Here is a 141,534-nt window from a genome sequence, read left to right on the forward strand (position 1 = left end):
AGCACGACAGAGCACGCCAGTGCACGCCAGAGCATGCCAGAGCACGCCAGTGCACGCCAGAGCACGCCAGAGCACGCAAGTGCACGCCAATGCACGCAAAAGCATGCCAGAGCACGCCAGTGCACGCCAGAGCACGCCAGAGCACGCAAGTGCACGCCAATGCACACCAGAGCACGCCAATGCACGCCAGAGCACGCCAGAGCACGCCAGAGCACGCCAGTGCACGCCAAAGCACGCCAGAGCACGCCAGTGCACGCCAGTGCACGCCAGGGCGCGCCAGAGCACGCCAGAGCACGCTAGAGCACGCCAGAGCACGCCAGTGCACGCCAATGCACACCAGAGCACGCCAATGCACGCCAGTGCACGCCAGAGCACGCCAGAGCACGCCAGTGCACGCCAGTGCACGCCAGTGCACGCCAGAGCACGCAAGAGCACGTTAGAGCACGCTAGAGCACGCCAGAGCACGCAAGTGCATTCCATTGCACGCCAGAGCACGCCAGTGCACGCCAATGCACACCAGAGAACGCCAATGCACGCCAGTGTACGCCAATGCACGCCAGAGAACGCCAATGCACGCCAGAGCACGCCAGTGCACGCCAATGCACGCCAATGCACGCCAGAGCACGCCAATGCACGCCAGAGCACGCAAATGCACGCCAGAGCACGCCAGAGCACGCTAAAGCACGCCAGAGCACGCCAGTGCACGCCAGTGCGCGCCAGAGCACGCTCGTGCACGCCAATGCTCGCCAGAGCACGCCAATTCACGCCAGTGCACGCCAGAGCACGCCAGAGCACGTCAGTGCAGGTCAGTGAACGCCAGAGCACGCCAGAGCACGCCAGAGCACGCTACAGCACGCCAGAGCATGCAAGTGCACGCCAATGCACACCACGCAATGCACGCCAGAGCACGCTAGAGCACGCTAGAGCACGCCAGATTACGCCAGTGCACGCCAATGCACGCCAGTGCACGCCAAAGCACGCCAGAACACGCCAATGCACGCCATTGCACGCCAGAGCACAACAATGCACGCCAGAGAACGCCAATGCATGCCAGAGCACGCTAGTGCACGCCAATGCAAGCCAATGCACGCCAGAGCACGCCAGTGCACGCAAATGCACGCCAGTGCACGCCAATGCACGCCAGTGCACGCCAATGCACGCCAGTGCACGCCAGAGCACGCCAGAGCACGCCAATGCACGCCAGAGCACGCCAGTACACGCCAATGCACGCCAGAGCACGCCAATGCACGCCAGTGCACGCCAGAGCACGCCAGTGCACGCCAGTGCACGCCAGAGCACGCCAAAGCACGCCAGAGCACGCCAGAGCACGCAAAAGCACGCAAAAGAACGCCAGTGCACGCCAGAGCACGCCCGCGCACGTCAATGCACGCCAGAGCACGCCAATGCACACCAGTGCACGCCAGTGAACGCGAGAGCAAGCCAGAGCACGTCAGTGCACGCCAGAGCGCGCCAGAGCACGCTAGAGCACTTCAATGCACGCCAGAGCACGCCAATGCACGCCAATGCACACCAGTGCACGCCAGAGCACGCCAGAGCACGCCAGAGCACGCCAGTGCACGCCAGTGCACGCCAGAGCACGCTATAGCACGCTAGAGCACGCCAATGCACGCCAGTGCACGCCACAGCACGCCAATGCACGCCAGAGCACGCCAGAGCACGCCAGAGCACGTCAGTGCAAGCCAGAGCACGCCAGTGCACGCTAGAGCCTGCCAGTGCACGTCAGTGCACGCCAATGCACGCCAGAGCACGCTAATGCACGCCAATGCACGCCAATGCATGCCAGTGCACGCCAGAGCACTCCAGAGCACGCCAGAGCACTCCAGAGCACGCCAGAGCACGCCAGAGCACACCAGTGCACGCCAAAGCACGCCAGAGCACGCCATTGCATGCCAGAGCATGGCAGTGCACGGTAGAGCACAGCAGAGAACAGCTCAGCACTTGAAGTTGCTTTAATATTTATTTCTCTTGTTAAAACCATTTTTTAATTACAGGATGTGTAAATCAATGTCCAATACACCATTTCAAGTCTATTGAATCAATATATTTTTAGAGCAATTCATGAACAAAAAGTTTTAGAAAACGCACATCACAGCACTTGAATTTTTTAAAATTTTTCAAGTTATTTGAGTTCTTTTGTCGGGTAGTGGAGTTCTATTGTCAAGCACTTGAGTTCTGCATAGCAGAGCACGCCAGAGCACGCCAGTGCACGCCAAAGCATGCCAGAGCACGCCAGTGCACGCCAGAGCACGCCAGAGCACGCAAGTGCACGCCAATGCACACCAGAGCACGCCAATGCACGCCAGAGCACGCCAGAGCACGCCAATGCACGCCAGAGCACGTCAGTGCACGTCAGAGCACGCCAGTGCACGCCAGAGCACGCCAGTGCACGCCAGTGCACGCCAGAGCACGCCAGTGCACGCCAGAGCACACCAGTGCACGCCAGAGCACGCCAGTGCACGCCAGAGCACGCCAGTGCACGCCAAAGTACGCCAGTGCACGCCAATGCACGCCAAAGCACGCAAATGCACGCCAGTGCACGCCAGAGCACGCCAGAGCACGCCAGAGCACGCCAGTGCGCGCCAAAGCACGCCAGAGCACGCCAGTGCATGCCAGTGCATGGCAGTGCACGCCAGAGCACGCCAGAGCACGCCAATGCACACCAGTGCACGCCAGTGCACGCCAAAGCACGCAAGAGCACGCCAGTGCACGCCAGAGCACGCCAGAGCACGCCAGAGCACGCTAGAGCACGCCAGAGCACGCAAGTGCACGCCAGAGCACGCCAGAGCACGCCAAAGCACGCCAGAGCACGCCAGAGCACGCCAGAGCACGCCAAAGCACGCAAAAGAACGCCAGTGCACGGCAGAGCACGCCCGTGCACGTCAATGCGCGCCAGAGCACGCCAATGCACACCAGTGCACGCCAGTGAACGCCAGAGCAAGCCAGAGCACGTCAGTGCACGCCAAAGCACGCTAGAGCACGCCAGAGCACGCAAGTGCACGCCAATGCACACCAGAGCACGCCAATGCTCGTCAATGCACACCAGAGCACGCCAATGCACGCCAATGCACGCCAATGCACGCCAGAGCATGCCAATGCACGCCAGTGCATGCCAGAGCACGCCAGTGCACGCCAGAGAAAGCCAGTGCACGCCAGAGCACGCCAGTGCACGCCAATGCACGCCAGTGCACGCCAGAGCACGCCGGTGTACGCCAATGCACGCAGACCACGCCAATGCACTCCAGTGCACGCCAGAGCACGCCAATGCACGCCAGAGAACGCCAATAAACGCCAATAAACGCCAGTGCACGCCAGTGCACGCCAAAATACGCCAGTGCACGCCAATGCACGCCAAAGCACGCAAATGCACGCCAGAGCACGCCAATGCACACCAGTGCACGCCAGTGAACGCCAGAGCAAGCCATAGCACGTCAGTGCACGCCAGGGCACGCCAGAGCACGCCAGAGCACGCTAGAGCACGCCAGAGCACGCCAGTGCACGCCAATGCACACCAGAGCACGCAAATGCACGCCAGTGCACGCCAGTGCACGCCAGTGCACGCCAGAGCACGCAAGAGCACGTTAGAGCACGCTAGAGCACGCCAGAGCACGCAAGTGCACTCCATTGCACGCCAGAGCACGCCAGTGCACGCCAATGCACACCAGAGCACGCCAATGCACGCCAGTGCACGCCAGAGCACGCCAATGCACGCCAGAGAACGCCAATGCACGCCAGAGCACGCCAGAGCACGCCAATGCACGCTAGAGCACGTCAGTGCACGCCAGAGCACGCCAGTGCACGCCAGAGCACGCCAGTGCACGCCAGAGCACGCCAGTGCACGCCAGAGCACGCCAGTGCACGCCAGAGCACGCCAGTGCACGCCAAAGTACGCCAGTGCACGCCAATGCACGCCAAAGCACGCAAATGCACGCCAGTGCACGCCAGAGCACGCCAGAGCACGCCAGAGCACGCCAGTGCACGCCAAAGCACGCCAGAGCACGCCAGTGCATGCCAGTGCATGGCAGTGCACGCCAGAGCACGCCAGAGCACGCCAATGCACACCAGTGCACGCCAGTGCACGCCAAAGCACGCAAGAGCACGCCAGTGCACGCCAGAGCACGCCAGAGCACGCCAGAGCACGCTAGAGCACGCCAGAGCACGCAAGTGCACGCCAGAGCACGCCAGTGCACGCCAATGAACACCAGAGCACGCCAATGCACGCCAGTGCACGCCAGAGCACGCCAGAGCACGCCAGTGCACGCCAGTGCACGCCAGTGCACGCCAGAGCACGCAAGAGCACGTTAGAGCACGCTAGAGCACGCCAGAGCACGCAAGTGCACTCCATTGCACGCCAGAGCACGCCAGTGCACGCCAATGCACACCAGAGCACGCCAATGCACGCCAGTGCACGCCAGAGCACGCCAATGCACGCCAGAGAACGCCAATGCACGCCAGAGCACGCCAATGCACGCCAATGCACGCCAGAGCACGCCAATGCACGCCAGACCACGCAAATGCACGCCAGAGCACGTCAGTGCAGGTCAGTGAACGCCAGAGCAAGCCAGAGCACGCAAGAGCACGCCAGAGCACGCTACAGCACGCCAGAGCATGCAAGTGCACGCCAATGCACACCACGCAATGCACGCCAGAGCAAGCTAGAGCACGCTAGAGCACGCCAGATTACGCCAGTGCACGCCAATGCACGCCAGTGCACGCCAAAGCACGCCAGAACACGCCAATGCACGCCATTGCACGCCAGAGCACAACAATGCACACCAGAGTACGCCAATGCACGCCAGTGCACGCCAGAGCACGCCAATGCACGCCAGAGCACGTCAGTGCACGCCAGAGCACGCCAGTGCACGCCAGTGCATGCCAGAGCACGCCAGTGCACGCCAGAGCACGCCAGTGCACGCCAGAGCACGCCAGTGCACGCCAGAGCACGCCAGTGCACGCCAGAGCACGCCAGTGCACGCCAAAGTACGCCAGTGCACGCCAATGCACGCCAAAGCACGCAAATGCACGCCAGTGCACGCCAGAGCACGCCAGAGCACGCCAGAGCACGCCAGTGCACGCCAAAGCACGCCAAAGCACGCCAGAGCACGCCAGTGCATGCCAGTGCATGGCAGTGCACGCCAGAGCACGCCAGAGCACGCCAATGCACACCAGTGCACGCCAGTGCACGCCAAAGCACGCAAGAGCACGCCAGTGCACGCCAGAGCACGCCAGAGCACGTTAGAGCACGTTAGAGCACGCCAGAGCACGCAAGTGCACGCCAGAGCACGCCAGTGCACGCCAATGCACACCAGAGCACGCCAATGCACGCCAATGCACACCAGAGCACGCCAGTGCACGCCAGTGCACGCCAGTGCACGCCAGTGCACGCCAGAGCACGCAAGAGCACGTTAGAGCACGCTAGAGCACGCCAGAGCACGCAAGTGCACTCCATTGCACGCCAGAGCACGCCAGTGCACGCCAATGCACACCAGAGCACGCCAATGCACGCCAGTGCACGCCAGAGCACGCCAATGCACGCCAGAGAACGCCAATGCACGCCAGAGCACGCCAGTGCACGCCAATGCACGCCAATGCACGCCAGAGCACGCCAATGCACGCCAGACCACGCAAATGCACGCCAGAGCACGTCAGTGCAGGTCAGTGAACGCCAGAGCAAGCCAGAGCACGCAAGAGCACGCCAGAGCACGCTACAGCACGCCAGAGCATGCAAGTGCACGCCAATGCACACCACGCAATGCACGCCAGAGCAAGCTAGAGCACGCTAGAGCACGCCAGATTACGCCAGTGCACGCCAATGCACGCCAGTGCACGCCAAAGCACGCCAGAACACGCCAATGCACGCCATTGCACGCCAGAGCACAACAATGCACGCCAGAGAACGCCAATGCATGCCAGAGCACGCTAGTGCACGCCACTGCAAGCCAATGCACGCCAGAGCACGCCAGTGCACGCCAATGCACGCCAGTGCACGCCAATGCACGCCAGTACACGCCAATGCACGCCAGTGCACGCCAGAGCACGCCAGAGCACGCCAATGCACGCCAGAGCACGCCAGTGAACGCCAATGCACGCCAATGCACGCCAGAGCACGCCAATGCACGCCAATGCACGCCAGAAAACGCCAATGCACGCCAGTGCACGCCAGAGCACGCCAGAGCACACCAATGCACGCCAATGCACGCCAGTGCACGCCATAGCACGCTAGAGCACGCCAGAGCACGCAAGTGCACGCCAATCCACAGCAGAGCACGCCAATGCACGCCAGTGCACGCCAGAGCACGCCAGAGCACGCCAGAGCACGTTAGAGCTCGCTAGAGCACGCCAGAGCACGCCAGAGCACGCCAGAGCACGCCAGAGCACGCTAGAGCACGCCAGAGCACGCAAGTGCACGCCAGAGCACGCCAGTGCACGCCAATGAACACCAGAGCACGCCAATGCACGCCAGTGCACGCCAGAGCACGCCAGAGCACGCCAGTGCACGCCAGTGCACGCCAGTGCACGCCAGAGCACGCAAGAGCACGTTAGAGCACGCTAGAGCACGCCAGAGCACGCAAGTGCACTCCATTGCACGCCAGAGCACGCCAGTGCACGCCAATGCACACCAGAGCACGCCAATGCACGCCAGTGCACGCCAGAGCACGCCAATGCACGCCAGAGAACGCCAATGCACGCCAGAGCACGCCAATGCACGCCAATGCACGCCAGAGCACGCCAATGCACGCCAGACCACGCAAATGCACGCCAGAGCACGTCAGTGCAGGTCAGTGAACGCCAGAGCAAGCCAGAGCACGCAAGAGCACGCCAGAGCACGCTACAGCACGCCAGAGCATGCAAGTGCACGCCAATGCACACCACGCAATGCACGCCAGAGCAAGCTAGAGCACGCTAGAGCACGCCAGATTACGCCAGTGCACGCCAATGCACGCCAGTGCACGCCAAAGCACGCCAGAACACGCCAATGCACGCCATTGCACGCCAGAGCACAACAATGCACACCAGAGTACGCCAATGCACGCCAGTGCACGCCAGAGCACGCCAATGCACGCCAGAGCACGTCAGTGCACGCCAGAGCACGCCAGTGCACGCCAGAGCACGCCAGTGCACGCCAGTGCATGCCAGAGCACGCCAGTGCACGCCAGAGCACGCCAGTGCACGCCAGAGCACGCCAGTGCACGCCAGAGCACGCCAGTGCACGCCAGAGCACGCCAGTGCACGCCAAAGTACGCCAGTGCACGCCAATGCACGCCAAAGCACGCAAATGCACGCCAGTGCACGCCAGAGCACGCCAGAGCACGCCAGAGCACGCCAGTGCACGCCAAAGCACGCCAGAGCACGCCAGTGCATGCCAGTGCATGGCAGTGCACGCCAGAGCACGCCAGAGCACGCCAATGCACACCAGTGCACGCCAGTGCACGCCAAAGCACGCAAGAGCACGCCAGTGCACGCCAGAGCACGCCAGAGCACGCCAGAGCACGTTAGAGCACGCCAGAGCACGCAAGTGCACGCCAGAGCACGCCAGTGCACGCCAATGCACACCAGAGCACGCCAATGCACGCCAATGCACACCAGAGCACGCCAGTGCACGCCAGTGCACGCCAGTGCACGCCAGTGCACGCCAGAGCACGCAAGAGCACGTTAGAGCACGCTAGAGCACGCCAGAGCACGCAAGTGCACTCCATTGCACGCCAGAGCACGCCAGTGCACGCCAATGCACACCAGAGCACGCCAATGCACGCCAGTGCACGCCAGAGCACGCCAATGCACGCCAGAGAACGCCAATGCACGCCAGAGCACGCCAGTGCACGCCAATGCACGCCAATGCACGCCAGAGCACGCCAATGCACGCCAGACCACGCAAATGCACGCCAGAGCACGTCAGTGCAGGTCAGTGAACGCCAGAGCAAGCCAGAGCACGCAAGAGCACGCCAGAGCACGCTACAGCACGCCAGAGCATGCAAGTGCACGCCAATGCACACCACGCAATGCACGCCAGAGCAAGCTAGAGCACGCTAGAGCACGCCAGATTACGCCAGTGCACGCCAATGCACGCCAGTGCACGCCAAAGCACGCCAGAACACGCCAATGCACGCCATTGCACGCCAGAGCACAACAATGCACGCCAGAGAACGCCAATGCATGCCAGAGCACGCTAGTGCACGCCACTGCAAGCCAATGCACGCCAGAGCACGCCAGTGCACGCCAATGCACGCCAGTGCACGCCAATGCACGCCAGTACACGCCAATGCACGCCAGTGCACGCCAGAGCACGCCAGAGCACGCCAATGCACGCCAGAGCACGCCAGTGAACGCCAATGCACGCCAATGCACGCCAATGCACGCCAATGCACGCCAGAAAACGCCAATGCACGCCAGTGCACGCCAGAGCACGCCAGAGCACACCAATGCACGCCAATGCACGCCAGTGCACGCCATAGCACGCTAGAGCACGCCAGAGCACGCAAGTGCACGCCAATCCACAGCAGAGCACGCCAATGCACGCCAGTGCACGCCAGAGCACGCCAGAGCACGCCAGAGCACGTTAGAGCTCGCTAGAGCACGCCAGAGCACGCAAGTGCACGCCAGTGCACGCCAATGCACGCCAGAGCACGCCAATGCACGCCAATGCACGCCAGAGCAAGCCAGTGCACGTCAGTGCAGGCCAGAGCACGCCAGAGCATGCCAGAGCACGCCAATGCACATCAGAGCACGCCAGCATCAATAGACTTGAAATGGTGTATTGGACATTGATTTACACATCCTGTAATTAAAAAATGGTTTAAACAAGAGAAATAAATATTATAGCAACTTTAAGTGCTGAGCTTTTCTCTGCTGGGCTCTACCGTGCTCTGGCGTGAACTGGCATACACTGGCATGTACTGGCGTGCTCTGGCGTGCTCTGGCGTGCTCTGGCGTCCACTGGCGTGCTCTGGCGTGCTCTGGCGTGCTCTGGCGTGCACTAGCGTGCTCTGGCGGGCATTGGCGTGCATTGGCGTAATCTGGCGTGCATCGGCGTACAATGGCGTGCTCTGGCGTGCACTGGCGTGCATTGGCGTGCTCTGGCGTGCATTGGCGTGCACTGGCGTGCTCTGAGTGCATTGGCGTGCACTGGCGTGCATTGGCGTGCATTGGCGTGTTCTGGCGTGCATTGCCGTGCACTGGCGTGCTCTGGCGTGCTCTGCTATGCAGAACTCAAGTGCTTGACAATAGAACTCCACTACCCGACAAAAGAACTCAAATAACTTGAAAAATTTTAAAAAATTCAAGTGCTGTGATGTGCGTTTTTCTAAAACTTTTTGTTCATGAATTGCCCTATAAATTTATTGATTCAATAGACTTGAAATGGTATATTGGACATTGATTTACACATCCTGTAATTAAAAAATGGTTTTAACAAGAGAAATAAATATTATAGCAACTTCAAGTGGTGAGCTGTGCTCTGCTGTGCTCTACCGTGCTCTGGCGTGCTCTGGCGTGCACTGGCATGCACTGGCGTGCTCTGGCGTGCACTGGCATGCACTGGCGTGCACTGGTGTGCTCTGGCGTGCTCTGGTGTGCTCTGGCGTGCACTGGCGTGCTTTGGCGTGCTCTGGCGTGCTCTGGCGTGGTCTGGCGTGGTCTGGCGTGGTCTGTTGTGCACTGACGTGCATTTGCGTGCTTTGGCGTGCATTGGCGTGCACTGGCGTACACTGGCGTGCACTGGCGTGCACTGACGTGCACTGACGTGCTTTTGCGTGCATTGGCGTGCTCTGGCGTGCCCTGGTGTGTACTGACGTGCTCTGGCGTGCATTGGCGTGCACTGGCGTGCACTGGAGTGCATTGGCGTGCACTGGCGTGCTCTGGAGTGCATTGGCGTGCACTGGCGTGCATTGGCGTGCATTGGCGTGTTTTGGCGTGCATTGGCGTGCACTGGCGTGCTCTAACGTACTCTGGCGTTCTCTGGCGTGCACTGGCGTGCATTTGCGTGCTTTGGCGTGCATTGGCGTACTCTGGCGTGCACTGGTGTGCTTTGGCGTGCTCTGGCGTGCTCTGGCGTGGTCTGGCGTGGTCTGGCGTGGTCTGGCGTGCACTGGCGTGCATTTGCGTGCTTTGGCGTGCATTGGCGTGCACTGGCGTACACTGGCGTGCACTGGCGAGCACTGACGTGCTTTGGCGTGCATTGTCGTGCTCTGGCGTGCCCTGGCGTGCCCTGGTGTGCACTGACGTGCTCTGGCGTGCACTGGCGTGCACTGGCATGAACTGGCGTGCTCTGGCGTGCACTGGCATGCACTTGCGTGCTTTGGCGTGCACTGGCGTGCTCTGGCGTGCACTTGCGTGCTCTGTCGTGCACTGGCGTGCACTGGCGTTCTCTGGCGTGCTCTGCTATGCAGAACTCAAGTGCTTGACAATAGAACTCCACTACCCGACAAAAGAACTCAAATAACTTGAAAAATTTTAAAAAATTCAAGTGCTATGATGTGCGTTTTTCTAAAACTTTTGTTCGTGAATTGCTCTATAAATTTATTGATTCAATAGACTTGAAATATTGTATTGGACATTGATTTACACATCCTGTAATTAAAAAATGGTTTTAACAAGAGAAATAAATATTATAGCAACTTTAAGTGCTGAGCTGTTCTCTGCTGGGCTCTACCGTGCTCTGGCGTGAACTGGCATGCACTGGCATGTACTGGCGTGCTCTGGCGTGCTCTGGCGTGCTCTGGCGTGCACTGGCGTGCTCTTGCGTGCTCTTGCGTGCTCTTGCGTGCTCTTGCGTGCTCTGGCGTGCTCTGGCGTGCACTAGCGTGCTCTGGCGGGCATTGGCGTGCATTGGCGTGCTCTGGCGTGCATTTGCGTGCACTGGCGTGTATTGGCGTGCTCTGGCGTGCATTGGCGTGCACTGGCGTGCTCTGAGTGCATTGGTGTGCACTGGCGTGAATTGGCGTGCATTGGCGTGTTCTGGCGTGCATTGGCGTGCACTGGCGTGCACTGGCGTGCTCTGGCGTGCTCTGCTATGCAGAACTCAAGTGCTTGACAATAGAACTCCACTACCCGACAAAAGAAATCAAATAACTTGAAAAATTTTAAAAAATTCAAGTGCTGTGATGTGCGTTTTTCTAAAACTTTTTGTTCATGAATTGCCCTATAAATTTATTGATTCAATAGACTTGAAATGGTATATTGGACATTGATTTACACATCCTGTAATTAAAAAATGGTTTTAACAAGAGAAATAAATATTATAGCAACTTCAAGTGGTGAGCTGTGCTCTGCTGTGCTCTACCGTGCTCTGGCGTGCTCTGGCGTGCACTGGCATGCACTGGCGTGCTCTGGCGTGCTCTGGCGTGCTCTGGCGTGCACTGGCATGCATTTGCGTGCTTTGGCGTGCATTGGCGTGCATTGGCGTGCACTGGCGTGCACTGGCGTGCTCTGGCGTGCACTGGCGTGCATTGGCGTGCTCGGGCGTGCATTGGCGTGCACTGGCGTGCTCTGGAGTGCATTGGCGTGCACTGGCGTTCATTGGCGTGCATTGGCGTGTTTTGGCGTGCATTGGCGTGCACTGGCGTGCTCTAACGTACTCTGGCGTTCTCTGGCGTGCACTGGCGTGCATTTGCGTGCTTTGGCGTGCATTGGCGTACTCTGGCGTGCACTGGTGTGCTTTGGCGTGCTCTGGCGTGGTCTGGCGTGGTCTGGTGTGGTCTGGCGTGCACTGGCGTGCATTTGCGTGCTTTGGCGTGCATTGGCGTGCACTGGCGTACACTGGCGTGCACTGGCGACCACTGACGTGCTTTGGCGTGCATTGTCGTGCTCTGGCGTGCCCTGGCGTGCCCTGGTGTGCACTGACGTGCTCTGGCGTGCACTGGCGTGCACTGGCATGCACTGGCGTGCTGTGGCGTGCACTGGCGTGCTCTGGCGTGCACTTGCGTGCTCTGTCGTGCACTGGCGTGCACTGCCGTTCTCTGGCGTGCTCTGCTATGCAGAACTCAAGTGCTTGACAATAGAACTCCACTACCCGACAAAAGAACTCAAATAACTTGAAAAATTTTAAAAAATTCAAGTGCTGTGATGTGCGTTTTTCTAAAACTTTTTGTTCGTGAATTGCTCTATAAATTTATTGATTCAATAGACTTGAAATGGTGTATTGGACATTGATTTACACATCCTGTAATTAAAAAATGGTTTTAGCAAGAGAAATAAATATTATAGCAACTTTAAGTGCTGAGCTGTTCTCTGCTGGGCTCTACCGTGCTCTGGCGTGAACTGGCATGCACTGGCGTGTACTGGCGTGCTCTGGCGTGCTCTGGCGTGCTCTGGCGTGCTCTGGTGTGGTCTGGCGTGGTCTGGCGTGCACTGGCGTGCATTTGCGTGCTTTGGCGTGCACTGGCGTGCACTGGCGTACACTGGCGTGCACTGGCGGGCACTGACGTGCTTTGGCGTGCATTGGCGTGCTCTGGCGTGTACTGGTGTGTACTGGCGTGCTCTGGCGGTCTCTGGCGTGCTCTGAGTGCATTGGTGTGCACTGGCGTGCATTGGCGTGCATTGGCGTGTTCTGGCGTGCATTGGCGTGCACTGGCGTGCACTGGCGTGCTCTGGCGTGCTCTGCTATGCAGAACTCAAGTGCTTGACAATAGAACTCCACTACCCGACAAAAGAAATCAAATAACTTGAAAAATTTTAAAAAATTCAAGTGCTGTGATGTGCGTTTTTCTAAAACTTTTTGTTCATGAATTGCCCTATAAATTTATTGATTCAATAGACTTGAAATGGTGTATTGGACATTGATTTACACATCCTGTGATTAAAAAAATGGTTTTAACAAGAGAAATAAATATTATAGCAACTTTAAGTGCTGAGCTGAACCCTTCTGGGCTCTACTGTGCTCTGGCGTGAACTGGCATGCACTGGCGTGTACTGGCGTGCTCTGGCGTGCTCTGGCGTGCTCTGGCGTGCACTGGCGTGCTCTGGCGTGCTCTGGCGTGCTCTGGCGTGCACTAGCGTGCTCTGGCGGGCATTGGCGCGCATTGGCGTGCTCTGGCGTGCATTGGCGTGCACTGGCGTGCTCTGGCGTGCACTGGCGTGCATTGGCGTGCTCTGGCGTGCATTGGCGTGCACTGGCGTACTCTGGAGTGCATTGGCGTGCACTGGCGTGCATTGGCGTGCATTGGCGTGTTCTGGCGTGCATTGGCGTGCACTGGCGTGCTCTAACGTGCTCTGGCGTCCTCTGGTGTGCTCTGGCGTGCACTGACGTGCACTGGCGTGCACTGGCGTGCACTGGCGTGCTCTGGCGTGCTGTGGCGTGCTTTAACGTGAACTGGCGTGCTCTGGCGTGCACTGACGTGCACTGGCGTGCTCTGGCGTGCACTGACGTGCACTGGCATGCTCTGGCGTGCACTGGCGTGCATTGGCATGCTCTGGCGTGCACTGGCGTGCATTGGCGTGCTCTGCCGTGCATTGGCGTGCTCTGGCGTGCTCTGGTGAGCACTGACCTGCACTGGCTTGCTCTGGCCTGCTCTAACGTGCACTGGTGTGCATTGGCGTGCTCTGGCGTTCTCTGGCGTGCTGTGGAGTGCTCTGGCGTGCACTGGCGTGCTCTGGCGTGCTCTGCTATGCAGAACTCAAGTGCTTGACAATAGAACTTCACTACCCGACAAAAGAACTCAAATAACTTGAAAAATTTTAAAAAATTCAAGTGCTGTGATGTGCGTTTTTCTAAAACTTTTTGTTCATGAATTGCCCTATAAATTTATTGATTCAATAGACTTGAAATGGTGTATTGGACATTGATTTACACATCCTGTAATAAAAAAATGGTTTTAACAAGAGAAATAAATATTATAGCAACTTTAAGTGCTGAGCTGTTCTCTGCTGGGCTCTACCGTGCTCTGGCGTGAATTGGAATGCACTGGCGTGTACTGGCTTGATTTGATTTGATTTGATTTATTTATAACGCGCATTATCCAAATTAAGTTCTAATGACGCGGAAAGTACAGTCAGGGTAAAAAGTCACAGAAAAAGCATAAGACACATCAATCGAAAAGGTGTTTGAATAAAAGAGAGCGAAACTTGGGGAGTGTGGTGGCATTACGAACAGCAAGAGGGAGTCGGTTCCAGATGGATGGAGCGACCTTTGCAAAAGATCGATCACCAAGATTAACATGGCGAGTGCGAGGAACGCGAAGTAGAGCAGATGAAGATGAGCGTAGGCTGCGTGAGTTTTCTAGAGGAATTATTAGACGAGACAGGTAAGAAGGTGCGGAGCCATTTAAACAGCGATAGGTCAAGGTGGCAATACGAAAAGTGATTCTGTCGTTAACACAGAGCCAATTAAGGGAGCGCAGATGGGAACGAATGCTGTCTCTCTTCCTCACACGAAGAATGAGACGAGCGGAAGCGTTTATCACGCGCTGCAGCTTAGAGAGCAAAGTGCTAGGAAGACCAACGAAGAGAGAACAGGCATAGTCAACACGAGAGAGGACGAGAGACTGAACAAGGCACTTAGTAGTAAGAGGATCAAGAAAGCGCCGAACTTTGCCAATACGCCACAAGTGAAAGGGCTTTTATCTACGAGGTGGAAGGGGTGATTTATATGATTTGACATTAAACTACTTGAAGGAGGACCGACAAACATTGCGAATGTGGGAGAACATCGAAAGATGAGAATCAAAATAAACGCCAAGGTGTTTGACTTCAGCGGACGGTTGAAGAATGCTGGAGCCCATTTCCAACGGTAGAGGGGCAAGTTTGTGGTCTTGATGAGGGGAGATGGCGTAAAAGAAGAGACACTTAGAAAGGTTGAGGATGACGTGTTGATCAAAAAGCCATCGATCAGTGCGACAAGTCCAGTGACTAAGGTTTGCAATAGCAGCCTGTTGGTCAGAATGGTTGGTTTTAGAGTGTAGTTGGAAAGTGATTCGGCCATTTGTGTCATCAGAATATTGATCAATGATCACACCATCGGTTTCGGTTTGCTCAGGAAGGGCAGAGACTAGAAGAATAAAAAGGATTGCACCATTGACAGAGCCTTGAGGAACACCATAAGGAACTGGAACACTCGAGGAGAAGCAGTCACCAACACGAACACACTGGGTGCGACCAGAAAGGTAAGATGCAAACCAGAGTAAGGCATCAGCTGCAACGCCACAACGAGTTGAAAGAGAGTCGAGAAGAATGGTGTGATCGATGGTATCAAAGGCAGCTGTCAGATCAAGGAAGCAAACGGCGGTGGCCTGACCGGCGTCGACAGTGCAGAGAAGGTCATTGTAGAGTCCAAGAAGCGCAGTCTCAGTGGAGTAATTTGTGCGATAGGCAGACTGACGATCAGGAAGAAGGTTGAAAGCCCCGAGATGAGTAGAGAGTTGGCGGTGGACTACACGTTCAATCAGCTTCGAAAGAAAGGAGAGTCCAGCAATCGGCCGATGGTTGGCGAGATCCTCAGGGTCAAGTCCAGGCTTCTTGATGAGGGGTGTGATGACAGCATGCTTCAAGGTGGAAGGAAAGCAGCCAGTAGTGATGGATAAGTTGATGATGAGAGAGATCGGACCGGTGAGAAGGTGGACAAATTTTTTCACCAGTGGTGTGGAAGAGGATCGAGGCTGCAGGACGTCGTTTTGGAAGAGTTGATGAGTTTAGTAACATCGTCGCTCGAAACCGGGACAAAGCGGAGCAGCTGCATGTCGTGTCCATGAATGGAGACGAAGGAGCTGGTAGCTGGTCGTGGTGAGCGACGAGGAGAATCGGTGTCGGAGTGAAAGCGCGATGTGAGAGCAGAGACCTTGGAGCAGAAAAACTGGTTCAGGTCGTCTGCAACTTCTTGATCACTCGAGCGAGTGGGAAGTGATGGCTTGGTCGTTGATCCCATGAGGTCACCGACGAGACGATATAATGCGCGCATGTCACCTCGACACTGACGGACTTCAGTGGAGAAAAAAAGAGTTCGAGCAGCCTTGAGCATCTCCGAGTAGGTGAGCAGATGAGTCTGGAAAATTTCAAAATCAATCGCCAGCTGACGAGAACGCCAACAGCGCTCAAAATGACGAAGCTTCGTCTTAGTGTCAAGAATCTCAGACGTCATCCAGCGGTTGACAGGCCGAAGAGTTACAGTTCGGGTCCGGACAGGAGCATGAAGATCAAGCACTGCACGTAAACCATTATTGTATTGCTCAACAAGTCCGTCGAGGTTGTCGGAAGGCGCAGAGAGAAGAGGCAGGTTGGCGATCGCAGTAGCAAATTTATCCCAATCGATAGATTTCAGCGAGCGAGTCAGGAGCTTCTTGGTGAGCCACCGAGGAGGATGAAGGTCGAGGACACACAACACTGGATGGTGATCACTGATAACGCGGGGACCAACACACACTTTGGAGACAAGATGATTGCGCTGACGAGAGAGGACGAGATCAAGAGTGTGGCGCTTGTGCGTGGCACTGCGCTCATGGGTGGGGCCAACAACGTGCTGTTGCAGACCACATGAGTCAATGAGAGACATGAACGAACGACCATACTGGTCATGTTCATCGTCAACGTGAAGATTGAAATCGCCAACAATCAGCACGTCATCGCGGGTTTACTAAGAGTATCTCTAGAACAAGGGAGAAATCACGGAGGAAATCACTTTCCGAGCACCTCGGTGGACGGTAGACAACTAACAGGCGTAGGGTTCGATTGCCAAACTTGAGACGAACGTCCATGTGCTCGAACGAATCGTAAGCCTGCGAGTCGGCAACAAGAGTGGCAGCAATAGTTGACTTGAAGACGACAGCGACACCACCACCGCGCCGGGAGCTAGGTCGAGGTACCTGGATGAACGAAAATCCACCAGGAACCATCGTTGAAAGAATCTGGTCCCCATTGTCATGAGTGAGCCAGGTTTCCGTCAGTGCAACGACATCAGGAGAATGATCACTGAAAACGGTGGTGAAAGACTCGAGTTTGTTGACTACAGAGCCAGTATTGATGAGACAGAAACGAGTGCCAACTCGACGCCTACGTTTCACTGAACGAGATGTACGAAGTCGAGTCAGGAGACAACGAAGCCGAAGAAGTCGATAGCTGTGAAGAGATAGAGATAACTTAGGGCATTGCCGCGGGCGACAAGCAAGTATCTCAGACCGACTGTAAACAATGGGCATGGCAGCTACAGGGAGAAGGACTATCACTCATAGAAAAACTCACACAGCACATAAAAATTTGAAACTTGGTTCAGCGAATGCACGACAACAAGTTTAGTCAAGTCCACACAAACACAAAGACGAAAGATGAAGAAAAACTTTAAAAACTGTGACTAAAAGCAGAGACTGTGAAGAGGTGCAGCCAGAAGTGGCGCCACCAGATGGCGTATGACGTGGCGTGCTCTGGCGTGCTCTGGCGTGCTCTGGCGTGCACTAGCGTGCTCTGGCGGGCATTGGCGTGCATTGGCGTGCTCTGGCGTGCATTGGCGTGCTCTGGCGTGCACTGGCATGCACTGGCGTGAACTGGTGTGCTCTGGCGTGCTCTGGCGTGCTCTGGCGTGCACTGGCGTGCATTGGCGTGCTCTGGCGTGCTCTGGCGTGGTCTGGCGTGCTCTGGCGTGCTCTGGCGTGCACTGGCGTGAATTTGCGTGCTTTGGCGTGCATTGGCGTTTACTGGCGTACACTGGGCGTGCACTGGCGTGCACTGACGTTCTTTGGCGTGCATTGGCGTGCTCTGGCGTGCCCTGGCGTGCACTGGTGTGCACTGGCGTGCTCTGGCGTGCTCTGGCGTGCACTGGCATGCACTGGCGTGCTCTTGCGTGCACTGGCATGCATTTGCGTGCTCTGGCGTGCTCTGGCGTGCACTGGCGTGCTCTGGCGTGCACTGGCGTGCACTGGCGTGCTCTGTCATGCACTGGCGTGCACTGGCGTGCTCTGGCGTGCTCTGCTATGCAGAACTCAAGTGCTTGACAATAGAACTCCACTACCCGACAAAAAAACTCAAATAACTTGAAAAATATTAAAAAATTCAAGTGCTGTGATTTGCGTTTTTCTAAAACTTTTTGTTCATGAATTGCTCTATAAATTTATTGATTCAATAGACTTGAAATGGTGTATTGGACATTGATTTACACATCCTGTAATTAAAAAATGGTTTTAACAAGAGAAATAAATATTATAGCAACTTTAAGTGCTGAGCTGTTCTCTGCTGGGCTCTACCGTGCTCTGGCGTGAACTGGAATGCACTGGCGTGTACTGGCGTGTACTGGCGTGCTCTGGCGTGCTCTGGCGTGCTCTGGCGTGCTCTGGCGTGCACTAGCGTGCTATGGCGGGCATTGGCGTGCAATGACGTGCTCTGGCGTGCACTGCCGTGCAATGACGTGCTCTGGCGTGCCCTGGCGTGCACTGGTGTGCACTGGCATGCTTTACCGTGCATTGGCGTGCACTTGCGTGCTCTGGCGTGCTCTGGCGTGCTCTGGCTTGCTCTGGCGTGCACTGGCGTGCTCTGGCGTGCACTAGCGTGCTCTGGCGTGCACTGGCGTGCTCTGGTGTGCTCTGGCGTGCTCTGGCGTGCACTGGCGTGCATTGGCGTGCTCTGGCGTGCATTGGCGTGCATTGGCGTTCACTCGCGTGCACTGGCGTGCTCCGGTGGGCATTGGCGTACACTGGCGTGCTATGGAGTGCATTGGCGTGCACTGGCGTTCTCTGACGTGCACTGGCGTGCATTGGCGTTCTCTGGCGTGCATTGGCGTGCATTGGCGTGCTCTGGCGTGCTCTGGCGTGCACTGGCGTGCATTGGCGTGCTCTGGCGTGCATTGGAGTGCACTGGCATGCTCTGTCGTGCTCTGGCGTGCACTGGCGTGCATTGGCGTGCACTGGCGTGCATTGGCGTGCACTGGCGTGCATTGGCGTGCACTGGCGTGCTCTGGCGTGTACTGGCGTGCTCTAGCGTCCTCTGGCGTGCTCTAGCGTGAACTGGCGTGCTCTGGCGTGCTCTGGCGTTCTTTAGTGTGCACTGACGTGCACTGGCGTGCTCTAACGTGCTCTGGCGTGCTCTGGCGTGCTCTGGTGTTCATTGGCGTGAACTGGTGTGCACTGGCGTGCTCTGGCGTGCTCTGGCGTTTTCTGGCGTGCATTGGCGTGCTCTGGCATGACTTGAAATGGTGTATTGGACATTGATTTACACATCCTGTAATTAAAAAATGGTTTTAACAAGAGAAATAAATATTATAGCAACTTTAAGTGCTGAGCTGTTCTCTGCTGGGCTCTACCGTGCTCTGGCGTGCTCTGGCGTGCACTGACGTGCACTGGCGTGCACTGGCGTGCTCTGGCGTGCTCTGGCGTGCTCTGGCGTGCTCTGGCGTGCACTGGCGTGCTCTGGCGTGCTCTGGTGTGCATTAAAGTGCACTGGCGTGCTCTGGCGTGCTCTGGCGTGCACTGGCGTGCTCTGGCGTGCTCTAGCGTGCTCTGGCGTGCTCTGGCGTTCACTTGCGTGCTCTGGCGTGCATTTGCGTGCTCTGGCGTGCACTGGCGTGCTCTGGCGTGCACTGGCGTGCATTGGCGTGCTCTGGCGTGCATTGGCGTGCACTGGCATGCTCTGGCGTGCATTGGCGGGCTCTGGCGTGCTCTGGCGTGCTCTGGCGTAAACTGGCGTGCACTGGGTTGCTCTGGCGTGCACTGGCGTGCTCTGGCGTGCACTGGCGTGCATTGGCGTGCTCTGGCGTGCATTGGCGTGCATTGGCGTTCTCTGGCGTGCACTGGCGTGCATTGACGTGCTCTGGCGTGCATTGGCGTGCACTTGCGTGCTCTGGCGTGCACTGACGTGCATTGGCGTGCTCTGGCGTGCTCTGGCGTGCACTGGCGTGCTGTTGCGTGCTCTAGCTTGCTCTGGCGTGCTCTGGCGTGTTCTGCCGTGCGCTGGCGTGCTCTTGCGTGCACTGACGTGCACTGGCGTGCACTGACGTGCAGTGGCGTGCTCTGGCATGCTCTGGCGTGCACTGTTGTGCTCTGGCGTGCATTGGCGTGCACTTGCGTTCTCTGGCGTGCTCTGGCGTGCTCTGGCTTGCTCTGGCGTGCACTGGCGTGCTCTGGCATGCACTGGCGTGCTCTGACGTGCTCTGGCGTAATCTGGCGTGCACTGGCGTGCATTTGCGTGCTTTGACGTGCATTGACATGCATTGGCGTGTACTGGCGTACTCTGGCGTGCACTGGCGTGCACTGGCGTGCTCTTGCGTGCACTGGCGTGCACTGGCATGCACTGGCATGCTCTGGCGTGCTCTGGCGTGCACCGCCATGCACTGGCGTGCTCTGGCGTGCACCGGCATGAACTGGCGTGCTCTGGCGTGCACTAAAAATCACTGGCGTGCTCTGGCGTGCTCTGCTATGCAGAACTCAAGTGCTTGACAATAAAACTCTACTACCCGACAAAAGAACTCAAATAACTTTAAAAATTTTAAAAAATTCAAATGCTGTGAAGTGCGTTTTTCTAAAACTTTTTGTTCATGAATTGCCCTATAAATTTATTGATTCAATAGACTTGAAATTGTGTATTGGACATTGATTTACACATCCTGTAATTAAAAAATGGTTTTAACAACAGAAATAAATATTATAGCAACTTTAAGTGCTGAGCTGTTCTCTGCTGGGCTCTTCCGTGCTCTGGCGTGAACTGGCATGCACTGGCGTGTACTGGCGTGCTCTGGCGTGTTCTTTCGTGCTCTGGCGTGCACTGGCGTGCTCTGGCGTGCTCTGGCGTGCTCTGGCGTGCTCTGGCGTGCACCAGCGTGCTCTGGCGGGCATTGGCGTGCATTGGCGTGCTCTGGCGTGCATTGGCGTGCACTGGCATGCATTGGCGTGCTCTGGCGTGCATTGGCGTGCACTGGCGTGCTCTAGAGTGCATTGGCGTGCACTGGCGTGTATTGGCGTGCATTGGCGTTTTCTGGCGTGCATTGGCGTGCACTGGCGTGCTCTAACGTGCTTTGGCGTTCTCTGGCGTGCACTGGCATGCATTTGCGTGCCTTTTGCGTGCATTCGCGTACTCTGGCGTTCTCTGGCGTGCACTGGCCTGCACTGACGTGCTCTGGCGTGCATTGGCGTGCTCTGGCGTGCATTGGCGTGCATTGGCGTGCATTGGCGTGCACTGGCGTGCACTGGCGTGCTCTGGCTTGCTCTGGCGTGCACTGGCATGCACTGGCGTGCTCTGGCGTGCACTGGCATGCACTTGCGTGCTCTGGCGTGCTCTGGCGTGCACTGGCGTGCACTGGCGTGCTCTGGCGTGCTCTGGCGTGCATTAGCGTGAACTGGCGTGCTCTGGCGTGCACTGGCGTGCTCTGGCGTGCACTGACGTGCACTGGCGTGCTCTGGCGTGCACTGGCGTACATTGGCATGCTCTGGCGTGCACTAGCGTGCTCTGGAGTGCATTGGCGTGCTCTGGCGTGCTCTGGTGAGCACTGACCTGCACTGGCTTGCTCTGGCCTGCTCTGGCGTGCACTGGTGTGCATTGGCATGCTCTGGCGTTCTCTGGCGTGCTGTGGAGTGCTCTGGCGTGCACTGGCGTGCTCTGGCGTGCTCTGCTATGCAGAACTCAAGTGCTGGACAATAGAACTCCACTACCCGACAAAAGAATTCAAATAACTTGAAAAATTTTAAAAAATTCAAGTGCTGTGATGTGCGTTTTTCTAAAACTTTTTGTTCATGAATTGCTCTAAAAAATTTATTGATTTAATAGACTTGAAATGGTGTATTGGACATTGATTTACACATCCTGTAATTAAAAAATGGTTTTAACAAGAGAAATAAATATTATGGCAACTTTAAGTGCTGAGCTGTTCTCTGCTGGGCTCTACCGTGCTCTGGCGTGAACTGGCATGCACTGGCCTGTACTGGCGTGCTCTGGCGTGCTCTGGCGTGCTCTGGCGTGAACTGGCGTGCTCTGGCGTGCATTGGCGTGCACTTTCGTGCTCTGGCCTGCACTGGCGTGCACTGGCGTGCATTGGCGTGCACTGGCGTGCACTGGCGTATATTGGCGTGCACTGGCGTGCACTGGCGTGCACTGGCGTGCTCTATTGGCGTGCTCTGGCGTGCACTGGCATGCACGGGCGTGCTCTTGCGTACACTGGCATGCACTGGCGTGCTCTGGCTTGCTCTGGCGTGCATTGGCGTGCTCTGGCGTGCATTGGCGTGCACTAGCGTGCTCTGGCGTGCATTGGCGTGCACTGGCGTGCTCTGGCGTGCTCTGGCGTGCTCTGGCGTTCTCTGGCGTGCTCTTGCGTGAACTGGTGTGCTCTGGCGTGCTCTGGCGTGCACTGGCATGCACTGGCGTGCTCTGGCGTGCACTGGCATGCTCTGGCGTGCTCTGGCGTGCACTGGCATGCACTGGCGTGCTCTGGCGTGCACTGGCATGCATTGGCGTGCTCTGGCTTGCTCTGGCTTGCTCTGGCGTGCTCTGGCGTGCTCTGGCGTGCACTGGCGTGCTCTATTGGCGTGCTCTGGCGTGCACTGGCATGCACGGGCGGGCTCTTGCGTACACTGGCATGCGCTGGCGTGCTCTGGCTTGCTCTGGCGTGCATTGGCGTGCTCTGGCATGCTCTGGCGTGCACTGGCGTGCTCTAGCGTGCATTGGCGTGCACTTGCGTGCTCTGGCGTGCTCTGGCGTGCTCTGGCGTGCTCTGGCGTGCACTGGAATGCACTGGCGTGCACTGGCGTGCTCTGACGTGCTCTGGCGTGCTCTGGCGTGCATTAGTGCGCACTGGCGTGCTCTGGCGTCAACTGGCGTGCATTGGCGTGCTCTGGCGTGCTCTGTCGTGCTCTGGCTTGCACTGGCGTGCACTGTCGTGCTCTTGCGTGCTCTGCTATGCAGAACTCAAGTGCTTGACAATAGAACTCCACCACCCGGAAAAAGAACTCAAATAACTTGCAAAATTTTAAAAAATTCAAGTGCTGTGATGTGCGTTTTTCTAAAACTTTTTGTTCATGAATTGCTCTATAAATTTATTGATTCAATAGACTTGAAATGGTGTATTTGACATTGATTTACACATCCTGTAATTAAAAAATGGTTTTAACAAGAGAAATAAATATTATAGCAACTTCAAGTGCTGAGCTGTTCTCTGCTGTGCTCTACCTTGCTGTGTTGTGCACTGGCGTGCACTGGCGTGCTCTGGCGTGCACTGGCGTGCATTTGCGTGCACTGGCGCACTCTGGCGTGCACTTGCATGCACTGGCGTGTTCTGGCGTGCTCTGGCGTACACTGGCATGCACTGGCGTGCTCTGGCTTGCTCTGGCTTGCTCTGGCTTGCTCTGGCGTGCACTGGCGTGCTCTGGCGTGCACTGGCGTGCACTGGCGTGCTCTATTGGCGTGCACTGGCGTGCACTGGCATGCACTGGCGTGCTCTGGCGTACACTGGCATCCACTGGCGTGCTCTGGCTTGCTCTGGCGTGCATTGGCGTGCTCTGGCGTGCACTGGCGTGCATTTGCGTGCATTGGCGTGCTCTGGCGTGCACTTGCATGCACTGGCGTTATCTGGCGTGCTCTGGCGTGATTGAATCAATAAATTTATAGAGCAATTCATGAACAAAAAGTTTTAGAAAAACGCACATCACAGCACTTGAATTTTTTAAAATTTTTCAAGTTATTTGAGTTCTTTTGTCGGGTAGTGGAGTTCTATTGTCAAGCACTTGAGTTCTGCATAGCAGAGCACGCCAGAGCACGCCAGTGCACGAAGGTGCACGACAGAGCACGCAAGTGCACGCCAGAGCACGCCAGTGCATGCCAGAGCACGCCAGAGCACGCAAGTGCATGCCAGTGCACACCAGAGCACGCCAGTGCATGCCAGTGCACGCCAGTGCATGCCAGTGCACGCCAGAGCAAGCCAGAGCACGCCAGTGCACACCAGGGCACGCCAGGGCACGCCAGAGCACGCCAATGCACGCCAAAGAACGTCAGTACACGCCAGTGCACGCCAGTGTACGCCAGTGCACGCCAATGCACGCCAAAGCACGCAAATGCACGCCAGTGCACGCCAGACCACGCCAGACCACGTCAGAGCACGCCAGAGCACGCCAGAGCACGCCAAAGCACGCCAGTGCACGCCAGAGAACGCCAGAGCACGCCAGAGCACACCAGTCAACGCCAGAGCACGCCAGTGCAAGCCAGTGCACGCCAGAGAACGCCAAAGCACGGTAGAGCACAGCAGAGAACAGCTCAAAACTTGAAGTTGCTATAATATTTATTTCTCTCGTTAAAACCATTTTTTAATTACAGGATGTGTAAATCAATGTCCAATACACCATTTCAAGTCTATTGAATCAATAAATTTATAGGGCAATTCATGAACAAAAAGTTTTAGAAAAACGCACATCACGGCACTTGAATTTTTTAAAATTTTTCAAGTTATTTGAGTTCTTTTGTCGGGTAGTGAAGTTCTATTGTCAAGCACTTGAGTGTTGCATAGCAGAGCACGCTAGAGCACGCCAGAGCACGCCAGAGCACGACAGTGCACGCCAGAGCACGCCAGTGCATGCCAGTGCACGCCAGAGCACGCCAGAGCACGCCAGTGCACACCAGTGCACGCCAACGCACGCCGGAGCACGCCAATGCACGCCAGAGCACGTCAGTGCAGGCCAGTGCACGCCAGAGTACGCCAGAGTACGCGAATGCACGCCAAAGCAAGCAAATGCACGCCAGACCACGCCAGAGAACGCCAAAGCACGTTAGAGCACGCCAGTGCACGCCAATGCACTCCAGAGCACGCCAATGAACGCCAATGCCCACCAGAGCACGCTAGTGCACGCCAGAGCACGCCAGAGCACGCCAGTTTACGCCAGAGCACGAAAGAGCACGCCAGAGCACGCCAGTACACGCCAGTGCATGCCAGTTCACGCCAGAGCACAGATGAGCCCAGCAGAGAACAGCTCAGCTCTTAAAGTTGCTATAATATTTATTTCTCTTGTTAAAACCATTTTTTAATTACAGTATGTGTAAATCAATGTCCAATACACCATTTCAAGTCTATTGAATCAATAAATTTATAGAGCAATTCACGAACAAAAAGTTTTAGAAAAACGCACATCACAGCACTTGAATTTTTTTTAAATTTTTCAAGTTATTTGACTTCTTTTGTCGGGTAGTGGAGTTCTATTGTCAAGCACTTGAGTGAGCACGCCAGAGCACGCAAGTGCATGCCAGTGCACGCCAGAGCACTGCAGTGCATGCCAGTGCACGCCAGAGCACGCCAGTGCACGCCAGTACACACCAGGACACGCCAGAGTACGCCAATGCACGCCAAAGCACGTCAGTCGCCAGTGCACGTCAATGCACGCCAAAGCACGCCAATGCACGCCAGTGCACGCCAGACCACGCCAGACCACGCCAGACCACGCCAGTGCACGCCAGAGCACGCCAAAGCACTCCAGTGCACGCCAGAGCACACCAGAGCCACCAGTGCACACCAGTGCACGCCAGTGCATGCCAGTGCACGCCAGAGCCCGCCAGTGCATGCCAGTGCACGCCAGAGCACGCCAGAGCACGGTAGAGCACAGCAGAGCACAGCTCACCACTTGACGTTGCTATAATATTTATTTCTCTTGTTAAAACCATTTTTTAGTTACAGGATGTGTAAATCAATGTCCAATACAACATTTCAAGTCTATTGAATCAATAAATTTATAGGGCAATTCATGAACAAAAAGTTTTAGAAAAACGCACATCACAGCACTTGAATTTTTTAAAATTTTTCTAGTTATTTGAGTTCTTTTGTCGGGTAGTGGAGTTCTATTGTCAAGCACTTGAGTTCTGCATAGCAGAGCACGCCAGAGCACGCCAGTGCACGCCAGTGCACGCCAATGCACGCCAGAACACGCCAATGCACGCCAATGCACGCCAGTGCATGCCAATAAACTCAGAGCACGCCAGTGCACGCCAGTGCACGCCACAGCACACCAATGCACGCCACTGCACGCCAGAGCACGCCAGTGCACGCCAATGCACGCCAGAGCACGCCAATACACGCCAATGCCCGCCAGAGCACGCTAGTGCACACCAGAGCACGCCAGAGCACGCCTGAGCACGCCAGTGCACGCCAGAGCACGCCAGAGCACCCCAGAGCACGCCAGTACACGCCAGTGCATGCCAGTTCACGCCAGAGCACGGTAGAGCCCAGCAGAGAACAGCTCTGCACTTAAAGTTGCTATAATATTTATTTCTCTTGTTAAAACCATTTTTTAATTACAGGATGTGTAAATCAATGTCCAATACACCATTTCAAGTCTATTGAATCAATAAATTTATAGAGCAATTCATGAACAAAAAGTTTTAGAAAAACGCACATCACAGTACTTGAATTTTTTAAAATTTTTCAAGTTATTTGAGTTCTTTTGTCGGGTAGTGGAGTTCTATTGTCAAGCACTTGAGTTCTGCATAACAGAGCACGCCAGAGCACGCCAGTGCACGCCAGTGCACGACAGAGCACGCAAGTGCACGCAAGTGCACGCCAGAGCACGCCAGAGGACGCAAGTGCATGCCAGTGCACGCCAGAGCACGCCAGTGCATGCCAGTGCACGCCAGAGCACGCCAGAGCACGCCAGAGCACACCAGGGCACGCCAGGGCACGCCAGAGCACGCCAATGCACGCCAAAGCACGTCAGTGCACGCCAGTGCACGCCAGTGCACGCCAATGCACGCCAAAGCACAAAAATGCACGCCAGTGCACGCCAGACCACGCCAGACCACGCCAGACCACGCCAGAGCAGCCAGAGCACGCCAAAGCACGCAAGTGCACGCCAAAGCACGCCAGAGCACGCCAGAGCACACCAATGCACGCCAGTGCATGCCAGTGCACGCCAAAGCACGCCAGTGCATGCCAGTGCACGCCAGAGAACGCCAGAGCACGGTAGAGCACAGCAGAGAACAGCTCACCACTTGAAGTTGCTATAATATTTATTTCTCTTGTTAAAACCATTTTTTAATTACAGGATGTGTAAATCAATGTCCAATACACCATTTCAAGTCTATTGAATCAATAAATTTATAGAGCAATTCACGAACAAAAAGTTTTAGAAAAACGCACATCACAGCACTTGAATTTTTTTTTAATTTTTCAAGTTATTTGACTTCTTTTGTCGGGTAGTGGAGTTCTATTGTCAAGCACTTGAGTTCTGCATAGCAGAGCATGCCAGAGCACGCCAGTGCACGCCAGTGCACGACAGAGCAAGCAAGTGCACGCCAGAGCACGCCAGAGCACGCCAGTGCACGCCAGAGCACGCCAGAGCACGCAAGTGCATGCCAGTGCACGCCAGAGCACGCCAGTGCATGCCAGTGCACGCCAGACCACGCCAGACCACGCCAGACCACGCCAGTGCACGCCAGAGCACGCCAAAGCACTCCAGTGCACGCCAGAGCACACCAGAGCTCGCCTGTGCACGCCAGAGCAGGCCATTGCATGCCAGTGCACGCCTGTGCACGCCAATGCACGCCAGAGCACGCCAATGCACGTCAGTGCACGTCAGTGCACGCCAGTGCACGTCAGTGCACGCCAGAGCTCGCAGGAGCACGCCAGAACACGCCAGAGCACGCTACAGCAGGCCAGAGCACGCCAGTGAACGCCAGAGCACACCAATGCACGCCAATGCACGCCAGAGCACGCCAATGCACGCCAGTGCACGCCAGAGCACGCCAGAGCACGCCAGAGCACGCCAGAGCACGCCAATGCACGCCAATGCACGCCAGAGCACGCCAATACACGCCAGTGCACGCCAGAGCACGCCAGAGCACGCCAGAGCACGCCAATGCACGCCAGTGCACGTCAGTGCACGCCAGAGCACGCCAAAGCACGCCCATGCACACCAGAGCACGCCAGTGCACGCCAATGCACGCTAGAGCACGCCAATGAACGCCAGAGCACGCCAGTGCACGCCAATGAGCCATATGCACGCCACGCCAAAAAATTTTAAAAAATTCAAGTGCTGTGATGTGCATTTTTCTAAAACTTTTTGTTCATGAATTGCGCTATAAATTTATTGATTCAATAGACTTGAAATCCTGTATTGGACATTGATTTACACATCCTGTAATTAAAAAATTGTTTTAACAAGAGAAATAAATATTGTAGCAACTTCAAGTGCTGAGCTGTTCTCTGATGTGCTCTACCGTGCTCTGGCGTGCACTGGCGTGCTCTGGCGTGCTCTAGCGTTCTCTGGCGTGCTCTGGCGTGCTCTGGCGTGAACTGGCGTGCTCTGGCGTGCACTGGCGTGCTCTGGCGTGCACTGGCGTGCTCTGGCGTGCTCTGGCGTGCTATTGCGTGCACTGGCGTGCTCTGGCGTGCATGGCGTGCATTGGCTTTGGCGTGCATTGGCGTGCATTGGCGTGCTCTGGCGTGCTCTGGTGTGCTCTGGCGTGCACTGACGTGCACTGGCGTGCTCTGGCGTGCTCTGGCGTGCATTGGCGTGCTCTGGCGTTCTCTGGCGTGCTCTAGCGTGCTCTGGCGTGCACTGGCGTGCACTGGCGTGCATTGGCGTGCTCTGGCGTGCATTGGCGTAAACTGGCGTGCACTGGCGTGCTCTGGTGTGCATTGGCGTGCTCTGGCGTGCAATGGCGTGCTCTGTCGTGCACTGGCGTGCACTGGCGTGCTCTGGGGTTTACTGGCGTTCATTGGCGTGATCTGGCGTGCATTGGCGAGCACTGGCGTGCACTGGCATGCATTAGCGTGCTCTGGCGTGCACTGGCGTGCACTAGCGTGCATTGGCGTGCTCTGGCGTGCATTTGCGTGCACTGGCGTGCTCTGGCGTTCACTGGCGTGCATTGGCGTGCTCTGGTGTGCTTTTGGCGTGCACTGGCGTTCTCTGGCGTGCATTGGCTTGCAATGGCGTGCTCTGGCGTGCACTGGCGTGCATTGGCGTGCACTGGCGAGCATTCGCGTGCACTGGCGTGCACTGGCGTGCATTGGCGTGCTCTGGCGTGCACTGGCGTGCTCTGGCGTGCTCTAGCGTTCTCTGGCGTGCTCTGGCGTGCTCTGGCGTGAACTGGCGTGCTCTGGCGTGCACTGGCGTGCTCTGGCGTGCACTGGCGTGCTCTGGCGTGCTCTGGCGTGCTATTGCGTGCACTGGCGTGCTCTGGCGTGCATGGCGTGCATTGGCTTTGGCGTGCATTGGCGTGCATTGGCGTGCTCTGGCGTGCTCTGGTGTGCTCTGGCGTGCACTGACGTGCACTGGCGTGCTCTGGCGTGCTCTGGCGTGCATTGGCGTGCTCTGGCGTTCTCTGGCGTGCTCTAGCGTGCTCTGGCGTGCACTGGCGTGCACTGGCGTGCATTGGCGTGCTCTGGCGTGCATTGGCGTAAACTGGCGTGCACTGGCGTGCTCTGGTGTGCATTGGCGTGCTCTGGCGTGCAATGGCGTGCTCTGTCGTGCACTGGCGTGCACTGGCGTGCTCTGGGGTTTACTGGCGTTCATTGGCGTGATCTGGCGTGCATTGGCGAGCACTGGCGTGCACTGGCATGCATTAGCGTGCTCTGGCGTGCACTGGCGTGCACTAGCGTGCATTGGCGTGCTCTGGCGTGCATTTGCGTGCACTGGCGTGCTCTGGCGTTCACTGGCGTGCATTGGCGTGCTCTGGTGTGCTTTTGGCGTGCACTGGCGTTCTCTGGCGTGCATTGGCTTGCAATGGCGTGCTCTGGCGTGCACTGGCGTGCATTGGCGTGCACTGGCGAGCATTCGCGTGCACTGGCGTGCACTGGCGTGCATTGGCGTGCTCTGGCGTGCACTGGCGTGCTCTGGCGTGCTCTAGCGTTCTCTGGCGTGCTCTGGCGTGCTCTGGCGTGAACTGGCGTGCTCTGGCGTGCACTGGCGTGCTCTGGCGTGCACTGGCGTGCTCTGGCGTGCTCTGGCGTGCTATTGCGTGCACTGGCGTGCTCTGGCGTGCATGGCGTGCATTGGCTTTGGCGTGCATTGGCGTGCATTGGCGTGCTCTGGCGTGCTCTGGTGTGCTCTGGCGTGCACTGACGTGCACTGGCGTGCTCTGGCGTGCTCTGGCGTGCATTGGCGTGCTCTGGCGTTCTCTGGCGTGCTCTAGCGTGCTCTGGCGTGCACTGGCGTGCACTGGCGTGCATTGGCGTGCTCTGGCGTGCATTGGCGTAAACTGGCGTGCACTGGCGTGCTCTGGTGTGCATTGGCGTGCTCTGGCGTGCAATGGCGTGCTCTGTCGTGCACTGGCGTGCACTGGCGTGCTCTGGGGTTTACTGGCGTTCATTGGCGTGATCTGGCGTGCATTGGCGAGCACTGGCGTGCACTGGCATGCATTAGCGTGCTCTGGCGTGCACTGGCGTGCACTAGCGTGCATTGGCGTGCTCTGGCGTGCATTTGCGTGCACTGGCGTGCTCTGGCGTTCACTGGCGTGCATTGGCGTGCTCTGGTGTGCTTTTGGCGTGCACTGGCGTTCTCTGGCGTGCATTGGCTTGCAATGGCGTGCTCTGGCGTGCACTGGCGTGCATTGGCGTGCACTGGCGAGCATTCGCGTGCACTGGCGTGCACTGGCGTGCATTGGCGTGCTCTGGCGTGCATTGGCGTGCACTGGAGTGCTCTGGCGTGCACTGGCGTGCATTGGCGTACTCTGGCGTGCATTGGCGTGCACTGGCGTTCTCTGGCGTGCATTGGCTTGCAATGGCGTGCTCTGGCGTGCACTGACGTTCACTGGCGTGCTCTGGCATGCTCTGGCGTGCTCTGGCATGCTCTGGCGTGCACTGGCGTGCATTGGCGTGCTCTGGCGTGCTCTGGCGTGCACTGGCGTGCATTGGCGTGCTCTGGCGTGCATTGGCGTAAACTGGCGTGCACTGGCGTGCTCTGGCGTGCTCTGGCATGCTCTGGCGTGCACTGGCGTGCATTGGCGTGCTCTGGCGTGCTCTGGCGTGCACTGGCGTGCATTGGCGTGCATTGGCGTGCATTGGCGTGCACTGGCGTGCATTGGCGTGCTCTGGCGTGCATTGGCGTGCACTGGAGTGCTCTGGCGTGCACTGGCGTGCATTGGCGTGCACTGGCGTGCACTGGCGAGCATTCGCGTGCACTGGCATGCACTGTCGTGCTCTGGCGAGCATTGGCGTGCACTGGCGTGCTCTGGCTTGCATTGGCGTGCACTGGCGTGCATTGGCGTGCTCTGGCGTGCTCTGGCGTGCATTTGCGTGCAGTGGCGTGCTCTGGCGTGCTCTAGCGTGCTCTAGCGTGCTCTGGCGTGCTCTTGCGTGCACTGGTTTGCACTGGCATGCACTGGCGTGCTCTGGCGTGCTCTGGCGTGCTCTGGCGTGCACTGGCGTTCTCTGGCGTGCTCTGTCGTGCTCTGTCGTGCACTGGCGTGCACTGGCATGCTCTGGCGTGCATTGGCGTGCTCTGGTGTGCTCTGGTGTGCGCTGGCGTGCACTGACATTCACTGGCGTGCTCTGGCGTGCTCTGGCGTGCACTGGAGTGCATTGGCGTGCTCTGGCGTACTCAGGCGTGCTCTGGCGTGCTCTGGCGTGCACTAGCGTGCATTGGCGTGCTCTGGCGTGCATTGGCGTAAACTGGCGTCCACTGGCGTGCTCTGGCGTGCATTGGCGTGCATTGGCGTGCTCTGGCGTGCATTGGTGTTTACCGGCGTGCACTGGCGTGCTCTGTCGTGCACTGGCATGCACTGGCGTGCTCTGGGATGCACTGGCGTGCATTGGCGTGCTCTGGCGTGCATTGGCATGCATTGGCGTGCTCTGGCGTGCATTGGCGTAAACTGGCGTTCACTGGCGTGCTCTGGCGTGCATTGGCGTGCATTGGCGTGCTCTGGCGTGCATTGGCGTGCATTGGCGTGCTCTGTCGTGCACTGGCATGCACTGGCGTGCTCTGGGGTACACTGGCGTGCTCTGGCGTGCTCTGGCGTACATTGGCGTGCTCTGGCGTGCATTGGCGTAAACTGGCGTGCACTGGCGTGCTCTGGGGTGCACTGGCGTGCATTGGCGTGCTCTGGCGTGCATTGGCGTGCATTGGCGTGCTCTGTCGTACACTGGCGTGCTCTGGCGTGCTCTGGCGTGCACAAGCGTTCTCTGGCGTGCACTAGCGTGCATTGGCGTGCTCCGGCGTGCATTGGCGTAAACTGGCGTGCACTGGCGTGCTCTGGCGTGCATTGGCGTGCATTGGCGTGCTCTGGCGTGCATTGGTGTTTACTGGCGTGCACTGGCGTGCTCTGTCGTGCACTGGCATGCACTGTCGTGCTCTGGGATGCACTGGCGTGCATTGGCGTGATCTGGCGTGCATTGGCATGCATTGGCGTGCTCTGGCGTGCATTGGCGTAAACTGGCGTGCACTGGCGTGCTCTGGCTTGCATTGGCGTGCATTGGCGTGCTCTGGCGTGCATTGGCGTGCATTGGTGTGCTCTGTCGTGCACTGGCATGCACTGGCGTGCTCTGGGGTGCACTGGCGTGCTCTGGCGTACATTGGCGTGCTCTGGCGTGCATTGGCGTAAACTGGCGTGCACTGGCGTGCTCTGGGGTGCACTGGCGTGCATTGGCGTGCTCTGGCGTGCTCTGGCGTGCACTGGCGTGCATTTGCGTGCTCTGGCGTGCATTGGCGTAAACTGGCGTGCACTGGCGTGCTCTGGCGTGCATTGGCGTTCTCTGGTGTGCTCTGGTGTGCTCTGGCGTGCACTGACGTTCACTGACGTGCACTGGCGTGCTCTGGCGTGCATTGGCGTGCATTGGCGTGCTCTGGCGTGCATTGGTGTTTACTGGCGTGCACTGGCGTGCTCTGTCGTGCACTGGCATGCACTGTCGTGCTCTGGGATGCACGGGCGTGCATTGGCGTGCTCTGGCGTGCATTGGCATGCATTGGCGTGCTCTGGCGTGCATTGGCGTGCATTGGTGTGCTCTGTCGTGCACTGGCATGCACTGGCGTGCTCTGGGGTGCACTGGCGTGCTCTGGCGTGCTCTGGCGTACATTAACGTGCTCTGGCGTGCATTGGCGTAAACTGGCGTGCACTGGCGTGCTCTGGGGTGCACTGGCGTGCATTGGCGTGCTCTGGCGTGCTCTGGCGTGCACTGGCGTGCATTTGCGTGCTCTGGCGTGCATTGGCGTAAACTGGCGTGCACTGGCGTGCTCTGGCGTGCATTGGCGTGCACTGGCGTGCTCTGGCGTGCATTAACGTGCACAAGCGTGCTATGACGTGCTCTAACGTGCTCTGGTTTGACTGGCATGCACAGGCGTGCTCTGGCGTGCACTGGCATTCACTGGCGTGCTCTGGCGTGCTCTGGCGTGCTCTGGCGTTCTCTGGCGTGCTCTGGCGTGCTCTGCTATGCAGAACTCAAGTGCTTGACAATAGAACTCAACTACCCGACAAAAGAACTCAAATAACTTGAAATATTTTAAAAAATTCAAGTGCTGTGATGTGCGTTTTTCTAAAACTTTTTGTTCATGAATTTCTCTATAAATTTATTGATTCAATAGACTTGAAATGGTTTATTGGACATTGATTTACACATCCTGTAATTAAAAAATGGTTTTAACAAGAGAAATAAATATTATAGCAACTTCAAGTGCTGAACTGTTCACTGGCGTGCTCTGGCGTGCACTGGCATGCACTGGCGTGCTCTAGCGTGCTCTATCGTGCTCTTGCGTGCTCTGGTTTGCACTGGCATGCACTCGCGTGCTCTGACGTGCACTTGCATGCACTGGCGTGCTCTGGCGTGCTCTGGCGTGCTTTGGCGTGCACGGGCGTGCTCTGGCGGGCACTGGCTTGCACTGGCGTGCACTGGCGTGCACTGGCGTGCTCTGGCGTGCTCTGCTATGCAGAACTCAAGTGCTTAACAATAGAAATCCACTACCCGACAAAATAACTCAAATAACTTGACAAATTTTAAAAAATTCAAGTGCTGTGATGTGCGTTTTTCTAAAACTTTTTGTTCATGAAATGCTCTATAAATTTATTGATTCAATAGACTTGAAATGGTGTTGAATTGATTTACACATCCTGTAATTAAAAAATGGTTTTAACAAGAGAAATAAATATTATAGCAACTTCAAGTGCTGAGCTGTTCTCTGCTGTGCTCTACCGTGCTCTGGCGTGCTCTGGCGTGCTCTGGCGTGCAGTTGCGTGCATTGGCGTGCTCTGGCGTGCATTGGCGTGCACTGGCGTGCTCTGGCGTGCACTGGCGTGCATTGGCGTGTTCTGGCGTGCATTGGCGTGCACTGGCGTGCTCTGACTTGCACTGACGTACACTGGCGTGCTCCGGCGAGCTCTGGCGTGCACTGGCGTGCATTTGCGTACTCTGGCGTGCATTGGCGTGCACTGGCGTTCTCTGGCGTGCATTGGCGTGCTCTGGTGTGCTCTCGCGTGCTCTGGCGTGCACTGACGTTCACTGGCGTGCTCTGGCATGCTCTGGAGTGCACTGGCGTGCATTGGCGTGCTCAGGCGTGCTCTGGCGTGCACTGGCGTGCATTGGCGTGCTCTAGCGTGCATTGGCGTGCACTGGCGTGCTCTGGCGTACATTGGCGTGCATTGGCGTGCTCTGGCGTACATTGGCGTGCACTGGCGTGCTCAGGCGTGCACTGGCGTGCATTAGCGTGCTCTGGCGTGCACTGGCGTGCATTGGCGTGCTCTGGCGTACATTGGCGTGCACTGGCGTGCTCTGGCGTGCACTGGCTTGCATTTGCGTGCTCTGGCGTGCATTGGCGTGCACTGGCGTGCTCTGGCGTGCACTAGCGTACATTGGCGTGCTCTGGCGTGCATTGGCGTGCACTGGCGTGCTCTGGCGTGCTCTAGCGTACTCTGGCGTGCTCTTGCGTGCTCTGGTTTGCACTGGCATGCACTGGCGTGCTCTGGCGTGCTCTGGCGTGCTCTGGCGTGCTCTGGCGTGCTCTAGCGTGCACTGGCGTGCATTGTCGTGCTCTGGCGTACATTGGCGTGCACTGGCGTGCTCTGGCGTGCAGTTGCGTGCATTGGCGTCCTCTGGCGTGCATTGGCGTGCACTGGCGTGCTCTGGCGTGCACTGGCGTGCATTGGCGTGCTCTGGCGTGCATTGGCGTGCACTGGCGTGCTCTGGCGTGCACTGACGTACACTGGCGTGCTCTGGCGAGCTCTGGCGTGCACTGGCGTGCATTGGCGTGCTCAGGCGTGCTCTGGCGTGCACTGGCGTGCATTGGCGTACTCTGGCGTGCATTGCGTAAACTGGCGTGCACTGGCGTGCTCTCGCGTGCATTGGCGTGCACTGGCGTGCTCTGGCGTGCATGGGCGTGCACTGGCGTGCATTGGCGTGCTGTGGCGTGCTCTGGCGTGCATTGGCGTGCAGTGGCGTGCAGTGGCGTGCTCTAGCGTGCTCTAGCGTGCTCTGGCGTGCTCTGGCGTACATTGGCGTGCACTGGCGTGCTCTGGCGTGCACTGGCTTGCATTTGCGTGCTCTGGCGTGCATTGGCGTGCACTGGCGTGCTCTGGCGTGCACTAGCGTACATTGGCGTGCTCTGGCGTGCATTGGCGTGCACTGGCGTGCTCTGGCGTGCTCTAGCGTACTCTGGCGTGCTCTTGCGTGCTCTGGTTTGCACTGGCATGCACTGGCGTGCTCTGGCGTGCTCTGGCGTGCTCTGGCGTGCTCTGGCGTGCTCTAGCGTGCACTGGCGTGCATTGTCGTGCTCTGGCGTACATTGGCGTGCACTGGCGTGCTCTGGCGTGCAGTTGCGTGCATTGGCGTCCTCTGGCGTGCATTGGCGTGCACTGGCGTGCTCTGGCGTGCACTGGCGTGCATTGGCGTGCTCTGGCGTGCATTGGCGTGCACTGGCGTGCTCTGGCGTGCACTGACGTACACTGGCGTGCTCTGGCGAGCTCTGGCGTGCACTGGCGTGCATTGGCGTGCTCAGGCGTGCTCTGGCGTGCACTGGCGTGCATTGGCGTACTCTGGCGTGCATTGCGTAAACTGGCGTGCACTGGCGTGCTCTCGCGTGCATTGGCGTGCACTGGCGTGCTCTGGCGTGCATGGGCGTGCACTGGCGTGCATTGGCGTGCTGTGGCGTGCTCTGGCGTGCATTGGCGTGCAGTGGCGTGCAGTGGCGTGCTCTAGCGTGCTCTAGCGTGCTCTGGCGTGCTCTTGCGTGCACTGGTTTGCACTGGCATGCACTGGCGTGCTCTGGCATGCACTGGCGTGCTCTGGCGTGCTCTGGCGTGCACTGGCGTTCTCTGGCGTGGTCTGTCGTGCACTGGCGTGCTCTGGCGTGCACTGGCCTGCATTAGCGTGCTCTGGCGTGCACTAGCGTGCATTGACGTGCTCTGGCGTACATTAACGTGCACTGGCGTGCTCTGGCGTGCACTGGCGTGCATTTGCGTGCTCTGGCGTGCATTGGCGTGCACTGGCGTGCTCTGGCGTGCACTAGCGTACATTGGCGTGCTCTGGCGTGCATTTGCGTGCACTGGCGTGCTCTGGCGTGCTCTAGCGTACTCTGGCGTGCTCTTGCGTGCTCTGGTTTGCACTGGCGTGCACTGGCATGCACTGGCATGCACTGGCTTGAACTGGCGTGCACTGGCTTGCATTGGCGTGCTCTGGCGTGCATTGGCGTGCACTGGCGTGCTCTGGCGTGCATTGGCGTGTATTGGCGTGCTCTGGCGTACATTGGCGTGCACTAACGTGCTCTGGCGTGCAATGGCGTGCATTAGCGTGCTCTGACGTGCTCTGGCGTGCACTAGCGTACATTGGCGTGCTCTGGCGTGCATTGGCGTGCACTGGCGTGCTCTGGCGTGCTCTAGCGTACTCTGGCGTGCTCTTGCGTGCTCTGGTTTGCACTGGCGTGCACTGGCATGCACTGGCGTGCATTGGCTTGCACTGGCGTGCACTGGCTTGCATTGGCGTGCTCTGGCGTGCACTGGCGTGCTCTGGCGTGCTCTAGCGTACTCTGGCGTGCTCTTGCGTGCTCTGGTTTGCACTGGCGTGCACTGGCATGCACTGGCGTGCACTGGCTTGCACTGGCGTGCACTGGCTTGCATTGGCGTGCTCTGGCGTGCATTGGCGTGCACTGGCGTGCTCTGGCGTGCATTGCCGTGTATTGGCGTGCTCTGGCGTACATTGGCGTGCATTGGCGTGCACTGGCGTGCTCTGGCGTGCACTTGCGTGCATTGGCGTGCTCTGGCGTGCATTGGCGTGCACTGGCTTTCTCTGGCGTGCATTGGCTTGCACTGGCGTGCTCTGGCGTGCTCTGGCGTGCTCTAGCGTGCTCTGGCGTGCTCTGGCGTGCTCTGGCGTGCTCTGGCGTGCACTGGCGTGCACTGGCGTGCATTGGCGTGCTCTGGCGTGCATTGGCGTGCACTGGCGTGCTCTGGCGTGCACTGACGTGCACTGGCGTGCTATGGCGAGCTCTGGCGTGCACTGGCGTGCATTTGCGTGCTCTGGCGTGCATTGGCGTGCTCTGGTGTGCTCTGGCGTGCTCTGGCGTGCACTGACGTTCACTGGCGTGCTCTGGCGTGCTTTGGCGTGTACTGGCGTGCATTGGCGTGCTCTGGCGTACTCAGGCGTGCTCTGGCGTGCTCTGGCGTGCACTAGCGTGCATTGACGTGCTCTGGCGTGCATTGGCGTAAACTGGCGTGCACTGGCGTGCTTTGGCGTGCATTGGCGTGCATTGGCGTGCTCTGGCGTGCATTGGTGTTTACTGGCGTGCACTGGCGTGCTCTTTCGTGCACTGGCATGCACCGGTGTGCTCTGGGATGCACTGGCTTGCATTGGCGTGCTCTGGCGTGCATTGGCGTGCATTGGCGTGCTCTGGCGTGCATTGGCGTAAACTGGCGTGCACTGGCTTGCTCTGGCGTGCATTGGCGTGCATTGGCGTGCTCTGGCGTGCATTGGCGTGCATTGGCGTGCTCTGTCGTGCACTGGCATGCACTGGCGTGCTCTGGGGTGCACTGGCGTGCTCTGGCGTAAACTGGCGTGCACTGGCGTGCTCTGGGGTGCACTGGCGTGCATTGGCGTGCTCTGGCGTGCATTGGCGTGCATTGTGGTGCTCTGTCGTGCACTGGCATGCACTGGCGTGCTCTGGGGTGCACTGGAGTGCTCTGGCGTGCTCTGGCGTGCACTGGCGTGCATTGGCGTGCTCTGGCGTGCATTGGCGTAAACTGGCTTGCTCTGGTGTGCATTGGCGTGCACTGGCGTGCACTGGCGTTCATTAACGTGCCCTGGTGTGCTATGACGTGCTCTAGCGTGCTCTGGTTTGCACTGGCATGCACTGGCGTGCTCTGGCGTGCACTGGCATTCACTGGCATGCTTTGGCGTGCTCTGGCGTACTCTGGCGTTCTCTGTCGTGCTCTGGCGTTCTCTGGCGTGCTCTGTCGTGCTCTGGCGTGCACTGGCGTGCACTGGCTTGCTCTGGCGTGCTCTGCTATACAGAACTCAAGTGCTTGACAATAGAACTCCACTACCCGACAAAAGAACTCAAATAACTTGAAATATTTTAAAAAATTCAAGTGCTGTGATGTGCGTTTTTTTTAAACTTTTTGTTCATGAATTTCTCTATAAATTTATTGATTCAAAAGACTTGAAATGGTGTATTGGACATTGATTTACACATCCTGTAATTAAAAAATGGTTTTAACAAGAGAAATAAATATTATAGCAACTTCAAGTGCTGAACTGTTCACTGGCGTGCTCTGGCGTGCACTGGCATGCACTGGCGTGCACTGGCTTGCTCTAGCGTGCTCTATCGTGCTCTTGCGTGCTCTGTCGTGCACTGGCATGCACTGGCGTGCTCTGGGGTGCACTGGCGTGCTCTGGCGTGCTCTGGCGTGCACTGGCGTGCATTTGCGTGCTCTGGCGTGCATTGGCGTAAACTGGCGTGCACTGGCGTGCTCTGGCGTGCACTGGCGTGCACTGGCGTGCTCTTGCGTGCATTAACGTGCACAAGCGTGCTATGACGTGCTCTAACGTGCTCTGGTTTGCACTGGCATGCACGGGCGTGCTCTGGCGTGCACTGGCATTCACTGGCGTGCTCTGGCGTGCTCTGGCGTGCTCTGGCGTGCTCTGGCGTGCTCTGCTATGCAGAACTCAAGTGCTTGACAATAGAACTCCACTATCCGACAAAAGAACTCAAATAACTTGAAATATTTTAAAAAATTCAAGTGCTGTGATGTGCGTTTTTCTAAAACTTTTTGTTCATGAATTTCTCTATAAATTTATTGATTCAATAGACTTGAAATGGTTTATTGGACATTGATTTACACATCCTGTAATTAAAAATGGTTTTAACAAGAGAAATAAATATTATAGCAACTTCAAGTGCTGAGCTGTTCACTGGCGTGCTCTGGCGTGCACTGGCATGCACTGGCGTGCTCTAGCGTGCTCTATCGTGCTCTTGCGTGCTCTGGTTTGCACTGGCATGCACTCGCGTGCTCTGGCGTGCACTGGCATGCACTGGCGTGCTCTGGCGTGCTTTGGCGTGCACGGGCGTGCTCTGGCGGGCACTGGCTTGCACTGGCGTGCTCTGGCGTGCACTGGCGTGCTCTGGCGTGCACTGGCGTGCTCTGGCGTGCTCTGCTATGCAGAACTCAATTGCTTGACAATAGAAATCCACTACCCGACAAAAGAACTAAAATAACTAGACAAATTTTAAAAAATTCAAGTGCTGTGATGTGCGTTTTTCTAAAATTTTTTGTTCATGAAATGCTCTATAAATTTATTGATTCAATAGACTTGAAATGGTGTTGAATTGATTTACACATCCTGTAATTAAAAATTGGTTTTAACAAGAGAAATAAATATTATAGCAACTTCAAGTGCTGAGCTGTTCTCTGCTGTGCTCTACCGTGCTCTGGCGTGCTCTGGCGTGCACTGGCATGCACTGGCGTGCACTGGCGTGCATTGGCGTGCTCTAGCGTGCATTGGCGTGCACTGGCGTGCTCTGGCGTGCATTGGCGTGCACTGGCGTGCTCTGGCGTACATTGGCGTGCACTGGCGTGCTCTGGCGTGTACTGGCGTGCATTAGCGTGCTCTGGCGTGCACTGGCGTGCATTGGCGTGCTCTGGCGTACATTGGCGTGCACTGGCGTGCTCTGGCGTGCACTGGCGTGCTCTGGCGTGCACTGGCGTGCATTTTCGTGCTCTGGCGTGCATTGGCGTGCACTGGCGTACTCTGGCGTGCACTAGCGTACATTGGCGTGCTCTGGCGTGCATTGGCGTGCACTGGCGTGCTCTGGCGTGCTCTAGCGTACTCTGGCGTGCTCTTGCGTGCTCTTGTTTGCACTGGCATGCACTGGCGTGCTCTGGCGTGCACTGGCATGCACTGGCGTGCTCTGGCGTGCTCTGGCGTGCACTGGCGTGCACTGGCGTGCACTGGCGTTCACTGGCGTGCATTGGCGTGCTTTGGCGTACATTGGCGTGCACTGGCGTGCATTGGCGTGCTCTGGCGTGCATTGGCGTGCACTGGCTTGCTCTGGCGTGCTCTGGCGTTCTCTGGCGTGCTCTGGCGTTCTCTGGCGTGCTCTGTCGTGCTCTGGCGTGCACTGGCGTGCACTGGCTTGCTCTGGCGTGCTCTGCTATGCAGAACTCAAGTGCTTGACAATAGAACTCCACTACCCGACAAAAGAACTCAAATAACTTGAAATATTTTAAAAAATTCAAGTGCTGTGATGTGCGTTTTTCTAAAACTTTTTGTTCATGAATTTCTCTATAAATTTATTGATTCAATAGACTTGAAATGGTGTATTGGACATTGATTTACACATCCTGTAATAAAAAAATGGTTTTAACAAGAGAAATAAATATTATAGCAACTTCAAGTGCTGAACTGTTCACTGGCGTGCACTGGCGTGCACTGGCATGCACTGGCGTGCACTGGCGTGCTCTAGCGTGCTCTATCGTGCTCTTGCGTGCTCTGGTTTGCACTGGCATGCACTCGCGTGCTCTGGCGTGCACTGGCATGCACTGGCGTGCTCTGGCGTGCTCTGGCGTGCTTTGGCGTGCACGGGCGTGCTCTGGCGGGCACTGGCTTGCACTGGCGTGCTCTGGCGTGCACTGGCGTGCTCTGGCGTGCTCTGCTATGCAGAACTCAAGTGCTTGACAATAGAAATCCACTACCCGACAAAAGAACTCAAATAACTTGACAAATTTTAAAAAATTCAAGTGCTGTGATGTGCGTTTTTCTAAAACTTTTTGTTCATGAAATGCTCTATAAATTTATTGATTCAATAGACTTGAAATGGTGTATTGGACATTGATTTACACATCCTGTAATTAAAAAATGGTTTTAACAAGAGAAATAAATATTAAAGCAACTTCAAGTGCTGAGCTGTTCTCTGCTGTGCTCTACGTGCTCTGGCGTGCTCTGGCGTGCACTGGCGTGCATTGGCGTGCATTGGCGTGCATTGGCGTGCTCTGGCGTGCTCTGGCGTGCTCTGGCGTGCTCTGGCGTGCTCTGGCGTGCTCTGGCGTGCACTGGCGTGCACTGGCGTGCTCTGGCGTGCCCTGGCGTGCATTGGCGTGCTCTGGCGTGCTCTGGCGTGCACTGGCGTGCTCTGGCGTGCTCTGGCGTGCATTGGCGTTACTGGCGTGCTCTGGCGTGCACTGGCGTGCATTGGCGTGCTCTGGCGTGCACTGGCGTGCTCTGGCGTGCACTGTCGTGCACTGGCGTGCTCTGGCGTGCTCTGGCGTGCACTGGCGTGCATTTGCGTGCTCTGTCGTGCATTGACGTGCACTGGGGTGCTCTGGCGTGCATTGGCGTGCTCTGGTGTGCTCTGGCGTGCTCTGGCGTGCACTGACGTGCACTGGCGTGCATTGGCGTAAACTGACGTTCACTGGCGTGCTCTGGCGTGCATTGGCATGCATTGGCGTGCTCTGGCGTGCATTGGTGTGCTTTGGCGTGCTCTGTCGTGCACTGGCGTGCACTGGCGTGCTCTGGCGTGCTCTGGCGTGCTCTGGCGTGCTCTGGCGTGCTCTGGTGTGCATTGGCGTGCTCTGGCGTGCATTGGCGTACTCTGGCGTGCATTGACGTGCATTGGCGTAAACTTGCGTGCACTGGCGTGCTCTGGCGTGCTCTGCTATGCAGAACTCAAGTGCGTGACAATAGAACTCCACTACCCGACAAAAGAACTCAAATAACTTGAAAAATTTTAAGAAATTCAAGTGCTGTGATGTGCGTTTTTCTAAAACTTTTTGTTCATAAATTGCTCTATAAATTTATTGATTCAATAGACTTGAAATGGTGTATTGGACATTGATTTACACATCCTGTAATTAAAAAATGGTTTTAACAATAGAAATAAATATTATAGCAACTTCAAGTGCTGAGCTGTTCTCTGCTGTGCTCTATCGTGCTCTGGCGTGCTCTGGCGTGCACTGGCATGCATTGGCGTGCACTGGCGTGCTCTGGCGTGCTCTGGCGTGCTCTGGCGTGCTCTGGCGTGCTCTGGCGTGCTCTGGCGTACTCTGGCTTGCACTGGCGTGCTCTGGCGTGCATTGGCGTGCATTGGCGTGCACTGGCGTGCACTGGCGTGCACTGGCGTGCTCTGGCGTGCTCTAGCGTACTCTGACGTGCACTGGCGTACTCTGGCGTGCTCTGGCGTGCACTGGCGTGCATTGGCGTGCTCTGGCGTGCATTGGCGTGCACTTGCGTGCTCTGGGGTGCTTTAGCGTGCACTGGCGTGCTCTGGCGTGCTCTGGGGTGCACTGGCGTGCATTGGCGTGCATTGGCGTGCTCTGGCGTGCATTTGTCGTGCAAGGGCGTGCCCTGGCGTGCATTTGCGTGCTCTGGCGTGCATTTGCGTGTACTTGCGTGTACTGGCGTGAACTGGCGTGCTCTAGCGTGCTCTAGCGTTCTCTGGCGTGCTCTGGCGTGCTCTGGCGTGCACTGACGTGCACTGGCGTGCTCTGGCGTGCTCTGGCGTGCTCTGGCGTGCACTGGCTTGCATTGGCGTGCTCTGGCGTGCATTAGTGTGCACTTGCGTGCTCTAGCGTGCTCTAGCGTGCTCTGGCGTGCTCTGGCGTGCTCTGGCGTGCTCTGGCGTGCACTGACGTGTACTGGCGTGCTCTGGCGTGCTCTGGCGTGCTTTTGCGTGCACTGCCGTGCTTTTGCGTGCACTGGCGTGCTCTGGCGTGCACTGGCGTGCTCTGGCGTGCATTTGCGTGTACTTGCGTGTACTGGCGTGAACTGGCGTGCTCTAGCGTGCTCTAGCGTTCTCTGGCGTGCTCTGGCGTGCTCTGGCGTGCACTGGCGTGCTCTGGCGTGCTCTGGCGTGCTCTGGCGTGCACCGGCGTGCATTGGCGTGCTCTGGCGTGCATTGGTGACACTTGCGTGCTCTAGCGTGCTCTACCGTGCTCTAGCGTGCTCTGGCGTGCTCTGGCGTGCTCTGGTGTACTCTGGCGTGCACTGACGTGTACTGGCGTGCTTTGGCGTGCTCTGGCGTGCTTTTGCGTGCACTGGCGTGCTCTGGCGTGCACTGGCGTGCTCTGGCGTGCTCTGGCGTGCATTGGCGTGCAATGGCGTGCTCTAGCGTGCATTGGCGTGCACTGGCGTACTCTGGCGTTCACTGGCGTGCATTGGCGTGCTCTGGCGTGCATTGGCGTGCTCTGGAGTTCATTGGCGTGCTCTGGCGTGCACTGGCGTGCATTGGCGTGATCTGGCGTGCATTGGCGTAAATTGGCGTGCACTGGCGTGCTCTGGCGTGCTCTGCTATGCAGAACTCAAGTGCGTGACAATAGAACTCCACTACCCGACAAAAGAACTCAAATAATTTGAAAAATTTTAAGAAATTCAAGTGCTGTGATGTGCGTTTTTCTAAAACTTTTTGTTCATGAATTGCTCTATAAATTTATTGATTCAATAGACTTGAAATGGTGTATTGGACATTGATTTACACATCCTGTAATTAAAAAATGGTTTTAACAAGAGAAATAAATATTATAGCAACTTCAAGTGCTGAGCTGTTCTCTGCTGTGCTCTTCCGTGCATTGGCGTGCTCTGGCCTGCACTGGCATGCATTGGCGTGCACTGGCGTGCTCTGGCGTGCTCTGACGTGCTCTGGGGTGCACTGGCGTGCTCTGGCGTGCTCTGGCGTGCTCTGGCTTGCACTGACGTGCTCTGGCGTGCATTGGCGTGCATTGGCGTGCACTGGCGTGCATTGGCGTGCACTGGCGTGCTCTGGCGTGCTCTGGCGTGCTCTAGCGTGCACTGGCGTGCTCTAGCGTGCTCTAGCGTGCTCTGGCGTGCACTGACGTGTACTGGCGTGCACTGACGTGTACTGGCGTGCACTGGCGTGCACTGGCATGCACTGGCGTGCTCTGGCGTGCTCTGTCGTGCTCTGGCGTGCAATGGCGTGAATTTGCGTGCTTTGGCGTGCATTGCGTGCACTGGCGTACTCTGGCGTGCACTGGCGTGCTCTGGCGTGCACTGGCATGCACTGGCGTGCTCTGGCATGCTCTTGCGTGCACTGGCGTGCTCTGGCATGCATTGGCGTGCTCTGGCGTGCTCTGGCGTGCACTGGCGTGCACTGGCGTGCATTGGCGTGATCTGGCGTGCATTGGCGTAAATTGGCGTGCACTGGCGTGCTCTGGCGTGCTCTGCTCATTCAAGTGCTGTGATGTGCGTTTTTCTAAAACTTTTTGTTCATGAATTGTTCTATAAATTTATTGATTCAATAGACTTGAAATGGTGTATTGGACATTGATTTACACATCCTGTAATTAAAAAATGGTTGTAACAAGAGAAATAAATATAATAGCAACTTCAAGTGCTGAGCTGTTCTCTGCTGTGCTCTACCGTGCTCTAGCGTGCTCTAGCGTGCACTGGCGTGCTCTGGCGTGCTCTGGCGTGCTCTAGCGTGCACTGGCGTGCTCTAGCGTGCTCTGGCGTGCTCTGTTGTTCACTGACGTATACTGACGTGTACTGGCGTGCACTGGCGTGCACTGGCATGCACTGGCGTGCTCTGGCGTGCTCTGTCGTGCTCTGGCGTGCACTGGCATGCATTTGCGTGCTTTGGCGTGCATTGCGTGCACTGGCGTACTCTGGCGTGCACTGGCGTGCTCTGGCGTGCTCTTGCGTGCACTGGCGTGCACTGGCGTGCTCTGGCGTGCTCTGGCGTGCACTGGCATGCACTGGCATGCACTGGCGTGCTCTGGCGTGCACTGGCATGCACTGGCGTGCATGCTCTTGCGTGCACTGGCGTGCTCTGGCGTGCTCTGTTGTGCTCTGGCGTGCACTGGCGTGCTCTGGCGTGCTCTGGCGTGCTCTGCTATGCAGAACTCAAGTGCGTGACAATAGAACTCCACTACCAGACAAAAGAACTCAAATAACTTGAAAAATTTTAAAAAATTCAAGTGCTGTGATGTGCGTTTTTCTAAAACTTTTTGTTAATGAATTGCTCTATAAATTTATTGATTCAATAGACTTGAAATGGTGTATTGGACATTGATTTACACATCCTGTAATTAAAAAATGGTTGTAACAAGAGAAATAAATATTATAGCAACTTCAAGTGCTGAGCTGTTCTCTGCTGTGCTCTACCGTGCTCTGGCGTGCACTGGCATGCACTGGCGTGCTCTGGCGTGCTCTGGCGTGCTCTGACGTGCTCTGGCGTGCACTGGCGTGCATTGGCGTGCTCTGGCGTTCATTGGCGTGCACTGGCGTGCCCTGGCGTGCATTGGCGTGCATTTGCGTGCTCTTGCGTGCATTGGCGTGCACGGGCGTGCTCTGGCGTGCACTGGCGTGCTCTGGCGGGCTTTGGCGTGCTGTGGCGTGCTCTGGCGTGCTCTGGCGTGCACTGGCGTGCTTTGGCGTGCTCTGCTATGCAGATTTCGAGTGCTTGACAATAGAACTCCACTACCCGACAAAAGAACTCAAATAACTTGAAAAATTTTAAAAAATTCAAGTGCTGTGATGTGCGTTTTTCTAAAACTTTTTGTTTATGAATTGCTCTAAAAATTTATTGATTCAATAGACTTGAAATGGTGTATTGGACATTGATTTACACATCCTGTAATTAAAAAAATGGTTTTAACAAGAGAAATAAATATTATAGCAACTTCAAGTGCTGAGCTGTTCTCTGCTGTGCTCTACCGTGCTCTGGCGTGCTCTGGCGTGCTCTGGCGTGCTCTGGCGTGCTCTAGCGTGCACTGGCGTGCTCTGGCGTGCTCTGGCGTTCTCTAGCGTGCACTGGCGTGCTCTAGCGTTCTCTGGCGTGCTCTGGCGTGCACTGACGTGTACTGGCGTGCACTGGCATGCACTGGAGTGCTACGGCGTGCACTGGCGTGCATTTGCGTGCTTTGGCGTGCATTGCGTGCACTGGCGTACTCTGGCGTGCACTGGCGTGCTCTGGCGTGCTCTGGCGTGCATTGGCGTGCACTGGCGTGCTCTGGCGTGCTCTGGCGTGCACTGGCATGCACTGGCATGCACTGGCGTGCTCTGGCGTGCACTTGCATGCACTGGCGTGCTCTGGCATGCTCTTGCGTGCACTGTCGTGCTCTGGCGTGCTCTGTCGTGCTCTGGCGTGCACTGGCGTGCTCTGGCGTGCTCTGGCGTGCTCTGCTATGCAGAACTCAAGTGCTTGACAATAGAACTCCACTACCCGACAAAAGATTCAAATAACTTGAAAAATTTTAAAAATTCAAGTGCTGTGATGTGCGTTTTTCTAAAACTTTTTGTTCATGAATTGCTCTATAAATTTATTGATTCAATAGACTTGAAATGGTGTATTGGACATTGATTTACACATCCTGTAATTAAAAAATGGTTTAAACAAGAGAAATAAATATTATAGCAACTTCAAGTGCTGAGCTGTTCTCTGCTGTGCTCTACTGTGCTCCGGTGTGCTCTGGCGTGCTCAGGCGTGCACTGGCATGCACTGGCGTGCTCTGGCGTGCTCTGGCGTGCTCTGGCGTGCTCTGGCGTGCACTGGCGTGCATTGGCGTGCTCTGGCGTTCATTGGCGTGCACTTGCGTTCACTGGCGTGCTCTGGCGTTCATTTGCGTGCATTGGCGTGCTCTGGCGTGCATTGGCGTGCACGGGCGTGCTCTGGCGTGCACTGGCGTGCTCTGGCGGGCTTTGGTGTGCTGTGGCGTGCTCTGGCGTGCTCTGGCGTGCTCTGGCGTGCTCTGGCGTGCTCTGGTGTGCTCTGGCGTGCATTGGCGTGCACTGGCGTGCTCTGGCATGCATTGGCGTGCTCTGGTGTGCATTGGCGTGCACTGGCGTGCTCTGGCGTGCACTGGCGTGCTCTGGCGTGCACTGGCGTGCAGTGGCGTGCTCTTGCGTGCATTAGCGTGCACTGGAGTGCATCGAGATGTCCTGGCGTGCATTGGCGTGCACTGGCGTGCTCTGGCGTGCACTGGCATGCATTGGCGTGCTCTGGCGTGCATTGGCGTGCTCTGGCGTGCATTTGAATGCATTAGCGTGCACTGGCGTGCTCTGGCATGCTCTAGCGTGCTCTGGCGTGCACTGGCGTGCATTTGCGTGCTCTGGCGTGCACTGGCATGCATTGGCGTGCTCTGGCGTGCATTGACGTGCTCTGGAGTGCTCTAGCGTTCTCTGGCGTGCTCTGTTGTGCTCTGGCGTGCACTGGCGTACTCTGGCGTGCTCTGGCGTGCTCTGCTATGCAGAACTCAAGTGCGTGACAATAGAACTCCACTACCCGACAAAAGAACTCAAATAACTTGAAAAATTTTAAAAAATTCAAGTGCTGTGATGTGCGTTTTTCTAAAACTTTTTGTTAATGAATTGCTCTATAAATTTATTGATTCAATAGACTTGAAATGGTTTATTGGACATTGATTTACACATCCTGTAATAAAAAATGGTTGTAACAAGAGAAATAAATATTATAGCAACTTCAAGTGCTGAGCTGTTCTCTGCTGTGCTCTACCGTGCTCTGGCGTGCACTGGCATGCACTGGCGTGCTCTGGCGTGCTCTGGCGTGCTCTGGCGTGCTCTGGCGTGCACTGGCGTGCATTGGCGTGCTCTGGCGTTCATTGGCGTGCACTGGCGTGCCCTGGCGTGCATTGGCGTGCATTTGCGTGCTCTGGCGTGCATTGGCGTGCACGGGCGTGCTCTGGCGTGCACTGGCGTGCTCTGGCGGGCTTTGGCGTGCTGTGGAGTGCTGTGGCGTGCTCTGGCGTGCACTGGCGTGCTTTGGCGTGCTCTGCTATGCAGATTTCGAGTGCTTGACAATAGAACTCCACTACCCGACAAAAGAACTCAAATAACTTGAAAAATTTTAAAAAATTCAAGTGCTGTGATGTGCGTTTTTCTAAAACTTTTTGTTTGTGAATTGCTTTATAAATTTATTGATTCAATAGACTTGAAATGGTGTATTGGACATTGATTTACACATCCTGTAATTAAAAAAATGGTTTTAACAAGAGAAATAAATATTATAGCAACTTCAAGTGCTGAGCTGTTCTCTGCTGTGCTCTACCGTGCTCTGGCGTGCTCTGGCGTGCTCTGGCGTGCTCTAGCGTGCACTGGTGTGCTCTGGCGTGCTCTGGCGTTCTCTAGCGTGCACTGGCGTGCTCTAGCGTTCTCTGGCGTGCTCTGGCGTGCACTGACGTGTACTGGCGTGCACTGGCGTGCACTGGCGTGCACTGGCATGCACTGGAGTGCTCTGGCGTGCACTGGCGTGCATTTGCGTGCTTTGGCGTGCATTGCGTGCACTGGCGTGCTCTGGCGTGCTCTGGCGTGCATTGGCGTGCACTGGCGTGCTCTGGCGTGCTCTGGCGTGCACTGGCATGCACTGGCATGCACTGGCGTGCTCTGGCGTGCACTTGCATGCACTGGCGTGCTCTGGCATGCTCTTGCGTGCACTGTCGTGCTCTGGCGTGCTCTGTCGTGCTCTGGCGTGCACTGGCGTGTTCTGGCGTGCTCTGGCGTGCTCTGCTATGCAGAACTCAAGTGCTTGACAATAGAACTCCACTACCCGACAAAAGATTCAAATAACTTGAAAAATTTTAAAAATTCAAGTGCTGTGAGGTGCGTTTTTCTAAATCTTTTTGTTCATGAATTGCTCTATAAATTTATTGATTCAATAGACTTGAAATGGTGTATTGGACATTGATTTACACATCCTGTAATTAAAAATGGTTTAAACAAGAGAAATAAATATTATAGCAACTTCAAGTGCTGAGCTGTTCTCTGCTGTGCTCTACCGTGCTCCGGCGTGCTCTGGCGTGCTCAGGCGTGCACTGGCATGCACTGGCGTGCTCTGGCGTGCTCAGGCGTGCACTGGCATGCACTGGCGTGCTCTGGCGTGCTCTGGCGTGCTCTGGCGTGCTCTGGCGTGCACTGGCGTGCATTGGCGTGCACTGGCGTGCACTGGCGTGCTCTGGCGTGCTCTGGCGTGCACTGGCATGCACTGGCATGCACTGGCGTGCTCTGGCGTGCACTTGCATGCACTGGCGTGCTCTGGCATGCTCTTGCGTGCTCTGGCGGGCTTTGGCGTGCTCTGGCGTGCTCTGGCGTGCTCTGGCGTGCACTGGCGTGCTTTGGCGTGCTCTGCTATGCAGATTTCGAGTGCTTGACAATAGAACTCCACTACCCGACAAAAGAACTCAAATTACTTGAAAAATTTTAAAAAATTCAAGTGCTGTGATGTGCGTTTTTCTAAAACTTTTTGTTAATGAATTGCTCTATAAATTTATTGATTCAATAGACTTGAAATGGTGTATTGGACATTGATTTACACATCCTGTAATTAAAAAATGGTTTTAACAAGAGAAATAAATATTATAAGAAGCCTGCACTGCGACTCCCGGATCATGACTCACTGTCATCTTTGGTAGAGCGATTCAGCGTCTATTTTGACACCAAGATCTCGACTATTCGTTCTGTCTTAGATTCCACTGACTCCTTTCCAAGTCTTGATGAATCTGTCAACCTGAAGTTCGATTTCTCTCTGTTTCGGCCCATCACTATCTGCGAGACAGTTGCTCTGATCATGTCGTGCCCAGCAAAGTCTTCACCACTGGACCCTCTTCCAACTTCCCTCCTTAAGGAATTCGTAGACGTCCTGGCTATTCCAATCACGACCATAATAAACCTGTCTCTCTCTAGTGGCGTTTTTCCGAAGGGGATGAAAATCGCTTTCATCACACCACTTCTGAAGAAACCTAGCTTATGTCCCGACGATCTGTCAAATTACCGGCCAGTGTCGAACCTGTCTTTTCTGTCTAAGCTCGTTGAGCGTGTCGCTCTGAAGCAACTCACCGCTCACCTCAACTTTTTCGACCTCTTCGCTCCGGTGCAATCTGCTTATCGTCGACATCATTCTCCAGAAACGGCACTCCTTCGAGTTGTCAACGACATGCGAATGGCCGTTGATGCTGGTGATGCTGTGCTACTTTCGTTGCTAGATCAAAGTGCTGCCTTTGACACTATCGATCACTCCACCTTATTGAATCGCCTTTCCGTACGGTACGGGGTAACTGGAGTTGCGCTTTCTTGGTTCTCGTCCTATCTGTCGGACCGTTGTCAATCTGTCAGCCTCCGAGGTGTCTCATCCACTCCTAAACCTCTGAGATATGGTGTTCCTCAAGGATCGGTTCTCGGACCCATTCTTTACATCCTGTACACTGCACCAGTTTGCGACATTGCCAATCAACATAACGTCCCGGTTCATTTCTATGCAGATGATACCCAACACATGGTTCGCTTTGTGCTGAACTCTGACGGTTCCCCTCAGAAAGTTGCTTTTGCTACGTTATCGCGGTGCATTGCTGAGACGAAGGAATGGATGACGACAAACAAGCTGAAGCTGAATGAAGCAAAGACAGACTGTCTTCTCGTTTTCTCCGACTCATCACGTGTAAAGCCTATTAGCATGCCGCTAATGGTAGGTTCTTCTCCAGTTCTCCCGTCTACTTTGGTCCACTACCTTGGTGCTGGGCTTGACTCTCAGCTATCTATGGAAGCCCAAATTTTGGCCACCCGGAAGAAGGCTCTATTTCACCTCAGCCGTATTTCCCGGATGAAGAGATTTCTGTCGAAACCTGCCCTGGCTCAACTCCTTCATGCATTCGTTCTCTCTACTCTTGACTGCAACAACTCTCTTCTGGTCGGATGTCCTGAATCAAAGCTATGTGTGCTTCAAAAGGTCCAAAATTGGGCTGCTCGACTCGTGACTGGCTGCAATAGACGTGACCACATCACTCCGTGTCTTAAATCCCTTCATTGGCTTCCCGTCCGCCAACGCATTGATTTCAAGATATCGTTGCTTATGTTTAATTGCCTAAATGGCACTGCACCAAGCTATTTGACTTCCCTTATCGCGCGCTACGAGCCACCTAGTTCTCTTCGTCGTTTGTCCTCCCGTCCTGAGCTTGTTGTACCAAGAATCAAAACAAAGAAGTATGGCTCCACCTCCTTCTCATATGCTGGCCCAGCAATCTGGAACGCATTGCCCTTTTCTGTGAGATCTTCTACAACGTTGGCACAGTTCCGCTCCTCCTTGAAAACCCATCTCTGTCGTGTTGCTTTTGAAAACTGAAATTTATATGCTTCCTCTTCCCCAAGTCATTGCCGTGCCTTTGTCCATATTGTTTGTAAAAGTGCACGTTAAATATGTATAACATTATTATTATTATTATTATTATTATTATTATTAAATATTATAGCAACTTCAAGTGCTGAGCTGTTCTCTGCTGTGCCCTACCGTGCTCTGGCTTGCTCTGGCGTGCACGGGCATGCATAGCGTGCACTGTAGTGCTCTGGCGTGCACTGGCGTGCTCTGGCGTGCACTGGCGTGCAGTGGCGTGCTCTTGCGTGCATTGGCGTGCACTGGAGTGCATTGAGATGTCCTGGCGTGCATTGGCGTGCACTGGCGTGCTCTGGCGTGCACTGGCATGCATTGGCGTGCTCTGGCGTGCATTGGCGTGCTCTGGCGTGCATTGGCGTGCATTAGCGTGCACTGGCGTGCTCTGGCATGCTCTAGCGTGCTCTGGCGTGCACTGGCGTGCATTTGCGTGCTCTGGCGTGCACTGGCATGCATTGGCGTGCTCTGGCGTGCATTGGCGTGCTCTGGAGTGCTCTAGCGTTCTCTGGCGTGCTCTGGCGTGCTCTGGCGTGCACTGGCGTGCTCTGGCGTGCTCTGGCGTGCTCTGCTATGCAGAACTCAAGTGCTAGACAATAGAACTCCACTACCAGACAAAAGAACTGAAATAACTTGAAAAATTTTGAAAAATTCAAGTGCTGTGATGTGCGTTTTTCTAAAACTTTTTGTTCATGAATTGCTCTATAAATTTATTGATTCAATAGACTTGAAATGGTGTATTGGGCATTGATTTACACATCCTGTAATTAAAAAATGGTTTTAACAAGAGAAATAAATATTATAGCAACTTCAAGTGCTGAGCTGTTCTCTGCTGTGCTCTACCGTGCTCTGGTGTGCTCCTGCGTGCACTGGCATGCACTGGCGTGCACTGTAGTGCTCTGGCTTGCTCTGGCGTGCTCTGGCGTGCATTGGCGTGCACTGGCGTGCTCTGGCGTGGATTTTTCATCGGACGTTTCAGGAGGTGGATTTAAAAAATTCCGAAAAAATGATGAGAAAAGACGTTTCAGCAGGTGGAGAGGTCCAAGTTCAATAAATCCGAAAAAATGATGAGAAAAGACGTTTCAGGAGGTGGATTTCAAAAATTCCGAAAAAATGATGAGAAAAGACGTTTCAGGAGGTTGATTTCAAAAATTCCGAAAAAATGACGAGAAAAGACGTTTCAGGAGGTGGATTTCAAAAATTCCGAAAAAATGATGAGAAAAGACGTTTCAGCAGGTGGAGAGGTCCAAGTTCAAAATATCCGAAAAAATGATGAGAAAAGACGTTTCAAGAGGTGGAGACGTCCAAATTCAAGAAATCCGAAAAAATGATGAGAAAAGACGTTTCAGGAGATGGATTTCAAAAATTCGTAAAAATGATGAGAAAAGACATTTCAAGAGGTTCAAGAAATCCTAAAAAATGATGCGAAAAGATGTTTCAGGAGGTGGAGAACAAAATTTCTACTTTGAAAGAAGTTCTACTTCGGCAAAGCTTCTACTTTGAAAAAAGTTCTACTATGACAAAACTTCTACTTTCACAAAAGTTCTACTTTGAAAGAAGTTCTACTGTGGCCAAACTTCTACTTTGACAAAAGTTCTACTTTGAAAGAAGTTCTACTTTGGAAAAGCTTCTACTTTGACAAAAGTTCTACTGTGGCAGAACTTCTACTATGACAAAAATTCTACTTTGACAAAAGTTCTACTGTGACAAAACTTCTACTTTGACAAAAGTTCTATAATGAAAGAAGATCTACTTTGGCAAATTTTCTACTTTGACAACAGATCTACTGTGGCAAAACTTCTACTTTGACAAAATTCTACTTTGAAAGAAGTTCTACTTTGGCGAAACTTCTACTTTGACAAAAGTTCTACAGTGGCAAAACTTCTACTTTGAAAAGAGTTCTACTTTGAAAGAAGTTTTACAATGGCAAAGCTTCTATTTTGACAAAAGTTCTACTGTGGCAAAACTTCTACTTTGACAAAGGTCTACTTTGAAAGAAGTAGTGGAGTTCTATAATCAGATAGTATTGTCGCGTATTGGTTTTCTACTGTCGGGCAATAGAATTCAATTGTTGGATATTTTTAATAATATTTTAAACTGGCATTCTGTATGTATTTAAAATAATATTTAAAAAATTGGGATTCTACTTTCTTTGGAATTCTTCTGTTTTTGGAGTTCTACTTTCAGCAACCCGTAGTGACAGTAGAATAATCCATGCGAAACTACTATAGAAATCAATCCTTGTGGAGAAAAAAATTAATACATTCTTTTGTTTACTAAATATACTTACAGTTACAGTAGTTACCCACAATTTGAAAACGCGCAAGAGAACCTTATCGAAAGTTTAGGAACAACAAGAAGAGCCTTACGGAGAGAAGAGTACTTTTGCGTTCAATAACTAACAACAGGAAAAAGCTAGAACGATGCGAAAAGTATTAAATAGAAAACTTCACTTTTTGTAAGCAAAACCGAAATCCTCTTCAAATCGACGTTCTAAGTCTGTTCCTTACGTCAACCAGCTTCCTAAGCCTTTGAATACCTTCCTTTCTACTAAGTTTTTTTAAGAAAAGCACTGTCACTATGGGGCTGTCCATATATTAGGTAACGCGATGAGGGGGGGGGGGAGGGGGTTGCAAAAGGTGTTACGAAATGTTACAGGGGGGAGGGGGGAGTTTTGAAAACGTTACGTAGCAAGGCCGAAAATTTTTTTCAATTAAAAAAAGTTAAAACTGGCAAAAATATCGATTTCCCACGCTAAAATGTAACTAAAATGGTTCGTCTGTTTAGTGCCTTCATCTTCTTTATTGAGCCTATCTAAGAGTTTGTACCATGTAACACCAAATACATGGCTTTAATCAAGAAAATTTTGTATTTTGTATTTTTAAATTCAATGGGGGGGTTTTGTTTTTTGTTACGTAATTAGAAGGGGGGGTGTCTGTTTTTTTGTTACGATCCGTGACAAGGGGGGGAGGGGGGGTCCAAAAAGGTGAAAAATTGCGTTACGTAATATATGGACAGCCCCTATTAACATTATTTCCATTAGGCCTACATCATCAAAGGACGATTCTTCAAATGGCAGATGAAAATTAAACCCGCAATTCAAAGATAAAATGTGCAACAAAACTAAAAGTTTATAAACTCTCCGAAGCAATTATTATCAAGCTTACAAACTTGTATTTCATTTCATTAATTTACGATTAGTACAACGATTATGTGTAATGTAAATTATCTGGGATTGGGTTTGATTAAAATTCTCAATCAAAACGACGTTTAGTCAAAATTCAACAGGACGATGTCTTAAAAAATCGCCTTGGCATTAACCATTTCTGATTTTGCGTTCGATGTGCCGACAAGGATCATTTGCATCAACAGATCAGTTAATTTTCACGAAGTATGGCCTTCTTGTTAAAATAACCAGAGTTTGAAAAATGAAAACAAAAAATTGACATAACCATTCAAAATATTTACGTTGATTACCGACGATAAACCAATCAATTAAAGTTTTAAATATTTCAAAATGAACCCCAAACTCATACTACTTCTTACTTATTCTTTACTTCTTTGACTGGTATGTGTCATAGTTAGATTTCAATATGGCCTTTTCCCACATTAGATATGGAAAAACAAATTCTGATGATAAATTTTCATGTATAACAAGCTACTGTGTGTCATGCATTTCTTCTCTGAATTTTTTTTATGGGGACTTTTTCTTCTAATTCATGTTGCAGGGGATTATTAGCCAAGGCAATTTATTATTTGTTAGCATATTTTTCTTATTATAACTGTAAGACAGGTTATATTTGCTAGTTTTAATTCGATTGAAAACGTTTCTCTCGTGAAAACATTATCCCTGGCCAAAATGTAATAAGGATACAGTCTTTGGCTAAAGCCAAAACAAATTAAGTAAAATAAAAACATTTGGGCCAAATCAAAGTATATATCTAAGACATACATAGAAAAGACATAAAACATTTAAAATGTGCCATTTGTGAATAATAGATTTAAAATAAATACCCATGAACTTCAAAATTTACTTAGTTTTTAGCAGTAAAACTTAGCTTTCATTTAACGTTCTTGACTAGATTATTATGTTTAATAAATGTATGTATTATAAATTTGGTATTCCAGCTAGCCATATCATGCATCCAAATATTTTTGGCTTCTAAACACATTCTTTTTCTTTAATTTAATTAAATTCCTGCATAGCAGATACATATATACTTTGATGTATATATATGCGATCTAATTAAACGAATTAAGTGAAATTAATTCATCTAAAATGTAGGAAGTTCTCAAGAGGAATATTATTTTCTAGAGATGGTTGCTGATTTAAGTTTCAAAGTCTTATAAAATTATTCCTCGATTTACTTACGACAGCTTGACTGATAGTTTTATATGATAAAATTGGGAATGGAATGACGAGATTCAGAATTTGCGTCTAAATAAGCAAATGAAACATAATTACGAGAATTTTAGTGGACGCAGAACTATAGGCCAACATAAAAGTAGCACAAAAAACTATTTTTAAAATAAACTTTTAACATAAAAATTTGAAAAGAAATTGAGAAGTATTATTGTAGCAACGTAGAAAATCTTGTTGTAGAAGTTAGGATATTTCGGAAAGAGTTCATTAACATCTCGGGATTAATCCACTCACTCAAAATTCCGAATCTATACTGAAGTCTGCGTGTCAAATAAATTCGAACATTCTGAAGTAATGGACTAAAATTGTTTTGCAAATTGAATTGATTTTCAAATTTTTTTAGACGGTTGTTGAATAGATCTGCGTTTTGTTGCTACACCCTTCAGCATTTTGAGAATCGTCAAATCCACAGTTATCTAAGTCTGTTGTTGCTTGAATTGATGCTGGAAAACGAGCTTTACTACTTCCACTGGTATGGTTACCGCTACTGCCACCACTGTTAGATGGGTTGTTCCCTTTTTTCTTCTTTAACATAGTAGCCTGTATATTATAACAAATATTATTTTTAAGTTATTGTGGAAAAAAAATTAATTCGGTTAATTAACTGTAGTGCTAAAGAAATTGTATTAAGTCTTCATGCAGTTTGGAACTTTGAAACTTATGAAAAATCGTCTTTACCTTCAATGCAGATTTCAGAACAACTATTTCACCAGCACACTGAATCCATGGCTCACCATCAACTTGAATAGGTAACTCACTGTTCATTCGTATTCTAATATGCCCACCCTGAGTTTCAGATAAGAGACGATATATTTTTTTCAATTTGTTATCACTTGATGAATAATGACCTGTGCAATTCTAATAGCTGATCGTAATCCCGATTGAATTTGGCCCAAATGAAGAACACCAGTAACCCCTACTACTTCAAGCATACCATCCCAGTGATTAGGCATGGAGAATTGGTCATCACGCTCAAACCCCCACGGGTTAGCGCCAGATCCCCAACTAAAGGTTGAGACCCAATAAGTTTTCGAATTACAAGAGAGAATAACTTGTTTCTGAAACTATCCCGAAAGTAAAGCAATACCTCAATATGTTTAGAATAATTATTCCTTCGACAGGAGGTAATTCAACCATTTTTCCATCCACTTCTAACCGAATTTCCTTATGCATATCTTTGCACATTTTTCGCCCCATCATCTTGCGTATTCCCATCTTTACGTAGACACCTTTGTTGTGTAATCTGTATAAAAACACAGGTAAATATTAGCTTGACAGAAAATAAAAAATTGTCACTTTTATTCAACTAATTCGACTAATTAAAAATTAGTCGAATAAAAGTGACAATTGCAAATGCCTTGAAAAATGTCAAAATTTATAAAGTTGACAGCACATCATCTATGGAAATATTAGTGATCTTACCGACTATTGAACTTATTTGGATTTTCTTCTCTGGCATTATGGAAATCTAAGCAAAGATCAGCATCGATCCCAATGCCGAAATAATTATTCATAACAAATATTTGGGTATTATCTTCATTTGTTATAGCTGTCGAAGTGGACATAACACCACTTGTTCCACAACTATTCTTACAGTCTTCAGATAATTTCTCGTCTGAAGGATGGAAAACAACTGTCCATCTATCAAGTCGGATTTCCTCGGCGTCAATTACATCCCGTAGAAGGTTTAATGGATCTTCTCCCCCAGTATAACCTGAACGTTAAACGTTTCAATGCAGTTCAATTATTATAAATCGTGTATGGTTAGTTGTACCTGATCCCCAACGTAATACGCGGGCCAAATCATTTCCAGTGCCAAGAGGAACAATGGCACAAGGGGGCGAAGAACATTCACTGTCCTGACCAACATTATCTAGACATTGTAAAACCCAACCTATAGTGCCGTCACCTCCGCAGACCAGAATACGGTAATCTTTCACGTGGCGGAAAACATAGAGGCCTGGTAATGGGCCACCAATGTCAAGATCGTAAACTTGATATGGGTTTAAGAGCTTGCGAAAGCTCGTCACAAGTTCAAGGCCTTGACAGCCTCCTGATTTTACGTTTACGAAGACTAAAAGAGGTTGAACTTCGGGAGGAATCAATTGAGGTATTATATTTGGCAAAAGAGCAGCTATTAATAAAATTGACAGATTAACAAACCATTTTTCATAAATTCCATATTTTTTCGTGTACCTGATAAATTTCGCTCCTCATAAATCGCATCTTTTAAGGTGTAGCAAGCCTGGATGGCATCGTCAAATTTCTGGTATGTTAAAACCATCGAACCATACTCGTAATATATGGGCCCAATCAAAGAATATTTGTTTTCTGAAAGTTTTGCGTTAGTATAGAACTTTGCTAGTTTTGAATAAGTTTAAAACTTTGTAAATTCAAGCAAAATAAATAGCAACTGTACCTTTTCCAAGAATATCAAGTAGAATCTTTTCATACTGACGCTGAGAGAGATTAAATGGTAAATTGCTTACGAACACAGCCAAATTTTCGCCACACGGAACTTCCTTAGGTTGAAGGTAGAATCGAGTGCGCTGCATTTGCCGAAGGGATTCACGACCAATCTGCTTAAGCGACTCCCATGGAATTTCTTCTCTACCGAGAACTCGTTCCGAAACTTTATTTAATAGAAAAATTCGTTTAAAAATGAAGTTATCGGGGACAAAACGTACGGAAAATATGAGTATAATGAAATTTTAATATTGTATAAAGTCAAATTCCTTTACATGAAAAATGAAATTACCTCCTTTATGCATAATTATTTCAGTAACCGAAAAATCATCTGGATTTGCTGATTCCAATCCAAACAATGGCAGTGATTCACTGAGTAGACTAGCAGCGCTGGTACCACTACTCACGGGTACAAGCTTAGGGGATTCTGAAACTTGCAGTCTTCCAGCGTGAACGCGAACCCAACCAGAATCGGTAGACTCCCTAAATTCAAAAGAAGAAAGTAAGAAAGTTTTTTTTTTTTTAAATAATGAAATCAATACTCTTTTTTTTACTTAAATGGGGGAATTTTCTTAACTTTCGTCTATATGTTAATTCACAATCAAATAAAAGCCTTTACAAGTCGGAGCCAGTTGCAGAGTAAGCATTAATCGAAAATGTTCGTGTAAGAATTATTCGAGGTTTTGTAGCACAATTGGCACCATTTTCGGCTTCTCCTTCTCCTGCCAGTTTGTCACTAATTATCGTATATGATTTCACTCACAAATATCACATGATCCATATGATAATTTTGCATTGAGATTCTATCAGATCAAATAAGAGATCATATCACATCAAGCTTTTTTATGAAAAGTGAGCTCGTTACTGCCTATACTATAGTAACATTTTGGTGCAATTGTATTTCATTTTGTAAATTTTATTTTACCTAAATTGATTTAAGCAAAACAAAAAGCACAAAAAAATTCAGTTTTCATCCGATAATCAGTTTGATCCGATTTTGAACTGAGGACTTTGTGTAATTCTTTGGGGATTTTTTTCACGTCTTTTAAATTAGATGAATTAGTTTTCGGACAGTCAAGAGGGCAGTAAGAAGTGGGGCTACTTTGGCACTGTTGTACTACGGGACGGAAAATAGAGCTATGAGAGCGCACTAAGGCTTTAAAAACATATTCCCGAGCAGAATTTTTCCTATGAATTTTGTAGAAATATTGCATTTTTCAAATAGATTTACTGTTAGAAATCAATTTTGAAAATATAAAAGAGACACGTTCATTCTGCACTTGTTTACATCTTTTTACAATAAAATAACTATATAAATGTTCATTAAAAATACTTTACAAAATCCCATCAATGTTAGCAAGCCAAGTAATATGTGGAAGTTGTAGCATAGTCTATATTGGATACACGTACATCCTATCGATTACACCGATGATGTTTACGATTTATGCGGATAAAGCAACGATTACAGCCTTTTTATTACCCCACCTTTCTTTTCCTTAATTTTCTTTCCCCCTTAACTAATGCCCCCGATTAATGGTTGGTAATTGCCCTTTAAAGAATTTGAAAAGTTCCATGTGGAACTTTATAACGAATTCCAATAAAATTGATATGTTATCTCAGTAAGAAGACGCGTCATTTGATTGAAATAATCCAATCACCTTGTTTCAATCTCATACCGTCACCCTTTATATACTTTGCCGAAGCTCAAACCATGATGAGTAAAATTCACATATTGCCGTCTCGTTTTCATACGTTAGTTAGCCGATTTTCGTCTTCATTTTTTAGTGAACATTATCCTCTTGGCCTTAACTATGAATTTCATTTATTTAAAATGTCGTTTTTGCTTCACAACAATCGTAAATTTTAAAAATTAACAAATTTCCGGCTTGCTTTGCGTTTGTTTCTTCCGTAGCTCGTTCAGTGGTTCAGCCTTGAACGCGTCTCCTCTCTACCGATGCAAATACAAGTGCTCGAGTTTCCACACTTTTAAAAAATAAAAAACCTTACCAACTTAGTGGTTCACCGCTGCTGTGACATGAAAGGAGAATTGAGTAGTAGGAGAATTTTTTTTCAAGAATTTTTCACCACTATGATTACCATTAAACTTTCCAAAATTAAATCATGTTATTCACATCAAGACAAACGCTAAAATGAACGGTTTCTCAGCAGTGAAAATATCAATTTATTATACTATAATACCAAACGCAACGGTTCTTGTATAAGAAAATTCTTCTCGGGTTGTTAGCTCTATAAAATCAAGTGTTGCCGTACTAAAAATCATTTGAGTTTTGATTTTAAAACGGAAAATTTCTACATATTTTCCCTTTGTTCTTCATTCCTTAGTTGTCGGTTTTCGAAAATAAGAGATTTTACATATTAGGGGCAGGGGGGGATACAAGCTGTCGCTATCCTTTTTTTATATATAAAACATCTTGAGAATCTTAATAATCTAAAGTCCCCAAGAACTTCCAGTTTAAAAAGCATTTAATCGAATTTTTTCCGTAAGCTACTCCCAGTTGTCAGGAAACTTATATACTGTGTGTAATTTCGTCCCACTTTGCGAAAACAGCTCAAATCTTCGAGTATGTTATTAGCTTTCTTCACAATTTAAGATAATCATATACAAAAAATCATTCAGCAATTCAGTAGATTGGCTATTCAGCTTCATTAATCCAATCATATCTGATTTAAATAAAACATTAATTTTCATAGGTTACGCGTTTAATACTAACACTACCAAGTTAGCTCTGTATACACCAATTGTATCTCTTTTGCACCGACTTGTACGGTTGTCCTAGGCTTGCAAGACCCTAAAACCTCTATAGCAACTTGCTGCCAAAAAGCGAGCGTTGATTTATGTTCACAAATCAACAGTTTGTAACTTTATATTGTTTCTCTGTAAAAGAACGAAGTATTCTAGCTCTTATACCAAAGGATATTGCTACAGTTATAAAATAGTTGTTTATGTTTATTATTATTAATGTATAATCGAATGAATAATCGAATAACCACTTCTCCGGGTTAATTATTGATTGTTCCAAAACTAAAGACCCAATAAAATCTAAATGTATCAATTACAAATGTCCAATAAAACCCACACTATTTTTTCCGTTAATTGTGCTAAACATTTCAAACAGCATAATAATTAAAAATTTCCTACCTAAAACGAAGTAATAACGCTGGTTTTCTTCCATCAACTCGCGTTAACAAAGGAATTGGATATGGATCTTCAACTTCTTTTTCAGAATTTCCACACAGGTCTGTTAGATAATAATCCCCTAGTAAAGAAAGTGTAACAAAATTATAAAATATTTGTTTATTACGAAACAAAAACGCCTCTTTCATAATGGCGTCATCCTAAATTATTCAGTTCGTACTTTATGATTTCATTGGCTTAAATTCTGTAATTAATAACAGAAATTCAAAAAAATGCAACCAAGTTAAGAACAAATATTTCCATTATTAAATATGTGGTCAAAATAAAATCAAGTGGAGGATGAATTGTCAAATTTTCACCCCGACGTTCACATTTCAGAGCCGTTCTTTTCTTAATTCTTAATTCAAAGCGTTCACAACGGAATCTTTGAAAACAAGGTATGTTAGGGATATTAAAAACTATAACTTAATCTTTTTATTTCAATCGTATCGCAATGCATTTGGCATTTGGTAGCTATGAAAAAATTTAAAATATGTTCAGAAGAACCCCGGCCTCCCCTACATTTCTTAGATGGAGGCAAAGAAAGGAAATTAAAGAACCAATTAATCAGAGGAGGAGGATAAAAGAACCAAACAAGTTTCGTAAAAAATTTGAGAGTAAAAATCAAATTATTCTCTCAATAATGTCCGAATTTAATTAGAAAACGAGCGAATATAAAAATTATCCAGTTTTAAGGATATACTTATTACAATCATATATTATTTTTCTGGATATATATCGCTTATTACACACAAATTATCATTCATGCAAACAATCATATCCAATCTTATTTATGTACCGATGAGACGAATTTCACCCTTTAAAGGAAACGGTGGGTTTCAAACGCTTTGTTAAATCATTCTGGGCTCTTATTGGTCCGATTTTAGTAACATTTGTTATTCTATACGCAATTTGAACGTTGGAAATTGTAATCAAAAGTATTAATTATAGCTCTTAAAATAAAGAATTGATTTTCCTTTAAAATTTGGCTTTTTTATTATTTTAATGCGCATTTCAAATTGAAGACTTTTCTTTATAGTATGTGGCAGAAAAACCTGAGAGTGCCTTTGACGAAATAAAATAAAAGCTAAATTTGAGCGGTAATCTAAAGTTAAAAAACGAAAAAAGTGAGATTTGGCATACATCCGGTCTTTTACATTGTTTTGCTTGAAAGTGAGTAAAAGATTTCGCAGAACAGGTTGGATTTTCAAAATCTACTGTATTGCTGTAGGGCTCAGCTCACTTATAGCTAGGAAAAATGAAAGGGTGCTTAATTCTAGTTTTGGTGAAAGAACTTTTCACGCGCGAGTCACTGGCGTGATTTTAATCTTATAAGAAAAAAGTAGAGCGATAAAATTTTTAGTAGGGCAGACGAGGTCAGCTTTCAAACGAAAAAATGATCACCAATGCCTCTTTTTTTGAGACAGGAGCATATTTGAAAATTAAAATATTCTTCGATATCTCTTAAGATAATAGCGAACAAAAGACTGAAACGGCCGGGAATCTGCCGAGCTTTTTTTTGTTTTTTATTTTATTTATTAGTTTGAGCCATCTAACGTTCAAATTCTACTTCTAGTTTCCCTTTTTTGTGAGCATTGTCATGTTTACACTCTCTTTTATTGGCTCATCCTTTTGGTATTATGACGCGAAACCAGTTTTTGTAGCTAGGAGTCGTGGTGGCGCAGCCCTGCCACCACCACCTTGGGTTCCTGCACCTAAGGAACCCAGCGCAACTTGCGATAAAATATCGAATGTTAAAAGTGATGGAGTAAAATCATAGATTATTACGCTAGTGATCAGTTTTGTGACCTTTGCCTCCATCTTATTAAATAATGGGAATTTTCTTTCGCCTATTGCAAACTCAACCCCAAAGTTTTAAAAAGAAGGTATCTAGTAATATGCAATACCCATAAAACGATGGAACACTTTTCTTTCAACCCCTGGCTATGTGTGTAATTTTATGCGTGCGTGGCTATGCGTGGAAAAATTAATGAGACTACAGTGTTTTACTGCGGTATAGGTATAGGGAAAAAAAAGTGAAATCGTAATTAATAAAATGATAAAACGAACAAGAATTGCCGTTGCGACCGTACCTTTTAATAATATTTCAATGGGATTTATTGATTGGATCATATATTTTTCTAGGGTTTTGGTGTTTGTAATACTTTTTTTGGCCGATTCCTCGTTCAAAATTATAACCCATTTGACCCCGACTCGATGGAGGAATTGGTAACACAACATTCGTGAGGTTGGATTTCGAGACCCATAACAATTCCATTCCCTAGCTATGGAAGTGAACTTTCCAAAAGTTTAGAAATTATTCCTATGCCGAATCACGTGGCAAAAGTTTTCGCTTGTTTCAAAAATTCACGTTCTTTTCAGAATGAATTTGCCTTAAAGCACTCCATTATATATAAATGCCTTAAACTTATACCTAGATATAGGTGTTTCATCGAAGACATTTGGGAGGATAATATATTTGTTTAAGAACGGGTAACCATAAAAATTATGTGCAGAAACAAAATTTAAAGTCCTAAATTTGGAGTTGTACTATTAACAGTTCATCTTATGAGGCAAAGTAAAGAAGATATTGAAAGAAGACACAAGTTTGTGTTTCCTAAAACCTTAAAAAGCTCGTTAAAAAGAAAAGAAAATATTTTATTATTAAAGCTCTTGTTCAATCATATGAAAACCAATTGTTTAAAAATATTTATAAAATCTAAATTAACTTTGATTATGTTCGTAAGGGTAATAAAATTACCAGGATCGCCCGTCAGATGAAATGCCCACATTGCAGCAGCTACTAGTTGTTCCACGCTAGTGTGTCTAGGAACTGAAATCAGTTTGTAGCTATGATGACGGAATGAAGCAATCCCGTCATAAACTTTTATTAATTCTAAATAATAAAAAAATATATTCAACATTAAAGTATCTACAAAGTACTATCAAACATGAAGATGTAGAGTTCTATATCAATTTCATAATTTTTACCTTCGTCTCGGTCATCACGTTCTCTAGATCGATCTCGCTCTCTGCTTTGACAGTAATTGTCATCAGTTTCTCGGAATGATTTAGTAGCGGCTTCGCCACCTCCTCCACTCGAAAAATCTTCTGAAATACTGCGAGCTAAACAATGATTGACTGTATTAAAATGGTACTTAATTTTATATTAATATAAATCACAATGAATCACTAATGAAATTAGTTGCATAGTAAACAAAATAGTGGTTCAATTTAAATTCTTTCATCGCTGTTTTGACACACATATCTTGAACATCACGAGAATGTTGACTAACCCACCAATTACAAGATTAAATATGAAGGATTTAACATCTCAGAAGAATTATTATATTGTACGTACGGGATGCGGTCTCCCTCCTCCTTGGTTGTGAACCTATCAGTGTTTCCAGTGCAACTGTATGACAATTATTACTGACGGCGTGTGGTGGCAAAAGACTTGGTGCAAGGATTCCATAGTTGCATTCTGGATTGACAGATTTGTAGCACATAGAATGCACCTGAATAAATATTTGTAATGTTTACAATTTAACAACAACATCAAGATCTCTGAAGTTCACGAAGATTCTGTTTAGAGTTAAGAAATGTAATACCTAGTTGTCAACAACTAACTTAATTTTGCGGTTTAATAATTTGCAAAATATTGGCGAAAGCAACAGAAGAGTTTAAATTTAATACGGGTTACTAACAAATCATGCGTAGAAGGTTGTATCCTGTTAAACATAATCCACTGATCTATAATTCTATATTCATCAAAAGAAATTTAAAATATTCAGAAAAGGTGTACACTTGATAAATGTATTATCAGAAAACCCAAATCTATTTCATTAAAATGTGTGACTTTCATCAGCTTTTTCGTGCTTAGTGATGGGTTAATAATTGTAATTTGTCAATTTGATTATTAAGATACCATTAATATTATTTTAAAATATAGTAGTTTTAGTATCAATAAATGATTGCCTTATAAAAATCTTGTCTTGCTAGGGTTCTTATCCTTAAATTATCGTGCAAAAGTTATATGTTCTAAAACACGACCACATTTCTTATGGCGAAATTTTAAAAATAAGCCGTTAACATGGGTGATATACTGACAAAACCGTCGTTTGCAATCTCTCTTGTCTTACTATCGTCATTGCATACACATATAGTTTATTTAAAATTGATAGAGCGAGCAATAATCCGAGAAAAAAATTTATTACTCGAACTCAGGATCACACTTTCATTATATATCCAAACTTTGTCTTGATCAAATTAAATTGGAAACAATGACATTGTCATGCATTACCATATATTCTAAAACCAGTGCATTGAATTTGACGGTTATTTAGGATTTATCAAATCTTAAAAAGTAAAATTTAATGAAATCTAATTAAATCAAAATTTCAATAATAAAAAAAATTAATCATTGAAAAAATCCGTTCAAATCCAAATCATAAAAAAAATCCAAATTAAAATAATCCAATTTAAAAAATCCAACAAATTTCAAATCAAATCATTGGACAATCGTTCAAATTCAAATCATTAAAAAAATCCAAATCCAAATCAAATCCAAATCAAATCAAAATCAAATTTTAAAAAAGTTAACGAAATTTTTTCATTTCAAGTTAAGAAGTTTCTGTGTGCAGAGTGATAACTGTCGATATGAAACATTTTAAAAAGCAAATAAATTGTTAAATTATAGTTTAAAAAACAATGGACACCAAATAACTTTATAATAAAAAAATGAACGAATAAAATTAGTAAGACAATTACTCAATTAGACAACGATAATGTTAGACATTAAGTTTTAAGAGAAAAAATATGGACATTTTTAATGAAAAAAAGCATTTGAAATATGGCTGCTTTGATTTGGGTTCTTTTAGCGGACTTGATATCAATAGCTGTATTAAAACTTAAAAGCCCGCTAAATATTAGCTGACGAAGCAAGTACTCTCATAGCGTTCCTTATTGCTATGGGTGCAAGTGCTGTAAAACTATGTTCGTTCATTTTCCAATACTGTACTGGGCTGAATGAAAAAATCAGTTTTCCAAAAATCTTCATCAAAGAATTAAAAAACTTTTTTACTCAAGAATTCATATTGTTATTTCATAATTTCAACGTGTTGAGCGAGTTTAAAATGTCCTAGAATAGATGTTTTTCACTGCTTTATTGGGTGCGTAGGGTTTACCCTAGCGGTGATTTACCACAGTGCAAGAACCGCTGCGGTCCCAACCCTACGTACCCGATAAAGCAGTGAAAAACATCCCCTACTTCCTAGTGATTAAAAAAGCTGTCGCTAAAAGGACGTTTCCAGTTTTCCTTTATCTTGATTTGGATTTGGTTTGGATTTTTGAAGAAAATCAATACAAATCCAAATCAAATCTGTCAGTTAAAAACCATTAAAAACATTTTAAAATCCAAATCAAATCTTTAATTTTTTTTGGATTTCATTGGATTTGATTTGATTTTTTCAAATCCTATAAATAATTAATCTTCTATAACTACATGTTTTGCATCTACCTCTAGTTAATAGTTATATCCCGTGTGTCAAGTTCCTATCGTTCTCTTCTTAATCCACTATTCCCTACTCGTGTATCAATATGGTAGGTACAGTTGTAATCTGCATGTAAATTATTAGCAATTTTTTTTCACTAAAATGTAATTTTTTTTACCGCCAAGCCACACCATTCACATTTCCATCCGGCCAGGCATTCAGCGCTCCAACAAGATTTACGGCAAAGTATGCATTTTGCTCCGGTGGGTAAGTTTCCTTCACGCCAATAATGCGTTGGTCGAATCTCTTCCAATGTCCATCCAGGAGTGTATGTAGAAGCTTGTCGGCAATTTGGCAATGCTCCGTCTTGACATTCAGCGTGCACATGATAGTCACAAACTACAAGTAAATGGAAAAAATTGTACGAACTCATACAGTACCCGGCCTTAAAATTTACCCATCCCCACCATTTCCGCGTTTTAACACGCACAGAAAATGCATCTTGAGAGTAAGAGCAAGTCAGATATGTTAAACCATAACCCCAAGAGGAAAGTCAGCGCTTTGGAAGTCTACTGGAATTTGCTAATTCCTGCCGTTTCAGCTTTTTAACACAAAACATTTGCATCCTCAGAGTAGGCCTTACGAGCCAATAAGATATTTTAAAACCCTAATTCAGAATGCAGCAGAGGAAAGTCAGCGCTATGGATGCTTACTAGTGTTACAATTAATACTGATTAAAATGATTATTTTTTTATATACACACGTATTACCTTCACATCGGAAAGAATAGGTATCGTCCAAACGTTTACGACAGACGTTACAAAATCGACGCTTTTGGCTGTGATGATTGGATTCTGCCCAGAAATGTGCAACCGGTGTCTGAAATAAAAATATTTATTTTAAAATTTCTATTTTCGTATTAAAAATAAAAATTGTAAATAGATGAAGAACAAGAAACAAGACTATTCTTTAGAGATTTTAAAATTGCTAAAATTTTTTAAGATGGCTGTAAAACATAGCATACATAAGCTCTTGATAATGTGTAGTATATATTGCCATAACAACTAGACCAATGCTATTTCAATAACTCTTAATTTTTTGAAATAAAATAGCACATACCAGAGAAAAAGCTGGAAACTCACCACCATTAATGTTACTTTAAGCAAAGCTAGTTATTTCTCTTGAAATTCGTTTCACGAATCGGAAAAGCGACAAAACATATCAACGTTATCATTTTTAAAATTATTTTTCTAGACAATAATGTGATTCACTAACGTGGTTTTATTTCGAATTTTATTCAAAAAATGTAATGCGGACATATGTGTTAAAGCCGAAACAGCCTTTTGGTTCTATAAATATCAAATAGGCTTTCCTATCTAGTCAAAATAAATCAAAATCGGAGAACCTTTCAGCAACGGCGGTCGAACAATTGCAATAGTTGAGTAGCAAAGGCTTTTCATACCCATTTTTTCATCACGATGTATTTTTCCGTATGTCAATGAAGCTCACATTTCTATCCTCCATGTTTATTATGATTATCTTACTGTAATAGTAGCCCAAAATATATTAAATTTTTATTAAATTATGATATAGTGAATAATGAACCGGCATTCAATACTAATCGTTGATTATTCAAATCTGATTGAACGTTTGAGAATTTATCACAGAGACATTTTTTCTTACAAAAAAATATGTTTAATTAACAAAAAAAAATTGAATTAGGGTAAAAATGAAATTTGATGTCGAGAATTGGACAGGCGGTGTACCATATTGGGCAGGAGTATAACTCTTAAATCTGAAACGAAATATTGTTAATAAAAGGAAAAGTAAATCGAAGGGAAACGAAGGAAAGCGAAACATTCAAAAACGCAAAGAGCAACACAGAATAAAAATCCTTTAACATCGTTTCCGTGTCGTAAAACCGTGATACCTAGGGCATCTAAAATAATAAAAAAAACCTTTGGGTATCTTTTAGAGGAAAGGATAAGCAATAGTGTTTATGAATTTTTTTATGAGCCCTACATATGACAAAAAGTGATGCGGGCAAAAGGGGAGATCTTCGATTTTCTCTGTCATAAGAGGGGTTTCCTAATATTGAACAAATGTTTAGCTATAGAACTGTAGTGGATACTGAGTTCTCAGATCTAGCAATTCGTATAATCTTTACTCTTTTCATCGTGGTTTATGTTTGTTGTACTCAAAGTTTTTTGTATCTACCTTTGCTCTAATTTCCCCTAGTTTTTCGGTAGCCAAATGGACTAGTACCTTTTAGTAGTCCTTCCTACCTTATGGTAGTAAAACCATTAGAAAAGAGTCGAGAAGAAAAGTAGAGTCTCTATATTTACCTATTCTGCCTTGTGGCTTTGACCAGCATCGAACTGTAACTAATGGATTCTCACTTTCAATTATGAATTGGCATTTCAACTTGATAACCACTGTACTGATTGAACCTTAGATTTAACAGCAAATCGTAAGTATCAGACACAGTTAGAGTAAATGAAATGGACTCTTGTCATTTTTTCGTTGCAGTAAGGAAAATAAGCATAAGCATTTTCCCAAAACTCTTACTAAGCATAACAAATAATTATTAAACATTAAAATGCTAGACAGTATACTTTTAACCTACCATACAAAAGTAGAATGAAAAACAAAATAATTTTTTACTTTGATAAAGTAGAAGTAATAAAATAGTTTATTACTTCGTTAAAGTAGAAGGAATTCCCTACCTTTTTCCTACTTTTTTGCCTTTACCATAGAAAGAAGGGAAAAAATTTGAGACATAAACTAAGAGTGTGTGTTAAAGAATGTAGAAAAACAAATAATTATTATTATTATCGAATTCCTACAGTACTTACGGAATATCAATTATATATAAGTATGAATTTGTAATTATCATGATTCTATCATTTAGAAACAGGTCTTAGCGAGAGGACAACATAGGGCGAATCCTCTGATTTTGCTGAATTGAGAGATCTTGCAACCCAGCATCCACTATACACGTCAAAAGACAAACAGTTGTTTTTCCAAAGAGGCTGGAACATAACATGTATAGTTGAATGAAGAAACAAAAATACTTTGTCGTTAACCACCTGGGGTGGTTCAAGGTATAGGGTGACGGAAAGAGAGTCTTGGTACTAACTGAAATGGAACATCTCTCCCAAATCGGCTTCACTCGGTTTTTTCATTCTTCAAAATATAACATTTTCTTTTCCACGACTTTCTGAGTTCAATCAGAATCTGATTTTTAACCCAGTTCAAGCTTGTAAATGTTAGGAACTCACTGTGTTACTCTATCTGTCTATATCTAGATATTTAGGTATACACAGGTAAGAACACGTAGCTTGATATCCTACTCGGTTATCACCAAAACTTTTTCACAAACCAAGCACACTGACGCTGCTTGAATGCTATCTGTCGTTATGTATAAGCCAATAAACAGCTATTCAATGGTAAACAAACCAGTTGCCATGGTTAAAATAATGTCTTTCTGTGTCCGAACACAGTTGTTTACCTCCTGACATTTTTAAGCCTACAATAATAATAATAAAATGATGTAATTTATTTGTATAGCGCCTTTTACACAAGTTATCAAAGGCGCTTTGACTCAGCTGGGAGGAGATTTGAAATAGGCTACAAGTAAATATATCAGCTTCAGCAGTTATACATTGGGGAATTTTTGAACAAATATGTCTTTAATGAGGAGTGGAAAGAAGAAAGTGAATCACAGGATTTCACCGAGAGAGGACTGTTCCAAATTCGGGGAGCTGCATTCGCAAAGGCAGGATATAAAGGGCATGACAAATGTTTGCTAACATTTACTTCGTAATCATGTTCAGCTAAGGTATTCGAACTATTATTATTCGAAACTATTTCAGCTACTCATTACCACCTCGGGACCACGAAGTCCTGGTAAAAAGTGTCGTTCAAGGTGTTTTTTAGACATTAGCTCGCAACAACCACTCCTTTATCTTAAAACTAGCGCCCAATTTTGCATGGAACCTTACGGAACTACGTCTTTCCAGATTTTTTTTAATGAAGGACTTTTCACATTGAGCTCGAAAAAAAATTATCGTACTATTAATACCCCCGCTCTATTGTTAAAGACTACTTTTCTTAAATTTGATCAATATAGTAAAGGAGAGTGGGGCTATTTGGAACGGATTTTGTTTTTCACCCTTATCTTCTTTTTTAATTTATCCCTGTAGCTCTTTGAAAATACGAAAAAATAAATTGGGCGTTATAAATTTCTGGGCCAATTAGTGGGCCGTATGGCCATATTGCTATTTTAATTTTCAATAAGTTATCAGTTAATTCTGTTAATCTTAACTAACAGCAGTGAGCGTTTTTTAAAAGAATTTTGGTGTACATTTTTTATTTCTTAACTTACTAACTTACATACAAACCAAACAAAATGAATACTTTGTATGATTCTGAACCATTAAAAACCATATAAACGATTTTTTAACGAACCGTTTCATTTAGTACAGCGTTCCATATAAGTACAGTCTCCCCAACGAGCCCCATGAATAAATCATGTAGCTTTTCGGGAATACGCGCCATCATTTAATGCCAGTAGTGCAGACGCTTCACCTTATATCACAACCACAGTTGTCTCCTTCTTTTCCTTAAAACAACAAGGCTAAATCGAGTTATGATGCGTATTGCGCATTTTCATTCAGTGGGTTTTGAATGGAAGTGGGGGATGAGATGGGTTGATCGGATGGGTCAGACAAAGCGAGGCAGAATACGGCTCAGATGATAAATTCCAATGACTGCTGTGTTGCCGCGATGGATACAAATGTTAAAAAAGATGTCGAATAGCCCTGTATGATACAAAAACCCTTATGGAGCAGTTGAACATCCTGCGTTGCCAGGTCTGGAAATCAATTTTATGTCCTAAAGAGCCAATCAGCGTACAGCCTCTTTAAAACGCTGTACGCTGATTGGCCCTGATTAGTCAAAAACAGCTGTCGCTGCTGTCCCGATTTCCCGATAAAGACTCTTTTTTTAAAAACGTAAATATTATTGATCAAAAATTCTAAATTTTTTTTTAACGATAAAGAAATGATTTAGCTTCATTTCTATATTACATTTACATGTCATTGACTCTTTTTTCTAAAAACCTTATCTGGCGGAAAAAAATTAACTAACAAAAATCGTTTTTTTAGTTGTGTTAATAACTGATACAGTTACTGACAAAACTCAACGAAATTTCATGCCAAATTAGATGGCATGTATCTAAATAACATACTAAAAAAATTTTAATATGATAAAAACATTTTCCCCCTAATGTACCTCTTGACCCGGTGTTCCGGCATACTCCAGTCTCCCCTATTTCGGTCTGGTTGAGTGGGAGATCGCTTGTTAATAAACGTATTAAAATAATTGCTCAAAGTGAGAATCGATCCATCAATTTATCTGGTAGGATTTAAGCTTGCTATCCACTACACTACATAAAAACCTACCGATATTCTATGTAATAATCGATATAATACTAATCGAATATTTACAGAGATTAGGACATGGCTCATTCTGTGTAAAGTCTAGCAGTCGACAATTCCCTCCTCCTTCTCCCTAGCCGACGAATTCGACTGCGCTGCTCCTAGGCAGTTTCATTTTTCGACTTTTTTTTTTGATCGGGTTGCTCTTTGAAATAAGGGTGCAATTTCGCCTTTAAAAAATATCCAGAAAGTTTGAATGAGTTTTAAAAATATTTAGATCACGCGCATCGAAAAAAACACGAAAAATCGTGAATTTTTCGTGATTTAATTCATAGAGCCACTACCATGGGGTATTTTTTATTGCTCTCTTCACATCTGTTATATAACTAAATTATCTATATGCTCTGTTATTTTAACCTTATTGCACAAAAATTAAATCACGCGCAAGGGAAATTTATATTTAAAAAGTCGTCGTACAGCAATGCATGGGTTTTTATAATCTTTTCTTTTTACCAGAGAAAACGTCTGTGAACGCGGGAAAGATAAAAACGGCAAAATTTTCCCCAAGTGATGAGTCTCTCTAGTGGTAGGTATAGCAACTTCTTGTTCAGAGACGAGAAATTTTGCCGTTTTTTCTTTTTTTTTACACCCCTAAACTTTAACAAACAAATTAATTGAATTACTTAAAATGAAGATTGGCTTATTCTTCATCTTTTGCTAAAAACTATAAGGGCGGAAGTTTTGCGGCTATTTTTTTTTTTTTTTTTTAACAGGGCCCTTTTTTTGGTAGAGCCATAAGAAAAGCACAGCAACTGCCCCAACTTTCACTCGGCGAAATTGGTGCACATGACGCCAGTTCCAGGGGGTAGGGAAATGTACATAAAGGGGGGGCGTATTTTTTTTCATGTTCCCAGTTTTGTTTCGAACCCCCCCTCCAAAAATCTTAGGATTACAGCAACTAGGTTGCTAATTAAAAAATAAAAACTAAAGACGCGTAGCGCCGTCAAACGCCGTGTGGGTACTGTATGTGCACAGCAGGTACTATTTGATTTTGAAATATATGGAAAGGTTATTGGAAAGTGAAAGATGAGTATACTATCACTCAAAATTTTTCTTTACTTTTTTAATTAATTTTGCAATATCAAACTTTCTGCAACCTGTAACTCCTACAACAATAATTTCTGATTCCAGTGAATATTTTTGTAAATCTGTATATTAGAAAATACTTGCTCCCACGTGATTCGTAGCTCATATATCAGAATGCATCATTTAACAAGTGACGCCCTAATCAGCTCACCCAACAAGATTCATTCCTTTATCATAGTTCAAGTTGACACATATTTGTTTCGTGTCCTTCCCAACAAAAGAATTAGTTCAACGATCTCTATATAACAGTTTGGCAATGGTGAAAAGTGTTTTAATCTTGAGGTGGTTTCACTTTCGACTTTACTTTCAGCAACGCCAATGGTTTTTAGAGATCACGTGACAAATTCGATCGAATACCGACTGGAGGAGCCCTAGTCTGCTACAATTTGGCGTTGCCAATTTTAATTTTAATTTTTGCTGGGACATGGCAACTTTGTCAGGGATATGGAGAGAGAGGTATGGCGGTCTCTCCATTACCCCTGGCTTTGTTAAACACACTTTTCGTGCCATGTCGAGAGTAGGCATGGTCGAGAGTACTCAAGGCATCATCTTATTGGGTAAAATGTGGCGTCACGTGACTTTCGGCAACGTCTATTGTAAGATTGACTGTGTGCACACTTAACGAACCCCTTGTGCCAGCATTTGACTACAGTTTTGAGATCTGAGAGGAAACTTTTTTGGTCTTTTCCCAATAGATGGCTTTTCGATTTTTTAACTGAGCAAATCGAAAATGAACGTTTTAAACTGCGCGCGTGGAAAAAGGCATCTAGCGGTCAAAAATCAACTTTTAATGTAATTTTGTCTTTGCTCAAGGTTTTTCAAGTAAATTTTAATTCGATTTTGACGAACGAATTTTTTAATCGATTATGTATTTTGAAAAAAAAAAATTAATTTCTGAATTGCGAGCTGAATTGTTATTTAATTCTTCTGTGTCAGATTGCCGCACGCAGGTAGTCGCGTTCCGCACAGTATTGATAGATTGCTTTCGATATGATGAAATAAAAGCTGCATTGCACAATTTGATTTTAAAAAATAGATACCAATTAAGCTTTAAATCGCTGTATGCATGAAAATTAAATTTGTCTCGCAATCCAAGTGGATGCCAATAGCCAGCATACATTAATTGGGTTGTTCGGGGTTGTTTTTGATTGGAGTTGGATAATTTTAGGGAACCGCCATAAGCCCACATCAGAACTCAAATTTCTATTCATCAGTTCCTATTCAAAACAGTGTCGATCCCACAGCTATTACCAGCCGTCGCTAGATGCTTCTTTTTTTACCACTAACATGGTAATAGGCTATTGCCATGGCAGACCAGCATGGCAATAGGTTCCACCGTTGCAAACGACCTATCATTTTTTTCTATCTTTTATTTTCAAGATTTGGATCTTTAAAAAAATAATCGAAATAACAAAATAATCGGAAATAAAATTTTAACAGAAGAAAATTGTTCTCCGATGTTTCAGTGATTATTGCTAGCAACCGATATCGCTAAGAATTAATCCGAAATAATCGCGGCAAATCTGCTTTTTTCATACTCTTTTCATACGCAAGATTTTTGTTCTTTTTAAATACTTGTTGGTTTTCATATTAGAAATTTCAAAATTAGACCTCACTATAAACTGAGAAGCCGAAAAAAGTGAAATTATTTTGTCATTAACGAGGTCAAATTTTTGTTTAATATTTACTTCATACCCTCTTTCACTGTCCAATAAATAAGTTTTTTTTTATAAAAAAATTCCATTCCCTTTCCAACCAACTGGCAATCCACGACTATTCCGTGAATTCCATAATTTCGAAAAAAAAACATGGATAGGGGAGAGTGGGGCGATCTGGCGTTCGGGTCGGATGGCTCAATTGATTTCTTGATGGGTTAGAATTGCAATAAGATATTGAAAAAATCAGGAGATGTAGATGTTAGTAATGCGCATCTTAAAACCAAATTTCATGGCAGTACGACGAACGGTTGAGGAACGAAAAATGAAATAAATTTTTCGTCTTAAAATTGGGTCGTCCTACCTTGACTTTTGAATCAAATATCGGCTTTCCCGATTACTTTAAAATTATAAAAAAATATGGAAAATATTCTACGTTATCTCCTCTTCAATCCTGTTTAGTTTGTTTTATATTTACAATAGTTGAAATAATATATATTCAATAATATACCAAGACCCCTTTGTTGGGGGCGCATCGGCCACACAGCGTCGAGGCTTTTTGGCTTACATAAAATTGCATATTATAGCAATAAAATTATTTTTGGTCAACTTTTTTCGTGTTTTTAGTCAACTACCATACTTATTTAAGCTTTTTTATTGATATTCCGTTGGTGGGTTGCATTATTGGGTTATTTTTTTTAAATTTTGAGTTTCTAATGTCAGTCAACGGTTTTTCCCCGGTTTTTCCGTAAGAAATACCGGGGCCGAGACACCCCGGCGGTGTGAGCAAGTGACCACCCCCCCCCCCCCCCGTATCAGGGGCGGGTTTGCTCTTTTTTTTTTTTTTTTTAGATCGGTAATAACCTAGTCTTAATATATTTAGATCGGATTGAAAAAATCACCATTTAAAGCAGGAAGGATTCTCTTTCTTTTAAGATTTTGTGGATCTAAATACGTTGGAAAATAAGGGAATGGGAGCTAAGAGAAAAAAAAATAAAAAGTGAGCCAGTCGCCCCACTCTCCCCTACCCTGATTGATATATCGACAGACGATGTTTTAAGATTCATTTTTAGTGATTTTCATCTTCAGTTTTTTATTCTTCCTCAGTTTGCTGTTTGATTCAACCTCCAAGTCGCCATAACATCAATGATTTTTCCTCGTTACAAACCCAATACTAGACTGAGCAAGAATAGATGCTTTGCAATACAATAAAATAATGAAGAAATTCCGGCAATTTTCAGTACGTTCAACAATAATTACTTTATTGTTTAAAATACGTATTTAGCATTACTCTCTTTACTAAGGAAGATATCCCTTTATTGTAAAATTTCCCTGCTAGAGAAAATTGTACGTCAAACTATGAAAAGCACTGATCGATGAAGAAGTAGCAACAGCAGCCGCGCCGTCGCGAAGCTAAAGAGATGGATCCGTACGATGAACGACCCTCCTCTCTCCAGTAGAATCAGTGATTTGGTGTAGTTCACAGATCGATAACGCGGTAGACGAGGGAAAGGGAGTGAGTTACCATAGCAACACTTGACAGGATACAGCTGGATCCTACTGCCTCTGAGAAAGCAACGATCATGTCCAAATATTTCTCATAATATCATAATATCAGAAAGTCTACCATTGATTGTATAAATGAAAAAAAAAATAATACAACTAATTTCAACCTTTTCTACTTTTCCTTTCGAATTCTTATGATCAATTATTGATCACTTATATTTAACTCTATTTATTGTGAAACTATTGGCTTAATAAGTTAGTTAAACTTCGGGGAAAATCTTATCGAATTTTCAATTACAATGTAGGAAGTATAAACCGGTTAAAGCCAGTAGAATAAATTGTGATTTTTTCCTCATATAGCATGCAATGTAAATTTTGTAGTTTTGTTGCACAAGGTGCATGATTTATGTGCGAAATCATTATTGGTTACCGGTACATGTGTCTCCTGTTAGAGGAAAACGAAAATATTTACCGGATGTTAAGATACTTTAACTTCTTTAGCTAAGCTCGATTTTATATTTTAAAAAATAAAAAAAAAATAAAAACTTCGTTTGAGTAGTGTGCATGTATAAGACGAAAGTGGTAGGAATAATATACAGATTACTGTAACAGTAACACTTTCCACCAAAAAATGGATGGAACCTAAGAAGTCAATCAAAGTTTCATTGCGTTGTTCTTACAAACACATGGTGAAATTTTCGTGAAACATTATCGAATTTTTTATTAACAGCGAAAACAAAGTAGCGTAAGATGAGAAAAATAACAAACAGCGGTAATTAGAAAATAGTACTAGGTACTAGTGGCAAATTATGACAATAAAATTCCGTCTTACATCGTGCAATATTTTTCCAAATAGCGGGAGGGGGAATGCATTTCTAAGCCTACCTCGATAAGTGCCGTGGCGATGTGGATACACGGTGATACAACTCCCTTAAGGCAGCGATCGTGCACGACGAAATTGCAAACTGTAATGATTTAGATTTCGTTAGTCTCGACAGTCTATGGTGGATGATTAGGGATAGTTAACAATTTCATAGTAATGTTACAATAAATTCTATTTTATTCCAACTTCAATAAAAACTCATTTTATTTTAAATGTATATTTTTGGGATCTCCCAAGACGTCGACGAGGAAAACAGCCTTCCAAAAGTGGCTCTAGTAATCCTTAAGTATCCAAACATAAGTATAAAAAGTATCAGACAGAGACCAACTGTAGGTTTCCGAATCAAAGTATATCGATTGCATGATAACAAATCAACACATGCTGCTAGCAAAAGTGCAAAGCCTAATTCAATAACAAATATTACCGCTATATATTATAGGCCTATCGTTAAAAAACGACCAATAGATATATAGTCAACTCCCCCCCCCACCCCCATTTTCGTGTAAACTTCGAACTTGAGATACAGGCCATAAAGCATCCCTGTTCCCCCAATGGTTCAGGGGAAAAATTGTGTCAAATTTTTGCGTCATTTTTACGCAGTTCCCAAATGGTAATCACAAAATATGTAAAAAAAATTTTTATTGATACCATGAGTTATAACTTGGTACATTTCTTGAAATGGAGTTTCTCAAATTCGAACCTCAACGCTGTTCTCTACTCGGTAAGAAATATAGGCTTAGTTTAGCTTCTACATGAAAATCAATACGCCCTTCAGTCTCTCCTCTCTCTCTTCCCCTTGCACTTCCAATTATTTATCTCTCCTGTTGACTGTGGCTTTCAACTGCCTATTTTTTCTACATTTTCTTTTTTTTTTTTTCCTTTGCTATGTTAGATTTTCTTTAGGGATTATTTTAATTCTTTCAGGAATTTGTAAGCATTTCAATTTTACTTGTGTCTTTAATCCCATATAAATACGTATTTGTGAAGTTTTGCATTGAAAAAAAAAACGAAAACAAGTAAATATTGATTACATCTCGCATGCTGATTTGTTCGATGTGAACCTTGAATGGGTTTTACTTCAATGATAATTTCGATTAATTAAGATATTCGTGAATAATTCATTTGGATTTCACCCAGGCTATTGAAAGGTTAACACAGGGGTTAACATACATTTTCAAGCTCATAAACCAGCATTACTTTCTCTCATATTTAGAAAAATCTCAAATACAAAGGAGTTTACACAAAATACATTGATACAGTTTACGTATAAACTAACAATCAGTTTTGGTAATATTGCTCATCTCTTTGACAATATCCAATATGTTTGTGGAAAAAATTAATGTGGGTGAATATATTCTAAAAGAAAGCGTGGATTTGGAATACCTTCACATACGTATCCCTGTCCGAGAAGTCCCCACACCAAATCTGAACAATGGTGACAATAGGAGGGCTTATGAAAATTCTTCTTGAGAAAGTAATGTCCATGACTCCCAGTTGTTGGCCATGGATCCTCTCCGCCAGTTGCCATTTTTCTCAAAGTTGTCGATAACACGAATTCAATTAATTTCAACGATTGTCTCTTTCACTTTGCGTGGGTGCAAATATTTGTAACTTGAAAAATACGACGCTCATTCACACCAGACTGTGTTCACACTTATCAAGTCGAACAGGGTATTTAAAGTTTGAAGCAGTTACCACAAAGACACGTTAAAGCACCACTAGGCAAAATCGTTCCTTTTGCACAAACCAGTGAAACCACTGACACTAACTGCCGCTACACAATGTTATCTATAGGTCATTAATTAACGATGCCATATGAGATTATCCATATTTCTTAACCTCACTGAACTGACTAATGTAACAGTGACTTCCAGTTTTTGGTTTTTTGCTTTTCGCCGATTCTGATTGATAATCAAACTGCATTGATAATGAGCACATCACATCAGCAGAGAAGTAGCTACAACAACTAAAATTGTAAAGGCCTGGAAACCTAATGTGATCGACCAACTTCAAAGAAAACCGCACTCCTACGCGATATGAACACTACACTTCCTACAAACTATCACTTTAATCTAGAAAGGATACGAAATGTTTTTTGTTGAAATCATTCACATGACTAGTAGCCGAACTTAAATACGTGATAATTTACTTTATTCGCAGCACTCTTCGGATAGTTAAAGAGAAGTGATTAGAACAAGTGAGTAGAACTGGATCACGTCATTCTGTTGAACAACTATTTGATTGAATGACTCTTAAAATTGTGTTTAATCAAGTAGCATCAGCTACAGCTACACAATCTCGGCAGGAACTAAGGTTGAGCAGGGTTGATGGGGGTTGAGGTGTGAGAACTGGAAAGAAAACTGAGAACCAGCCGAAGCCCGAAGGAAGGAAGGATCGTCAACTTGTCATCCTAGCGGCGAAAATTCACAACCTATCAGTCTATCATTAGCCACTGTTGCCAATTGGGCTAGTAATATTAGTTAACATATTCAATTTCACACTTTATATCTTTTATTAAAATGATTGTTTGTGCGGTACTAAACAGCCAAAACCATCATTGTATGTATCCACAAAAAAAAAGAAACGACCCAAAACGGTCATAGCAGAAAAGTGGCGGCGGGAATAGTATACAAGACAACTTCGGAACCCTCAAAAACTTGACAGTTCCTTTTCTCTCTCAAGAATGCCTAACAATTAATCAATAACACGTTCTAAAGCGGGAACCCATCGCTTCAAAACTACCACATTTAAGAGGAATTGTTCTATGCACGCAGGAGAAGAAAAATCAGGTTCAGCCTGAATAAGTACAGCATTGCAGAGCAAGAGTTCCTGAAAACAAAACAGGAAAAGAAGGTACATTGAAAAAAAGTAACGACAGAAAGTTATTCTAACTGTCTTTACCTTTGATACAGATTCTGTAATACGGTTAGCAGTGGCAAGTTGGACCCAACTGTCAGTAGTTTCAATTACAGTATTCAAGTTACCAACTAGGACAGAATATGTTGCATGGTGAAACTCAGGACCTTGTTTGTATAATACTGCAATGGTGAAGGACAAAAATGTAAACCAATGTGAATTTTGGGAGAGGAAATTAGTGTCAAATACTGAAATCAGTGCCAAATTTGATCCCTGATCGGACTACCCAACCAGCCATCCGAAAATGTTGATAAGAGAGATACCTTCAATAATAATAAAAACTCATTAATAACACCTGAAATTAATAATCAAACTAGAGAATTTATGTTGAATGTTTCTAGGCTACAGTTTCATTTATAAAATTAAAAAAAGAAACAGAAATATTTTAAAGAACAATTGAGAATTTAATGGAGACTTAATCTTATACCATACCGAGGCAGAAAGTTACTGGTGGATTTTTTAAACAACTTCCAAATTTCATCAAGATTCAAGAATATGCCTTGAAATTTTACTTGCAAACATCCCACGACATAACTTAAAAAAAAGGCCTCCTCAAGCATGAGGTTAGAAGTTTCATCAACATCACTATATTAATAAATCAATATTAAATGACAACAAAATAAAACTATCCATAAAATTTAAGATGATTGTACCTATAAATACATGATTTGAAATTTGGTACACTTCTCGATAGATTTCCTTTTCCATAGCCTCCCTAAAGTGAATGAAGATAAAAGTTAATGCATTAGTTTCATTAGTTGTAGATTTTTTGTTGGGGCCTTACATTAGAATACAATAATTGCTTCTGTTGCATATCTTCTATAACTATACTGTCACCGTTAAAGGAACCGACAATAAAATTTTTCGGAAAAGGCGTAGGAGAATAAATCAAGTTATGAAATCCTCTCTTACGTTTAAAGAAATTTTCGTTGGACATTCTTAATGGTTTGCGAAAATAATTCGTTGAGTCAAATTAGTCAGTAACTAATAATAACTGCTCAAATAACGTAGCATATGAATGTGATGTTGAGTTTTTAAATCTTAACCGGAGTTGAAGCATAGACTACGAAGTCTTGTAGTCTATGGTTGTAGCAGACGGTTGTTAGATCAGAGACAAAAACAAAGATGAGTTTGATCTTCTGGTTTGATAACTTGATTGGTTTCAGAGGTTTTCAAGGCAGAGCTATCTCGGTGATTTTATCTGGACTCTGGAGTTCCGCGAGTTCTTATAAGAAAGCCTTGAAAGGCTTGAATATCGCGACACGACAGTGAAAAACCATGGAAAAACTGAGCTAAGATATCGATATATGTCGCTTACCCAACCCCCGCGTTACCCCTACTCCTACCCCTACACACCCGCTGTGGCGCTCTCGCGAACCGTCCAGGCAGGAACACACTTCCAGAGAAAAAAGGCGATGGCCATTTAGCCAATGGGAGGGCTCCCTATATGAGTACTTCTACCATTAATCCATTATTCTATAGCTTAGGTTTAGTCTCCGCCCCTGCGTCAAGCAAACAAAAGTACTTGCCGTCCGCACACAGACACAGGATAGGACTAGGATACCTCTCCATCTCCATACCCCTGCTAGGAGTAAGACGGGCAGGACATGGCGGTCTCCTTGTAAACACCCGCTTAGCTTAACATCATGCTTTGCAGTTTGCACCCCAATACACAGAGGGCAGACGGAACGCGTGTGAAACACCACGAATGCTTCTCCAGTTTTCGTTCTTAGCTGCTCGAATTTCCCTTTTCTCGTCCATGCTTTTCTCTCCAGTCCCTCCGTTTCGTCGTCTGCCTCTTCGCGTTGCCAGATTTTACCCTTTAGGCCTTTATTTTTACCTTTGGCGCCGGTGCGCCACAACGCGGAACAACGAGTTTTTTGTTTTTTTCAATTGTGGTTCTGGTTTCGCGTAAATTTGCGTTTCGCGTTTCTTTTATAGAGAAAGAAGAAATAAATGATATAATTATTAATTATGAAATAATTTACCCCTGCCACGGCTTTAATAGATATAGAGTTGCGATATACAATTTACAATTATGATATAATGACCCCTACTACTACTATACCAGAGCTATAGACTCCTGGTCGGTTCACGGCTGTGTTGGCTTCCCCATCCCGGTTTCAGAGTAAACGTAAGCCAATTTGGAAACTGGAATGAGCGCTCTGGTGAGTGTGTCAGCTACTACGCTCAGCTACTTTTGAGAGCCTAGATGGCTCTGTTTCCAGTTTCCACTTCAAAATTCTGACAGGCCCCGCCCTAAAATCTCTGAAAATCGGCTTACGTTTACCCTGAAACCGGGATGGGGAAGCCAACACAGCCGTGAACCGACCAGGAGTCTATAGCTCTGACTATACTACGGCTCCTTTTTTATATGGGATACTTCAAAATATTTTTTTTCTCATTTTTTCTCTTTCAATTTCCCAAATATGGAAGAATGGACAATGGAGGAGTTCTGAAAATATTTTTTTTTTTATTTAACTTTGTGTCAGAGATGAAGTTTAAAGATAAAAAATAGGTTAGTTATTAGAAGTCTGAACTCTGAACCCTAGAACTTCCTGATGAACGTGTGCCGCTGTACTAAATACAACTTAGATAGCTAATAGTAATCATTTTATAAAAAATTAACTATTTTTAATAAGAAGCCTAACAAATCTATTTTTTTATTGCGTGTTTCTTGTTTTTTACTAGTTGTAGTTGATGCTTTAGGTGGCAATATCAATAGCCAGATGGCGTAACGTCATCTGTTTTTGTTCCCATTGGCCATGCCATTGGCTCTCGCCGATAAAAAGGATGGGGATTTTGGCCCGCAGCCGCAAGCATGGCTTAACCATTTTAACACCCAGCGTAGTGATGTCGATAATTCACCCACTCGGCCAACTCGGGTACTATACGCCCCTACCCGGGTGAACACCCGGGTAACGGGTAGCGGGTAGAACGTTGCCAAATAATACCAAATATGTCAAACTCCAAACGTTGTATTCCTTTCAGAAATTCAAAAAAATAGACAGAAATCATATCTTCTTGCAATTGTTATGTGACGAATAAATGTTTCTTCTTACATAAATAAGTCAACAATTAATTAATGTTTTATTGCAGTAAGCAATCGAGTATGCTCATTAAAATAAATAACTTCTTGTACTGAGTTAAAGGCTAAAAATTCTTTTCGTAGGGAGTTACATTAAAAGAAATAAATAAACTTAAGACACAAAGTGGAATAATTACTTTCAAGATGTTTAAGATTAGAAGCCACAACGCCAACCAGTGAAGCCTTTTCGGCAGTTAGATTTGTTCTTCGATCGGTTACAACTAAACCCATCTTGCTGAATATACGTTCACATGGCACGGAATTCATGATGATGCAAAGATATCTGCGCACGAGGACCACCAGACGTGGATATCTATCCCGTCTCTCCTTCCACCATTCCAATGGATCAAGCTGATAGCCGAGGGCTGTTTCAGATAAATAGTTGTCAACTTCATTCCTCGAAGCAGTTTTCCGGCCAGCGCCGGAACTAGGCATTCGCTGACTGCAGTTCTGGAAGGTGGTGGCCATGACTGATTCAATGCACGGACGAAGTTTCGAAAAGCCACGCTGTCACTCATGCTGAAAGGCTGGTAATCGGCACACACCAACATGGCAAACAGACGATCCAGGCGGAGATTTTCTTTAGTGGAGACACGTTGTTGTCGTTTTTTCCCCGACGATTCTATAAAAAAAAATATTAAAATAAATGAAATGTAACAATAATAATTTGAAATACTTTTGCCAGATGCACAGCCAGGTTCCTTCTTGTGTACAGTTCGAAGATGATGAATCATATTTGTCGTAGACCCACCCGAGCGGTCTATAAGTTTTTCGCAGAGCTTACGCGTGGCTTTGCTTCTACTTGTCCCATCAGTGGTGAAGTACTGCCAAACTTTACTTTCCAAATTTTCGTTAGGTTCATCATGGTCACCTTCCTTCAGAATAAAGTAAAGAAATTAAAAAATGATATGCATCAAAAGTAAAGAATGTACTGTACCACTATGCCAATCTCATCCATCAATGATCTGAAATCATCTGCATCGTTTTCAGTTTGAATTTGAACGTCCTGAAGGACGAAATCGATGTTGGACAAGTTGTCGTCGGGTAAAGAGCCACCAGAACTCACACTCGCCATTCTCAAAAATTCAATGCTGAATATTCCAATATAAATTTAAAAAATTAATAAATGAGTAACACGTGAAAGGTCTTAACTTTTAAAATTTGAACAATGAATACTGCGCAGTAATGTTTGGCTTGGTGTGTCTTTTTGCCAAAAAATGTTATGCTTTCTGTGAAAAAATATGGAACGCTTGTTTACCAGTCAACTAATGACGTCCTCAATTACAAGAAAATATCTCAGCTTTCAATTGCAAATTTTTCAAACAGTGCCCTACAATTATTTAAAATTATACGTTTTTATGCCCAAGCATTTTAATTCTACCATCTTCCCCAAAAAATACTGCACAATTGTCACACAATAAAAAAACCGATGGGCTATGCATAAATACTTGTGAAAACGTGCTTAACATGAACTTACCTGAAATGCCGAGCTACTCACATGAGCAGAACTCACGAACAGTGAACAATCAAATGAGAAAGATGAGGAGAAAAAATGGAGCGAAATAAAGTCGTGAAAACATGTTGCCAGTTTTTAAGAAGAATTTCATAAAAACTACAGTTTCATTTCCTAAGTTTTAAATTACTTTTATTTTTTGTTCTTTAACATACATTAATAGTTTAATGTGTTGTTTTATTATTGCATCAAAAAATAAAATATTTTATAACGATTTGACATCTACCCGATCTACTCGATTTTCACCCGAGTAGACGGGTAGTTATCGATATCACCCGGGTACACCGGGTATCGAGTAGAGTCGACGGGTAGAACTCGACATCACTAACCCAGCGCTAGCACAGTATTAACTTACATGCTGTGATTTTGTAATTAAGGTAGCAAGCATTTCTTTTAAATTTAATTATGTCGGAGTTAAATTCAATCGTCCTTGAAGAATATGGCCCAAATTTCCGAGTTCTTAAAAGGAATGACCAGACTTGTGAATTGCAAACAATAATTCGTGACAGGTATTCATCATTTTAGGGTAAAGTTACTAGGCTTATGAACTTAATAATAAAAAAAAAAAAATTAAAAATTTTGCCACATTTAAAATGTTTTTGGCTATTCTTTATAGTTCCTTTTGAATCCCTTGATGGTACAATTTTGGGCATTCGTGCAACCTAGAAATGATAGACTTATATTGTTAATGTCATCTCTGTTACATGAAACGTGAATTTTTCTTGATTTATTTCTATTGTAGGAACACTAACCGCAATGATTTCAAATTTTATGCAGACAGATTGGTACTTTTTGGTCACCTAACTACATTTGTCAAAACATTTTATTAAAATTTTGTTTTAAAAGATTCGCCTTGTAATAGAAGAAAGCCTGAATCAACTTCCATATTCACCAACTTCTGTTATTACTCCTATTGGATTTCCATATGAAGGACTACAATTTGAGAAAGGAAATTGTGGAGTATCAATTGTCAGAAGTGGAGAGGCTATGGAGCAGGTATATGGCAACTTACAATTTGGCAAACTTATGTATTGCATTATTTGCTTAATGAAACTAATTTTATCTTCCCAAAGGGATTAAGGGATTGTTGTAGGTCAATGAGAATTGGAAAAATATTGATTGATTCTGATCATGATACACATGAAGCTAAAGTTGTATATGCTAAATTTCCTGAAGACATTGCTCAAAGGAAAGTGCTTCTTATGTATCCAATTATGAGTAAGTATTTGTTTTTATCCTGCTGTTTTCTGTCTGTTTAATAAGCATTAGGACTTTTCACATTAGATTTTTCAATGAATATGAACTATTTTGAAGTTTATAAATAAGTGAGAATAATAAGCATAAAAACTTTTAGTGCTAAGTTGAAAAGTGCAGTACTTCACAATTAATAAAGCTGCAACACTTTTCTTGTCTTACCAGTTGTTTCCTGAATCTATCCTTGCTCTATTAACAATCGCTAAAGAAAAAAAGCCACATTAAAACTACAAAATGTGGATCTCATGCCAGAAGTAAAATTTGAAAAAATCTTGATCCAAGTCAGATTAACTCATAATTATAGTTCTATACAGCAAAACTTGAAAGCATATTATGATTGATTTCTGAAAGTTTAAATTTTGCTGTGCTAATGTTTTCAAATTGTGGTTAAACACATCTATAACTTGAAAGAGGCCAAGAGGCCACATGTATTTGAAAGGTTCGATTCAACTGTTAGTAACAACACGATATAATAGGATATATATTTTTATATCGTGATAACATCACATTAGATAGTTCATCTAGGAAGAGAGAAGAGCAGAAAATCAGTTTTCAAATCTCTGTTCACATTCAACCCCAAATAGTTAAGTAAATTGCTCATTATTACGATAACGGTTAAGTCGCACTATCAATTTGTTAAGCAAAATTCGAGTTTAGAAGATGCTGATATAGAAGTTCATTTGTTTTCAGGTACTGGTAATACGGTGGTCAAGGCAGTTAGTGTACTAAAAGACCACTCGGTACTCGAAGAAAACATAGTCCTTGCCAATCTCTTCTGCACTCCACCAGCTACCCAAACAATAGTGACGGCTTTTCCTCAAGTATCAACTTATCATGATGAGCATGTTTGATAAACTAATGATAATAATTCTTTTGTATGATATAGATGAAAATTTTGACCTCTGAGATTCATCCAGTTGCACCTAATCATTTTGGACAAAAATACTTTGGAACTGATTGATTATACTGAAATGTCTAATTTTCTGTTTCTTGTTTACTCATTCGGGTTATAATGAAGAATTGCAACTCTAGGCTATACATCAACCGATATTAGGGCCGTCAGTTTTAGGGAGTAGTTTCTGCGTTGATTTTTAAATTTTTTTTTACGAAGAATAATTGGAATTTGTAATTGACAGTTAGGTGAGAAATTTTTTTTATTGTTCGCCGTTGATTTGTAATTATTACTATTATGGACATTGTCCGCGGATCGATTTCCGTTTTTTCATATATGCAAATTGTATTTGTTAAATGAAAGCGGGATGAGTGTATTAGAGGAAATAGACTTAAAACAAAATTCTTTGACATGCTCCATAGGTTGCGTTTACGAATCCCGGCATGCGAGCTTCATTTCCTAATAAAAATAGTAATTTTGAGGTCGTCGAGCACTTATGTTTAGGTTAGGGGGTATCGCATATGTGAAAAATGGGCATGGTGGATCGTAGGCAAACGACATATCCTGTCGTCCATTGATATTTATGTTTTTCTTAGTAAAAAAAACGTAGAGCCTACAGTACGTGGCCTATACGTTCGCACATATACTATGTTTTTACGCCAAAAAAGAAAAACAGACCCCTCCCCGGTGGTTTGCCGGTGGTATACGGATTGTCCTACCCCTCTGTTTAATTTAATAGCTTTCATACTCAATTATAAACTTCTTTTGACAGAGAAATCGTTGCACGTTTTATTTTTATTTCTTCCCTCATTAGTTCTTTCTTCGGCTAACGATATTGTAACGAAGCGTTTTCGCAATACGTTACAATATCGTCAAGGATTTGAGACTATCTTTGCGACGAGGTGTTTCGGCATCTCGGTAATATAAGCGAAAGTAAAGTCAGACCCGCATTAAATATGAGCTGGGAATAACATCCTTTCAACCGGATTGACTATTAGTGGGAATTTTACTGCTTATTCATTAGATAAGTTACATTCTGAAGATATGCGTGAATTGTGACCGTGAGACCAACTCCGACTGACTAGCAGATATAGCCTACATGCACTCATGTGTTGAAACATCATGCAGTAAAAAATCACACCAAGGTAACCAAAGTGTGGTTTAGACGCGCCCCAGTTAGACTTTAAAAAATGACATAAAAAACATACTACCATACTTCGCCGTAAGACAGAATTATCTAGCGAGAAAACATTTATTACGATAAAACCGGAGAATCGCGCTAAGATCTTTTATCAACTTTGCCATGCGTTATCGTCTGCTCTTCAAAATTATTTGAAATAATTGTGTGTATTTCGAAAATATTTCGATTATATATAATTTCCCGTAGGGATTCTGTACAGGTTTTTTTGTATACGGGAGGAATTTTGCACACACGGAGGGTTAGTTCGAAATTTCAACAAAAGATGGCTTTGTGATTTACTTTTTCGGCAAAAGATGGTGGGTCGGTCGAATGTTTCACAAATGTCACCAATAGGTGGCTCTGATTTCAAATTTCACCAATAGATGGCGGCTTTGATTGGGGTGAGTTTGAACTACGCGCTTAGAAGTTTCCCCCTCTATGCTACCTAGTCGAGTCGAGTTCGAGCATGTATCTTGCTTGCATCGGCTAAAACCGGTAAATGTTATTAGCAAATAGCCAAATAGCTTTTGTTTATATCATGGTTTATATACTGCCACTCCAGCCACCAGCCAACTATACTCTCCAGCCGTCAGCGTCCAGCCATTAACATTTATCCAGAAATACAGTGAATCACAAGAAGAGTGGCTCACAGAATTTGCATTTCAGGGAAGTGTACTAAATTTTAAAAACTATCCGTCACATCCAGATTCCTTCAAGGAGGAGAAAAATGTAATGTAAAACTGAATCAAATAGTTTTTTTAAAATCAGAAGTTGATCAAAATTTGTTTCTTAGTGGTCGTTAAATTGGACAAATCAAACACAGGCTACAACAGCTGGATGAATTTTAAGAGCATGTGAGTGACCACAAGGTACTTTTGAGTTTTGATGGTTATGACTTTGTCTCATGAGTTACACAAATTAGTCATGAACTCCAACAGGCCTGGGATTTAGATCAAAGAGTCAAAGCCCTAAAAACTAATTCAGGTATTTGTCTGTTGAAAATGTTTAAGTTAATTTATCGCTCATCAATATTTATGTTTTTATTCTTTTTCAGTGCTCTATTATTCTGTTTTAAACTCACCCCTTTGCTTTTTATCTGAGCAAATTTGTCCTCATTACATATATTCTTCATAATTTTGGTTAACTGGTTGTTTGAAGGCATTGCTGATAAAGATATTAGGTAAAATTTAGCCATGATATTCTTCTCGGAAACAAGTCTAATTGTCTCATTTATCATCTATAGGCTTGTTGGTTTAGGAAATTGGATACATCTACACTGGTTTCTCCCAGTATTGGCAGTGAGAAAATGTCTGGGAAACCACTAAGGGCAAGATCAACAACTGTGAAGGAATGGATCAAGGCGTTGGCCCATCATCTATGGCATGTCATTTCCCCGGTTGGGACCATCACCTTGCTCGAGTACGAGGCCTCTTGTGGAATATCGTCAAATCTCTGCCAATGAGCCATCTCCTTCCTATTCATCAACATGTACTTCGTTGAGGTAAGCCGTTTATCTCGCCGTTTATTCGTTGATTAACCATTGGAACGGCCATTTAGATTTTAAAATTTCATTTTTCAGAGACTTGGAGAGTTGGAGAATTGTAGCCTCTTCCGTTATGCCATTTTTGTCGCGATGCATTTGAAATCGTCACCATCTTTTGCGTTTGTCGCGTAGCGTTTGTGGAAGACATCCTCGGCCGTCATATCGGACAAGAAAAATACGAGCAGTGCGAGCGTTTCCTCGTCGAAAAACTTTGCGTTCCGTCTCAGTGGATTGATAAATGTCGGGCAGTTAAGGCGCTCTATGCGTTTCATCCGAAACTTCAGGCCACGTCCCTGCTTGCCGACCTTGAACTTTACAGCCAAGCACACGACGTAATTTGTGATGAACTTGCTCCGGAAGCTATCCTGTCTGAAACCTATCTGGAGTTAGAGGAACTCTTGGCTCTCTTGGCTGACCCGGAACGATTCAGTACGATTGCCGATTGGTACACAATAGGGGCAAAGTTCATTGGAATTATATCGCAGTCGTAAAACACGTAGATGGAATTTAAATGCAGGTAAGAGAATACTTTTGTTTTTTTCTTTCTTTGATTATGGCCATATCTGTAAATTGAAATTCGTTTCACGCAGGATAATTCCAGTGAAAAGGAAATGCAGCTATAGAATCTCTGCAAGTTGGTGTCCTCTCTTCTCGTATTCTCCACCAAGCATAGGCTTGTTCGCGCGGAAATAGCCCAGAAAGCGGCTTAAATTTTTAAAAACATTATTGGACTCCAGTTAAAGTTGCTTATTGAAGTAAAAAATTCCTGGTCATTTTAGCTCAAATTTATTTGATCTCTATTAGTCGGTCAGCGCATCAGAGGAAATTGTAGTTCACCCTCGTTCTGTCCTAATTTCATAACTCCGTCAGCTTCCTGTGACGCAGGATTACTCGCTCTAAGAGCTTAACAACGTTGTTCGTGCGTACTTTCTCGAAAGTTTTGAATGTTCAAAAGGTGCCAAGTTAAAAAGATCCTGTATTTTTTTCTTTTATTATAAAATTGTCCTCGGGATCGACTGTGAATTTGCGTCTTATACTCTTATGTAAACTAAACATAACTAACCCAAATCTAGAGCAAATGTCATAGGTAACACTTCAACCCTCGCCTTATCGTGTCATAGTGGATGTATTAAAAAAGGACTGAATAACGCGTGAATAAAACTGTGTTAATTTAATTTTTTTGTTTTTGCTTATTTTTATTTTTGGCCGCTCGGCGCAACCAACGGCTGGTGGCTTTTTCAAATCTTAATTAGAAACAGAACAAAAAGAAAGATATATGTTAAAGTCAAATATCTTCTAATTCCATATTGCTAATAATAAATTTTGCTGTAACTTAAGCCTTAAGCTTTAAAAAAGTGCGACGCGGGGTGGCGACTAAAAGTCGCACATCTAATGATTCACAGATATTCATTGAATGTTCCGATATGTTTGATTGATATCTATACTAAAAAAGTTAAAGTATCACGTTAATTTAAGCGATAAACGAAGCACGAAGGGGGGGAGGGCGGGGTTGGCGGGCGAAGCCCGCCACCCAAGCCCCCCCCCCCCCCCCCACTCCTGATTCACTATACCGAATCAGATTCAATTGCATTTCATGTTTACTTTTGCTTTTTTAATGTTTAATTGATATTTCCTACGGGAACCTCGCAAACCGGAACGGGGTGCCAGCATTATAATTAACTATGAAGACCCTTCGATTTCTGGCGTTTCCTCAATTCCTCTATCCCTCTGGGAGGACCGACAGCGCCATCTTATCGGATGGTGGGTGACTGTGTGGGACACCTTCGTCTCGGATTCTCGAATTGGAATCCCTATCGGGAAATTTGGTGACTACACCTCAGTAACGTTGTTTGTCGAAAGTGACAGAAAGGACGACAGAAAAAATCAGAAATCTTATATTACATATTTAATACGCTATGCTTGATTCTTGTTATCAGTTACGATTATCTGCAAGTTCATATCAACTTGATTAACGTTAATTCATCAAGTTTCTGTTTTGGGGAATTTATAGCATCCATTTATACAGTTTATAACAGGTAAGACAGAACTTTTCAGTATATCAATATATTTACTACTTTAAAAAGAGCTTTACTGCAATATAAAGTTTGTTTAGTTTGAAATGATAAAAAACTTATCTTTGAAATGTTAAGGATGGTTTTTGTTTCTTGGTTGATTTCTTGTTCAATCCATAATATGTTGACCTAAAGAGGTGAAATAACATACTTAATGCAATCTTTGATCAAAGATAACTATTGTTTATGCAATACCATGAACTTTGAGTAGAAAATATGCATTGAAGATGGACTAACTGTGATTAAAGCAAATGAATATGCATGGATTCGATTCTAATCCTCTGGCTCTTGAAATTTGCTTCAATTTATAATTTCTGCTTTCCATAGTGTTATTAATTTCTTTATTTCAAATCAAGGTGGATATATTAGAACATTCTCACCAATGACATATTTTTGTTCTATTTTATTAGTATGCCTCATGCAACCAGAAAGTGGGAAGTATACCCTGGAAGAAACCGTTTTTGTTGTGAAGGAAGGATAATGATGGCAAAACAAGTTGGAATATTTTACATAACAGTTGGACTTATCGTTGCAACTAGCTGCACCTTCTTCATATTTGAGTATGTGTCTAACCTCTTACATTTAATGGCATATTGATTATATTTTGCCACTACACAGTTCTATTCAAACTAAATTCTAACTAGATCTCTTTAAAATCTGCCTTCTTACAATTGTAAATGCCATTTCACAGTACATTTTGATAATGTGTGGCTTATGGATATTTTATTTTGAAAATAGTTGTTGTAAAGTAAAGGGAAATGACTTTTATTACTGCTGTTTACATTTTCAATCTTCTCATTGTTGCAACTTTTTACAGCTGTCCGTTTTTAGCTGTCAAAATAACTCCTGCCATACCTGCTGTGGGAGGTCTTCTGTTTACTTTTGTCTTGGCAACTCTTTTTCGAACGTCGTTTTCCGACCCAGGAGTTATTCCTCGGGCCACTCCAGATGAAGCTGCGGACATCGAAAAACAAATTGGTATATCAATATTTGAACTTTATGCTGGTTTATTTGGCCTTTTTTTTCCTGTTTCCATACTTGATTAGGCCATTTTTGATTTATTTAAGATAAAGAAAATGTGTGCGTGAAGAGCATCTTAACTTGATAAATAATTTTGCCTAATTATTTTATTTATTTTTCTTTAAACTATTTATACAGAAGTTCCAAACAGTCCAAATAGTCCAACGTATCGTCCACCACCTCGGACGAAAGAAGTCGTTGTATGTGGACAAGTTGTAAAGTTAAAGTTCTGCTTTACCTGTAAAATATTTCGCCCACCTAGAGCATCTCATTGCAGTATCTGCGACAACTGCGTTGGTAGAAAGCCTTTTATTGATTTTCTATGGATTTTAAAACAGAATTTTCCCTGAAATTGCTTAAACTGTATTGATTCTCAAATTAACTAATGGTTATATTGATTATAGATGGCTTTGATCATCATTGCCCGTGGATTGGCAATTGCGTGGGACGTAGAAACTATCGATATTTTTATTCGTTCATAGTCTCCCTAGCATTCATGTGCGTCTTCATTTTTGCATGTGCTGTCACTCATCTGGTCTTGTGTAAGAATATATTCATATTTTATAGATATTTATTCATTTTTTCTAAAGCTAATTTCTTTTTACCACACTAAAGTAACTAGGGACGACAGGCCATTTGTCGATGCAATCAAAGAATCCCCTGCCAGTGTTCTTGTTGCTATAATTTGTTTTTTTAGCGTTTGGAGTGTGTTAGGATTGGCCGGGTTTCACACATACTTAACTACTTCCAATCAAACTACAAATGAAGATGTAAGAACGGAAATTTTCATATTCACTCGGAGTTGCAAAGTCTTTGGCTTTTCCCGTTTTTTATGTGGAATTTAACTATTGGATAGTCTATAGTTTAAAAACAAGTGTAATGGCATTGTTATTCGTCTTTGATCACTAATGGGAAGAGGATTCACTCTCCACAAAGCCACATGAAAAGCAGAAAATTAAGTGATAGAATACATATAGAATATTGTCTTTTATAATAGTAAAAATACTAACTTAAGTTGTTGAGTATCCCTTTTTTTTTAGATTAAAGGCTCTTTCACTGGAAAACGTGGACAAGAAAAAATTAATCCTTACAGTAAAGGAGGAGTTTGTGCAAATTGTTTATTCATATTATGTGGCCCTATGCCTCCAAGTTTTATAGGTAGGCCTATTCGTTAGAGAGACTTTTTTACTTACTTTTCACTAACTTATTTTCATCGAAACGACCCTTCAAAATTTTACAGACAGACGTGGTTTTGTGATACCAGAACACTCTGTAGTGCCGTCCAGCGAACTCGTTCAGGTATGTTAAATTTCAAATTATGCATGCTGAGATTCTAAAGAGATAAATGTAAAATGTTACATGGGCTATTTCTGTTCTGGAATAACATATTCTTTGCTGAACAATTGCCAATTATTTCTTATACTTCAACTTGTTGTAACGGGCTTCTATTCGACAGGCACCATGTGCGACTTCTTTCGCATCTGTTCAAGGGAACAGTGAAGTTAGAATTTTGAATAATGGCAAAGGACATGTCACGGTCAGCGTCTCCAACTCCACATCGAGAAAGCAGGCTCAACTCGGCTCTCATCAGGGTAGGTCGACCTTTGTTGAACATTCTAATATAGTGCGTTAATGATCATTTACCATTTCAAGCATCCATTGCCAAAATTTAAGGTAATACTTTTGTATTTAGTTTATATAATAAATCATTTCACATTCCGAAATTACTGTAATAATAGGCCACTTGCGCATCAGATCGCAACATTTTTCTCCTGTCGTCAGTAGTGGCCATCAAATATTTCTAACTCGCTAAAAACATGTGGCTATTCGTTTTTTTTTTTTTTTTTTTTTTTTAAATATGATATGCAAGCATAAATTGTGAACAATAATATAGCAAGACACCTGATCAAATGTCACAGGACATAAATTAACCCCAATGGTGTAAGATTGTTGAGGGTGGTGAAAACCTTGACCAAATTTCCCTGTGTAATCTTAATTTGGGTTCAAAATCCGTCGGAACACATTATGTTATATGTAAATGGATATTCGACTAATTTCAATTTCAATGGATTTACTTTTGCATTTGGATTTTATTTTCTTTCAAATCTGTGGAAAAGAAAATTATTCGCAATTATTTTTATATTTTGTGTTTTTTTATTCCATGCAACAAATTTTCATATAGAAACTAAATGCCCTGAAGTCGACCCAGTTGTGTCTCTTCAACCGTTGTCAACCTTGTCGGCCAGCAGTCTACAGTTACTTCATGAAAGAACCATGATTAACACCGACTTGGACCTCGATTCCCTGGATGAATCAGCTTCTTCCAATCCCTGTCATCTTCATTTGGAATCTGCCAGCATTACTAGCAGTCAAACGGGATTACTCCATCCGCTGGTTCCTCGTTATAACGATTTATAGCTATCAACCAGTCGTCTTATATAGTTGAAATCGAGATTACGTACCCAACTTATAATTTGTTGTCGAAGGTTTGTGACTCAACAGCCCTATCCTCCAGGACTGTTTGTGTATCGTTTACACTATCATTGTAAAACTTCGTCGATTGTGGAATCCTGAGTAAATTGGTAACCAATTTTGTCCACCCAAAATCTACTGCACCCTAAATAAATTTTTTCAGTCATCTCAATGCACAACGCGCATCAATGTACCGCAATCTTCACGTATCATTTGTGTAGTCACCTTTTAAAAGCACAGCTCGTACTCGCGATTCTACGCCCAATAATAACGCAAATTCAGTTCGCATCAACTTTCTATAGAGGCTAGAGGGTGATTTCTCATGAAAGAAAATGACCTAAATATGTGGCGAAAATCTCATGGATTGCATCGCTACTGGGCTTTTCCGATTCGTACTGACAACACAAAAAATTCCTCGGAAGGCATTGAAAAATAAAGCGCGTTTTCTTGGCGCGAAGGTTTGACATTATGAGATTAGCTTGACTGTATTATGATTCAAGTTTGAGCATAATGGAATGGGTGTGCGACATACGGACCCCACCATACGGGCCCCGACATACGGGCCCAGGCCCGTATGTCGTAAATTTTTAGGCCCGTACGTCGTTTTTAACGTCATACGGGCCCAAGTTTTTTTATAACAGTGAATTGTGTCCAAGTCCAATCCCATTTCATCTAAACAACTGTTGGAGGCGCTTGGAAATCTCACGCATAAGTTCTCCAGGGCCCAACTAAGAGAACTCCGGAATGCCAATGGTCTTGACGAGTCTGATTAAGACTATTTTTTTCTCTACCTACTTTATCTCATTTTATTTCTACATTCATTTTATAAGCTGGTTGTGCTTCGAGCCAGCAATTTCGATACAGCTTCATGTCTGTATCTATTCTGATCAGCATTTAGCGGGATCCCAATTACTGTGTTCTTTTTTCATCGATTTTTTTCTCCCTTTATGTAATGTAAATAATTCGATTACGCATAGTAGGTATTCAACTCATCTTTTTATTTCCAATTAAAAAATAGGCCCGTGTGTCGTCTTTTTTTAGGCCCGTGTGTCGCATGAAAAAAAAAGAGGGCCCGTATGTCGGGGCCCGTATAGCGGGGCCCGTATGTCGCACATCCAATGGAATGCGTTGGATGATTTTGTACTAAGGATAAATTTGCAGTGTTCTGTCGAATAAGGTTTTTCGCTATTCGAGCTACGCTCGAATAACTTTCATTTATTCGACGAATAAAGAATACGAATAAAAATAAGGGTCTTATTCGAATTTTCGATTAGAACAACGAATAACGAATAAGAATAAAATTTCAAATAAATTTCGCATAAAAGATAAGAAAAATTCGGATTTTAATCAATTAGTAAATGGTTTTAAGAGAATGGGTGAACGAAATTGATTTATGAAAAAACAAAATAAAAGTTTTTCGGTCTTGGCTCCCTACCACATTACCAGATTTAATTGGAATTTGAATTTTTGCAGAACCCAGTTAATGCCCAACATATCGCCTGTGATGACTCACAGCGCCACTTAGTGTAACTTAGGAAACTGCTGCAACACAAATTTCGGTGCTTGAAGCATGTCAAAGCACCACCCTCTAGGCAATTCCTTTCCCGAGCAATGGGGGTTGAGTTTCAACCCCCTAAAAGTCGTCTTCCTCCGTCTCACCACAGGTGGCGATAGCGAAAATACGTCTTAAACAGTATCCCAAAAATGAAAAATTTATTCAAAATTGATTCGATATTTATTCGAAAAGTTATTCGCGGACAACGAATAATTTTTTTCTAAAAGATATCGAACAACGAATACGAATAAAAGTCATTTATTCGACGAATAAAGAATAAGAATAAATTTATTCTTTATTCCCGAATAAAAATTTTATTCGAAGCGAATTATTCGACAAAACACTGAATATTACATGAGTACTAAATTAGTACTCATATTAATTAGCCTACGCACGCCTAAAAAAATTCTTTTAGAAAGAGGCTTTGAAACCACATTCTTAAAAAAGCAAAATCAAAGTTCCGATAAACGTCTCAGTGTTCTGTATTTGACGAATAAAATAAAATAAAATACAAATAAAATACAAATACAACTGTATTTTTATTTGTATTTTTGACTTATTTTAGAGTGCGTATTTTATTTTTATTTTATTTGACGATATCTGTATTTATTTTAAAATACTCAAATAAATGGTCAAATAAAACCGTTTTCAAAATTTATGAGTAAAAAGTAAAAAAATGCGAAAAAATGCTACTGTTTGAATGAATCAAGAGAGTGGCCCGACCCCAAGCAAAAAGAAGCGCAACTTGTACAGCACCTTAATACTCCCAAAAGGACCCCTTTTTTAGCTGGAAGTGCCAAAATTGAAAATTCTTGACGAATTTGAAGTCTACTTAAGGTGAGCCGAACATCCTATGGAAGAGTTAGATGATGGTGGTGTCTTGCAACCAACTCGAACTCTTAAATATTGGAAGCTTCATTCCCACCGTTTCCCTTTCTTGTGTCTTGTTGCAAGAGATGCTCATGCTGCGTATTGAGAGAGCGTTTAGTACTGCTAGTACATCCTCACACTCACAGCAAAGAAGTCTCGAACAAAATCTTTCTTGTTTCAACAATTACTTTTTCTCAAACACAATTCAAAATTGTTTGATTGTTGAATCGTATAAATTCAGTCTACATCGATCAATACTGAATTGATAGAATAAACAGTGACGAAATTAAAACTGACTTATCTGTATTTTATTTGTATTTTATTTGTATTTTATTTGTATTTTACACCTTTTCTTTAATTATTAAAATACTGTATTTTATTTGGTATTTTATTTTATTTTAATTTGCATTTTAGAAAAACACTCAGAATTGTATTTTTAAAATACAGTATTTTAAAATAAAAGTAATTTATTTTAAAAATACGTAATGTTTTGACAAATACAAAACACTGAAACGTCTAAATACATTTTGTCATATTATAAGTGTCTCTCCAACTCTCCATTAGTAGTTTTTGGTGTGGGTACGTTATCGTAGGCCCCTTCCATGGGCAATGTTACGAAAGGCGCAAATTAAAAAAAAAAAGTGTGAATTTCAATCACGAATTTTACATATAAGAAATTGCCTAATCTAGATGAATTAGGTATTTCAGGATAGGGAATTAAATTAAGCTTTAATTAAATCAATTTCTGGACATATTGATTAGTAATTTTATAGATTACGAACGAAAAACCCCTATTTTTACTATACCCCGAGGCGAGCGACCTCCTAACCTAGCGAACCTGGCGTGGAATCTTGGAACCCTCTACCAAACACCCGCCAGTCTTGGAGATAACAGAGAGTTTACACTACCTTTCATAAAAACTACTCGGGCTTTTCGACAAAGAAAGCAGAAAAGTCAATTTTTACGTTAGGTGTCTTTACCTAACAAACAAAAAAAAGGAGGTCGGCAGATTCCCGGCCTTTTACTTCGTTTTTCTTTGGGTTGGGAGTTAAAGTTTTGTAAGAAAGACTGGGTTTTAAAAACGGGTATATTGCTTGGCTTTTTTCCCTCGATATATCTTTAAAAAGTCTTCTATGTAAGGCTTAACAAAGAATTTTTATCCCGCTAGCCTTTAGCGTGTTTGTAATCTCGCCGGACACAGGTAGGGTAGAAAATCTTCGTTTGGCCGGTCGAGGTCAGCTTTCAACCTAGACGTTTTTCATTCCTACACCCCTTTATGCAAAATTGAAAATTTGAAAAAATATTTTGTCTGTACCCCGTCTGGGTACTACCCCCTCCCTGTCCGTTTACTTAAACAAAGAACAAAAGGAAAAACTGAAAAGGCCAGAGATCTACCGACCTCGTTTTTTTTGTACGAATAAGGTAGCCATCTTGCGCTCGAGTTCGACTTTTTTTATTTATTTTGTCGTGGGCCCGAGTCGTTTTTATGAAAGGTACTTGTTAGGTTAAGGTCTGGGTTGTTAACTAGACAATTAACGCAATGTATTTGACGAGAACAGAAGCGAGATCCTTACACCAAGTAAGCCGAAACCAGACTGCCTTTCTTCCTGCTCGCTGCTTCCAAGCTTCAGCGCTTGAGCGCCGCACGACATCTAGCGGTCGCGGGAAGAAGGGCACAATAACACAACAACTCTCCCCAAGCTGTCACGCCGTAAACAATTTTACCCAAGTAGGGCGTGACAGCTTATACACACAAATGATAGTAGCGAAATCAAAAGCATACAAATATACGGGGCGACCGACGAGAATTTCGCGGCCGCTTTCCCAGAACGGGAACGCACGATTCCCTGGTGAGCCGCGTGGAGTTTCCGGAGGACATTCTTTCGGGCCGCCTGAGGTATTACAATGCGGTTTCCGAACAGCACAATACCTTGTTCCACTGATAACTGGTGGCGGATGCCCCAATAACTTCCCACTGCGGCGGGTGCACGGTCTCGGCGCTCGGGGAAGCCAGATTCGATTGCTGCGATTAGTGCGGAGTACTCTCCGTCGCTCGCGGCCACCGCACGGATCTCATCGACTAGCGGGTCGGGTAAATGAGGAGGGACGGCAGATTCATCCGGATCCAAGTTGTCGTCGTAAGAGATGGCGGCGATCCGGGAGATGATGGTGCGGTGAGCATATGCTGTGACGTCCGAGTTGGCTGCTTCGTCGTCCGGGCCAGGATCGTTTATCGGTGCCCGCGATAGAGCGTCCGGGATGGCATGCTCTTTCCCCTTGCGCCACACGGTGGTGAAAATATACGGGGCCAGACGCTCTTTTAGGCGCTGGATTTTTGGATTTTCCACAGCGTCAAGGGTGTAAGTGTTAAGGATGGGCACGAGTGCTTGGTGGTCCACCACTAGCGTGAAAGCAGGGAGTCCCTTCAAATAAAGCTTGCATTTGCGGATGGCCCATTCGGCCGCTGCCAGCTCAAGTTCCACGATTGCATATCGGGATTCCGTGTCTGTGCACCAGCGGGAATTGGCGTCGATGAGCCGCCACTGCGCATCGTGTTTTTGTAGGAGGGCGTACCCCATTCCATTTTTCCGGGATGCGTCCACCTGTAGAGATGTCTCCCGTGACGGATCAAAGCTGGCTAGAATTGGGGGCGCCAGTAACGCCGATTTTACCGCCTCGAACGCCATTTCATGGTCGGCGGTCCAAATATAAGAGTTCCGGGAGCTGAGTAACGGGCGGAGCGGCCCTTTTGCGCCGGCAACATCCGCCGAGAAGCCAGCGAGTTGCTCCACGAGTCCCATGAAGGATCGGAGCTCCGTGATGTTATTCGGGCGCGGGAAGCGGGAAATAGCTTGCAGCTTGTTGGGATCGACGGTGACACCGCCATGTTGGATTTCGTATCCCACCCACGCTACCTTGGGTTCCGCAAATTGGAACTTTTCGAGGTTGAGGGTGATGTTGGCCGTCCGGGCCGCTTGGAGAAGGGCGCACACACCTTTCACGTGCGCTGGGAAATCGCGGTCGAAGCGGAGCAAGTCGTCCACGACACGAACAGTGTTGACTTGATCGGCGAACGCCATATCTGCACGGCGGTTAAATTCGTCGCCCGAGCAACTAAGCCCCATTGATGCCCGTAAAAACTTGAATCGGCCCCACGGCGTCATGAAGGTTGTTAGGATTTGGCTGGACGGGTGTAGCGGGATCTGGTAGTACCCGTTCGCGGCGTCGAAGCACGAGAAAAAATTAGCTCCGCTGTCGATTTCCGCTACTGCATCCCGAGGCGTTCGCGTGGGATGAGTGGGACGGCGGACAAACCTATTGAGGCGGGTATGATCCACGACGATTCTCAGCTTTCCGTTGGAACGGCGAAGAACCACTAGCGGCGCTGCCCAGTCAGTGGCTTCTTCTACCGGGACAATCAGCCCCTGCTCCACGTAATCGTCCAGCAATTGCTTCACCTCCGGTCGATCAGCGAAGGGAATGGGGCGTGCCCCATTAACGTAGTATGGGACTGCGTCTTCTTGTAACTGTATGATCATTTCCGGGCCCGTCATGCATTGGAGGCCCGTGGACTGATCGAAAACATCGGAGAAGTGATTAGCCACAGCAGCTTTAATCTCCGCTTTTTGCTCCGCAGATGGGGACGACGGGATGTTCAAGTTTTCGAGGAAAACGGAGGTAACGTCATTTGAGCTTGAAGCAGGTTTCGTCAACGTCTGCACAGATGCTAGTAAGCGGGGGAGTGGGAGCGGGTAGTCGCTGTGTAAAATTCGCAACGCGATACAGTCCAGCCAACTCAGCAGGACGCCATGAATTTCCGGACAGATGACTACGGTGATAGTGGCTGCTTGTTCGCCGTATCGGATCCGAACGTCCCTCTGGCCGATCGAAAGGAGGGGGGCCGACTTGTCCGCCATCACGAGGTCGAAGGAAGAAGATGATAGGTCCGATTCGGACAGCCCAATAGCGGATAGGAAATCCAGCCCACCCACGCTGACTTCCGCTCCGGGATCCGGGGTAACGTTGGCAAACGACCGCGCTGAAAGCCCGTTCCGTCCAATATTTCTACGGCTATAACGGGGGTGCGGCGATCCCGGTGTTTAGCCTTCACGTTACCGATGCATATGCGTGCCATCTTGGTTTTGGGGGCAATGCCACCATCCGTTTTGTTGCCGCCACCGCCATGCTCGTAACGAGAGCCGCCGCTGCCGCCAGGTGGTCTCGGTTTGCTGGATTTGTTGGGGCATTTGGGAGCGAAGTGGTTTGGCTTGCCGCAAATATGGCACATTTTCCCGATGGCCGGGCAGATTTGGCCAGCAGTATGCTGCGATCGACCACATGCACCACAGGAATGTGCATCCGACGACGAGTGCCGGCCGCTCTGTTTAGCTTGAATGGAAGAGACGCCAGTCTGGGTGCTGAGGATTTTCTCATTGGCTCGAGCAGATTCCTCGCTTCTGCATAAATTTACCGCTGCCTGAGTCGTCGGGAACGGGCTAAGGGCGAGGAGTTTCTTCTTCGTTTCAGAATCACGAATACCCGCCATTATGCGGGTGGCCATGCGGCTGTCGATACACGCGCCGCATAGATCTGCAGCGTCCGCGAGCCGCCTGAGGCTGATGTAGAAATCATCGAAAGACTCCGCTGGGCCCTGCCGGCGTTCCTCAAAAGCAACCCTATCTAGAGCCACGTTCCGCTTTCCACGCACGTAATTTCCGATGAGGTCGAGTACAGCGTCGGGCGTAGTGACCGTTGTGGGTAGGATCCCCAATACAATTTCAACTACTTGCTGCATGGAAGGGTCGAGGCACATCCGAAGCGCTGCCATCTGTTCGGCTGCCGGTTATGATGCCAGTTGATTGAGTGCAGCATAGTCGTCCCATCTATTTCGCCAAGAGCGGAGGAGAGAAGTCGATACGTCCCCGTGCAACTTTTCCATCGTGGAGGGGTCCAGGCGTCGACGTGTGCTGGGTTGCGGCGCCGGAACTCCCGGGCCGGGCCCTGGAGGAGGTGGTGGGGCGCCGATCAGAGCCGCCAATTGTTGCGTGATATTTGCCAGCTGCGTCGTCATATTGGTTTGGCCCGCTTCCATAAGGTCAATTCGGTTGCCCACTGCCGTCACCGCGTCGAGAGCATCCTGTGCGGTCGCCATTGTGCGGCCGGAACGAACGCGAGGAGGCCGGGAAGAGCTACGATGACGTGGTTGACGCGTGCGCAAATTATACTCGTGACTCATGCACGATTGTCGGATTGTATGGGAGCGATGAGTGATGACGCGGAGATGAAGATGAGCTGATGGAAGAACAGGTATATTGAAGTAGACAACACGAGTAACAACATTACACTGTAAACTGAGTGTAATACTCCGACCGATTGGCCCCAGCGGGCTTACGACCAGGAGATGTGTACGTTATTCGTTGAGTGGTATCTCTTCGTCGATTGCTAGTTGTAGAACGTCCTCGGCTGACTCTTGTGCAGGGTGAACGGCCGGGATATAAAGTCTGGCCGTAGCTAGACCATGCGCGACTGCGCCGTGGTCGTGAGCGAAAGTTGCTATTTCTGGGCGCTGTGTAGGGGGCTCGTCCGCCCGTAGAGGAGGAGGCGGCACGGAACCGCCGTGTGCGACGGACTGCTGAGGTTGGCGTTCCAGTGGGATGTACGGTCGGGCGACCGGGCGAAACTCGACTCGCCGGTATGGTTCCTGATGAACGACCCGTCTGCGTTGTCGTGCTAACTCGCGTTCGATTGTTGCAGCTAGCTGTCTTTCCTCCAGCACGGAACGTCGTAGCTCTCGGCTCAATTCACTGTTGCGACCGCGGGGCATGGGGTTAAATTTCAGTTTCCTCCGTGGATGGGATAATCGATAATTACGAGCTCGTGGTCAGAGAAACAATCTGCACAACAATCAATGAGCGGCCCACAATATTCCGGACGAGGTGGCTCAAAGAGCTACGACCATGAATATTATAATCGGGACCAGCATCAACGACACTGTATAGCCAGGGCAAGATGAATGTGAGCCAGTGAAATAAAAAAGAACTTCCAACAATCAATGAGCGGCCCACAATATTCCGGACGAGGTGGCTCAAAGAGCTACGACCATGAATATTATAATCGGGACCAGCGTCACTTGAAATGTGAATCAACAATATGCAACTATGGCCCGAGAAACGAACGTCTCTGTCCTACAATGGCTAAGATGGCGGCGCCACGCGAGAAAGCTAGCCAGAACAAAGGAGACAAGATGGCGGCCCCCACACAGCTACGGCGAGAGACAATTAAAGTTCAATTAAAGCCAAACTGGGGGGAATTCGCACGAAATTTTTCGAGTCAAGGGTTCTAAAAGGCAAGTTTTACCAACTGCGCCATGTTAGGTTAAGGTCTGGGTTGTTAACTAGACAATTAACGCAATGTATTTGACGAGAACAGAAGCGAGATCCTTACACCAAGTAAGCCGAAACCAGACTGCCTTTCTTCCTGCTCGCTGCTTCCAAGCTTCAGCGCTTGAGCGCCGCACGACATCTAGCGGTCGCGGGAAGAAGGGCACAATAACACAACAACTCTCCCCAAGCTGTCACGCCGTAAACAATTTTACCCAAGTAGGGCGTGACAGCTTATACACACAAATGATAGTAGCGAAATCAAAAGCATACAAATATACGGGGCGACCGACGAGAATTTCGCGGCCGCTTTCCCAGAACGGGAACGCACGATTCCCTGGTGAGCCGCGTGGAGTTTCCGGAGGACATTCTTTCGGGCCGCCTGAGGTATTACAATGCGGTTTCCGAACAGCACAATACCTTGTTCCACTGATAACTGGTGGCGGATGCCCCAATAACTTCCCACTGCGGCGGGTGCACGGTCTCGGCGCTCGGGGAAGCCAGATTCGATTGCTGCGATTAGTGCGGAGTACTCTCCGTCGCTCGCGGCCACCGCACGGATCTCATCGACTAGCGGGTCGGGTAAATGAGGAGGGACGGCAGATTCATCCGGATCCAAGTTGTCGTCGTAAGAGATGGCGGCGATCCGGGAGATGATGGTGCGGTGAGCATATGCTGTGACGTCCGAGTTGGCTGCTTCGTCGTCCGGGCCAGGATCGTTTATCGGTGCCCGCGATAGAGCGTCCGGGATGGCATGCTCTTTCCCCTTGCGCCACACGGTGGTGAAAATATACGGGGCCAGACGCTCTTTTAGGCGCTGGATTTTTGGATTTTCCACAGCGTCAAGGGTGTAAGTGTTAAGGATGGGCACGAGTGCTTGGTGGTCCACCACTAGCGTGAAAGCAGGGAGTCCCTTCAAATAAAGCTTGCATTTGCGGATGGCCCATTCGGCCGCTGCCAGCTCAAGTTCCACGATTGCATATCGGGATTCCGTGTCTGTGCACCAGCGGGAATTGGCGTCGATGAGCCGCCACTGCGCATCGTGTTTTTGTAGGAGGGCGTACCCATTCCATTTTTCCGGGATGCGTCCACCTGTAGAGATGTCTCCCGTGACGGATCAAAGCTGGCTAGAATTGGGGGCGCCAGTAACGCCGATTTTACCGCCTCGAACGCCATTTCATGGTCGGCGGTCCAAATATAAGAGTTCCGGGAGCTGAGTAACGGGCGGAGAGGCCCTTTTGCGCCGGCAACATCCGCCGAGAAGCCAGCGAGTTGCTCCACGAGTCCCATGAAGGATCGGAGCTCCGTGATGTTATTCGGGCGCGGGAAGCGGGAAATAGCTTGCAGCTTGTTGGGATCGACGGTGACACCGCCATGTTGGATTTCGTATCCCACCCACGCTACCTTGGGTTCCGCAAATTGGAACTTTTCGAGGTTGAGGGTGATGTTGGCCGTCCGGGCCGCTTGGAGAAGGGCGCACACACCTTTCACGTGCGCTGGGAAATCGCGGTCGAAGCGGAGCAAGTCGTCCACGACACGAACAGTGTTGACTTGATCGGCGAACGCCATATCTGCACGGCGGTTAAATTCGTCGCCCGAGCAACTAAGCCCCATTGATGCCCGTAAAAACTTGAATCGGCCCCACGGCGTCATGAAGGTTGTTAGGATTTGGCTGGACGGGTGTAGCGGGATCTGGTAGTACCCGTTCGCGGCGTCGAAGCACGAGAAAAAATTAGCTCCGCTGTCGATTTCCGCTACTGCATCCCGAGGCGTTCGCGTGGGATGAGTGGGACGGCGGACAAACCTATTGAGGCGGGTATGATCCACGACGATTCTCAGCTTTCCGTTGGAACGGCGAAGAACCACTAGCGGCGCTGCCCAGTCAGTGGCTTCTTCTACCGGGACAATCAGCCCCTGCTCCACGTAATCGTCCAGCAATTGCTTCACCTCCGGTCGATCAGCGAAGGGAATGGGGCGTGCCCCATTAACGTAGTATGGGACTGCGTCTTCTTGTAACTGTATGATCATTTCCGGGCCCGTCATGCATTGGAGGCCCGTGGACTGATCGAAAACATCGGAGAAGTGATTAGCCACAGCAGCTTTAATCTCCGCTTTTTGCTCCGCAGATGGGGACGACGGGATGTTCAAGTTTTCGAGGAAAACGGAGGTAACGTCATTTGAGCTTGAAGCAGGTTTCGTCAACGTCTGCACAGATGCTAGTAAGCGGGGGAGTGGGAGCGGGTAGACGCTGTGTAAAATTCGCAACGCGATACAGTCCAGCCAACTCAGCAGGACGCCATGAATTTCCGGACAGATGACTACGGTGATAGTGGCTGCTTGTTCGCCGTATCGGATCCGAACGTCCCTCTGGCCGATCGAAAGGAGGGGGGCCGACTTGTCCGCCATCACGAGGTCGAAGGAAGAAGATGATAGGTCCGATTCGGACAGCCCAATAGCGGATAGGAAATCCAGCCCACCCACGCTGACTTCCGCTCCGGGATCCGGGGTAACGTTGGCAAACGACCGCGCTGAAAGCCCGTTCCGTCCAATATTTCTACGGCTATAACGGGGGTGCGGCGATCCCGGTGTTTAGCCTTCACGTTACCGATGCATATGCGTGCCATCTTGGTTTTGGGGGCAATGCCACCATCCGTTTTGTTGCCGCCACCGCCATGCTCGTAACGAGAGCCGCCGCTGCCGCCAGGTGGTCTCGGTTTGCTGGATTTGTTGGGGCATTTGGGAGCGAAGTGGTTTGGCTTGCCGCAAATATGGCACATTTTCCCGATGGCCGGGCAGATTTGGCCAGCAGTATGCTGCGATCGACCACATGCACCACAGGAATGTGCATCCGACGACGAGTGCCGGCCGCTCTGTTTAGCTTGAATGGAAGAGACGCCAGTCTGGGTGCTGAGGATTTTCTCATTGGCTCGAGCAGATTCCTCGCTTCTGCATAAATTTACCGCTGCCTGAGTCGTCGGGAACGGGCTAAGGGCGAGGAGTTTCTTCTTCGTTTCAGAATCACGAATACCCGCCATTATGCGGGTGGCCATGCGGCTGTCGATACACGCGCCGCATAGATCTGCAGCGTCCGCGAGCCGCCTGAGGCTGATGTAGAAATCATCGAAAGACTCCGCTGGGCCCTGCCGGCGTTCCTCAAAAGCAACCCTATCTAGAGCCACGTTCCGCTTTCCACGCACGTAATTTCCGATGAGGTCGAGTACAGCGTCGGGCGTAGTGACCGTTGTGGGTAGGATCCCCAATACAATTTCAACTACTTGCTGCATGGAAGGGTCGAGGCACATCCGAAGCGCTGCCATCTGTTCGGCTGCCAGGTATGATGCCAGTTGATTGAGTGCAGCATAGTCGTCCCATCTATTTCGCCAAGAGCGGAGGAGAGAAGTCGATACGTCCCCGTGCAACTTTTCCATCGTGGAGGGGTCCAGGCGTCGACGTGTGCTGGGTTGCGGCGCCGGAACTCCCGGGCCGGGCCCTGGAGGAGGTGGTGGGGCGCCGATCAGAGCCGCCAATTGTTGCGTGATATTGCCAGCTGCGTCGTCATATTGGTTTGGCCCGCTTCCATAAGGTCAATTCGGTTGCCCACTGCCGTCACCGCGTCGAGAGCATCCTGTGCGGTCGCCATTGTGCGGCCGGAACGAACGCGAGGAGGCCGGGAAGAGCTACGATGACGTGGTTGACGCGTGCGCAAATTATACTCGTGACTCATGCACGATTGTCGGATTGTATGGGAGCGATGAGTGATGACGCGGAGATGAAGATGAGCTGATGGAAGAACAGGTATATTGAAGTAGACAACACGAGTAACAACATTACACTGTAAACTGAGTGTAATACTCCGACCGATTGGCCCCAGCGGGCTTACGACCAGGAGATGTGTACGTTATTCGTTGAGTGGTATCTCTTCGTCGATTGCTAGTTGTAGAACGTCCTCGGCTGACTCTTGTGCAGGGTGAACGGCCGGGATATAAAGTCTGGCCGTAGCTAGACCATGCGCGACTGCGCCGGCGTCGTGAGCGAAAGTTGCTATTTCTGGGCGCTGTGTAGGGGGCTCGTCCGCCCGTAGAGGAGGAGGCGGCACGGAACCGCCGTGTGCGACGGACTGCTGAGGTTGGCGTTCCAGTGGGATGTACGGTCGGGCGACCGGGCGAAACTCGACTCGCCGGTATGGTTCCTGATGAACGACCCGTCTGCGTTGTCGTGCTAACTCGCGTTCGATTGTTGCAGCTAGCTGTCTTTCCTCCAGCACGGAACGTCGTAGCTCTCGGCTCAATTCACTGTTGCGACCGCGGGGCATGGGGTTAAATTTCAGTTTCCTCCGTGGATGGGATAATCGATAATTACGAGCTCGTGGTCAGAGAAACAATCTGCACAACAATCAATGAGCGGCCCACAATATTCCGGACGAGGTGGCTCAAAGAGCTACGACCATGAATATTATAATCGGGACCAGCATCAACGACACTGTATAGCCAGGGCAAGATGAATGTGAGCCAGTGAAATAAAAAAGAACTTCCAACAATCAATGAGCGGCCCACAATATTCCGGACGAGGTGGCTCAAAGAGCTACGACCATGAATATTATAATCGGGACCAGCGTCACTTGAAATGTGAATCAACAATATGCAACTATGGCCCGAGAAACGAACGTCTCTGTCCTACAATGGCTAAGATGGCGGCGCCACGCGAGAAAGCTAGCCAGAACAAAGGAGACAAGATGGCGGCCCCCACACAGCTACGGCGAGAGACAATTAAAGTTCAATTAAAGCCAAACTGGGGGGAATTCGCACGAAATTTTTCGAGTCAAGGGTTCTAAAAGGCAAGTTTTACCAACTGCGCCATGTTAGGTTAAGGTCTGGGTTGTTAACTAGACAATTAACGCAATGTATTTGACGAGAACAGAAGCGAGATCCTTACACCAAGTAAGCCGAAACCAGACTGTCTTTCTTCCTGCTCGCTGCTTCCAAGCTTCAGCGCTTGAGCGCCGCACGACATCTAGCGGTCGCGGGAAGAAGGGCACAATAACACAACAGTACTGTACCTTTCCTATTATATCATGGACCGATATTCGAGTCCCTGCTCAAGATTAGCTAATGCTGGTTAAACCGGAAGACACTTGCGATAAATTGGATCGAGAAATAGACAAAAGTAGAGCCATCATCAGCTCACTCTTCGCCACGGCCGAGCCCAATGGCGAGCAATGGAGGAAGGACCAAGGCAGCTGCCAAACGAGGCCGGATCTATAACTATGAGCTAAGTGAAGCTGTGCCTCTGACGGTCCATCTCTCTCACCGACGCAGACTTGGTCCTTTGTCTTATTCGTTTCTTACATTTTCCTGAATGCGATCAGTTATAATTGGAAATTTGTCTTGGTCAATTAACGCTTTTCTCTTCGAAGTGGGCAAACTGGAAGGAATCATCGAGTCACTGGATAGTAGTACGGGTTTTAAAAAGCATCCAAAATAACAGATCGAAAGCCGGAGTTAAACGATTCTTTAATTTATGCCTTTAATAGCAATACTGACCAGCTTACCTATCAGAACTGTTTCGCCCAGCCTGGGTAAGCCGACAAAAAAAGTCGGTTTTGAACGTCAAACGTTAAGAACGTTAAGAAACGAAATTCAGTGTTATTATTTGAAGGTTTTGGTCACATATCGCGTGATTTTCCTCATCCTTATCCTAGCTGAAAAGGAAACAGACCTGAAAACTAGGCAACCGAACCCTAAGGACAGAGTCAGCCATAAATGCAGTTCAAGCCCCCACAATTTTATCAGCGACTGGGAGCTCAATGATCAAAGATTCGAAGTGGACATCTTTTGAGTGGAGATGCGAACAGCTATAGTTGTAATTCATGCTGATCTGGTTCGAGGAGAGTCGTTTTTTGACGTTCAAATCTCTATAACAAACTAGCGCTCATAGATGGTGAAATTGTACGAAAATTCGCTCACCTAAAACATTCTGTTGGCCCGTTTATTAGCTGTCCTCCTAAGTGAGTTTTCTTCTGGCCCCCTATCGGTCTTACCCCTCAGACCTTTTTCAGCTGTCGTTCGAAGCTGTCATGTCGTCGAGTAGTGCCAGATCGGGTTCAAGTTCGAGTGCAAGTTCAGATAGTAGAAGTGGGCGTAACCGACATGACCGCCGAGGAGAGGAAGAGAGAGAAAGGAGAAATCGAGAGGAGAGAGAAAGAATAGATCGAGAGGACAGAGAAGAGAGAGAGAGAACCTTAAGAGAAGAGGAAGAGAGAGCTAATCGAGATAGGGAAGCGGAGGAGCGTGAACGACGCCAGGAAAGAGAAGAACGTGATAGGGAATCACGCAGCCGTTCAAGAGACCGTCCACAACGAGGCGGTCCTCCGGGCATGGACACAGCTCCAGGTGTGGACCCGATTGCTCCAGCCCCGTTCAACGGAAAATTCACCCTGGACCGCGAGATGGGCAGAGACTTAAGATCCTGGATGACGGCGAAATTGAAGCAGGCGGAGGGTAAGCAGTTAAGAGAGAAGTATGTTCCGAGCTTCAGATCGGATTCCTCCGAGCTGCTATGCCCGCAGCTGGACAGCTCTATGGCAAGAAGACTGAAGGATTTGAAGAGTATGGAGGCGACAAAAGCAGAATCCATCTAGAAGAGTTTATTGGCCTAGCAATACAAGATTTTGGACATCACCCGACCGCTGCTATTCGTATGGGAGAATCTATCGAAAGATCCAGCCTTAAAAGACTCTCCTTTATCCGAAGCCACCAGGACGGCCTTCCTGCTCTGGGGAGATTCATTCTTCAACCTGACGGCGAGGAGACGGGAGAACATTTTGAAGATTACAGATCCCAAATTCGTGTCTTTGCGGAAGAAGCCTCATCGTTTCTGCAAGAAAGAGACCGGGTCTCTCTTTGGTATGAGCTTTTTGAGAAGGATGGTGCGTGATGCAGACGATGACCGGAAGCTGAGAAGATTGGCGGTGATTTAGGACTAAACCAAATAGGACTGGTAGAAATAGGACTACGATTTAGGACTAAGTAGAAATAGGACTACATTTTGCAACCCATTATTGCCAGTCCTATTTCTCCTTACGAGCAGTCCTATTTCTACCATCCACTAGTCCTATTTCTACCTGTCCTATTTCATCAGATAAAAGATCTGGCATCCTTGTAGGATTTGCCAAAAGATGATTGAACCGTAGATCCGGCACCGTTCATATACTATTCAGCAAATTAAACTATGTTAGTAATAGTCCAGTTCGTTTTTCATTTGTAACTTGTATATTTCAAAACTTTTTTAAGTTTTTTTTTAATAAAAAGGTTGAATACAATCATGTTAATAAAGCCCATTTGTTAGAAATATCAATTTGATATGCAATTTAAGGTTTATTCGGAAATAAGATATTGTGTTAAAAGTTTCGATTTTTACGGAACTGACGCGCAGCCCAAGCCGGCCAGAAGGGGGGTCGGACGGGGGGGGGGATTGCACGTACCCATGGGAGAGGGGTAAGAGAAGGGGGGTTTACCTGGGCCATACCATACGGCACCATCTTTTCCCTATTGCTAAAACGTCAACGGTGATATAATGGTTAGCAATCCGTTCTATCATGCCAATGGACTGAGGATCGAAGTTTGATTCTCGGTCAAGGCGAGATAAATGAAAATTTAATTTTGAAAATTTTAAATTACAACATCCTCAGGTACTGTAATATCAATCGATCACAAATTGCATTATATAAATCATCAGTACCTGAAGCTGTTGTAATTTAAAATTTTCAAAATTAAATTTTCATTTATCTCGCCTTGACCGAGAATCGAACTTCGATCCTCAGTCCATTGGCATGATAGAACGGATTGCTAACCATTATATCACCGTTGACGTTTTAGCAATAGGGAAAAGATGGTGCCGTATGGTATGGCCCAGGTAAACCCCCCTTCTCTTACCCCTCTCCCATGGGTACGTGCAATCCCCCCCCCGTCCGACCCCCCTTCTGGCCGGCTTGGGCTGCGCGTCAGTTCCGTAAAAATCGAAACTTTTAACACAATATCTTATTTCCGAATAAACCTTAAATTGAATATCAAATTGATATTTCTAACAAATGGGCTTTATTAACATGATTGTATTCAACCTTTTTATAAAAAAAAAGTTAAAAAAGTTTTGAAATATACAAGTTACAAATGAAAAACGAACTGGACTATTACTAACATAGTTTAATTTGCTGAATAGTATATGAACGGTGCCGGATCTACGGTTCAATCGTCTTTTGACAAATCCTACAAGTATGCCAGATCTTTTATCTGATGAAATAGGACAGGTAGAAATAGGACTAGTGGATGGTAGAAATAGGACTGCTCGTAAGGAGAAATAGGACTGGCAATAATGAGTTGCAAAAAGTAGTCCTATTTCGACCAGTCCTAATTTGACTAGTCCTAAAACGTAGTCCTATTTCTACCAGTCCTATTTCACCGACTACCGCTGAGAAATATTGGAAGAGCCGGTGTCCCTCATCAAAAGCCCTACACGCGTGATAGCAGCAGCTACCGGAGTGACAGGGAGCATGGACGTTACAACGGGCGTTTCCAGCCCTACAGAGGTTCGAACGAGTTCAACAAGAGCGGTGGTTTCAACCAGCAGTCAAGGGGAGGAAGGTATGAGCATTTTTCTATCCCTTTAGTTAAGGATCCCACCGGTGACAATCGTCATCTGGGCGGTAGAGTTAAGTGGTTTCCGAGTTTTGGCCGACTTTGACTCAAGATCGGTGGGTCTTGGAGGCAGTCTCATTAGGAGTGCGCATCCCGTTTTTAGAGAGGCCAACGGTAGCTTTTTATTTAGACAACATGCGCATGAGTGAGAAAGTGATGGCAATTTGTGACGAGGAAATTAAAGCATTAATCGAGAAAGAAGCGATTAAAGAGGTGGCTGGCCCGGAGCAAAGATTTGTGAGCGGGTTATTTGTGATACCCAAGAGTTCGTGTGGCTATCGACCGATTATTAATTTTAGAGCGGCTTAATCGGTTGGTGGAGCCGAAACATTTTAAAATGGAAGGTATTGGGGTTTTGAAAGAGCTAGTGAGTGAGGGCGACCATTTTTGCAAGATCGACTTGAAGGACGCGTATTTGACTATCCCACTCTACCCAGACGACAAAGAATTTCTTCAGTTCAGGTGGAGGGGGAAGGGTTATCAATTTTTATCTTTATGCTTTGGCCTTGCGTCGGCTCCATGGGCGTTCACCAAAATTTTGAAGCCGGTGGTCGCCTTTTTGCGTAGACAGGGGATTAGAATTATAATTTACCTGGACGACATCCTTATTCTGAACCAGTCCAAGAAAAGGGTAGAAAAAGATTTTGCTACGACAGTGCGGATTTTGGAAGCTTGTGGGTTCTTAATAAATACGGAAAAATCAATAGGAGAAGGGGCGAAGTATATCGAATATCTCGGCCTCCTAATCAATTCAGAGAAACTTTCCTTGTCACTTCTTCCGAAGAAGAAAGGTGAGATTGTTCTGCTTTGCGAGAAAGCCCTGAATGCAGAATCAATATCGTTGCGGGATATTGCAAAAATCTTGGGTAATTTTGCGTGGGCAGAGCAGGCTCGCCATTTGCTCAAGCTCACTTTCGAGTAATTCAGCAACTGTACATCGAGCATGCAAACCGGTTGGGTGAGAACCTCCAGTATAAAATCTTTTTGAGCGTGGGAGCCCGTCAAGATTTGAGTTGGTGGAAACACAATTTGGCCATGGTAATCGGGAAAGCTATTTCGGCGAGCATTCCCGATTTGATCATCTACTCCGATGCCTCGCTCTCGGGTTGGGTCGCAGCGCTGAACGGGGCGTCGGCGAGTGGCCCGTGGACTAGTGAAGACAAGAATCGGCATATTAACGAGCTAGAGTTATTAGCGGCACTGTGGGCGCTGAAGTCCTTTACGGCAGGAGCTTCCAATATAGCGGTTCAATTAATGTTGGATAATCGTAGGGCTGTCGCTTATGTGAACAAGTCAGGATGGACGAGCTCGAAAAATGTGTGTTCGATTGCCGCGCGGATCGCAATATGGTGCGAAGATCGCATCTTTTATTTTCTATTTAAAGAGGCTTGATTTCCTAACCTGGCAACGCAAGATGTCCTACTGCTCCATAAGAGTTTTTGTTTATATAAGAAAAAAGGTTCATTAACACAATAATAAAATTGAAACATTTATGAACTCAAAGAGTCTATGCAGCGGAACACTTTTTAAATTTTTTTCAATTTTATTAATGAATTTTAAGGCGAAAACGGAGGACGTCCCTCACCACCCACCCCAGTGTCCTCAATTACCCCCCAAAATAGGCTCCTCCCATAAATCTGAGTAAACTTTAAAGGTATTTTATGGGGGAATGGTTCATTATTAAATTATACAAAAAATATGGGGGGTACATAACGATAAGCAATACATAAAAAAAAATTCATTGAAATTGAATGATTAGTTTGGGAGATATAGGGGGCAAACGAAAACCGTCCCGTCTTACTCCAGTCTCCCCTATTAGATATGAAATGTTTTATTATATATGCTGTGTATATTTATATATACATATATTTTATTTCCATTTACAAGGAATACCTTAAGAGGACAAGGCGTCTTTTATCGGGGCATGGTGACACATGAAAATGATTATGCCCTGATATTTTTCAGTCCTGGCATTTTACCTGCTCTGCGGAACGTTAAAGAAATCCATATCGACGCTTCCTTCCGCATAGTCCCAGTACTCTTCTATCAATTAATGATATTTCATGCCGTTGCATATGGCCACGTAAGTCAATGTGTCATATCCAGTGGTTTTTTAAGTTATAAATGAATTTTAAGGTGTTTGTTAATTTTTATAAAGTTATAAATTTATTATTAGAACAATTTTGTAATATTTAATAGTAAGGATTGCTCACCATATCTTATTTAAATAATAGCTTCATAAATGTACTTTATATATGATAGATATATAGGCTAATAATATACTGTTATTACCAGTGCTTCCCGGTCACGTACGCTCTGATGACAGGAAAGGTGACCGCACTTTATGAGCTTGTCATCGTCCGGATCAAAGCTGTTGCTGCCCAAGTTAATGGAATGCCACTTGAGCCCGAGCTGATGATATCAGACTATGAAATCGTGATTCTTACAGCCGTAGCGGCCAAGTTTCCAAATGGCAGAGCGCGCGGTTGTTATTTCCATCAAAGCCAGGTACAGATAAATTAAAATTTTAGGATATATATATAATATATATTTAAATGTAAGTAGACATAACCTACTTAGATGTCAAGAATTGTAACTGAATATTAAAATTTATTCCCCCGCTAGGCCATGTACCGCCATGCAGTAAAACTTGGATTACAAACCAAGTACAATGAGGAGAACGGGATAATAAAAAAAAATTGTGCGAATGATGTTGGGGCTCGGATTACTGCATCCGCTACCAGCGAAACAAGGTTTTATGGTAATTATGAAAAAATTAATATTGTAAATTAAATCAATAACAAATTGATTTTTTGAATCAAGGCCGTTAAACGGCTAGGGAGATTGGAAATTGAACTGCACGGATTTGATGTCGCCACCGTGGAGGCTGTTGAAGAATTTTTCAACTACATGCAGCGTTTCTGGTTTGATCGGATAGCACCTGTTAGATTCTGCGTGCAAAATGATCCGAGAAGAACCAATAATCACCTTAAATCGTTCTACTGCAAATTAAATCAAAAAATGCATGGCCGTCGGCTTAATTTTTGGGTTTTCATCAGTAAATAAAAAATTCCAATGATTTACCTCTAACCCTGTTGTCTTGAAAAATCAATTTTATCTTTATTTGTTTAGAATTTTCATTTAATTTTAATAATTTGTGAAAGGAATTCTTCAAAAAGTTGATGCAGCTGAAACAGTGGACTTCAACAATGCGAGAAACGGGGAAGTGATACGCCGTTCTAGAGGAGATAAAGATAGACGTCACCAATCCCGCATCCTTCAGGCGACGGCCAAACTCAACCGAATGGAATACACTATTTCTGAATTTCTAGAAATAGTGTCCAAGGAATTTGATCCTATACAAATTCTCAATGAACAATAACTGATCGAGGTGAATATCAAACAACCCAAAATCTAAAATAAATAATTACATTATTTAAAATATATATATGAAAACTATTATAAATATTAACCTTTGATGAAGTACAGTTTCATTTTCGCATCACGTAAATTATTCATTTTCTTTTATATAGCGCTAGATTTACAGCTGGACGATGTCTTCATAAGGGCCCTAAATCCCGAGCCAAATGTAGCACCTTTGCCAGTGGTGGAACCTCCTGCCTATATTCACCCTCCACCGACTCAACGAGGTCGTAGACGAGTCAGAGGTATGGCGCAAAATCACAACAATGAGCGTATCCGAGCGCATCATTGAAGAAAACATGCCATCCCGGAAGAGCTGAGAGACATCGTCGGCGCCAACAACTGATTGATATCAATCGCCACAATAATGGAGTTTTGCCCATGGAAAACGTCCAACAAGAAGCTCTGCCTCACCAAGACAATCTGGATGTTTTACCGGAAGGACATGGAATTAGTCCGGAAGCTCCAGCCGCAAGAAACGTTCATTTATGTGTGGTTTGCAACACAAATGAGATTGACTGCTTTTTACAGTGCGGCCATCCATTTTGCACCCACTGTATAGCAGCAACATTTATGCTCCTGGGCCGTCGTTATGTCCAAGGTGCAGAGCACCATTCGAAGAAGCAATGCGTATTTTTTCATAATTTTTTTTCATATGACTAATGACGGAATCATAGCATTTCAATTTTTTGAAATAAACCTCTTCTTTTCTTATGTATTTCATTATTTTCAACTAGCCGACTTTCGATCTGCCCTGAAGGTAACTTTTTTTTTCGTTTTCTGTGTTTCTTTTTTATTTGATTTTCGAGTACTTTTCTTTTGCCACCCATATCTTAAAAAAAATAAAACATTTTTGGGATAATCAGCTTTTTTAATTCAAGCTTCGCATTTTTTTACATCTAAATAAGAAGTCGATTTATAAGATGCATTGGCGATATATCAATTTATAAATTTATCGCCTAATACAACGTACCCTATGTGTACTTCAAACCCGTACAACATAAGTTCCAAATCTTTTTAGTTCAAAGTCCGCGCTTATATTTCAGTGATTCTTTTACAAAAGGACTTTCGGACAGTTTTACTTTTTACAAAGGAGACCTTTATGAAAACTCCCTACGTGCATTTGAGCTTTTGGAAGGTCAACGACGTACGGACCGTTATATAGGTTAATCTACTTACAACTGCTGCCCAGCCAAAACTGGTCATCGAATATTTCCAAAAATATTCGCCATTCCATGGAGACGATCAAGTACTACGATGCATATCGGAGTTTCTGCCGGAAAAAAATCAATGCTCACCTCGCGAAATCAGTTTGCGACCACATTGTGGAAAAAATGAACGGGAAAACGGTGTCGGAATTCATTCCACGGAAAGCCGATCAAGTTGTTTTGATGTCGTCAAATTCTTCTGGCAAGGAAGACAAAAACAGATTAGTAGACCGTGCGCTAATGTTCAAGAGGCTCGTAAGTGTCGCCAAAAGATCTGAAAAAGAAGAGTCGTTCTACTTTAAGTATGAATTGTGCTCGTAAACAACATCCTTGTTTGACGGCAATGGCCTTTTAAGAAACTCGGATAAGGCTGAATTAGCGAAGGCGATTGCAACGATGACTACTGATGACCCAATTAACAGTATAACCACTAATGCAAGGATAAACCACTCTTTTGTCTTGGACAGATTAGCAATTATTAATCGTATTCCATGGTCGAAGAATGAGACATATTCCTCAATTTTTGCTACCATTTGGAAGTAAAAAAAAACTAAATACGGACATAAACCAACCATAGTCTTTGACGGCTATGGTCAGCCTTTGACAAAGGACATTGCTCATTTGAAGAGGACAAGGTCAGTTGGCAAGGAAGTTGATTTTACTCCAGAGATGAAATGCACAACGACAAAAGAAGACTTCTTATCGTCATGTAAAAAGAAAACACGATTCATCGAACAATTTGGGAAATATCTCAGTGAACAAGCCTGAGAAGTTATTTACGCGGATGGTGACGCCAATGTCCTTATCGTCCAACAAGCAGTTTAATCTGCAATGAAACATAGGACAATTCTCATCGGCGATGACACCGACCTACTGATTCTACTGTTACATCATTCTACTGCAGTAACGTTTCCAATTTACATGGTCTCTGAACCAAAAAATAGTAAAAAAACGGGAAAACTTGGGACATATCGAAAATTTCGGAATTGTTGGGGTCTAACATTTTCCAGCTTTTGCTATTTGCTCATGCTATCGTAGGATGTGACACCACCTCAAAACCGTATGGGCTGGGAAAAGGCTTGGCGTTGAAGCTATTGAAAAGTAACGAGGAATTCAGAAATTATGCAAAAGTTTTTTACAAAAGTAATGCAACAAAAGAAGAAGTAGATACCGCTGGAGCAAAAACAATGACCCTAATCTATGGAGGTAACCACCATGAAGATATTGACCCTCTAAGATACAAAATCTTCACTCATTAAATTAGTGCTGCAACTAGTTTTGTCAAGCCACATGATATTCCACCAACATCAGCTGAATTGGTACACCACAGTAGAAGAGTATATCTACTACAGGTAGCCAAAATAATAGAAATTCATAATAACAAATTTTATGTGTGTTTTCTACATTATTTGGCAATTCAAAAGGTTCAAGTTTGGATTTGCAACAATATTCTTGAACCACTCCATTGGGGGTGGAAGTTAAGTGATGATTTACTTCTTCCGATAACAACAGAACTACCACCAGCTCCCGCAGAACTACTGAAGGTTATCAAATGCAGCTGCGCAGGATCGTGCCAAGCAAACAGATGTACATGCAGGAAAAATCAAATGCCATGTTCTATTGCTTGTAAAAATTGTAAGGTTTTAAATTGGGAAAACTCACCAGAAATCGAAAACATTGAAGATGATATGGTGAAATACAAATGTTGATTTAAAATTTTTTTTATTTGTTTATTAATTGCACTAACTTCAAATTTATTTTGGTTATGAGACACTATAACTTGACACAAAACAAACGAAGTACAGACGAACTTTCGTAACTAAGACAACTCAAGCCTCGTCATTGCGGCGTTGAGTTCTTGTACTAATTCTAGATTTGGGCAAAAAAGGATTTTGTTTGCCAATCAATAGTTATAAAGCTATAAATCGCTTTTTATTGGCCATTTTACAATTAATAGGGCATTATCTTGTTAATTTTTTGGTGAAAGCCTCTAATTTTTAAGTATTATAGTTAATGGGAAAACTTAATTTCGTCAAGGCCACTTGGCCATAAGGCGCCATGTAAACTGCGGCGGCCGCGTGGCTGAAAATAAATTGACCGTCTTCCACTTTTAATTTCATAAATAAGCTATTTTACACGTGATTCTTATGAAAATTTGATAACTTATAAAATAAAAGAAGTACCCGAGGAGAATTTTTCCGTCTTTTTTTGCGTTGCGTTAAATAGGATGGTTAAACAACGCATTTTTTGGGCATTTTGGGGTTAGAATCTCAATTTTTTAAAGAGGAAAGGTAAGAAAAAGGGAAAAGCCAGCCCAACCCCATTGGTCACCACCGATCGATGGCCAGCCGATTTAACAAAATTTATAAATTTGGGTACTGATGTATCGTAATCCGGGGTACATTAAGCATTAAAAAATGTAATTTAAATGCAAAGAAAATACATTTTCATGCCTATAAGCCAACAAGTAGTAAAAAAACCTCAAACAATTAATTTTTAAAAGATCTTCTGGAATATCACAAATCTCTCATTGGAGATTTCAACAACGACTCTTTTTAAATTTCCAATAGTTTCGGGGTAGTAACGGACAAGCTATGGAGTCGAACCACCCGCCTTTCTGTCATAGAGCGAGTACGCTTACCACTGTAATATCATCATAGAATATTTTAAAATGGGACGAGGAAGCAGATTCCTTGTGCTGGCTGACCCAGGCATAACAAGGGGGAAACAAAACAAATTGTAACCTTAATTAAGTGAATAAAAATGCACAATATTTATTTCATGTTTATGCATGTATATATTTAGTTACACACATTGCATGAAACTAGCTAATATCGCAACATTGTCGTACCCCATCGTGATTGAATGATTGATTTTTCCTTTATTTTACTGGTTTCAAGTTATGTTTGCGCACCAAAGAGCTTAACTATTTTTTATACGCTTCCCCAGATATAATGCGGTATCGGTCATCGGTTATTGGTGGAAACATGCATATTTAAATAAGCTCTGTACTATTTAAATGCTGACGCTAACAGCACCGAATGAGATTACAATTAAGGAATTTAGAAGTATATAAACGAAGATCACAATAATTTGTTTTGGTATGACAGGCTGGCGGCCGCTGGCATTCAGGCATATGTGGATATCTTAAGCGAAATTTGTCACTGATTGGTGGGCGTAGTTTGACACTTTTGCTCTCCTGAATTTGTTGCTGTTCCTGCTGTTCTGAGTTGTTATGATTACCTTTTCGGTCTACACGTCAAGTTTGCGTCTGCACGGCATCAAGTTTGCGCGAAATATTTTCAAAGGGTTTACTTGGGATCCGACAGATGTCTTCATTTATTTATTGAAGGATACTGTACACTTACTTCCATAAATAACTATACAGGCCAAAGCGCGAAACAACGCACCAATGTTGGCTTTAACACGAATTCTATTTTCTTACTTTGAGAAAAATCTAACCCTTCCCTCTCGATTACAAACAACAAAGGCTGCACACCACTGTGGCCAACACAGGTGCGTTGTTTTGCGCTTACGCCTGTATAGTTATTTATGGAAGTGAGTGTACCTTAGTGATGGTATGATTGGTTCTTTCGAGGTTGAATTCAGGGGAAAATCATCTATTGTGATTTCGAGTATTTTCCTCAATGTTTCCATATGGAAACGGAATAATAAATAGGTTACTGTTGGAATTGACCTTTTTTTGTTGAAATTTGGATCATCTAATGTTAGGTCTGTTGTTTGACTTCTTCAAAGTGGTTTTGTGATAATAGTAAAGTTAAACGAGACAGTTGTAGTTCCTCAGAAAAATGTTTGGTCAACAATACGTTCAGGGTACAATTGAACGTACGCAACTCGTCGATAAACAATCAGATAAAAAAGGGAGAATATTGAATGACAAGTGTGTTTATCTTCTTTCATCATCGTTTTACTAATTGGTGGTTTTCAATGAGAATGTTACGCCTGGAGATGTAACTGAAACCGAATTGTCAGGTTTCCAATCGATTGTTGTTGCTTCGCGCAGTAGAACTGATCCTGGGTCTGTTTTGGAAACGTCTTACGTTTCGTCCTGAAAATGATCAGTGATGAAACGAAAGACTCCTGTTAATTTAATTATTAAGAATAAACACATCGGAGAGGAAGATAAACTGCTCGCAGAGTTCGTACGCAGTATACAGTATTTTTGGGATGTGGCAATTTTGGGGGTAAGGTAATTTTTGGGATGTGGCAATTTTTTGAATGTGCGTCAACGAGTCCACGACTTAATCAGACAAGATTTAGGGGTTTTCTTTTTTGTATATCTCGTCAGAAAAGTCGATCATTTTATTCCAAGTTTCGGAAAGCTTCAAGTTTCTCTGTAAATTGAATGGCATAATTTTCTATTTCGAAGCTACTATATTTTTTGTTATTTATGGAAAACTGATAGGAGCCAGGCAGAAAAGAAACGTGCTTTTTCAAGTTCTTACATTGGTTATCTGCCAAAAGATACAGTTTAAAAAAAAAATCTTCAAGAACTGTATGCCCTGACCTCTAAAAGTGCAGTTGTTTCTGATATCCCTTCTGACTACATATCCTTCCACACTTTAAATGATTCGCGCCCATACGGGACAGCAATTTTTAGAAAGCTAACCCTGACATCATCCATGCATACAACAGCTCATGTCGTGAGCAATCAAATGGCATGTATTGACACCACGTTAAATTTTTAAGACTTACACTTTTTCGCAAAAATCTTTTCTACACATTACATTGACGGGAGATAAGATTTCGGTAGCGAAATCGTTTTAGCCGGACCACATCAATTCTTTCTCCAACTATCCATATTTGTGAGGCCTTCTGCTGTCCGCCAAGTCTCAGCCGGTCATAAAATTTGCTTCCACTCCTAATGCCCCAACATCTCACGACTAAATATCTCTCTTTGTAAACAGGAAATAGTGGAAAACCTGAAAACGTTCCAGTTTATTTTTCCTAAAATCAACCCAACTAGATTTTACTGTTTCGCATATCTTTTCTTGCCTTGGATCAGCCTTCAATCGAAATTAAAAATTACCTAGGCCAGATTTGTCTTAGTCATCGGCCCGAAAGATGACTGGTGGTCTAAGAGGCTCTACTCTCTACGTCATAAAGCAAAACAGGTCTCCAAGCTGTAGACCCTACAGAAGACCGTCACCGGTAGACTTTCCTACTTCGAATTCTAAGTGACTTGGCAGTTGGAGCTACGCAGGGCGAAAAGGTAAACATGGAATTATCTCCGCAGCTCAAAGTCGGTGGGACTTATTAATGACTTAAGGATTATCTGGGAAATCAGCCGAGGTTTCTCTTCCTATCGGTGGACGGAGCTGAGGTCTGAGGTCTATTTTTTGAATTGTACATACTAAACAGCTGTGTTGAGCATTTTTCTGGTGGAGCCACACTCGCTCACTCTACAAGATTATTGCAGACAAAGTAAATAGGTTTAGCTCTGAGACAGATCTTTCTTATCAACCTCATTAGACGGAATGGGAACTCATGGCCGCTGTAGACTCTCTGAATGCGGAGTCGACCCCATTGTGATGGTCTCTTGTCAAAGCTCATCAAAGCTTGCTTTCCCATAAATAAGCTGCACTCTTCTACATTATGAACACATGCCTTTACATTGCGTTCTTTCCAGCGTTATGGAAGCAGTCTGATAGATCACTGTAATTACATAACTCCCCACAAAAGTTTGAGCACCTTTTTCACCCAATAATATCGTCATCAATCTTGTGAGAAGCCTTGAAAGCATCATGTGTGTGCAGTGTGTGCAGTGGCACGCGAAAACTGGCCACAGGATCAGATCCGAACAGCAGGGACTAACAGCAGGTTGACTGAATCGATCAGCCACTCTCTCGTGCAATGCCTTCATGGAAAACAGCTTTCAAAGTAAACAAGTGACAGCCTGGGCTCTCTTGGATGGCAATCAACAGCTTTTACCCGTGTAGAAGAAATACGTCTGACATCATACTCCATTTCAGTGAACAGAATTGAAATTCGATTCAAAATCGTTCAAAATCATTCCACTGACAGATTTTTAAATCTTAGGGGGAAGTGTAAGGAAAAAGACAAAAGAGAAGGGTTAAATTTTTTGAAGGATCCTGACAAAGAAATTGCTTTGTAAATCACAAACACACAAACACGATATGAAACGTGAAGGTTGTTTCAAGCAAACAATAACAAGGAAACAAAGCTACTTAATTGAACTTGATGAACCCTCAAACAGATTCAAGTAAAATAAACACTGAAGTTTCAAGTCTCTCTCAAAATCATTCCACTGACAGATTTTTAAATCTTAGGGGAAAGTGTAAGGAAAAAGACAAAAGAGAAGGGTTAAATTTTTTGAAGGATCCTGACAAAGAAATTGCTTTGTAAATCACAAACACACAAACACGATATGAAACGTGAAGGTTGTTTCAAGCAAACAATAACAAGGAAACAAAGCTACTTAATTGAACTTGATGAACCCTCAAACAGATTCAAGTAAAATAAACACTGAAGTTTCAAGTCTCTTTAATAATAGTGAACTACAATTTGGTGAGCCACTGCCTCAATCAACACATCTCTCGTTACTTAATATTCCTCTGTTAGAGTGGCTGTCAACTTTTGAGCACAGTTCGAAACCATACAGGGTGGTGAAAGCCATCAGTGGCTTTGACGAATGCGCATCTGGAATCACCTATTCGTCCCAAGGTGCAACAATCCTTTCCCCAGTGAAGAATTGCAGTACATCTTAAAGGCACATGGGTTGATTCTCACCGGCCACGTTGATACAAAAGTTTTAGGTTTTTTTTTTCTCTCAGGCCTTATGAAGAGAACCTTTATTTTAACATTAAAAATAGTTAAACTAAATTTTATAAAGAAATCTTTTGTAACTAAATTCTTTATAAGGATTGATAATACACTAAATAATTTTTAAATCTATATAACGTCAAATTTATTTATGAAAATTAATTGATGGTCAGTGTTTACATCAGCTGAGCTGATTCTCTGAAGTTGTTTAGCTACAGACGATTCGCCTTGTCATGATTAGTGAAAATAGTGATGTTGGGACTCAGTTATTTGATAGCATTATCCTTTTTAAATACTCGGCTTACGCAGAAGGACTTGTTTCGAAGGAAAAAGAGATTTATATCGACAAATTGTGTAAGTGCAATGTTGATTGCCCATATGTCTTACCAAAGGAAATGTGGCAAAAGTCCATAACTGTGTTAGAAAACTTCCTATCAACAATTACAGAGCACGAGCTGTACATGTGCCTTATAGAAAGAAGGAGTAAAGATACCAAATTACAACTGAATGCCATGAAAACCATGCAGAATGCAATTTAGAACGTCACAAGTGGTTGGGTGTCAGCCCTTTTTTGTCAGCCCCCTAGAATTCAACTTGCTGATGGAAAAGTTATCGTTACTGCCCTTGTCCACCATTCACAGTTCTTAACCAAAAAACAACTGCTGCCTTCGGTGTGTATAAACACAAACAATATAATCCTCGCAGCACATTGTCAATGTATAGTAGGGTAAGATATCATACCATACATTATATTGCAGATTGAATACGATTAAACTTACATACTAATGAGTACATTATATTCATTCTAGACTTGGTGGAGTTTGTTGTCATGTAGGAGTCGTACTTTATAGTGTAATAACTGCTAAAACACTACCATGTACAGCGAAACAGAACGTGTGGTTAGACACATATCCAAGACGAGCGGTGGTAAGTTGAAATAAAAATAAGCAATTGATGGAAAAACTGCATTTCTAAGTAATCTTTATTCTTTTAATAAGTAGGCTTTAATAAAAAAAATTGGCGATCTGAACACGTCACGGAAATGAGAGGAAAAAACAGAAACTGAAAAGACATTAATTCAGCAAAGAAAGATTGTTAACAGCAACAACGTTCCAGAAATGACCACCAATTGTTAGTTCTCGATAGTTATGCCGATAACTTCAAACCACCGACACTCCCGTTGGCATTGTCAGAAATATTCAACGCTGCATTCTACCAAAAACCATACACTGATGTTATACAAGAATGCGAGAGACTTGTTAAAATTGAATCATTTTTTGTCTCTCAAATTCAATCAGATGATGTCGCAAGATCACCATCAGACAGCATAAGACACCACTGTGGAACCGTTATCGTGCCGGGCTAAGCACGGCCTCAAATTCGTATGCAATTTGCCATACCAACTTAGAGATTCCCTCAGTCGCTGTTGAAGAAAATTTGCTATCCAGCTAAACACCATTTCTCCACAGAAGCTACGCGGTATATTTCATTGAAACATTTCATTCATAGCTCATCCATCAATAATATGTTATCTCTTTTAGCTATGGTATAGAAAATGAGTCGAGGTGCATCAAAAAAGGTTGTGATTTCCTACAGAAAAACAAAGTGCATGTCGGGTTCACAATTGTTAAATGCGGTCTAATACTTTCAACGACGTGTTGGAACGGGGGCCACACCAGACGGTTTATTTCACTGTGACTGTCATTGGAATGGCGTTGTCGAGGTTAAATGTTCGTGGAAGCATAAGGACGAATCATCTTTGATTGACGTTGCTAAAAAACAATGATTTCTTCTTAATGCATGACAATGAAACAAGCGCATTGTCAATTGAAAAAAAACACCCTTATTATTTCCAGGTACAACACCAAATGATGGTGACCAATCGTTATTTCTGCATTTTTATGGCGTTCATTGAATCGGACGTAGCTGTTATTTTAGTTCCCATTGATGCGAAGGTTGTTGAAGTTATTAAATCAAAACCCAAGATCATAAGGATGGAAGTGATGACTTGTCGATTTTTAGTGTAATTCTTTTCAAACCATGACGATAATTTTTTGAACTCTGCTGTGTTGGTTTTTTCTTCTTGTGTTGATTGACTGTTGGAATCGGTGGATACTGTATTCATTTTAACAGCATTTACTGGTTCGATTTCAGTCTGTTGACGCAATTTTGCAGCTTGACGAGCTCGTTGCTCAAAAAATTGTCGCAGCTTAGGATTCACTTCCAGCAATTGCCATGCATCTTTTTCGTAAATGATAAAATGCTCCTCGTTTCCATCGTAGTTTATTGTCTTGTTGAACTTGAATGGCGGTGAATTGTCTTCGTTGTTGTTTTGTTTGTTTTGGTAATCTATAACGTAAACGTGAATATTCTTATAGTAAATTAGAGCGATCAATTCCAGCTCCGACCGGCCTAGAGTAGTCAGCGGTAATTGAACATATTTCGCATACTCTTCCATCAACGCCTTAGACTTGGCAACTTCTTTCCAATTGAAGTTTTCTTTCAGGCTCTTGACAATTTGTTTGAAATTTTGACCACTCGAAGGCCAAGCTTCCTCCAAAGCTTCGGCGTCCTGTCGATTGCCTTCATCCGACAAGAAACGGTTTATGACATAATTCACCTTGTCCTCTGGCGTTTTTTCATACTTTTCCAACAATTTCATCAACTTCTTAGTCTCAGACTTGACGATTTCTTTCTTCAGCTCACTTTGAACATGCTCCATAATCTTCCACAGTTGATGATCATCTTTGAACTTGAAGTATTCTTCTCTTTTGGCGTTAGCAACGGGGAAGTCTTTGTCGTCTTCTTTCACTTCGAACACAAATCGCTTAACAAGGGAGGAGAAAGTGTGATAATTTGTTGTGCCATTAGCTTGAATGTAGTTGGAGATTTGCTTCTGGTATGGCTCCGTTTTTTGGCACGAATAAGAGCCGAACGATTCTTTTTGGCCAAAAATGCAGTGCAGGATGTTGTCGACTCCGTCCGTTGTCGACAATCGTTCAAGGCAGTGAACCAGAGCTTTGGGACTCAGCCTGACAGCGCCGTTTTTAATCGGCTGGTCTTTGGCTTCTTTTAATTTGGTCAGAGGTTCATGGCTGAGACATAGGAAGCAAAATGTGCTTGCCTGTACTCCGTTTTCAGAGTAAAATGGGTCGTAAATGTTTTCAGCTATACAACTACCTTTGGTTTTACTATATGAAAAACGAGAAGAGACTTCCAATCGTTGGCTTCTCCTGACGAATGCCGACTTGATCTCGCATTCGATTTCGTTCTCCTCTTGAACAGCAGCTCGTTCATTCAGATCGACCTCTGTGTTATGACTCGATTCCATCATAGAGACCATGTTTACATGAAGACTTCGGCTCATCTGCTTCCGTTCAAGTACTTGAGTAGCTTGCTGTCCCAGACTCTGGCGAGTTATAGCTTTCTTCTTAATGGCTTCTGTTTCTCTTTCCGTCCGATTAAGACGTCCTTTTGTTGTTTTCTCCTCTTGGGTCCCAACATCAGTGTTCGGGTGACTGCTGTATTTGATTGTGGCATAGCTTAATTCTCGACCTTGTGGATAGCATCGAGCGTAAGGTTCGCTATTTGGTTCTGTTGACGAATAATCAATATACAGCGCGACATCATTGTCGAAACCGAAGAATCTTGTTTCGTATATCTAGTCCCAAAATGCAGCCACTTTGTCGATGTAGCCCACGTCACCAGCTGATTTGCCGTGCTTGCCATGCTTGCCTTTTCCATCTTTGCCGTCGCGACCAAAAGTTCCTCTAGTTCTTACGCAAATAGGACCACTAAGTGGTTCTTCGAAGACGTTTTTAATCGTGATGGAGCCTCCGTATCCGCCTTGTCCACCTTTGCCTCCTTGTCCACCTTTGCCTCCGTTTTGGCCGGCTTTACCCCTTGCACCTGAATTATCATACAAACCAAATTAGAGTAGAAGTATAAAAATACTAAAAATACGAGTAGTATACCCATTTACAAACCTTTGCACAAGACCAAAGAGTGACGATAATAAGCGGTTTCTACAAACGAAACTGTTATAGCACCACCATTGTTGGGTGTGCCCTCGATGAAAAAGGGTTCACAATAGAAATTAGCGTATTTGAAAAATGATACAGGTGTTATATCTTTCCCGTAATCACGATTCTCTCGGGGTAAAATACTTTCAAGTGTCTTTAGAGTTGTGGTCACGGCTGAAAATGCGAAATCGGCGTTAAGTTTTGCCATACTAGGAAATTTTGAAATTAAATCATCTTTGTCCCATTTTGCAAAGCTATTGGGACTACCCTTGTGTTCTACCCGAGGAGAATTTTCCCGCAGCGAAACTCGGTGGAAATACGCTTTAAATAGAATCGCTTGGTTGAAACGCTTACTATGGAATGCATTATAATTGCATTCTAGAACGCCTCGTTTCCGTTTTTTTCTTCATCCCTGTATGCGTTTCTGGAAATGCAACTAGAATTCGTTTCAAAATGCGTTTTTTATGTATTTATTTTTCATTTTAAATGCACTAAAATTGAATGCTGTCATACATAAAATTTCTTTCAACATCTTCTGTCAACATTTTTTACTCATCTACAATTGTCTTTCAATTCTTAGCAAACTTATTTTCAAAATAATTTTTACGGAGACATGAAGTGAAGTGACAAAATATTACAGCAATGTATTATTATATGTCAATTTACAAGGAAAATCAAATGAATAGTTGTTTAAATTAAGGAACAGTGTAATTAGGCCTATGTCAGGCTTCGGCAAATCGATGTCGAATCTCAAATGTTGAATGATGCTTGAATAATAAAGATGGGTTCTCATTCACGAGAAGCACTACAGTCCTGTAAAACTTGAGAGAACGTATATCCTCGATCTTAAAAAAACCCAATATCGTTAAAAGTAAAAAGAACTGTTTCAGCAATCACTGATGTTACCATATGAGACAATCTCAGATCAAGATATTTATTATGGATATCATCTTCTTATCCAGAATTACCAATACAGACTCAGTGAATTGCAACAAATAACTGAATATTGAAAAGGCCTCATTTGAGTAACATATAAATTCAGTGAACCAAATTATCCTTTCATTGAAGGAGCGAGACTGCTGTTGACTGCTGGAATCGGCCAAGTTGCAATGGCACTGATTTTATTAGCTGGAATGCAATATTTTTGACTAACTAAACCTTAATCTAAAGCAGATAAGGGGCTTTCTCGTTAGAATTCAGCCACATTGAAATAACAAACACATTATGTTTCAACTTTCAAGAATCTGTTGAAGAGTGGAGACAAACCATTATTCATGTCAAGTAAATGCATAACTTGGGTTAAAAGTTATATGCTACTCATTACAAAAGATATTTAACGTCAAGTTATAGTAGCTACACTGATAATTTAGTCTACTAAAGGGTTTTCCATTGACTTGCCATTAGACACTGATGAAGTAAAATTGTATATCTATAGGCTTGGCATAACATTCCTAAATAAAAGAAAATAATCTATCAGTATTTGATGCATAGTGTAAAGAAGATTACCAATGTCTTACCTCAATAAAAAGTTATTCGATGCAAACAAAAAAAAAATAAGAACAGACTTAAACTGTCTCAAATTCAGGAGAGCGAAAGTGTCAAACTACGCCCACCAATCAGTGACAAATTTCGCTTAAGATATCCACATATGCCTGAATGCCAGCGGCCGCCAGCCTGTCATACCAAAACAAATTATTGTGATCTTCGTTTATATACTTCTAAATTCCTTAATTGTAATCTCATTCGGTGCTGTTAGCGTCAGCATTTAAATAGTACAGAGCTTATTTAAATATGCATGTTTCCACCAATAACCGATGACCGATACCGCATTATATCTGGGGAAGCGTATAAAAAATAGTTAAGCTCTTTGGTGCGCAAACATAACTTGAAACCAGTAAAATAAAGGAAAAATCAATCATTCAATCACGATGGGGTACGACAATGTTGCGATATTAGCTAGTTTCATGCAATGTGTGTAACTAAATATATACATGCATAAACATGAAATAAATATTGTGCATTTTTATTCACTTAATTAAGGTTACAATTTGTTTTGTTTCCCCCTTGTTATGCCTGGGTCAGCCAGCACAAGGAATCTGCTTCCTCGTCCCATTTTAAAATATTCTATGATGATATTACAGTGGTAAGCGTACTCGCTCTATGACAGAAAGGCGGGTGGTTCGACTCCATAGCTTGTCCGTTACTACCCCGAAACTATTGGAAATTTAAAAAGAGTCGATGTTGAAATCTCCAATGAGAGATTTGTGATATTCCAGAAGATCTTTTAAAAATTAATTGTTTGAGGTTTTTTTACTACTTGTTGGCTTATAGGCATGAAAATGTATTTTCTTTGCATTTAAATTACATTTTTTAATGCTTAATATACCCCGGATTACGATACATCAGTACCCAAATTTATAAATTTTGTTAAATCGGCTGGCCATCGATCGGTGGTGACCAATGGGGTTGGGCTGGCTTTTCCCTTTTTCTTACCTTTCCTCTTTAAAAAATTGAGATTCTAACCCCAAAATGCCCAAAAAATGCGTTGTTTAACCATCCTATTTAACGCAACGCAAAAAAAGACGGAAAAATTCTCCTCGGGTACTTCTTTTATTTTATAAGTTATCAAATTTCCATAAGAATCACGTGTAAAATAGCTTATTTATGAAATTAAAAGTGGAAGACGGTCAATTTATTTTCAGCCACGCGGCCGCCGCAGTTTACATGGCGCCTTATGGCCAAGTGGCCTTGACGAAATTAAGTTTTCCCATTAACTATAATACTTAAAAATTAGAGGCTTTCACCAAAAAATTAACAAGATAATGCCCTATTAATTGTAAAATGGCCAATAAAAAGCGATTTATAGCTTTATAACTATTGATTGGCAAACAAAATCCTTTTTTGCCCAAATCTAGAATTAGTACAAGAACTCAACGCCGCAATGACGAGGCGTGAGTTGTCTTAGTTACGAAAGTTCGTCTGTACTTCGTTTGTTTTGTGTCAAGTTATAGTGTCTCATAACCAAAATAAATTTGAAGTTAGTGCAATTAATAAACAAATAAAACAAATTTTAAATCAACATTTGTATTTCACCATATCATCTTCAATGTTTTCGATTTCTGGTGAGTTTTCCCAATTTAAAACCTTACAATTTTTACAAGCAATAGAACATGGCATTTGATTTTTCCTGCATGTACATCTGTTTGCTTCGCACGATCCTGCGCAGCTGCATTTGATAACCTTCAGTAGTTCTGCGGGAACTGGTGGTAGTTCTGTTGTTATCGGAAGAAGTAAATCATCACTTAACTTCCACCCCCAATGGAGTGGTTCAAGAATATTGTTGCAAATCCAAACTTGAACCTTTTGAATTGTCAAATAATGTAGAAAACACACATAAAATTTGTTATTATGAATTTCTATTATTTTGGTTACCTGTAGTAGATATACTCTTCTACTGTGGTGTACCAATTCAGCTGATGTTGGTGGAATATCATGTGGCTTGACAAAACTAGTTGCAGCACTAATTTAATGAGTGAAGATTTTGTATCTTAGAGGGTCAATATCTTCATGGTGGTTACCTCCATAGATTAGGGTCATTGTTTTTGCTCCAGCGGTATCTACTTCTTCTTTTGTTGCATTACTTTTGTAAAAAACTTTTGCATAATTTCTGAATTCCTCGTTACTTTTCAATAGCTTCAACGCCAAGCCTTTTCCCAGCCCATACGGTTTTGAGGTGGTGTCACATCCTACGATAGCATGAGCAAATAGCAAAAGCTGGAAAATGTTAGACCCCAACAATTCCGAAATTTTCGATATGTCCCAAGTTTTCCCGTTTTTTTACTATTTTTTGGTTCAGAGACCATGTAAATTGGAAACGTTACTGCAGTAGAATGATGTAACAGTAGAATCAGTAGGTCGGTGTCATCGCCGATGAGAATTGTCCTATGTTTCATTGCAGATTAAACTGCTTGTTGGACGATAAGGACATCGGCGTCACCATCCGCGTAAATAACTTCTCAGGCTTGTTCACTGAGATATTTCCCAAATTGTTCGATGAATCGTGTTTTCTTTTTACATGACGATAAGAAGTCTTCTTTTGTCGTTGTGCATTTCATCTCTGGAGTAAAATCAACTTCCTTGCCAACTGACCTTGTCCTCTTCAAATGAGCAATGTCCTTTGTCAAAGGCTGACCATAGCCGTCAAAGACTATGGTTGGTTTATGTCCGTATTTAGTTTTTTTTTACTTCCAAATGGTAGCAAAAATTGAGGAATATGTCTCATTCTTCGACCATGGAATACGATTAATAATTGCTAATCTGTCCAAGACAAAAGAGTGGTTTATCCTTGCATTAGTGGTTATACTGTTAATTGGGTCATCAGTAGTCATCGTTGCAATCGCCTTCGCTAATTCAGCCTTATCCGCGTTTCTTAAAAGGCCATTGCCATCAAACAAGGATGTTGTTTACGAGCACAATTCATACTTAAAGTAGAACGACTCTTCTTTTTCAGATCTTTTGGCGACACTTACGAGCCTCTTGAACATTAGCGCACGGTCTACTAATCTGTTTTTGTCTTCCTTGCCAGAAGAATTTGACGACATCAAAACAACTTGATCGGCTTTCCGTGGAATGAATTCCGACACCGTTTTCCCGTTCATTTTTTCCACAATGTGGTCGCAAACTGATTTCGCGAGGTGAGCATTGATTTTTTTCCGGCAGAAACTCCGATATGCATCGTAGTACTTGATCGTCTCCATGGAATGGCGAATATTTTTGGAAATATTCGATGACCAGTTTTGGCTGGGCAGCAGTTGTAAGTAGATTAACCTATATAACGGTCCGTACGTCGTTGACCTTCCAAAAGCTCAAATGCACGTAGGGAGTTTTCATAAAGGTCTCCTTTGTAAAAAGTAAAACTGTCCGAAAGTCCTTTTGTAAAAGAATCACTGAAATATAAGCGCGGACTTTGAACTAAAAAGATTTGGAACTTATGTTGTACGGGTTTGAAGTACACATAGGGTACGTTGTATTAGGCGATAAATTTATAAATTGATATATCGCCAATGCATCTTATAAATCGACTTCTTATTTAGATGTAAAAAAATGCGAAGCTTGAATTAAAAAAGCTGATTATCCCAAAAATGTTTTATTTTTTTTAAGATATGGGTGGCAAAAGAAAAGTACTCGAAAATCAAATAAAAAAGAAACACAGAAAACGAAAAAAAAAGTTACCTTCAGGGCAGATCGAAAGTCGGCTAGTTGAAAATAATGAAATACATAAGAAAAGAAGAGGTTTATTTCAAAAAATTGAAATGCTATGATTCCGTCATTAGTCATATGAAAAAAAATTATGAAAAAATACGCATTGCTTCTTCGAATGGTGCTCTGCACCTTGGACATAACGACGGCCCAGGAGCATAAATGTTGCTGCTATACAGTGGGTGCAAAATGGATGGCCGCACTGTAAAAAGCAGTCAATCTCATTTGTGTTGCAAACCACACATAAATGAACGTTTCTTGCGGCTGGAGCTTCCGGACTAATTCCATGTCCTTCCGGTAAAACATCCAGATTGTCTTGGTGAGGCAGAGCTTCTTGTTGGACGTTTTCCATGGGCAAAACTCCATTATTGTGGCGATTGATATCAATCAGTTGTTGGCGCCGACGATGTCTCTCAGCTCTTCCGGGATGGCATGTTTTCTTCAATGATGCGCTCGGATACGCTCATTGTTGTGATTTTGCGCCATACCTCTGACTCGTCTACGACCTCGTTGAGTCGGTGGAGGGTGAATATAGGCAGGAGGTTCCACCACTGGCAAAGGTGCTACATTTGGCTCGGGATTTAGGGCCCTTATGAAGACATCGTCCAGCTGTAAATCTAGCGCTATATAAAAGAAAATGAATAATTTACGTGATGCGAAAATGAAACTGTACTTCATCAAAGGTTAATATTTATAATAGTTTTCATATATATATTTTAAATAATGTAATTATTTATTTTAGATTTTGGGTTGTTTGATATTCACCTCGATCAGTTATTGTTCATTGAGAATTTGTATAGGATCAAATTCCTTGGACACTATTTCTAGAAATTCAGAAATAGTGTATTCCATTCGGTTGAGTTTGGCCGTCGCCTGAAGGATGCGGGATTGGTGACGTCTATCTTTATCTCCTCTAGAACGGCGTATCACTTCCCCGTTTCTCGCATTGTTGAAGTCCACTGTTTCAGCTGCATCAACTTTTTGAAGAATTCCTTTCACAAATTATTAAAATTAAATGAAAATTCTAAACAAATAAAGATAAAATTGATTTTTCAAGACAACAGGGTTAGAGGTAAATCATTGGAATTTTTTATTTACTGATGAAAACCCAAAAATTAAGCCGACGGCCATGCATTTTTTGATTTAATTTGCAGTAGAACGATTTAAGGTGATTATTGGTTCTTCTCGGATCATTTTGCACGCAGAATCTAACAGGTGCTATCCGATCAAACCAGAAACGCTGCATATAGTTGAAAAATACTTCAACAGCCTCCACGGTGGCGACATCAAATCCGTGCAGTTCAATTTCCAATCTCCCTAGCCGTTTAACGGCCTTGATTCAAAAAATCAATTTGTTATTGATTTAATTTACAATATTAATTTTTTTCATAATTACCATAAAACCTTGTTTCGCTGGTAGCGGATGCAGTAATCCGAGCCCCAACATTATTCGCACAATTTTTTTTTTATTATCCCGTTCTCCTCATTGTACTTGGTTTGTAATCCAAGTTTTACTGCATGGCGGTACATGGCCTAGCGGGGGAATAAATTTTAATATTCAGTTACAATTCTTGACATCTAAGTAGGTTATGTCTACTTACATTTAAATATATATTATATGTATATCCTAAAATTTTAATTTATCTGTACTTGGCTTTGATGGAAATAACATCCGCGCGCTCTGCCATTTGGAAACTTGGCCGCTACGGCTGTAAGAATCGCGATTTCATAGTCTGATATCATCAGCTCGGGCTCAATTGGCATTCCATTAACTTGGGCAGCAACAGCTTTGATCCGGACGATGACAAGCTCATTAAGTGCGGTCACCTTTCCTGTCATCAGAGCGTACGTGACCGGGAAGCACTGGTAATAACAGTATATTATTAGCCTATATATCTATCATATATAAAGTACATTTATGAAGCTATTTTTTAAATACGATATGGTGAGCATTTCTTACTATTAAATATTACAAAATTGTTCTAATAATAAATTTATAACTTTATAAAAATTAACAAAAACCTTAAAATTCATTTATAACTTAATATACCGATCGCGATGGCATTCCTGGGTTCGATCAAAGTCAAAAGATTAACGATGAAATTGGAATAGCCAGTTACGTTCTTTACAATCCGACATATTCTAGTCAGAAGGAGTTGCTCGTAAAAAATAAAGTTTTATTTCGCAAAGATTATCTGAAATCTATTTTCTCTATTAAGGAATATCGCCGCAGGAAGAAAAGCTTCGAATCTTATAAAATTGCCCGGGTCGATTTCAAGAAACTAAAAACGGTCGATTTGAGAGTCCTCGGTCAGCTTAGTATGGAAGCATTGAATTACAGCACAAAAATCCATCCGGAAGACTGCCAACGAATTTGGAATGCTCTAATAGTGTAAGGAATAATAGATCACCAAGGGAATCTTGCTCAAAAGCATAAACAGTTTTGTTATCCTGAATGTCCTCTTTACGAAAATCCTGTCAGGAGATTAGTAGAAAGAACATTTTTAGCCGAAATGGTTAGGCGCCAATGGCTTAACGAAAAAGATCCCGACCAGTTTAAAGCGATAGCTGATTTGTCACTAAAACCTTACCAAGACCTGTTGGCGGATTTAATGAGGGTACACATAATCTCAGGTGCCCGAGTGAACGAAAAAATGGACACGGACGATTTGGAAAAGACTGTCAAGGAAATCACCAATGACAAACAGGATAGCGGACGAATTGTTACGTTCTTGAAAAACCATCATAAATTTGTCATGGTCAAAATATGAAAATTGGAAAAGCAAGTGTGACTAACCAATGCAAAGCTGTCGTACAGTTTTTGTTTGCCAGCAACTAACCCAGTTTTACCTATTATTTTCATCTGGATTTTAATTTTTTGTTATCGAGTTGTAACTCACAAAATACATCAGTTCTTTCTGTTTGATGAATTGTTAGTGTGATAAACTAAAGCTTTTCTGTAATAAAATGAGATGTGCTTACCAGAGGAACGGTTTTATCACTTTATACGTAGACTTTGTAAAGTAAGATGATGTGGCTTCAGCAAAAAAAATTCAGAAGTTTGGACCAAACTCGTCAGGAAAGACATCCCTATTAAATTAAGATGTTGAAACATTTAATATGGATCAGAAAAATTGACTGTAACTCTTCGTGTTCGTACTTGGGCAATTCAACATGGTATGCATGGTACTCTTACGAATTTACCTGAGTTTAAGATATTCATAACACTAATCCGATAATTGTATTTTGAACGACGCCTCACGCTCACTCTCAAAACAATAAAAATTGGGGGGGAAATACTAAAACGAAGGGGTGAGTAATGAGGAAAAGAAGCGCTATTGTCAGACGCTATAAGATTTCCTGTTAAATAACATTAATATTGAGATTATTTCATCAAGGCGTCTTGATGAGCAGAGCTATAGATAATTATTGATTGATAATTGATAGATAGAATTCATCGAATTCTGAAAATTCTATTCTCATCTAGAAAGGGGTAATGCAACGATATGGTTCAGTCCGTTCACCGAGCTAACATTTTTCGTTTGCACTGGCGCAATTCAAATACCTGTCCGTAGGAGCGCCGGGATAGAATTTGGTTGCACAAACCTGGTTGTCTCTCTTGATTTTCCATAGCAAGGTTATGATGAATCTCAAGAAGGAATTTTTTTTTTTCGAAAAAAAATTGTTGAATTTGATTCAAAAGTCGGGCAAGAGCAGAAAATAATGACATTGCAGAAAATATATCCGTGGACCCCCCCCCCCACTCTGTGTTTTAATATAGCCAGCGAAGGTTTTCCTGTTTTCTTTGCAGCTAAATTGGCGCATCAACATTATATACGTGTACTACTACTATAAGTCCGTTCGCCAGCAACCCAAGGATCTTATTTTATCCGTGTTACTTCACCAGAAGCTAGTTCGTTCCATCATGCGCCTCCAGCTTGACTTTATGGTAATCAGCTATATAGCTATAGCCTTTATTTGGAAATACGCGTTTGCTTTTTAAAAGCTTTTCTCTAAGTTACCTTTGTGTTTTCTCGTTTGACTCTTGCAGCTCCTTGTAGCATTGGTGATTGTGACCATTTTGGATGCGGCTGATTCGTTCGTCACCAACGCCAATTCGGCCGGAGAAGATTCGCAACCGCTGATGACCGGAGATTATAACTTCGCCTACGCTGGAGCCGGAGTGGAAAATGTCTATTACCCGCAGACGACCGGTGATCAAATTGTGAGCGAATCTGCCAGCGCCGACATGGGGACGACGTCAGCAGTTTGGCCAGGAGAAGGAGCCAATCAGTGGAAGACGACCAATCAGGCTACAGGGAATCCTAGCCATCAACAGGTAGGCTTCTTCGATGTGATAAGATCTCTGGCAAATATATTTACTGGATTAGTTGGACGAGCAAGCACACCCGAAACGCCAACGCCCATCGGCAGCGGATATTATTACCAGCATTCGGAAGAGGACATTACGGATGAAGACTTTTACGATGACAGAGTGATGGCTCCCGTCACTGATGTTCCGATCGCTGTTCGGCTGGCGCGAGTGAAGCAATTAGTTAACACTCGATTGTCTCCTCGATCGAATCCAAACATTTACGACGGCTATCCTCAATACCCGCCCGCCGTCATGGAGGACCCGAGGCAAGGGTCCGCATCTGCCCACCAAGATGTTATTCTGACGCCAGGCGAACAAGTTTCCGAAAATTTCGGCTGCAACAGTAGAATATGCCTGTGGAAGAAGTGAATGTTATTTTTTTGCTTGCCGGATAATCAGTGTCATCTGGAGACGAATGCTGAACACCAAGTATAGGACCAAATGAAATTATTTTACAAGATATCTTGTTGACGGTTGGACACGCAAAATCGTATCATTGGGAAGAATCAAAATTAACTTTATATGTTTAATTTCTATACTTACATTCAATTACATTTTTTTTATGTTTCATTTTTTAAAATAGGTATCACACATATCCCAGTTTCATAATAATTCTTTGTTTCTTAATGTTTCGTTTCCAAATAACTTTTCTTCTCACCTTTTATACATGATCAGTGGTGCATTGCTGAATAGCGCATGGGGATGGTATTAAACGCATAGGTCAGCAACCTAAGAAAAATGAGAGAATCAAATTTGTTTGGTACCGGAACATCTTCACAATTATTGTAAAGAAAAAAAAAGAGCGTCACTCGAATGAAATAAAATTTAAGTTTAAACGGGTAAGTCGGTTTGTACGCTAGCACGATTAATACAAACTATCACTGACACGTAGATATAACGATCACCGGAAAATGATTTTTTTAATAATGTCCTTACAGTTTTCGATGTTCTCTCTCATCAAATCAATAAACGGCTCATCTTTATAGTCTACCTGTTACTGGTGTAAAGTGCACCATGGATTGAGAAAAGATTAAATATTTCCATCCGTTCCACATTCGAATTCCACATTCCACCCGTCCGTTTTCGTGAAATCAAAAGTGTAGTGTGGACATGTGGTTTCACAAGAAGTCATTTCCTTTGGATTGAACTAGATAAAAAAAAGGTGGGAATTTAACTGTTTTCATTTACACATTTAGGTAAGAACAAATAAAGCAGCAAGTTTTACCTCTGTTTGCTTACGGAAATTTTCGGCTGTTTAACACTCACTATCACTAACTGCTTCAGAAGTAACAATTACTCAAGTCAAGTAAAAACATGAAAAATTAAAAGATATTAAATTACCTTGATTATAATTTATTGTCATCAATGTGCTGTTTGCATATTAATTTCCGAAATATAAAACAAAATGAAAGGAACTGAACGCTAAGTCCAACCGCGCATCCGCTTATACTTCCGCTTTCAGTTAGCTTAAGTGTTAATTCCATTAAAATCACTTGTATTCACGTCAAATGCAATCTGAAAACTGCACAGAACTACAAAACCACAAAATCGTTGCGTGAAAATTCTCCTCGGGTAGAACACGAGGGAATTTTTCAAATAATTTATTTATAATTGAAAGTACCATATTTTTTTAAAAATAAAAAAAAAAATTAATTTAAAATTGTTTTTTTTTACAGAAATTTTTAATATTTTCAAGAAGGGTTTTGGATTTAACAACTTGAACACTACAATAACAAAGTTCGTTTAAAAAATTTCTGGATGCATTTTGTTCGAGGTTAAAAATTAACTACCCTCGACTACTTCCTAAAGGAGAGTGTAGAACCAGATAAACTTTTACTTATACGTGTGGGTGTGCAATTTATTCACCGCGCTGTTTAATGTCGTAGAGTGATAATAATCAAGAATAAAAGTTATTGAGAAAAAACAGCAGTTTGTATTTGTTAATTTAACCCAACACGTTTATCGATGACTTTCCGGGTAATGGATTAATTCGTATGCTTAAGTCTTTTAGGATGAGGGTAATGGCATCTAGGTGGTCTGTTATCACGGCATATAGGGAATTATATGCACACCACCCAAAGGCTGTGGTGTGCGATAAAGTCCCCTATCGCCAACAATATTGAATGAAAGTTGGGGTGGTAACAAAAAGTTTAATTCTTCAGGGGTTGAAGTCGCTTTTGGGGAAATAACTGAAAAACTTCGGTCCTAGAGATCTAAGGAACTGAAACAAAACTGAATAATGACAATCATCCAAAAGGGAAATCAAATTACATTATAGCGATCAACGATCTCCCCCAATTTTAAAGAAATGTCACTTCCCACGCCGAAATCGCCATTTTACTCAAGAATAGCGTTGTTTTTTTCTTAGAGAGTGAAATATGTCTTATTTATTCGTAAATGTTGAAAGGTTTTATGAGAGGAATTTTGTTTGGTTAGTGTTTGGTTGCGATGCATTTAGCTGGAAAATAAAGACACTTAAGAGAGGATGTACCTTAGTGATGGTAAGATTGGTTCTTTCGAGGTTGAATTCTGGGGAAAATCATTCATTGTGATTTCGAGTACTTTCCTCAATGTTTCCATATGGAAACGGAATAATCGATAGCTTACTGTTGGAATTGACATTTTTTTTTTGAAATTTGGATCATAATGTTAGGTCTGTTGTTTGACTTCTTCAAAGTGGTTTTGTGATAATAGTAAAGTTAAACGAGACAGTTGTAGTTCCTCAGAAAAATGTTTGGTCAACAATACGTTCAGGGTACAATTGAACGTACGCAACTCGTCGATAAACAATCAGATAAAAAAGGGAGAAGATTGAATGTCAGGTGTGTTTATCTTCTTTCATCATCGTTTTACTAATTGGTGGTTTTCAATGAGAATGTTACGCCTGGAGATGTAACTGAAACCGAATTGTCAGGTTTCCAATCGATTGTTGTTGCTTCGCGCAGTAGAACTGATCCTGGGTCTGTTTTGGAAACGTCTTACGTTTCGTCCTGAAAATGATCAGTGATGAAACGAAAGACTCCTGTTAATTTAATTATTAAGAATAAACACATCGGAGAGGAAGATAAACTGCTCGCAGAGTTCGTACGCAGTATACAGTATTTTTGGGATGTGGCAATTTTGGGGGTAAGGTAATTTTTGGGATGTGGCAATTTTTTGAATGTGCGTCAACGAGTCCACGACTTAATCAGACAAGATTTAGGGGTTTTCTTTTTTGTATATCTCGTCAGAAAAGTCGATCATTTTATTCCAAGTTTCGGAAAGCTTCAAGTTTCTCTGTAAATTGAATGGCATAATTTTCTATTTCGAAGCTACTATATTTTTTGTTATTTATGGAAAACTGATAGGAGCCAGGCAGAAAAGAAACGTGC

At 45.0% G+C, this 141,534-nt stretch overlaps 7 protein-coding genes and 3 long non-coding RNA genes across 18 annotated transcripts; 6 read left to right on the forward strand and 4 right to left on the reverse strand.

Annotated features, from left to right (window-relative positions):
* Window positions 1–14,615: 14,615 nt before the first annotated feature.
* Window positions 14,616–16,835, reverse strand: LOC124341758. The gene is made up of 3 exons (XM_046794692.1): window positions 16,578–16,835; window positions 15,662–16,510; window positions 14,616–15,605 (listed from the first exon to the last, which is right to left on the reverse strand). The coding sequence occupies exons 1-3, from the start codon at window positions 16,833–16,835 to the stop codon at window positions 14,616–14,618; spliced, it is 2,097 nt and encodes a 698-aa protein (XP_046650648.1).
* A 38,281-nt stretch (window positions 16,836–55,116) lies between these two features.
* On the reverse strand, window positions 55,117–80,009 carry LOC124343027 (diacylglycerol kinase theta-like). 2 transcript variants are annotated; one of them, XM_046796133.1, is made up of 17 exons: window positions 79,011–80,009; window positions 77,630–77,709; window positions 67,767–67,875; window positions 67,175–67,395; window positions 64,866–65,022; window positions 64,496–64,630; window positions 64,266–64,400; window positions 61,469–61,586; window positions 58,601–58,791; window positions 58,262–58,474; window positions 58,039–58,173; window positions 57,617–57,976; window positions 57,265–57,556; window positions 56,930–57,085; window positions 56,691–56,847; window positions 56,521–56,628; window positions 55,117–56,382 (listed from the first exon to the last, which is right to left on the reverse strand). In XM_046796133.1, the coding sequence occupies exons 1-17, from the start codon at window positions 79,153–79,155 to the stop codon at window positions 56,182–56,184; spliced, it is 2,913 nt and encodes a 970-aa protein (XP_046652089.1). In that variant the 5' UTR covers window positions 79,156–80,009; the 3' UTR covers window positions 55,117–56,181. The 2 variants fall into 2 exon arrangements, with proteins under 2 accessions (XP_046652089.1, XP_046652090.1); XM_046796134.1 differs by lacking the exons at window positions 67,767–67,875; window positions 77,630–77,709; window positions 79,011–80,009 and adding an exon at window positions 67,023–67,122 and having other exon boundaries at window positions 67,175–67,262.
* Window positions 80,010–80,120: 111 nt separating this feature from the next.
* Window positions 80,121–81,878, reverse strand: LOC124343028 (tRNA-splicing endonuclease subunit Sen2-like). 2 transcript variants are annotated; one of them, XM_046796135.1, is made up of 6 exons: window positions 81,328–81,874; window positions 81,197–81,258; window positions 80,976–81,128; window positions 80,733–80,806; window positions 80,529–80,665; window positions 80,121–80,456 (listed from the first exon to the last, which is right to left on the reverse strand). In XM_046796135.1, exons 1-6 carry the CDS (start codon window positions 81,478–81,480, stop codon window positions 80,322–80,324), a joined length of 714 nt encoding a protein of 237 aa, XP_046652091.1. In that variant the 5' UTR covers window positions 81,481–81,874; the 3' UTR covers window positions 80,121–80,321. The 2 variants fall into 2 exon arrangements, with proteins under 2 accessions (XP_046652091.1, XP_046652092.1); XM_046796136.1 differs by lacking the exon at window positions 80,976–81,128 and having other exon boundaries at window positions 81,328–81,878.
* On the forward strand, window positions 80,344–81,224 carry LOC124343029. Its single transcript, XR_006919111.1, has 2 exons — window positions 80,344–80,480; window positions 80,540–81,224. It is a non-coding gene; the product is annotated as an uncharacterized LOC124343029 (long non-coding RNA).
* Window positions 81,879–83,304: 1,426 nt separating the features above from the next.
* On the forward strand, window positions 83,305–87,377 carry LOC124341756 (uracil phosphoribosyltransferase homolog). Its single transcript, XM_046794691.1, has 7 exons — window positions 83,305–83,385; window positions 85,474–85,653; window positions 85,887–85,929; window positions 85,991–86,140; window positions 86,218–86,362; window positions 87,089–87,219; window positions 87,285–87,377. The coding sequence occupies exons 2-7, from the start codon at window positions 85,550–85,552 to the stop codon at window positions 87,357–87,359; spliced, it is 648 nt and encodes a 215-aa protein (XP_046650647.1). The 5' UTR covers window positions 83,305–83,385; window positions 85,474–85,549; the 3' UTR covers window positions 87,360–87,377.
* A 1,308-nt stretch (window positions 87,378–88,685) lies between these two features.
* LOC124341757 lies at window positions 88,686–91,188 on the forward strand. 5 transcript variants are annotated; one of them, XR_006918598.1, is made up of 7 exons: window positions 88,686–89,199; window positions 89,264–89,339; window positions 89,393–89,454; window positions 89,525–89,650; window positions 89,714–89,971; window positions 90,050–90,530; window positions 90,604–91,188. It is a non-coding gene; the product is annotated as an uncharacterized LOC124341757 (long non-coding RNA). The 5 variants fall into 5 exon arrangements; XR_006918600.1 differs by having other exon boundaries at window positions 89,409–89,454; XR_006918599.1 differs by having other exon boundaries at window positions 89,264–89,324.
* A 563-nt stretch (window positions 91,189–91,751) lies between these two features.
* Window positions 91,752–95,749, forward strand: LOC124341805 (palmitoyltransferase ZDHHC14-like). Of its 3 annotated transcripts, XM_046794754.1 has the most exons (11): window positions 91,752–92,049; window positions 92,496–92,645; window positions 92,903–93,063; window positions 93,244–93,402; window positions 93,510–93,647; window positions 93,721–93,875; window positions 94,146–94,263; window positions 94,346–94,404; window positions 94,562–94,697; window positions 94,759–94,779; window positions 94,845–94,988. In XM_046794754.1, the coding sequence occupies exons 2-10, from the start codon at window positions 92,497–92,499 to the stop codon at window positions 94,776–94,778; spliced, it is 1,095 nt and encodes a 364-aa protein (XP_046650710.1). In that variant the 5' UTR covers window positions 91,752–92,049; window position 92,496; the 3' UTR covers window position 94,779; window positions 94,845–94,988. The 3 variants fall into 3 exon arrangements, with proteins under 3 accessions (XP_046650710.1, XP_046650709.1, XP_046650708.1); XM_046794753.1 differs by having other exon boundaries at window positions 94,759–94,988; XM_046794752.1 differs by lacking the exons at window positions 94,759–94,779; window positions 94,845–94,988 and adding an exon at window positions 95,288–95,749 and having other exon boundaries at window positions 91,753–92,049.
* An 8,409-nt stretch (window positions 95,750–104,158) lies between these two features.
* Window positions 104,159–107,810, reverse strand: LOC124341763. Its single transcript, XM_046794699.1, has 4 exons — window positions 106,988–107,810; window positions 105,475–106,910; window positions 104,664–105,415; window positions 104,159–104,264 (listed from the first exon to the last, which is right to left on the reverse strand). Exons 1-4 carry the CDS (start codon window positions 107,808–107,810, stop codon window positions 104,159–104,161), a joined length of 3,117 nt encoding a protein of 1,038 aa, XP_046650655.1.
* A 29,885-nt stretch (window positions 107,811–137,695) lies between these two features.
* On the forward strand, window positions 137,696–138,758 carry LOC124341817. The gene is made up of 2 exons (XM_046794764.1): window positions 137,696–137,737; window positions 137,840–138,758. Exons 1-2 carry the CDS (start codon window positions 137,714–137,716, stop codon window positions 138,530–138,532), a joined length of 717 nt encoding a protein of 238 aa, XP_046650720.1. The 5' UTR covers window positions 137,696–137,713; the 3' UTR covers window positions 138,533–138,758.
* A 454-nt stretch (window positions 138,759–139,212) lies between these two features.
* On the forward strand, window positions 139,213–139,589 carry LOC124341818. The gene is made up of 2 exons (XR_006918619.1): window positions 139,213–139,290; window positions 139,360–139,589. It is a non-coding gene; the product is annotated as an uncharacterized LOC124341818 (long non-coding RNA).
* The last annotated feature ends 1,945 nt before the right edge of the window (window positions 139,590–141,534 follow it).

Source organism: Daphnia pulicaria, chromosome 6 (assembly GCF_021234035.1).
Source record: "Daphnia pulicaria isolate SC F1-1A chromosome 6, SC_F0-13Bv2, whole genome shotgun sequence".
NCBI lineage: Eukaryota > Metazoa > Arthropoda > Branchiopoda > Diplostraca > Daphniidae > Daphnia > Daphnia pulicaria.

Bases quoted from the DNA above. Each gene is read 5' to 3' on its own strand.
- LOC124341758 (XM_046794692.1), bottom strand. From the start codon at position 16,835: ATGGTTCCTGGTGGATTTTCGTTCATCCAGGTACCTCGACCTAGCTCC. The intron at 16,511-16,577 runs GTAAACCCGCGA...GAACATGACCAG, and splicing joins TTGTTCTAGAGATACTCTTA to TATGGTCGTTCGTTCATGTC. The intron at 15,606-15,661 runs GTTTCGAGCGAC...GACGTCCTGCAG, and splicing joins AGCTGCTCCGCTTTGTCCCG to CCTCGATCCTCTTCCACACC.
- LOC124343027 (XM_046796133.1), bottom strand. From the start codon at position 79,155: ATGGCAACTGGCGGAGAGGATCCATGGCCAACAACTGGGAGTCATGGA. The intron at 61,587-64,265 runs GTAATTTTATTA...TTTCTTTACTAG, and splicing joins TCATCTGACGGGCGATCCTG to GGGATTATTATCTAACAGAC. The intron at 57,977-58,038 runs GTACACGAAAAA...TTTTATTAATAG, and splicing joins TGAGGAGCGAAATTTATCAG to CTGCTCTTTTGCCAAATATA.
- LOC124343028 (XM_046796135.1), bottom strand. From the start codon at position 81,480: ATGTCCAACGAAAATTTCTTTAAACGTAAGAGAGGATTTCATAACTTG. The intron at 81,259-81,327 runs GTAAGGCCCCAA...CATTCACTTTAG, and splicing joins AGCAATTATTGTATTCTAAT to GGAGGCTATGGAAAAGGAAA. The intron at 80,457-80,528 runs GTAAAGACAGTT...TTTTGTTTTCAG, and splicing joins TTACAGAATCTGTATCAAAG to GAACTCTTGCTCTGCAATGC.
- LOC124341756 (XM_046794691.1), top strand. From the start codon at position 85,550: ATGTCGGAGTTAAATTCAATCGTCCTTGAAGAATATGGCCCAAATTTC. The intron at 85,930-85,990 runs GTACTTTTTGGT...TTGTTTTAAAAG, and splicing joins AATTTTATGCAGACAGATTG to ATTCGCCTTGTAATAGAAGA. The intron at 87,220-87,284 runs GTATCAACTTAT...TGTATGATATAG, and splicing joins TAGTGACGGCTTTTCCTCAA to ATGAAAATTTTGACCTCTGA.
- LOC124341805 (XM_046794752.1), top strand. From the start codon at position 92,497: ATGCCTCATGCAACCAGAAAGTGGGAAGTATACCCTGGAAGAAACCGT. The intron at 92,646-92,902 runs GTATGTGTCTAA...AACTTTTTACAG, and splicing joins TGCACCTTCTTCATATTTGA to CTGTCCGTTTTTAGCTGTCA. The intron at 94,698-95,287 runs GTAGGTCGACCT...ATTTTCATATAG, and splicing joins TCAACTCGGCTCTCATCAGG to AAACTAAATGCCCTGAAGTC.
- LOC124341763 (XM_046794699.1), bottom strand. From the start codon at position 107,810: ATGGAAAAGTTGCACGGGGACGTATCGACTTCTCTCCTCCGCTCTTGG. The intron at 106,911-106,987 runs GTAACGTGAAGG...ACGGGCTTTCAG, and splicing joins GATGGCACGCATATGCATCG to CGCGGTCGTTTGCCAACGTT. The intron at 105,416-105,474 runs GTGGACGCATCC...CACGATGCGCAG, and splicing joins CACGGGAGACATCTCTACAG to TGGCGGCTCATCGACGCCAA.
- LOC124341817 (XM_046794764.1), top strand. From the start codon at position 137,714: ATGCGCCTCCAGCTTGACTTTATG. The intron at 137,738-137,839 runs GTAATCAGCTAT...TGACTCTTGCAG, and splicing joins GCCTCCAGCTTGACTTTATG to CTCCTTGTAGCATTGGTGAT.